Raw genomic sequence first — 144,179 nt, forward strand, 5'->3', positions numbered from 1 at the left:
AAAGGAACTGTTTCAGAGAAGCCTGGAAAGATTTGTATGAACTGATGCAGAATTATGTGATCAAGACTAGGAGAATAATTTATACATAAAAATAACATAAACAACTTTGAAAAACTAAAGAACTTTATTCAAAGCAATGACCAATCACAATTCTAGAAACTAAATGATGAACCATGTTGCCCACTTGACAAAAAGATGATGGACTTAAAAGTGTAGAATGAGACATACATTTTGGAACATGTCCAATGTAGACATTTGTTTTGCTTCTCCCCCATTAGATTGTAAGATTCTTGAGGGCAGGGTCAGTCTTTTGTCTCTTTTTGTATCCCTAGTACCCTTTGGGCACTTTATTCTTTCAAAAGTATTTTATTTCCAATTAAGAAGCATTTATTTTCTGTCTCCCACCTCCCCCCATACTTATTAGGGACACCCCCAATAATGAAAATCTTGAATAAATATGGATATTCAATCAATCAAATTGTGTAAGAAACTAATAGCCCTTACTCAATTATTTCCTACTCCTGAAATATAGGGTTTGCTGAATTTTTGCCCAATGAACACCTTCCATGTTCTATTGACAGCTATACTGTTAGCCTGTCAGTCTCTTTTTCACTGCATGAGAAACCTTTTTCTATATGTCTTCATTTGTTGCCCCTTCCTAGTCTTCTACATCTTATATCAGTCCCTCTCAAAAATAGGTAAGTAATTTGGGAATAGTTGGAAGCGTAAATCTTATTTTATAAAGGGTTAATGTTTTATTCCAATAGCATTATTAGGCCAGAGTTATGTGAAGAAGGTGTTAATGTCCCCTTAGCTTGCACTGGATGTGAAAGTGGAGTAATCTTATTATTAGAGTATAAGATCAAGCTGAGAAGCTCATTCTTTAGGAAGTAATACAATTTCAATAAACTCAACTCAAATAAAATGGTTGGCATTCAGCCTATGAGATTAATCTTAATGGTATTTTTGCCCAAGTAAGCATACAACTTGTGAGATTTATCTTAATTTGTTTTTATTATTCCATTCTAAACACTGATGCCTTTTTTAAGATTACAGTTATTTCCCAATATATTCTCCTTCCCCAATACACACAGACAGACACACACACACATCAAAACCTCCCCTCCAACAACTAAAAATTATTAACTAAAACTAAAAACAAAGCAATCACCTCTGAAAACATCTAATACATTACTCACCCATAGTTCCTTACTCGTCTGCCAAGAGGAGAGATTTTTGTTTCATCCTCTATTCCTCCTGAATGAATACCATTCATTGCAATTTATCTGAGTTAACTGACCTTTAATATTATTTTCAATTCCATCATTGTAATCATTGTGCTTATTGTTCAGCCTGTGAGATTTAAATATCATTTGAGTTCACATAGTACTTGAAATTGAAATCTAGGTTGAAATTTAGCCACAGTTCTGATTGACAATCATATGCCTTATTCTGCAGCACAGAGCAATACCTAAAAGGGAGGCCCCTGACTTGTGGACTACAGACAATTGGTGGGGCAATGGCACCGTAGAAACAAGTCCCATGAATCCCAATGTACATCAAACATATTCATTCAGTCATGTGTTTTTCAGTTAAGGGCTATTATAGCCCAACTGTTATCACATGATAATATTATAGGGCTATTATAGCCCAACTATTATCACATGAGGGCATTTAATATTTTTTCAATTTAAGGAAGTCCTAATACTTTAAAAGATTGAGAAGCACTGCCTAAAAGAACTGCCCACTGCGTACAAGCAGGAAAGAAGTTGGTTGTTTTACAAGTGAATGGAAAAGATTGATTCTTTGTAGTTTACTGTCTCCAGAGGTAGACTTAGAAAATTCTTCCTTTCAGGTCTGCGCCCCTCAATAGGTACGATCTCAAAAGTAGGTCCAAGTGTAATTTATGTCCTATTTTATACAACTGATATATACTGATCATGTCTCCGATAAATTAAAATCCGAACTGGCCTTGTTAATAAGGAAATGATAGAAACTTCAAAAGAAGATTATAAATCATACAGGAACATTTTGAAAAATGAGATCAATCAAAAGCATAAAAAGTAGAGATGTGCTTCACCTCTTTCACAAAACCCTCCCTCCACCTCATACACACATACACTCTACCAATTTCTAGTCCCCAGTGATCTCTCCCTTCTCTAAACTTACTGTGCTGCAGGAGCGTTAACTGGATGATTGAGTAACTTGGTTGCTAGGGTAACATTTTCCTTATTGGAAGGAAAACATCACACACTTGGACGCAGATTTCACAAAAACCGAGGAAAAGATGCAGAATGAATCTTACTTTTTCCTTTCTGTTTCTGATCTGGAAGACAAAATACTCAGACTAAAGAATGTAGAGGGGAAAGCAACAAACCAACTCAGTTTCAAGATATGGTCTAGCAATTAATGAGAGATGAGCACTGGCAGAAAGAAGCCAAGCCAGCAACATGTTGATCTCTAAGAAGGTAAAAGAAAAAAAAACCACCAAGTTTTTTAATGGTCAAGTCATAAATGATGTGCCAAAAGAACATGGACAGATGAAAAGCCCATTGATTTTCAAAACCTGCAATATCATTAAGTTAGAAAAAGTAAAAATTTTTCTATAGGTACAAAGGAAAGCAAGAGTTAGACAGTCTGTGCCAATAGTTGAATAAAGTAGATGAAAGTATTGAACTTATAATTAGCAGTTTATTGCTGTTAATCTTGATCTCTTTTGAATGAGTGAATAAATAAATGAATGAAAAAGCAGTAAGTGCTTACTAAGTTTCAAGCACTGCACTAAGTACTAGGGAAACATACATGTGTGTGTATATATATATATATACACACACACACACATATATATACACATATATATATACACACACACATATATATACACATATATATATACACACACACATATATATACACATATATATATACACACACACATATATATACACGTATATATATATATACGCACACATATATATACACGTATATATATATATACGCACACATATATATACACGTATATATATACACACACAAATATATACACCCACACATGTGTGTATGAATGTACACACACATGCACACATATGTAATATGTGTGCACAAATACATATATGCACATGCCCCCGTATATACATGTGTGTGTACATTCACACACGCAAACATAAGGAAGATCTTATCCTCAAGAAGCTTACATTCTAATAAAGACAGACAACACATAAGTCAGTGGTCTCCATGGAAATGACCATCTAGCAGTCATAGGGAGAGTGAATTGTGCCATAAGACAGTCAACTGACACATGGTTCTCCAAGAACAATGGTATTATTGATTTGATGACTGAGCCCAGAGCAAGAGAGGCAGAGGAAAGAATAGAATGACACACAAGTGTGGCAGCAGGGTAGATGGCAAGATTGTAGCCTGAGTGGATGGTGGAATGATATATAAAGGGTGGACTAGTCTGGTGGCCTGGGGTTAGTTAAGCAACAAATTAAGACAGTTCATACAATACATAATGTATCTTGATAAATTTGCAAGACAAAAAGAATTAGTGATGACAGATTGCTATTGTAATTAGTGAAGAGTCATATCATTATAGAAAATCATATTTGGATATGAAACAGGTAGGAAGAACTCTGACCAGTGCCTAGTTCCATCCCGTCAGTCAACAAGGATTTATTAAGCACTTTTTATGTTCCAGGCACCATGATAATTACTGGTGATAAATAGAAGAGCAATCAAGATCTTGGGCATGTGACCCAAGTATTCACCCCACGTTGTTCTTCTTTTTGAGCTCTTATCCTATTTGAACTTAAAAATTATTTGCCTTAGAATAACCTTTAGGGGGATGTATAGATATAATTCTAGCCTAGTACTCCTGGTACTCTCTGAGAGCAGACCAGCCACCCTCATGGTCCCAATCTCCTACTCTCCTCCAGGAAAGACTCAAAAAGTCCCTTGGAGAAAGGTGGCAAGAATGGGCAGAAGAGACTCTAACGTAATCTATTTCTACCTTCCTTTAAGTCACATCTAGACAAACTCATGTCCACACACCTAACCTACATGGGCACACACAGGACACTATCTATATAAGAGTGTTATTTATTCAGTCTCTTTTAGGCCTCCCTCCCCCACCTATTTGCCATGGCCTTTCCTTTGCCTTTCCCCATATTGCTCATTAATCTGCCTGCACTTGTCATAATTTAATACACCCAGTTTAATTAAATTAGAAGGTTCATTGTAAAAAACAGAAACATGGCTCCAAGGGAAACAAAGACCACACACTCCATTCAATGCTAGATTTAACCTCCCCACCCCACCCCAGGGCAGGAAAAGCCCCATTTGAGTTGGAGTTGATTTCCTCCAGCTAAAACCTTCCTAATCAACATCTGGGTCATGGGAACATAGTAATCTAAATCTGGTTATCAGGTTCACAGCTTCTGGACACAGTAGGGACAGACAGCCTAGCTCACAATATGTGTGTGATCTTGACCTCTGAAAGGCCCCTTTCACTCTCACTGAGGTCTCTTTAGTCTCACTAGGACCTATTTAGGACAGTTGTTGCTGCCTCTTGGGTAATCATCTACCCTTGAAGCCCCATCTTTTTTAGGGAAGGTCTATGTTTCAAGGTTCCTAAGGCCAGGATCTCAGATTCCAGTAGTAGGATATGCCTACTTTGCCTTTGTAACCATATTTTCATCTTCTAACGTTCATGCCAGTGTTGTTTTCACCATCATCCACTGGGCTCACAGGTATCCCCTGCCACATTTCCCCCAAGATGAAGAAGGTGCTCAATAAGGCAGTCAGGGCATCCATATACTGATGAAGGGGTTAAAATCACACCAACCACTATTATGGATAAATAATATGCCTCCTCTCCATTAACCAAGGCTGAGATGGGCCCATCTGTTTGTCCTACACATAACATTGGTAGGGCTAGACATAGTCTCTAGGTGAATATAAAAATGAGGAATTGCTAGGAGGCTATTCTCCCTTTCTAAATGTATTAAGTGACAATAAACATCACAGACATTTACAACGTGATTTACTAGAATAGGTTGTGTGGTGAAAAGATGCCCAAAAGGTTGTTGCTGTTTTTTCTGAAGACCTCGCCATTTGTAAGTTGCCATACATTATTGCTAGATGCTGCTTTAGTTCTTTTCACCTCAGCTGAGCAACATGAGTGACTGTGGGCCTTGGACAAGGGAGAGCAGTCCTGGTGAGGTTCTCCCTTTGGCCATGACCTTTGTCTTCTTTCCTTCAGCTCAGGAGTATTTCTGGCTTTTGTTTTAGTTACAGAGTTGCTTAGTTTTGAAATATTGATTGCTGCTGGTTGCACCAGTTCCTTCAGACCTGCCCCGGTTGCTATGCACCCACGGACTTTTCATTTCCTTATTGTGTTTACAGCTAAAGAAATACATTTTCTGTTGAGCCCCTGCAATGGAATGGGAGTCCAAAGAAGATCAGCATCAAACAAACAAACAAAAACATATATGTGGTCTAGAGCCAGCAAGGCAACGGGCTTAGTGGGATTTCCTTTCACTCTACCCAGAATGGTCCCTTATGCCTTGCCTCCCAGTCTGCTCCCTGAAAAACAGAACCTGATTTTTCAATGTATGATGCCAAATATAATTTTCTTCTCTATGGGTATTATTTCTTTAAACTCTAGGCATGAGCAAGTCCATCAGATGTGAAGTAAGAATTGAGAATTTTGTTTTTTAAAATGTTGGTAGGAAATGTGTAAGGGCAGCTTATTGGTGAAGTGGATAGAGCGCTGGGCCTGCAATCAGGAATCTGACTTAAAGCACTTACTAGCTATGTGACCCTGGACAAGCCACTTAACCCTATTTGCTTCTGTTTCCACATCTGTGGAGGAGGAAATGGCAAGCCATTGCAGTATCTTTGCCAAGAATACTCCAAGTGGGATCACAAAGAGTGGGACAGGACTGAATAACAAGAAGGAAATATGTTGATATGCATTTATTTGTTTCCGTTTTTCTATTATTGCTATTTCCAGAAAGTGTGAATCCCTTCTCTTCCATTTTTGCTTCAATCATAGGACTTCTTAATAAAATAAGCATTTGTTTTGTTTTATTAACTACATGTGTCTTGCCTTTGCTTTTCATTGTGACAAAGAAAACACCGATTTAGCCAGAGTTGCTAGGACTTGGGATGTTCTGTTATTTGGATTTTTTGGTTAGTCGATCAATAAACATATCTGCTGTGCATTTAGTACTATACTGGGCCCTGTGGGAGATACAGAACCATAAGACACAATCCTTTATCTCAAGAGCTTATAATCAAATCCATCCATCCATATAACTCACACTTTTTTTCTTCAAATCTGACTTGGAGAAAATCTGAATTTATAGCTATTACAGATATTCATGCACATCATCAAAAGATCAAGAAGAAAAGGATAATAGAAGTAATAAATAAGAGAAGAGTGATGCTAACTCTGTATAAAACAGCCTTATTTTTCCTGAACTTAACAAACACCAACTAAAATGAGCACTTCTATACACATAGTAGAATGGGGAAAAAAAATGGTTTGTACATAAAACTGTAAAAGTCTATTATGCATAGCTCACTTTTCTTTTAAGTGTTTAATGAATTCAACAGGTAACTTTTTTTTTTTTAGGCAATTGGGGTTAAGTGACTTGCCCAGCATCACATAGCTAGTGAGTGTCAAGTGTTTGGTTTGAGGTCACATTTGAACTCAGATCCTCCTGACTTCAGGGCCGGTGCTCTATCCACTGCAACACCTAGCTGCCCCAACAGGTAGCTTTCAAAGTTGCCCTATTTGTCTGTGATACCTTCTTTTCTTTCTGTTCTCTTCAAAAAATCTTTACTTTACTTAAAAGAAATATAAAAGAAATTAACAATAAAAATGTATATATTTTCATATAGTAGATGTGTGTGTGTGTGTATGTGCACATTTGGGAGATTAGATTCCTAGAACGCACAAATATTTTAGGAAAAACTGCGGAGGCTGTTTGTGAAGATATTTGGGAAAGAGAAAGGCAACAGGAGAAGAGACGCTTAGTTCAAAAGTGGCAGATACATGCTCTATTTTGAGGAACGTGTGGGGCAAGTTGTTTCCTCCCCCAGTATTTTCTCTTGGGAACACTATAAGAACCATTGATTTTGAAAACCCAGTTGTGGGAGTTATCTTCAATACTGTGTATTGAATTCAGTTTGGGCAAGATGGCCCACCTCTCAGATATGCTTTCCTTCCCTGTGGCCCAGAGTAGAGCAGAAGGCACTGATGATATTCGAGCAAGAGATCACTTTTTGCTCCTTTAGTCAGAAAATTATTGGCTCAGATGGTGACCCTCTCTGTGATGATTGGCTCCCTTCCCCAGTGAGTGCTCTGTTCGCTGGCCCGTTTATGTTTTAGTTGGTCCCCCTTTATACATAGAATTATTTAGCATATTAGCCTGGTCATGTGATCATTTGGGCAGCACTGCAGGCGGGATGGGAAGGTAGAGCGGGTCATAAATAAATGCAATAAGGCTCACCCAGTGCAGAATAGTGAGCAGACCCAGGGTACTCTAGGGTGAAAAGTCAGCAGCCACCATGAGCTGAGCCCGCCAAAAGTTCAAACAGAAGAAAAAGATACCTAAAAGCTAAGCAGAGTTTTATAGTTGAACCCAAAATCACCATTAAACAGAACACAAGATGGACGATTCTAGCCTTGTGAGTTAAGTGGTTTAGAGATATGGATCCTAAGTCAGTGCTTGCTACAACTACTCTGGTTCTCTTGGTACACCACTCCCCAGATAATAAGCCAGTAAACCAGAAGACATCTACCATAGGGAGGACAATAGAGAGTTGAAGTGAAATGGAAAAAATGCATAATAACAAATAGCATCATATCCTCATGTTTTAAATATCAACCTACTAAGAAAAGGTAACATTAGTTATGTTTGTGGGTTTTCTGTTAAAAAGGGCTTATGAGTCTTAAGTATGTTAAGAATTCCTTTTGTGTGTAGGAAATAAATAGCTTTCCCATATCTAATTCATATAATACATTGTTTACTTTTCTGCTACTTCCTTTGGCAATATCTTAGAAATGAGCCAAACTTAAAATTTAGGTAATTTTTCCTAGAATGCCAGAATGAGGGTTTAATGAGCTAAAGAGTGAGATAAGTAGACTAATCTTTTTTACCAGACTGCCAAAGGGAACCATGACACACACACAAAAATATTAAGAACCTCTGCCCTAGCCTAACAAGAAAAATCAAACAAACTCAGAAAAGCTCAAAAAAAAAGTATGGGGCTCTCCAAAAAAGACTTTGCAGCTAGATTGGATTACTCCAGGCTTCTAAGTCATCAGGAAAACTTGATCCTATAGACCTGCAGTCCATTAGGATCTCAGACAAGCTGCCTGGACTCATACCACAATAAGGCAAGGTGTCTAAACATGTTAAAATGCAAAATTAAAAGTAATTAACACAGACGAGCTTTCACAGTATGCTCTAGGAGAATTGCTAGGCAACAGTATTCTAAGGATATATCATCCAAGCTTATACCATCTTCTGTACTCATAATGGACACAGTAAAGCAATGGACATAAGTACATAAGCATTCAACCATACACATTATCTCAAAGAAAAGTTGTCTAAAAGAAACCAGTTTGACTTGTCAAAGTCAGACTTCTGAAGCAAACACACCAGAAACTGTCTAGTGAGCGTCTAAAAGAAGAGAAGAAAAAATACTAATTTTTCTCCAGTGCATCCCTGAAATACTTGAGCATTTAAGAAGGAAAGTCCCAACTACAAAAACTCTACAATAAGTCCCTGAAAATTTGTAGGTTACTCAAATGTATACGGGGTGAGCCCTGAAACTTAGGCCCCTTCCAGAGTAACTTCTGTCAACTTGGCACTTGCAAGGTAAAAGTTGGGCTCAGGTAAGACAACTACTGTCACAGGTTTAAGGGTGGTCCATAGGTCTACAATCCTAATATTTACTATAACTCATGAGCCCCACCAGTGTACTTAACTTTAAATAGTCAACTAGTAGATACAATTAGCTCAAAGTAAGGTTTTTACCAAGATGGCATAGTAAGAACACAGTTATAAAATATTTTTCCCCACAAACCTGGGGTGCAATCTACCACAGATATACATAGTATTAGTGGAAAATTGGGCTTAGAGTACACTGGTAGTGAGATATATTCAGGGAGCATGTGTCCAAGGAAACTCATGTTTCCCATGGTGCAGGACCCTAATGTTCTTCCTCTTTCTATGTGATCGTCATTCTGCCTCTTCCTGACCACAGTGTTTCTCTGATCTCTGTGGTTCACTCAGATGGTTTCCCTAGGCTTCCTACTCTCCTTAGCTGGGCTCAAGTCTGCAAAGGTTAGTTTTCTCCTGAAACCACAATTGGCTGATTTCTGCAGTACCAGAAGTAAGGTTCCTTGAAGCTGCTTCCTATAACTGTACCTGTGTCTCCTTAGAGAATGTATCTTATTTTTGTAAAGGCTGTCAGGCACATGGTCTAAACTTGACTAGCCAATAGCTCTCTGTTCTTTAATTCCATCAAACAGAACTTCACACTTCATAAAGGAGTGCTAGGGTTTTGCGGGAAATCTTCACGTTTCTAACACATTAACATAACACCTCCTTACTTCGTACCAATTCCCTTCAGTGACTACATAAAATGGTCTAATAAGAAACCAATATCTCCCAACCCCATCACATATATTTAGGCAGGAGAAAACAGCAGCACATTAAAGTTTGGACCAAAATCTAATTGTTTAGTAAAGAGAGCTCAATTGTTTAGACCTATACTTCTGTACATGAACCCAGCTAAGTGTGGTTGTTAGACATTAATATGTCAACATATAAAGTCTGGGGGAGCCATGAAAACTAATTGGCTAAAGTGTTGGGGTAAGAGAAAGGGATCCCACAATATTCAAGGAGTCAAAGAGTTCTGAATTTCTGACATGTATGACTTCATTGGGTCCAGAATTTTGCTAATGAGTTATTAATATCTATATGCAAACTGAGAAAAGCAAGTGGTAAACTAGCTGGAAACTGGACTGTACTCAAAAGAGAAACTATCATATTTATATAGATATATAGATCATATATATCATTATAGTGTCAGAAGATAAAACTTGGTGAATTTATGACCTTGTTAATACAAATGTCTTGTCATATTTTTATAGGCATCTATCAGCTATTTCTCTTAGCTTCCCTTTAAACTGAGAGGCATTCATTCCCCAGTTGATAAATGGTCAATAGGCAGTTTTTACAGGAAGAGATCCAAGCTATTAATAGCCACTTTAAAAACTGCTAAAAATCACAAACAATTAGAGAAATGCAAATTGCAATAACTCTAAAGTTTTATCTCACACCAATCAGATAGGCAAAATTAACAAAAAAGGAAAATGACACATTTTGAAAGGCCAGTAGGAAAACAGATATATTGACATACTATTAGTGGAACTGTGAACTGGTTAAGGCATTTTTTAAAACAATTTGGCACTATGTCCAAAAAACCCATTAAACTCTGCCTATCTTTTGACCCAGCAAACATGACTACAAGGTCTAGACACAAAAGAAATGAAAGAAAGAGGAAAAGGACCTATATATACAAAAATATTTATATCAGCTCTAATTGTGTTGACAAAGAATTAGAAACTGAGGGAATGCCTATTAGTTGAGGAATAGTTTACAAGTTATGGTATATGAATGTGATATAATACTATTGCACTGTAAGAAATACTGAAAGAAATGGCTTCAGAGAAACCTGAGAAGACTTACATGAACTGATACAAAGTAGAGTTAGCAGAACCAGGAGAACGCTTTATATAATTACAATAATGTAAAATAAACAACTCTGAAAGACTTAGGAAATTTGATCAACACAATGGCCAGCTATAATTCTGGAGGAGCTATAATGAAATATACTACCTACCTCCTGATATAGAGCTAATGGACTCAATGGTCAGAGTGAGACGTATTTTTTTGACATGTCCAATGTGGGAATTTATTTTGCTTGACAATACATATTTGTAACATAGGTTTTGTTTTTTTTGCTTTCTCAATGGGGGCATGGAAGGGGAGGTGGGAAGGACAAGAGACAGATCACTGTGCAAATATAATAAACTTAATTTTTAAAAAATGTTTTAAAAATAAAGAAGCATTGTAAAAATTTCTTAGTCTTTCAGGAGGCAGGAAGATAGTGAATCACCCAGTTTGAGCTAAGTCCTGAAAGGCTAAATTCACAGGATCATGTTCATAAGACTTAGAGTTGGAAGGGACCTTAGGGATCATCTAATCCCCACTCACTCTCCCATTTTACCAATTTTAAAAATGAGGCCCAGAGAGGTTAAGTGATTTGCCTGAAGTCCCAGACTGGAGATTTGAACATATATTTTAAACTCCAAATCCATCACCCTTTCCACTGCACCACACTAAACTCTGTAGCTTTGATTTCACAGGAATTGAAGATGCTATCACCCTCCTTTACCAACTCAAAGAGGAGACAATGATGAGTCCAATTTGAATGGTAAATATAATATGTTAACAGAAATGGTATTAGATAAGCCTGAAGAACCAGAGGTTCAAGATTTTAGAAGGTCTTGAATGCCAAGCATAAAAATTTAAGTTTTACTGGGTGAATAGGGATCCACTGAAAGGTCATAAATAGAGGAATGAGATCACCATGGATGGGAAAGATTAATCTAGCCATGGAATTAATGATGGGTTCAGGAAGAGGAGTGAAGGCTTTGTTTGGAGGACTCCAACAGCTTAGCTGTGTGGTTGATGGCCGTAGTGATTGGCAAGAGTATATGGATGTAAGAGATACTGTGGAGATAGAGCCAGTAGGACTTGGTAACTGATTACATGTGAGAAATGAGGGAGAAGGAGGAGTCAGAAATAATACCAGAGGTTTGAACAGGATTGTGTAGCGTCACTGTTGCAAAGACTGGAGTCAGAAGGAAAGATAGGAAAGAAGAAAGATAGAAACATTGCTAATAAGAACTGGGAGGCCATGTGGTATTGTAGAAGGAAAACTGGGTCTAGAATCAGCTTTGATTCAACTTCTGGTTTTGTTACTACTTTGTGTGACCTTGAGTTCATACTCACTTAATGTTCTTGGCCTTAATTTCCTGATATATAAAATGAGAAGGCTTTACTAAATGATCTCTAAAGTCACTTTTTTTTCTAAAGTCTTTTAATACTGTCTCTGGTATTTGCTTGAATCTTTGTAGCTGTTGCTATAACTTGCTATCTCTATTGAAGGAAACCAGATAGCCCAGTGGATAGAGCTATTGGACTTAATGTGGAGGTAAACCTAATCCTGCCTCATCTATTTACTGGCTATGTGACCCTGGACAAATCACTTAGCTTCTCTCTGTCTCGGTTTCCTTATCTATAAAGAGGAGATGATAATAGTACCTATCTCACAGGACTGAGAATTACAGTGATAGAACATAGGTCAAGTGTTTTGTAAAACTGGAAGTTCTATAAGTGCTAGATATAATAATGATAATAGCTAACATTCATATAGCATTTTAAGGTTTTTAAAGTATTTTACCTATATTATCTCATTTGTTGTTGTTCAGTCCTTTTTCAGTTGTGTCCAACTCTTCATAACCCCATTTGGAGTTTTCTTTGCAAAGATACTGGAGTGCTTTGCCATTTCCTTCTCCAGCTCATTTTACAAATGAGGAAACTGAAACAAACAGGATTAAGTGACTTTCCTAGCATCACACAACTAGTAAGTGTCAGAGACCAGATTTGAACTCATGAAGATGAGTCTTTCTCACTCCAGGTCTGGTAATCTATCCACTGCATCATTGCCCCTTATACTAACCCTATTAGGATAGGCCCTTCTGCTCACCAAACCAATTCATTTACATAAACCATTGATCTCATTCCCCTCCCTCCATCTTTTCCAGATTGCCCCTGTCATCATCTTCCACCTTTCTTTCTTGAATATAACACCTAATAGGTGCTAATTATAATTATGCTAATTAATGTAATTATGTTAATGCTGATTATAAAAATAATAGGTAGGTACTATTATTTCATAGATAAGTAAATGAAGAGAAGTTAAATTTAAAGAGGAAATGAGAGAAGTTAAGTGATTTGTCCAGGATCAAAGAGCTGGTAAATGTCTGAGGCAGGATTCAAACCTAGGTCTTCCTGATGCCTAGTCAGTCTGTCAGTCAATAAGCATTTATCAAACACTATGTTCCAGGCATCGTGCAAAGCACTGAGGACTCGAAGAGAGGCAAAATATAGTCCCTGCTCTCAAAGAGTTCACTTGCAAACAAATCTGTACAAAGTAAGCTAATATACAAGATAAACAGGAAATAATCAACAGAGGAAAGGCACTAGAATTAAGAAGGATTGAGAAAGGTTTCTTATAGCATGTTGGTTTTAGTGGGCCCTGAAGGAAGGCAGGGAAGTCAGGAGTCAGAGATGAGGAGGGAAAGCATTACAAGCATGGGGGACAACCAGTGAAAATGCACAGAATTAGGAGACGGCATATCTTGTTCCTGGAACAGAAAGAAAGCCAATATCACCGGGCTGAAGAGTATGCAATAGGTGTAAGGTCTAAGAAGACTAGAAAAGTGAGGAAGGGCCAGATTATAAAGCTGTGCCAGCATTCAAGACCCGCCTCCCAAAGCCATCTGGTTGCCCAGCATTGAAACAATACTTGCTATAGCAAGCCCAGTGGGACCTAAGTTCCTTGAGGGCAGAGATGGTCAGGTTTGTATCTATGGCCAAGGCCTGGAATAATTGCTGGCATATAATAAGCTCTTACATGTTTGTGGAATGCAATTTCAGCTTTATGTAGCAGAATGAAATCTGCAATGCCCCTACCTACTGCTGAAAATAGAGAGGCCATAAGGAGAGTGAATAGAAGAAATCCTGTGGGTGTACACTGATCCCCAGTTCCAAATGACACAATATCAACCCGCAGAACCAAGTGAATCAAGACAGAAATTTTCCAGCATTCCAGTCTTTACTACAGTCTCTGGCCCTTCTGCTCACCAATGCAATTCATTTACATAAACCGCTGATCTCATTCCCCTCCCTCCATCTTTTCCAGATTGCCCCACCATCATCTTCCACCTTTCTTGAATATTCAGCATCTCCCTATCTACTGGTTCCTTCTATGGTGCCAACAACAGATAAAAGTTGCCCTCATCTTCAAAATACCCTCACTAGAACCTACTATCTCAGCTATCGTCCTGTTTCTTTCCTCTCTTTCTCAGCAAAACTCCTTGAAAAAGTTCTCTACACTCAGAGCTTCTATGTCGTCTCCCTTCACTCTCTTCTTACCTCCATGCAATATGGCTTTCAGCCTTATCACTCAACTGAAATTGCTTTCTCCAAAGTTACTAAGGATCTCCTAATTGCTGAATCTAGTGACTTTTTATCAGTCCTCATCCTTCTTGACCTTTCTGCAGCATTTGACCCTATTAACCACCTTCTGCTCCTGGATATTCATTCCCTTCTGGGTTTTCAGGGCACTGCCCTCTCTATTGTCTTCCTACCTGTCCAACCACTCCTTTTCTCTCTCTTTGGCTGCTTCATAATCCGCGTCACACCCACCGATTTCAGGTGTATCCCTAGGCTCTATCCTGAGCCATCTTCTTCTTCTTCTTCTTCTTTTTTTCTCAGCATGCTCTTTTTTAGTGACCTCATCAGCTCCCTTAGGTTCAGTTATCATCTCTATGCAGTTGACTCTGAGATCCACATATCCATATTTCTTCTCTCCTGAGTTCTAGTTTCAAATCACTTACTGCCTCTTAGTCATTTGAATTGGATGTCCCATTGGCACTCCAAACTTAACATTCCTCAAAAAGAACTCTATCTTTCCTCTTTCCCAGCCTAAAACCACCCTCTATATCTGCCTTTCTTTGTATCCCTAGAACTTTCCATAGTGCCTATAGCTATTTAACACTTAATGAATATTTCCTGACTATTAACTGTTGAATGACCTCTTCGAAACTTTTCTAGCATTGTTAAGGTACCACCAATCTTCTAGTCACCCAGATTCATTTCCTTATGTTCAGTTCCTCACTTTCATTCATTCCACATATCCAATCAGTTGCTGAACTTTGTCAATTCTATCTCCACAACATCTCAGTACTACTTCTCTTCACCCACTGCTACCACCCTGGTTTGGGCCCTTATCACTTCTTACCAGGACTATTGCAATACCCTCCTATTTGATCTCCCTGACTCAGGTCTTCCCCTTCAACAATCTGACCTCCACAAGTTGCCAAAGTGATTTTTTTCTAACATGAAGGTCTTATTATGTAGTCAGCAAACTCCAGTAGCACCTATTTCCTAGATGCAGAGGGGAGGAACCTGTGGCCTCGAGGTCACATGAGGCCTTCTAGGTAGGTGAGAGTCCACATTTTTGTTTTTGTTTTTCTGTTTTTTTAGGCAATTGGGATTAAGTGACTTGCCCAGGGTCACACAGCTAGTAAGTGTGTTTGGTCTGAGGCTGGATTTGAACTCAGGTCCTCCTCACTTCAGGGCCGGTGCTCTATCCACTGTGCCACTTAACTGCCCCCTCCCCTCCGAGTCCAAGTTTTACAGAACAAATCCTTTTATTAAGGGATTTGTTCTGTGAAGTTTGGATTCAGTCAAGGGGCCACACTTGATCTAGGGGGCCACACTTGATCTAGAGGGCCACATGTGGCTTCAAGGCCTCAGATTCCCCCACCCCTGAAGGATCAAATATCAATTCCTCTGTTTGACATTTAACTCTTCACAAGCTGGCCCCTTCCTACCTTTCTAGCTTTCTTACTCTTAATTCCCTTTCTTTCACTCTGTGATCAAGACATATTTGCTGTTGTGAACATATGAGGCTCCATCTCTCATCTCCATGCCTTTCACTAGCTGTCCTCCATTCATGGAAGGTACTCCCTCTTTACCTTTCCTTCTTGAAATCCATAATTTTCTTCAAGAATCAGTGCAGGGGGGCAGCTAAGTGATACAGTGGATAGAGCTCTGGCCCTGGAGTCAGGAGGACCTGAGTTCAAATCCAGCCTCAGACACTTAACACTTACTAGCTGTGTGACCCTGGGCAAGTCACTTAACCCCGATTGCCTAAGCAAAAATAAAAAACAAAAACAAAAACAAAAAACAAGAATCAGTGCAAGTAGGGGCAACTAGGTACTGAAGTGGATAGAGTACCAGCCCAGAGTCAAGAGGATCTGCGTTCAAATCCGGCCTCAGGCACTTGACATTTAACTAGCTGTGTGATTCTAGGCAAGTCACTTGACCCCATTGCCTAGCACAAAAAAAAAAGAAGAATCAATGCAAGTGACACTTTCTTCATGATCCTCTTAGATTATAAGGCACCTGCTCCCCAAATGACCTCATATTCCTTTTATGTATATGTTTCCCTATTAGAAAATACACTCCTTGAGAGTAGAGATTATCTTATTCTTTATATTTTTATCCCCAACAACTAACACAGTGCTTGACACACAGTAGGTTCATTGATTTATTTGTTGATGAGCACTAATGTCAACAAAAACATGACTCCAAAAGGGAGACACACAGCAATCTATACTCTTAAAATAGTAGCTGCAGCCACAAGCCAAAAGGCAACAGTTGTCTGTCATCAGAGCTGAGCATCAGGAGCAGGAAATGGAACCTAGAATAGAGACTTAGGGGCAAAAGTCAGGAAACTGTCTCTGAATGGAATGTCAAGGTCAAGAGCTGACATCTGGATTTTAGGCTGGGGAGAATCAATCATTCACTGAAACCTAAGCCAGGCTCCAGGAAGGCTCAACTCTTATAATTAATGTTAGCCAATCTAGAGTTAGAAGTCAAAGGTTAAACCATGAATTATTAGAGGAAAATAGTACAGAAGAACAAAAGGGTCTTCTAACCTTATACTGGAATGATCAATAAGCCAGGGGTGGTGAACCTGTGGCCCTCTAGGTCCTCAAGTGTAGCCCTTGGACTGAATCCAAACTTCACAGAACAAATCCCCTTAGTAAAAGGATTCAGTCAAAGGGCCACACCCGAGGACCTACAATGCCACATGTGGCCTCGAGGCCACAGGTTCCCCACCACTGCCATTAGCCTATTAACAAGGGAAGTCCAAGATGTAGATTACCTTGTTCTCATCAGTCAGTCAAGAAGTATTTATTTACAAGGTGACTGCACCAGGTGCAGAAGTAACAAGGTATAACAGAAAGGGCATTAGACCTGAGATCAAGTAACGTCCGGGTTCAAATCCTGCCCCTGGTCCTTTATTAACTGCGTGACCCTAGGTTAGTTTACCTCTCCAAGACTCCATTTCCCCATCAATAAAATAGAGTTAATAACACCTTCAGTACCTCTCTCACATAATTGTTCAATTCAATTCATCTCAACAGGAATGCATTCAAGCATCTCCTATGTGCCACATACTTGTACTAGGTGTTAGGAATATTACAGCAAAAATGAAATGGTCCCTGCCCTCAAGGAGCTTACATTCTTCTAGGAAGAAAGCATGTGCACATAAGTCAATACAACAAAATAAATACGCAATAATTTTAGAGGGAACACTTACAACTGGGGGAATCAGGAAAGACTTCTTAAGTAGGAAATAGCATGTGAGCTAGGACTTGAAGGGATCTAGAGTCCCAGAAAGAAGAGGTAAGGGAGTAGGGCATTCCGGAAATGGTGGATAGCCTGTGCAAAGACATGGTGGTAGGAAAAGGAGTGTCATGCAAGAGGAACAGCAAATAGAACAATTTGGCTAGAATTTACAGTAATGAGAAGGTATAATATGTAATGTTGTGAGCATTATTGAAAGAATATGTTGTAAAGTACTATTTAAAAGTCAACCATCATAAAAAAAAATAGAAGATATTGTCCATGCATCTACATTTGGCTAAAGCAAATTGATTTCCTCCAGCAATTCTTGTGAAGAAATGGTCTATCTTTGTGGACTTTTATTGTGACATTGGAGTGGGTTATTGTGTATAATAATGGTATGATGGGTACATGTCTTCTAGAGGCTCTGTGAGTGAGGGAGAGGCTGATTACGTACTTATTAAGGAGTATTACAGGTGTGTGAGAGGAATGCCAAGGGCAGAAAGGTATTAAGTTGGCTTCCCAGTTGGTTGGGAGTAAGGTTTTGATTACAAACCTAACAATGGACTCAGTCTGGAAAGCCAAAACCTGAGTGGAGCCAAGGCTAGTCCCAGCATCCTAGAACACAGATCCAGAATGAAGGACCTAGAAGGTAGCAATCCCAAAGTAATAACCTCTGGATGGCCTGGTTAGAATATGACCAATGATAATAAGGTATCCACACATGCCATTCTTGCTGTTCTTCACATATAATACTCCATCTCTCAACTCCTTTTCTTTTCACTGGTTGTCCTCCATACCTGAAATACTCTCCCTCCTTATCTTTGCCTTCTGGCTTTCCTGGCTTTCTTTAAGATTGAAGTCAAAGCCTACTTTCTTCAGGAAGATTTTCCTGCTTTCTCCTCCGATGCCCCACATGCCCATATTACTAGTAACTTCTCTTTGAGATCACCTCCAATTTACATTGTAAATATTTTGTATGTCCATGGTTATTTGCATATTGTCTCACCCCATTACAATGTGAGGATTCTGTTTTTGCCTTCCTCTATATCCCCAGCCCTGAGCACGGTGTTTGGCATATAGTAAATACTTAATAAATACTTGTTGATAATAATGTTGATAATAATGATGAGTCCATGTAAGAGCCCAGGGAAATCAGGTAGATTTAGGATTCTTGAGAGTCCTCCAATTAATTACTGGGCAGATAGCACAATGGTTCTTTTAAACCTGCTGAATAATTTGTGAATTTACTTTATCTTCCTGTAAAAAAATGCTGTTACTAAAAACCACTGGATGGCTTGAATTTACTCAAGAAGAGAGTCTCAGGAGGTCCAGCTTCCTTGTGGGAGGGGAAGGGAGCATTGGGGTGAGGTAACCAGATCACGAGAATAAGAGACAGCCTCATATAATAGAAAGAACATTGGACTTAGACTCAGTATGAATCCTGCCCATACCATTTACTGGCCATGTGACTTTGGGTAAATACATGAACTCTTCCCAGCCTCATTTTTCTCGTTTGCTAATTCAGAAAATAATAAGCATATTACTCACGTCATAGAGCTATTGTGAACAAAATGCTATTTAAACTTTAAAGTGCTATAAAGGAATGGTGATTTTTTGTTCTTTAAACTAGGGCTTGTGAAACAATATGGCTACAGTCTGCTGGATTTGGTGGCAAGATCTATGCGCTGTTAGAGTTATGTTTATTTATAATAACTTGTCCACAAATAATACAAAGGACGTTTGCACACCTTTACTCATAGACAGTGATCACCAGTTGTAACATTAGCTCCAAATATGAAGGAAGCCTCAGAACGCATACTTAGGTCACTTGCTGGACTTCTGCCCCTATCATGGAGTCACTGTAGGACCGTTAGTAGTCTGTGGATGAGTTTCAGGAGGTCCATGATCTTGGATGTAAAAAAAATACATCTTTATTTCAATATAATCCTTTCCTTTGTTTTCTTACATATTTTATTTTATTTTATTTCATTTGTTTAATAACATTCTGAGAAGCAATCTTCACCAGCCCTCCAAATGAGTCCATGACACAAAACCAGTTAAGAATCTCTTATAAGAACTTCCATCACCTACCCACTTTCTTAAATAGAGAAGCCCCAAGATCCTCTGAAGTGAGGTTTACAGTAATGGCTGAAAGCCATTTTTCCCACTGAGGCAGAGTTAAAATATCAAGTAGCCTACAATTTCTCAGGGGTTCCCCGTAATCATGGACCAATACCAGTCCCCAAACCTTGACCTGAATACCAAGAGCAGGTTCCTTGCTCCCTCCCCACCAGATAAGAACCAGATAAGAACCCTGTTTAACAACACCACCAACAAAAACCACCTACCAGACTTTACCTGTTTAGTTATCCTATTTCACCTGGGAGAGTGAAGCTAGTGACTTTGCACAGTCCTGCCTCACTTAAATCCAATTCATTTGCAAGTGATGCTATCACTTTCCTGATGTCGTTGGTCCTCTTTGAGAATGAAGAACAAACAACAATAACAACAAACAATTTTACCTGGGATCCCAGCAGACCTGACCTGTTTCCATCATCCCTAATTTCTTCTTTTTGTATTTCCCCTCAAAAAAACCCAAAAAAACAAAACTAGCTTGCTTTACTTTCTCTCTGTTGCCTCCCACCTTGTGCTGTGTTCTGTCTTATGGTCCTCTGCCCTTCCTTCTTTTTTACTACACCTTAGGATCCCCAACCTCATTTAAACTACATTAAGATGCCCCTGCCTTTGGAGCTTAATAAATTCTTTACTGCCTTAACTTCTCTTTACAAAATCAAACAATCCCTACTCCTTTAGCATTCCCTTAAAAGGTCATTTTCCAGTCCACTAATCATTCTTTTTCTCTCCCTTAATAACTCTACAATTTCTCTAAAACTTGTTGACACAGATCCCCAAATCCGATATAGAAGAATCTGCCCAAAGTTAGGGAGATCATTTGTGGAATCTCTTATGCTATTCTTTCTTGAAATTGGTAATAAGAAGACATTTTTAATGTTCTTTCCTTTTTGGTTATTTATTTCAATTAATCAACAGTTTTCAATGGATTACTCAAAGTGTGTGTAGCACTGAAATTAAAACACATAAAGATTTACAACATACAGTAAAAATAAAACACAGGTTCTCCCCTCAGGAACTTTAAAATAGAGAGAGGAACAAGGTATGCAAATATACATTCAATATTAGTCTTCATAGATAAGCACAATAGGGTTACAGTGACATTGTAGAGTTGAAATAAATTCTGCTAGTCTAACTTAATAATTTTACAAATGAGGAAACTTAAGCCCAGAGAAGTTAAATGACTTTTCCAATAATGACAAAAAAATTGAGAAAGAAACATTTGCCAGGAATTGAGCTGGGGAATTAGAGAATGGTTGGTGTTCATCAGAGAAATATTTCTGGATTGGGTGAGCCTATAAGCTTCCATTAAAAGGGAGAGGTGTGGCTTGGCAAAAACAGGGAGGATTTTTCTTTTTTAGAGAATTAGGATGACTCAAAAACTCACAAATCATAGAGAGGATTGAGTACATGAGGCAGCAAGTAGGAAAACTTGACTTAATTCAATTCAAAAACCATTCATTAAATATTTAATGGACACAGGATACTATGCTAGATCCTAGGGATGAAAAGCAACATAATCCTTGTCCTTAAATTGTTTACACTCTAATTGGGGAAAAGATAAGTACACAAATAACCAGACTTTTAGTTTAGAGCAGGGGTGGGGAACCCTCCGCCTCGAGGCCATATATGGCCCTCTAGGTCCTCAAATTCGGCCCTTTGACTGAACCCAAACTTCACAGAAGGGGATTAGTTCTGTGAAGTTTGGATTCAGACAAAAGGCCACACTTGAGGACGTAGAGGGCCATATATGGCCTTGAGACCGCAGGTTCCCCACCCCTGATTTAGAGTATCATAAAAGAGTAGAGTTCGTATTTCTCTATTTTGTTTAATAAGCAGGGTAATTACCAAGCTCCTAATGCTAGTGGCAGGGGCATGATGGAACTTGAAAGTCTAGCACAGTGGCTACTTGGTTGAGGCTACATAGCCTGGCAATCTGTACCAATCCCTGTCCTTTGCCTGCCTTCAAAGTTTGCCTTAGCTTCATTGCTCTGGGGTTGCCTATTTTCTTAAGCTCCCCAGTGCTTCATTCCAAACCCACCTCAGATTCCCAAAGAACAAATACACCTCTAACTTTAGTCTAAAGCCCCACCCACATCTTACCAAGGGGGAAATAAAGGAAGTATTTTAACTGGGATGCAATCCTAGAACAGTGAGTTGTAACGCTAATCAATGTGATAACCAATCATGATTCCAAAATGCCAACAATGAAGCATGCTACTCACCTTCTGAATAGAGAAGTGATGGATACAAGATGAGGAAAGAAACTTACATTTTTGGATATGGCCAATGGAGGCATTTGTTTTGTTTAATTATGTATATTTGTTATGAAGGTTTTCTTTTTCTTTCTCCACTCCCCCTCTTCTGTTCCACCCCTTACCTTCAGTGGGGTTAGTAGAAGGGAGAGAAAATAAATGCCTATTAATTGGAAAATTTTAAGAAAGTAAGTTATTTGAGCTAAGCATGTTTTCTGTCCCACTGATTATGTATACAGATTGTGTCAGAGTCAAAAAGTGAACCCAGGTCCCTTTTGACTCCAAATATAGTGATCTTTCCATTCCCACATGTGAGGGATCATGTAAAGGTGGAATAGGAAAGCCTTCATGGATGAAATCTTACTTGAGCTTGATCTTGAAAGGGAAAAAGTGACTTCAATAGACAGATGGTAGGAAAGTCTGTTCTAGGCATTGGTAAAGACATGTGTGAATGGATGGGGCTGGATGACAGCAGGGCAAGATCAAAGGGTGATAGCAAGTGATTCAGTTGGATGGAACGTAAAGGTAGATGAGAAGTGGGAGAAATTAGAGTCAGGAAGAGCAGTTTAAGGGAGATAGTATTCCAAGGGAAGGATTATAAGGATCTGAACTAGGATGGTAGCAATGGCAGTGGAGAAGAGGTAGAATTAATGGGACTTGGCAACTAACTGGAACTATCAGAAGTCTTTCCTAATGCCCCTTAATACTAGTGTCTCACTGCTTTCTATCCAAGATTATCTCCAATTCATCCGGTTTATATCTTGTTTGTATGTAGTTGTTTGCATGTTCTCTCTCCCATTGGACTGTGAACTCCTTGAGGGCAGGAACTATTGTTTTTAATCTTTCAATGTATCCTGGGGCTTAGCTCAATGCCTGGCACTTAGCAGGTGCTTAATAAATGCTTGTTGACTTGTTGGTTTGGAATGGGACAAAGTGAGTAAGCTTTAGTACACAATGGCAGAGGAGAACTGGCAGATGGGTGAGATCAGTTGAGTCATTGGGTTAGGTCTATTGATACAGATCACAATTCCTCTAGCACCTTAGTAGATAGCTTTCTTGAGTTGTTGTGATAAGGAAAAAATGATCTGGTGGTCAGCCTTGTGGTGATAATTCTCTCCAAATTTAGGTAATTAATAATGATAATATTTATATAGCTCTTCAATTTACTAAACCCTTCACAAATACCTCATTTGATCCTCATAACAACTACAGGAGGGAGGGAGGTCTTCAGACAAAAGACATATACCATAACTAAAGACTTTCTAGTTTAGTCGGACACTTTTAGTAGAACTCCTTAGACTTTCACTGAAAATCTATTTTTTATTTCGTACAAATTAGGATCACTGAATAATAGATCTAGTGTTACAAATAGCTCTAGTGTTAATAGATGCCTCAGAGGGCATCTGGTCCTAGCTTCTCATTTCATACTTGAGGAAGGTAAGGCCCAAGGAGGTTATATGATTTGCCCAATGGTTTGAACTCTTGTTCTCTGACTCCTAAGCCAGTGTTCTATTCATTATATCCAGGTTGTCTGTTTTCTGAGGGAAGGGAGGAAAAGGAACAAAGAATTAATTATTATTTGCTAATATTATTTATTACTATGTGCCAGGCACCGTGTTAAGCACTTTGCAAATATTATCTCATTTGATCCTTACAACAACTCCAGGAGGATAATGACCTTCATTTTACAGTTGAGGAAATTGAGGGAACCAGCAGTTAAGTCACTGGCCCAAGGTCATACAGCTTTTATCTGAGGCTGGATTTTAACTCAGGTCTTGTTGATTCCAGGCCCATTGCTGTATCCACTGAGCTACTAAGTTGTCTTTAAGACCACACTAGACAAAGCAGTGGATTGCAAGGACAGAAAGGCCGCTGTAGCAGACCTTGCAGAAAGCAAAGGAGGAGAAAGAAAACCTAATTTAAAAAAAAAATGAAAACAAACAAACAGCTGAAAGAATTCAAAAAGCACAGCTATATGGGACCACTTAATACAGAAGCAAATAGCCCTATAGACCTCAGAACTCCTGAAGGCATTACTATATTCCAGCACAAAATATTTCATATTCATAATGATGATCCTGGGCCACCAAGAAAAAATTAAATTATGTTCTAGACACTCTAAAAAGGCACAGGAATACCTTTGAGAAAATAATAATAGCTCACATTTATATTGCACTTTTTTTGGCAAAGCACTTTGCATATGTGCTATCTCATTTGATTCTCACAGCAACCCCATAAGTCAGTATAACATGTTTTATTACCTTCCTTTTCAGAAGAGGACACTGAAACTTAGAGAGGTAAAATGATATGCTCATGGTTAGGTAGTACAGTGGATAGAGTTTTGGGCCCAGAGTCAGGAAGACCTGAGTTCAAATCCAGCCTCAGATACTTAGTAGCTTTGTGACTCTGGGCAAGTCACTTAACCCTGTTTGCCTCTATTTCCTCATCTATAAAAGGAGCTGGAGAAGGAAATGGCAAACCACTCCAGTATCTTTGCCAAGAAAACCCCAAATAGGGTCAAGAAGAGTCAGACACGACTGAACAATAAACAACAATAAAAATATGTGTATGCATATACATATGTTTATATATGTATGTATGTTTATACATATGTTCATATATATACTTGTGTAAACATATGTATATTTTTGGCCAACATCCTTTTCCTCATGTCATTTGGACTTTTAGCAGCTATGATTTATAACTTGCAAGGATGTCACAAGCCCGTGATGGATGATGGATGTGTGTGTAAATTACATGTGGCTTTTGGGATCACAGCCAGTTGATGCAGAGTTTTCCATTGCAGAATAAAGAGTGAAAGCCTTGAGCTAAAACTCAAGCCTGACCTAGGGAAACTTATTTTTATTGCCTCTATTACCTCTCACCTGCCTTCCTGAGAACTAAGACTGCTATTAACAGAGCTAAATTTTTAATAACCCACAAGGGCAGAATGAGGCTTTCCTGCATGACTCATATTCCCTCTCCCCCGAACTTAGATTTGTGAGCCTCCACAAAGCAAAGGAAAATGGAGTCTCCTGCCCAGGCCAGCTGTGTAGCTCTAACAGGCGGTGGGAGGAAGGGAAGGAGATTGGGCTGGCTTTCATCGTCTGGGTGGAGTTTTGCTTGCTAGCGGTCTTGGAGAGGCTGCTATTAAAACAGAGGTGGTAGCTGGAAAGCAGCTGATGTGAAGAAGGGAGGAGGGGGTCAGGAAGAGGTAGAAATGAGACCTGAGTGACCATGGCTGCCAAACTCTGTGACCAGAGGTGCAGTCCTACTTGAAAGTGTGCTAGAAAAGGGGCTAGAAATGTCAGGTGGGGAGACCTCTGGGGCCCTGAAACTCCCTCTGGGCTTGGCTTTTAGCACCTTAGATCCTGCTACTGTGTCCCTCAACCACCTCACCCACTCTGGGTGCCCTCTAAGTGAACCCTGAGGATTTCCCCTTCCCTTAGCTCCTTCCTACCCAAAACCAGGCATTAAGGAACCATTAACCTAGAGGCCACTGGCGGCTGAGCCAGGGTTGTACAGTGTGGTGCTGGCTTCTCTGGAAGGACTAACTCATGTGAGAATGGCCAAGGGAGAGTTTCTAAGAGCAGATTAATTACTTCCTGAGAGGTTAGACGGGCAATAGCAGGCACAACCATTGCATAGCTCGGGCAATGAAAAAAAGCAAGAGGCAGCAGTGGAGTATGAGAAGAGAATGCAGGAGAGAAAAGTTGGAAGGAGTATCTGCAAGAAAGGTTAGGTCTGAATAAAGGCCTTTGCATAAAGGGTATCATTTATGCAAGTATGAGAAGGAAACAGGGAACAAAGTGAGACAAGGGTCAATACTATAGTCCTGGCAAAGATCTCAGATAGGCCCTGGGACCCCTAGGAGACAGTAATGCAGTAACAAGAATTAATTTATAGACTGGGCTTAAAACAACAACCCAAGGGGGAAAAGTCCTAAAGAGGGTGCAGCATACGCAGGCTTCAATACAAAATCTTACATTCTCTTTTCTTTCTGCTTTCCTTTCTTTCTTTGTTCGTTCTTTCTTTCCTTCTTTCTTTCCTTCCCTGTTTTCCTTCCTCCCTCCCTTCCTCCCTTTTCTCTTTCCTTCTTCCCTTCCTTACCTCCTTCCTTCCTTCATTCTTTCCTCCTTCCTTCCTTTCTTCTTTCCTTCCTCCCTTTCTCCCTTCCTTCTATTGATTACCCGCCCTGTGCAAAACAAACCTTCATGAGGCCTAGGCACCAGACCATGGACAAACATGACCTTGAAGGACAACTGAGTTTAAAAGGAGCTTATTAAGAGATTAGTGAACTCAGATTATCCCAACAATATTAGTTGATGAAACTGTGGAAAGAGAACAAATACACCTGAAATGGAACAGATGTGTTAGTGTTTCTATGGTCACCTTTTTAAAAATTAAATGTTTTATTAAAAACTTCATATTGAGCATCAGTGTAGTACAGTGGAAAGATGACAGGATTTTAGCGTCAGAGGACCAACATAACCTCAGGGAAGACACATGAGCTTTCTAAGCATATTTCCTCATCTCTAAAATGAAGGGATTGGACTCTAGATGATCTCTAAGCTCCCTCTGGCCTCTAAATCTATGATTCAATGTAATAATTGATTTACATTTTAATTAATTTCAAAGCATAAAATAAAATAACTTTTCAGTAATTCCCTTTAGTTCTTTGGAGATCCATCTTCATCAGCAACCAGTTCACTGTGGTTGACTGTGCCACCACAGTACCTGTTGAATTGAGTGAGAAGCAGAAATGGCACTTGGAAAGATGAATTTGGAAAGAATGCCTGGACCTAACCAAATACATATAGAAATCTATAATGTCGGTCACATCATTTTAAATTACATAGATTGATCTTGAAGTTATTTTTAAGAGGGGAAGAGTCAGAAGAATGCAGAGTCCAGATAATATTAACAAAATATGTGCCTTTTTAAAAAAAAATCTGTATAAGACCTTTAAGAAAATGGTCTCTAAACATAGTAAGTGTATTCTTTATGAGAAAGGAACTCATAAGCGCTCACAAGCTACTATACTGGGCCACACAGTTGGGCTGAGAGGCATAGAGAAATTGCTATGTGTATTGTTTTGATTTCAAAAAAATGTATTTGACTCAGTCAAGCAAAATTCAGCATTAAAGGACCTCTTTAAGCTGACTCCCATCTTCCTAAGGGCAATACAACATTCCATAACAGATGTAGCCATGGAGCTATCTTCAATCAGCTAACTACTACTATTAAGCTGGAAATATATGTCTCCTGAAGGTGTTCACCAGTATCATGGAGATTATCCTTTCGTGGAATTCCTTTTGTGTTTGGGCTCAACTAGGCTGCCACTGGGGTCCCTTCCAATCCTAAAATTGTGTGATTGCATACATAGCAAAAATTAAATGTGGCTTGTTTCCTTAAAAGGTCTTCACAATTTAGAGACAAGGGTAACAAAAATATAATCTAATAACTTCTCAATGCCCCAGACAGATCTCTAAAATTATAAGTTACAGATAAGTAGCTGATCAGCAACGATGGAGGTGGTTTACCCAGTGGTAGGTCCCTACGTGGACGAGAGGTTAGAACTCCCACATCTTCCAAAAACATTCTCTCTTTTCTGGTCAAAAATTTTATTCCAAACAAGATAAAAGGGGAAAATGTCTGTATTCTGGTCTGCTACCAACCTAAAAATATTTATTGATCTTGGTATCTCTCATGCCTATTTACTAAAGAAAAATGATACACCCCAAATTACCTAGCAATTGTCAGAATGTTGCTATCTCTTTTCTCACTTTCATCATCAATATGTCCTTTTATTTGGACCAAAAGATTCCTCTTAACTGCATATATGTTTAAGAGAAAGACTTGAGAGAAAGATGATTTGTAAGTGTTGAGAAGGTTCACATTTAGGATTTCTTGTTCTTTCATGTTTTAGACAAATATATTTAACCCAGAGGAAGAAGGAGCAGGCAGTTGCTACAGTCCTAGCTCTTAGCTTACATCTTTCTACAGGATTGGTGATGCATCAGAGTCCAACAAAAATAAACATTTATGTCTTTTCTTTCAGTCAAGCCAGTTTCCTTACTGTCCTAAGGTTATGTCATGTTCATACCTACCTCAATGTCTTTGCTTTTATCCCCTTGTCTGCAAAGTTCCCTCCTTTCTACCTCTCCACAACTTTTCTATTCTTCAAGGCCCAGCTTAAGGCCTAAATTTTCTATGAACTCAATGGTCTCCCTCTTCTCTTGACACCAGAAATATTTAAATATATACTCTTTTGTATTGTTAACTAGTTGTTTCATTAATACCTTTTCTTCCCAACTGGATTGCATGTTCCCTGAAGACAAAAATGGTGTCTTATATTTGTTTTCTACAACTAGAAGTCTCTGGAACAGCATCACTAAAGACTTCTTGTTTGACAGATCAAATACATATCTGTTTTGTATGTATTTTGTTTATATTTCTATCTGTTCATTTTATCTCCTCTGTTAGGATGTAAGCTTCTTGAGGATAGGGACAGTTTCACTTCTGTCTATGTAACTTCCTAGAATAGTACCTGACACATAGGAGAAGTTGTTTAATAAATATTTATTGACTAACTGATGCACCCGCGTGTGTGCGCGCACACACACACACACACACACACACACACACACACACATACACACATAAATAAATAAATAAATAAATATAAATAAAAATAAACATGGCTTGGCTTTGCACATGCCCATATCACCTAAAATGGAGTGAGTATCCATGTGAGAGGTGCTGAGGACCAAGAAGATGACATCTAGACAATGGCACATACAATGTGGACGGGAATAGCCTCCATGCTAGGTGATTTGTGCATGTGTGAAGCAAAACTCTACTCAGTAATCAACAGAATGAAGAGAAGGCATAGGACAGCGATTAAGCTGACAAGTTAGAGAGTAGTTACTGTTAATCAAAGTTTACTAGTAGGCCTCTATTTAAGGCACCTATAATCCTGAGAATCAGCAGGAAACATTTACTTACAACCAGTGCACACAGACTTGAACACACAGTGAATACTCCTGCATTTAGAGACATTTACTCTGGGGACATTGTGGAATGCATTAACAGTGTCCTCTGACCCACTCTGCTACTAGGCACCTTTCTTGGACTTTACATTTCCTCTTCACTGATCTGATAAAAATCCTTCTCATTCTACTTCCATCTTGGTTAAGCTAAGTGACATAGGTTTTTGTGCATTGTGTAGATTCTCCTGGATTTGAGGTTCTTTGGGAATGGGTAGATAAGAGCTTCCAACCATCCAGAAAATATTCTTTATAGCTGCTTTCGTGGAACACTATTTTTCTCTCTTTCCAACACCAGCATTTAAATAAGCATAAGAACTTGGGGCTCTTTCTTGTCTTCTAAGGAGAAGGATGGCCCACTACAGTGAGAAGAAGGGAAAGATCAACCAGAATCTTTCAATTCCCAGCTCTCCTGCTGATTTACTCTGTAATATTGAGCAATTCACTTGCCCACTTTGGGTCTTTTCCATCTATAAAATAGGCCACATAATACATTTCACTTATGGGCATAATAACATCCCTGATACAAGGCAAAGTGAATTTTTTTGTTTGTAAAACTATTTGGCTTGAAAAGTGCTCTAGAAGATAAAGCATTTTTGTAAGATGGATCATTCTGAGGGCTCTTTGTCCTCATTCTGGTATACTACCATTAGGCCTATATCCTTAGAATTGCCTTTACCTTTCTGGTATTGGAAATATCCTCTTTATTTTTTAAGTTATGTCTCTCTCATGGTCTTGAATATAGATTCCTAATCAGAAGAAACAGGTAGCATAGCTACTCCAAGAAGTCTCTGCAGTGTTTGACAGCCCCATTAAAGGCAAGGATCAGGTTGATTGGTATAAGCATTTCTGGGAATACTCCTTGGAGAGCTCTGCACAAAAAGTTTACTTGGACATCCAGAATTTAAATTTACTCACACCGATAGACTATTTTGGACTTCAATTTTCTCATCTGTAATATGGGAAGGTTGGACTAGATAATCCCTAAGGTCCTTTGTGATGTAACAACACACTGGTTCTATGAAATACTATACTTCTTATTGAACAGATAACAGTATAACTCGAAAGCACAAAAGAGAGTATTGGGTTTCATTTCACAGGTGAGGAAACTAAAGTTGAGAGAAGGGATTTAGGCAAATGGAAAAATCTGTTCTCTCTCTGTAAGTTGCTCATCATGCATCTCATTCTTTGGGGCCAGGATGTAAGTTTTCTCTTTTTGGACTGCACATTTGATCTCATTTGTGTAGAGGACTGCTGGTGATGAATATCTTCTACCAATGCAGATTGGAGCTTCTCTGTAATTTAGAATGTTAGAGTGATACTCAAGGGGAACTGAGATATTAGGTGACTAGTTTAGGGTCATCAAACCAGTATATGTGAAAGGTTGGACTTGAACCCAGGTCTTCCTGACTTAGAGGCTAGCTCTCTATCCTATATCATGCTGTTTGGAGTATTAGGGTTAGGTAGGATTACATTTAGAATCAGGGATTAGGTTTATGACAGTTGGCTCCACTTTAACCCATCAGATTGGCAAAGATAATAAAAAAAGGAAAATGATATTTGTTCCAAGGAGGTTCAGGAGACAGGCATACTAATGCACTGTTGGTGGAACTACGAATTGGCCCAACCATTTTGGAAAACAATTTGGAACTATACTAAAAAAGTCACTGAACTGTGCATGCCCTTTGGTCTAGCACTACAACTATTAGGCATATACTTGGAGGAGATAAAATAAAGAGGGAAAGGTCCTCTATGTACAAAATTATTTATAGCAGTATTTTTGCTACAATATAGAACTAGAAAAAAGTGGGAGCCCATTAATTGGGTAATGGCTGAACAAATTTTGGTATAAGAATATAAAAGAATATTGTTACTTTCTAAGAAATGATGAAAGGGATGATTTCAGAGAAACCTCAAAAGATTTATATGAATTGATACAGAATGAAGTGAACAGAAACAGGAGAATAATGTACAGAATTGGGGGAGTAAGGAAGAGAATAAGCATTTATATGGTGTTATCATGTGCCAGGCACTGTGTTAAGTGCTTTTAGAATATCTTGTTTAATAAGAGTAACAATGACCTATCTCTAAAATATCTCTAAAGAAGAAAAATATTGGGGCAGCTAGGTGTCGCAGTGGATAGAGCACCAGCCCTGGATTCAGGAGGACCTGAGTTCAAATCTGGCCTCAGACACATAACACTTACTAGCTGTGTGACCCTGGGCAAGTCACTTAACCCCATTGCCTAGCCAAAAAAAAAAAAAAGCAAAAATAAAGAAAGAAAGAAGAAAAATATCTCTAAATAACTTAAGAACTGATCAACCCAACAATCAGTGGCCACCCCAGAAGAATAATGATGGAACACTTTTTGGCAGAAAAGGAATGTGCTAGAGGCAAAGTATGACATATTTTTAGACACAACCAAATATGTATATGTTTTGCTTGTCTATACTTATTTGTCATAAGAGAGATCTTTATGGGGGGACAACTGTAGGGGAATGAGAAAATAATGATAGTGGTAAAAAGAAAAAGAAAAAGGGAACATCAATGACACATTGTAAAAATACACAGAAGAGTGCAGAGGGAAGTTCGGAAAATGCCGCGTAGGCAGGTAGGGCGATGTGGATACTATTGTCCAGTTGTTTTCAGTTGTGTCTGACTCTTCCTGACTCTATTTGGGGTTTTCTCGGCAAAGCTACTAGTGGTTTGCCATTTCCTTCTGCAGCTCACTTTACAGATGAGGAAACTGAGACAAACAGGATTAAATGAATTGCCCAGGGTCACAAAGGAAGTGTCTGAGGCCACATTTGAACTCAGGAAAAGGAGTTTCCCTGACTCCAGTTCTAGAGCTCGATCTACTGTGCCACCTAGCTGCCCCAATGTGGGTACTACTGCATTAAATCTAATATGTACTTATGAACTTGCAGCCATATGGATGGAGTGATGGGCTTGGAAGACCAGTGTTCAAATTTGTGCTCAGATATTTGTGTGACTCTGGGTAAGTCACTTAACCACTGTCTGCTTCAGTTTCCTCATCTGCAAAATAGAGGTAATAATAGTACCTACCTCCCAGGGTAGATGAGATAATATCTTTAAAATGCTTTGCAAACCTTCAAGTATAAAAATACTAGTTATTGTTATTATACTTTATTACTGAGAGACTGGACAATGAGAACCTAGTCCTTATAAGCATGTACAGTGAGGATTGCCATATAGAATCCAAATGGACTTTGGAATATGTGTAAACATTCAATAATAATTTCCTTTCTCCTTTCTGTGTGGTGAAGAAAAGGATTGTTGATTGGCTATACATTCACAAAACACCAATCTACCAAAATAAACTCTATGTCTCTTTTCCTGCCTTCAGGAAACAGTTACTAAATGGCTACATATTCTTTGAAGTCTATGGGGGAGGGAAGAATTGCATCAGCCTCCACTGAAGATTCTCAAAAGGAGTGGGCTCTGATTGGCCAGTCCCCTTCTTATCCTTAAAAGAAAAAAACCTATACATAATGGAGATTTGTGGTTTCTCATCCCAATAAATAAGTAAACAAACAAATGGATGAATGAAAATAGATAATAAATTGATGGATAAATGAATTAGAAAATGAATAAAAGAATAAATATATAAACAAATAAATAAATAGAAGTTAGCCATTCTGTGTTTAGGAATAAGATGTGACCATGCAACAGAAATTTCTCCCTTGACCCTGCTTTTGGTAGTTTGGAAAAGCCTCTCATGCTTATTTATGTATCTATTTTTTATGCATAATTGAAGCTCCTTGAATTTAGATGACTATCTCCATTTCAAGCTAGGCATAGAACATAGCCCTCTATGAAAGTCCCATCCTGTTTTATTATCATGGTGTGGAGGAAACCTTATGTTCTCTTAAGTTATCCAAGTGGCCTGCAAGTTCTGGCACATCCTAACAACTGAGAAAGGCTTCTAGTTTGGGTTTTGATGACTGACTGTGTGAGGTATGAAAACTAACCTATCTCATAATACTTGTATTACCTACCTAATAGAATTGTTGGGAACAAGGCACTTTGTTTAACCTTAAAGCACTATATAAACATGAGGTAGTATTATATTGTTAATAATATAATATAGTATGAAATAGTGACATGTAATTATTAATTATATAATTACACATAATTATATACTTTCATAATTCAAGGATCTGTAATCTTGTTGATGTAGGTGCTTCTCTCCATTAACATACATTACAACCTCACACTTCCTCCGTCCCTTATAATTTAGTAGATAGTCTTTGATCATTTCTCTAGCTAAAAATAATTCAACGCCCTGTTAAGACTCTCTGAGCTTAGCTGGGCTAGTCCTTGGAAAGTAGGTAAGGCAGTTTATAAAGGGGTTTATACTTTCAGTCTTTCCATCTTGGTAGAACCCACCTGCACTGCATTCATATAGCTCTTTCAAGATGAATAAACAAATAAATAAACAAGATCAGCTCCACCTGAGTTGAAGTACTGGAGGTAATTATATATAATTGGGGTAATCAGAGGAACCCCCCTTCCCTCCCATCTGCTCTGGCTAGAGAACTCCCCATGGAGCATTTCTGGTGATCACCCCTTTCCAGTGGGCCCCTGATAACAACAATAGGTAGCATTTATATGGCCCTTTGAGGTTTGCAAAGTGTTGTCTCATTTTATCTTCACTTCACTTCAAAGTAGGTGTTATTATTACTCCCATTTTACCATTGAGGAAACCGAGGTGGACTGAATTTAAATGATTTGCCCAGAGTCACACAGCTAGAAAATGTATGAGGTCACATTTGAACTCAGGTCTTACTGATTTGATTTGAACTTTCTATTCATCCTGATAAAGGACACGCCGATCAGAGGCTTTTAGTTGGTCCTAATGTGTCTCCTCCCCTCCTCCACAAGGTGGGAGGAGTACTACATCAAAGAAGGTAGCCTACTGAGCTAGGAAGAACAGCCCAATCAGTGGACTTTTAAAAATGATTTAACTCTCTTTAAAATTTTCTCTCCCCATCTGCCAGTTGTGCTGGGACTCTATGAACCTCCCCCCTGGATTTCAAGTGGGAGAGTGTGGGTGGGGTTTTCTTCTTCTTCTTCCCACTTCTCCTCACTATGCCGGCAACATAGCTATGATGACTGTTTACACATGGCATTGAGCACATTTGTTAGGTAGGGGAGCCTGAAACTGGGTATCAAAGCCCTGGCTGCCCCTCCTGCTTTGTGTTACTTTTCCTGGAGCACAGATCACTAAACAAAAATCCTGAGATGTGTTGTTCTAGCCTCGGCACTTCCCTCACAGACTTGAGAAGTCTGGGTTCATTGAAAAATCTGTGTGACTACAAGCACGAGGTGCTACAATGCTTCTCAGAAGATGACCACCTTCAGGGCAATGAGTCCAAGCATGCACTGAATTGGTAGAAGATAAGGACCTTGAGGGAGTTATTCAAAAAGTACAAAACTAAGGTGAAGGTGAAATGGTTGTTCAGCAACTCCACAAAATATTTCACATTTTGATGTTTTTAAGTATCAACTTCTCAGGAAAGTGTAGAAGTTTGGGGTTAGGTTCAATTAGTCAACTTACATTTTTTAATCACTTACTATGTGACAGAGCAGCTAGGTGGCCCAATGGATAGAGTGCCAGATCTGGAGTCAGGAAGACTCATCTTCCTGAGTCCAAATCTGGCTTCAGACACTTAGTGGCTGTGTGACCCTGGATAAGTCACTTAACCCTGTCTGCCTCAGTTTCCTCATCTGTAAAATGAACTGGAGAAGGAAATGGCAAATCACTCCAGTATCTTTGCCAAGAAAATCCCAAATGGGGTCAGGAAGAGTCAGACACAACTGAAATGACTGAATAACAAAATGTGACAGGGACTAGGCTAAATATTGAGGATACAAAGAATGACAAAAGCATGATCCCTGCCCTCAAGGCACTCACATTCTAGTCAATGAGACAACATGAAAATAACAATATAAAATACACATGTCATATTTTCAGGAAACCACACTTCCTTATTTTCCAAGGAATATGACATACGTATGTCATCTTTGTCAATAAAATGCTTTAAGCATTTCTTTTGTGTGGTTTCAATAAACAGCTGTCCTATACCTTTCTAAAAGAGATGCTGTTAAATCCTTTTGGATTTGGATATGGGGGGCAGTGAATGGGCAGGAAGGTGCTATAAAGAGCCAAATACAATGAGTAAAAAAGGTCAGCCTTCCTCAGAGCTGAATCTAGAGCCATTAGTAAGGAAGGAGTCCTGAACCACCTCTGAGACAATATGCCTTGGAGTTCATCCTCTTTCTACTAGGTCCTTAAATTGTTAAAAACTCCCAGGATAAATTTAACTTTTTGACAAGGATAGAAATCAAAACCCCATTTTCTGAAAAGAAGTCTTTCCCAGTTCTCCTAAATCTTAGTGTCTTCCTTCTGTTGATTATCTCTAACATATCTTGTATATATCTTGTTTATATGTTGTTGCGTCCATTAGACTATAAGCCCCTTAAGATCAGGGTCTGCTTTTTGCTTTTCTTTGTATTTCTAGTGCTTAGTACAGTGCCTAGCACATAATAGGCACTTAATGTCTGCTGACTTGACAACTCGAAATTGCCATTGTTATGAGCCTTTGTCACCCCACTGAAAATTGTGTGCTGGCATTGATAATGTCCCCTTCACAAGATTTAAATTTTACTTAGCCTTAGTGCATATTGCTCCTTCTGGTTAGATGGCTTCTGGAGTATTGTGTTTAGTTATGGGTATCAGTAGCAATAAGTCAGTTAACGAGCATTTTTATGCCAGGCATGATGTACCACATTTTAGAAAGGACATTGATCAGCTGGAGAATGTGCAAAGGAGGGCAACTAGAACATCAAAGAGCCTTGAGGTCTCCTCAAATGAGGATCCAACAAAGGGACCGGAAGTGTTTTCCTGGAAATGAGGAGGGTATGAGAGCTATCTTCAAGTACTTGAAAGGCTGTCACTGGGAAAACAGGCCTATTCTGCTTGGCCTCATGGGACAGAACTAGAAACAGTGGTGAGAAGCTGCAAAAAGATGAATTTAGGTTTGATCTAAGGGAAATCTTAACAATTAAAGCTATTCCAAAAGGGAATGGGCTGCTTTGGGAAGTAGTAGATTCCTCCTTCAAAACAATTCTTCAGGCAAAAGCTGGGCAACTTAGTCTTTTGAAGGAGGCATCCCTGTTCAAGTACATCTTGGATTATTAAATGGCCCTTGATGTCCTTTCCAACTCAGATTCTGTAACACCACATTCATTGATTGATAATTCACTAAGAGTTCATATATACCTAAGTCTGATTTTTAGAAGGAGACTCCTAACCATTGAGGCTGGAAAGTTGGAGACATTAAGGAATTTCCCACCTTTTCAAAATGTTAACTTTGTCAAAGTCCTTAGCACCCTTCTATGCCACCCCCCCCAACTGTTCTTCCTTATTCTTCCACTCACTGTGGATTCCTTTTATTCTCACTTAGAATCTTAAAGCTGTAAGGGACAGAGAGATTATCTAGTCATTCCTTTCAGGAGTTAGACAAGAATCATAAAGATAGAGCATGGCCCTATGGTGCAATGGAAAGAGACCTGGATTTGGAGTTAGAAGAACTGTGAACAAATCTCAGTTCTCCTTACACTTAGATAAGTCACTTAACCACTTGTTAACCACTCCAAACTCCCACTTTAGGGCCCCCGGCTTTGGATTGGCGAGTTATTCACTATGTCTAGTTGAACCCAGATGATCTGCACTACTCCTCAGCCATCTTCATGCATTATCGTGCCAAGACAATCAGGTTGTGCCTTTCTGTCTGCCGTCCTCCCACTCCCAAGTCCCATTCCTTTTTAACTCTGGCTCTAAAAACAGTAATCAAATTAACACTGCCCAAAACACACCTCTCCTTTATGTGCAGTCTGCACCAGTTAGAATGTCAAGTTTAAGATGGCAGAGACTTTGCTTATATTTGTATTCCCAGCGTTCAGCACAGTGCTCGGCACATAACAAACTCTTAATAAATATTTTGTTTTGTTTCTGTTTTTTTTTTGTTCCGTTTATTTGTAAATTCAGCAGGTTGGTTTCTAAATTATCTCTCAGGCTCCCTTCCAGGTCTTGATTCTGGGAGACTCCTTCAAGGTCACAGACCTCGTCAATAGCAGAGTGAAGGCTAGACCCAAGGTTTCCATCATAGATCTATCGAACATCTTGCAAGTAGAAGGATCTTAATAATTGTTGCCGAATTGCCTACAGGGGATGGGGGCTGTAGAGACTTGTTGCCTGCCCCATAGATGTTCACATTCTAAAATCTCCGTCTCCATACTTGCTCTCTACTCCTCCCCATCATGGCCACAGCCTCTCCAGGCTGTTGAAACCCAGGGAAGCTGGCATCCGCATAGTGAAACTCCTAGCTCCGTACGGGGCTACAAGTTGAACCGGGCATGCTCTGTAGCCAGGGCAGGCGTTGGGTAGCAAGTAGACGGCCCCAGCCTTCGCCTAGACTAGAGAGTACAACAGCTCGGAGCTCTCCGCGGAGGTGGGCGTTCCCCGTCCTGGAATTTAGAACGCGGCGGTAGCCAATGGGAGCGAGTGGCTTGCTGGCTTCTAGCGTTATTGGAGGTGTTGTGAGTGTGAGGGTGTGCTAGTGACTGGGGGGAGCTGCGGTCGGGCGGTCGGTGTGGGTCACCCGAGAGTCCCCGTTGCTGGTTGCCGCCGCCTGTGAGTGCCCTGCGCTTGTGCAGCCGCAGCAGCAGCCGCCGCCGCCGCCGCCGCAGCAGCAGCAGCACCTCCAGCTCCATTGCTTTACTTTTTTTTGCAGCCCAGACAGGGGACATCATGCCGAAGAGAAAGGTAAGCCTTGCAGCTCCGGGATTATTTCCAAAGGCTCTTTTTAGGGCTTGGCGATGAGCTCCGAAGTCCCGGCGGTGAAAGAAATGGCTATGTGCACATTGCGCTGTCGCCAGCGCGCGTGACTACAACAGTCCGGGATTGTGGGGTCCACATTGTGCTTCTGCCTGTTGCAGATCTCCATCCTCCTGCTCCCTCCCCCCTCTTTCCCCGCTGTCTCTTCCCCTCCCTTCTTCTTCTCGGCGGGATCGACACTTTCTCTGCACCATGGGAGAAGACGGCTCCTGGGTTCTTTTCCCACCCCGACAACCCTAAACCTATGGGGAGATCTCTTACCATCTTTTCCCCCCTTTTCAACTCTCCTCCTTTGCAAACTACCAGCTCGTAGTTGGTATGGCTGGGGCGGGGGAGAGGGAGAAGGCGAGGGGAGAAACAAATGCAAACAAAAAAAGCGAGACCCAAATGTGGGGGGGCAGGAGGGAGGGAAGGATTAAGTCCCTCCAGATGTGCGGTCTCTTGCTGGCTTCTCTGCGCCCCCAGCCGCCAGCTCTGGGTGCGCGGTTGGCTCCAGGTTCGAACAGGGGGAAAGCCATGTTTAAAAATCAGCTGCGCCCTCCTCCTTCTCCTCCTTCTCCTCCTCCTCCTCCTCCTCCTTCTTCTTCTCCTCCTCCTCCTTGCCTCTTGTGTGACAGACCCGTATGTACCCACTCTGGTGCGAGTCAGGCTGGGCCCGAGCCCTCCGGGAGAGGGAGACGCTCCCCCAGGGCTCGCTGCACAAGCAGCAGAGTTAACATGGAAGGCTGGACGGTGCCGTTCCTGCAGCTCAGCATCTGGGGCTGGAGCCCGAGACTTGGAGTAGGGAAGGGCCGGTGCCTGCAAGCTTTCTTTCCCGCCCTCAATTTCGCGCTCTCCCTCTCTAGTTGAAATTGAAGCTTTTTTTCTTCCCTCTCTTCTCCCTCCCCCCCCCGCCTCCCCCCTGGTTCATCAGTTCTTTCTTCCCACCCTGGCTGAGGTACTTTACTGTCTGCCTCCCTTTGCACCCTCCCTTCCTCCCTTCCTCCCTCCCTCTCTCCCTTCCAGGCACCACCATACTTTACTTTTCTCTGTTAAGCATTTCCCCCTGTGGGGCCCAGGCTGCTGCTGCAGTCCCATGTGAGGGCAGGGATGCTGCCTTGGAAAACGTGTGTGCGAGTGTGAGAGAGAAAGACAGCTGGATGAGGACAGCTCAGGTGCCGCGATGCTTGTCAGAATATGGGCCAATTTGAATATAGAACTAGAAACAACGTTAAAAATTAGAGCCTGCTTTTTTTTTTAATTAAATAATTTTTGTGTACGCATATATATGTATCTATGTTATGTATATACACGAAATTATCCTATACTTTCTTTGTATAAGCATTATGTATACATATTATATGTAAATACACACATTGAAATCTCAAGTCCCATCCCTGACACATTTTTTTTTGTGTGACTCTGGACAAGTTACTTAACCTCTGCTTGTTCTGGGCAGCTCTCTTAAGAATATAAGTTGTAGGGAAGGTGCTGATCTAAACTGGTAGAGGGAGTTTTCCTCATCTAGCAGTTTCCAAATGGAATGAAATCACAAATTCAGGCCTGTATTTATCTATCCTATTATGTTTATAATTTTTAGGGCTATGAACTGAGAAGCATGGGAATTCATTATCAAATTAAGGTCAAATTTTGAGCAGGAAGGGACCTTTTGACTAGAAGTGTCAAACCAGCCCATGTAACTTACAGTTGGGCTCCCACGTGGGGCTAGTATCAGATTAAAATGTAATTGAGAAATATGTAAAAAAATGAAAAAAACTATTATAAAACACAGATAATGTTAATACTTGGTTTTCTAAGTCAAGTATGCCCCTTGCAGGGATCCTTATGTACAGTTTAGTGGCTCGGTTTCTATTAGAGTTTGACACCACCTATCTAGACTAACCCCTTTGTTTAGTAGATGAGGAAACCCGAGGCCCAGAGAGGTTAAACAGCTTGTTCAGTGTTACACAAGCAGTGAGTAGCAAAGCTGAGATTTGAACCCAGGTCCTCTGATTACAAGGACAGTATTTATTCCATTTCACCAGAGCCTTCCCAAATATATAATATAACTTTTAAATAATACAAAAATTTTGCTCTTATCAAAAAGCTCCAGTCATTCTCTCTTGCCTCTAGATCTAGGATAAAAGACAGACTCCTCTGTTTTGCATTTAGAGTTCTTCACAATTTTGCTGCAGTCTTCCTTTCCAGGCCTATCACACAGTAAGACCTTCTTAGGTGTTCCTTGCTCCAAGCAACTGGTGTGTTTCTCAACCATGATATTCTATCTCAGTCAAGCCACTGGCCAGCAAGGGCTTATTGGGAGCTTACTGTGTTCCAGAGACTGTGTCCAGGAATATACATTCTAGTGTGGGAAACAACATGTTAACATAGAGATAAAAGATAGAGAGTAGATACATACTGTTGTAGATTTCCGAGGGGAAGGCACAAGTAATCCAGGAGGATGGGTAAAGGCCTCCTTTGCAAGGTGGGATTTGAGGTGAGTCTTGAAGGAATTTAGCCAAGGAACCTAAATGGTGGAGGTGAGAGGATGTTGCATTTCAGGTCTGGAGGACAGAGGCTTTGTTAGGATTAGAGATAAGTTTTGTATGTGAGAAACTTTGCTGGTTTGCAGAATGTGTGTAAGGCAGTAAAGTAACTGGAAAGGTAGGAAGGAGCTTTGAATGCCAGACCAAGGAATTTTATATTTGTTCCTGGAGTCACTGGAGCTCATTAAGCCATCCCTGTTTCTAAGCTTTGCCCCCATGCCTGGCATGCACTCCCACCTCTCCTCCACCAACTAGAATCCCTAACTTGCTTTAGAGCTCAGCTCGAAGCACTGTCTTCTACACTATTTCCTGATTACTCTAGTGAAGCAAGAACTTTCAGCGTCACTCACTACTGAGGTGTTTGCCTTAAGACTTAGAAAATCTCCCGTACTACTTTTCATTGCCATGGGCTTCTTTAATTCAACAAATTATGTGCCCACTGCATGCTGGGCAGTTTGCTGAACTCTGAAGCAGCAAAGACAGAAAACAAATATAGGCCCTGCCCCTCAAGGAAGTTAACATTCTAAGGGAGGACTATGTATGTAGAGAATACAACATGTACACAAGAATAACAAGGGAAATTGAAGAGTGCAAAAGTCCTAACTGTTGGGTTCATCTGGGCAGGCTTCACAGAAAAGTTAGTACCTGAGAGTCTTAAAGGAAGGAAAGGAATACTAAGAGGCAGAGGTAAAGAAGGGTAGTGCTTTTAAAAAAAAAAATAAGTTTCTTATTAGAGTATATGGCTGTTTTTACATGAGCTCTTCACCCTGTGAAGATCTGGTACAGCAGCAGGAACCTTAGATTTAGAGTCAGAAGACCCGAGTTCAGATTCTGCTTTTGCTTGTTTTGTCATTGATTCTTCATGCCCTGTTTGGAGTTTTCTTGGCAAGGGTAGTGTTTTCCAAGCTAAAGAATGAGTTCTTTGAATGGACAGAGGAAGGAGGTTGGAATAGAGTTCAAGGAATGACAGTAGAAAAGATTGAGTGGGACATAGCATTTCTGATGAGGGAATAGTATGAAATAAGGCTAGAAAGGTAGATGGGAACCAGATTGTGGAAGGCCTAAAATACCAAGTTTTGGAGTTTGTTTTCTAGCCTATAGGCACTAGTGAACCAACTTCTGAGTGAGTTAGTTATGTGCTAATTTAGGAATATTTATTTTGGCATCTGTGTGGAAGACAGATTATAAGAGATTATAAACAGGGAGAACAGGTGAGATGCTCAGCAAAAGGAATAGAGGCTTGGGTTCAATGATGTAAATATGTACTAGTGATGGGACCCTGGGTGTTACCACTTGGCCTCCGTCTCATCTTCCTCAACTGCAGAAGGGGGGTGGGGTGGATTGGATGGGCTCTAAAGTCCCTTTTGATTTTAAATCTATTATCTTAAAGTGATGAGGACTTGAAATAGGGTGGTGCTGTAGGAGTGAAGAAAGTGGGATAAATGTGTTGTGTAGGTAGAATCAACAAAACTTGACAGCTAGTTGGAAATGCAGTGTGTGTGAGAGAGAGAATAGTCAAGAATGATTCGAAGGTTACCAACCTGGAGGATGAGAAGGTGACGATACCCTCCACAGAAGAGCACAGGCTTAAGGGGTATAAATTATGAGTTCCATTTTGATCATATTAAATCTGAGTTGGCTATAACACATCCAGGAAGAAATGTCCAGCAGTGGTAATACATGACTAGAGTTTGGGAGCAAGATTAGGTTTGGTTACTTAGATCTGTGAGTTCATTTGTTCAGAGGTGACTTAAACCCATGGGAGCTAAAGACACTTCCAAAAGAGCTTGTTTAGGAATAAGAGAGTAGAGGGCACAGGACAGAGCTCTGGGGGAGACCTGTACTAAGGGGCAGCACAAGATGCATGATGATTTGCAGAAGGAGAAGTCAGATGGGTAAGAGGAGAAGCAGGAAGAGAGTGGTGTCATACAAAAAGCAAGATAAAAAAGCATCCAGTAGAAGGAGGTGGGGATGATTAGGAGTTTCGGAAGTTGCCAAGAGAGGTCAGGGAGGATGAAGACTGAGAAAGGGGTGTGCAATTTAGCAGTTAAGGGATTGTTGGTAGCTTCGGAGTGAACATTTTCAGTTGAATTTGAGAACTGTAAGTGAGATTGCAAGGGATTGAGGAGTATGGATGATGAAGAAGAGAAGGCGAGAGTAAGTGGTGCTTTCTAAGAGTTTGGCCATAAAAGAGAAGAGGGATGTAGCAGAGGTGGAATCAAAGAAAGGGTCTTTCTGGGTTTGTTTTTTTATGGATGGAATAGACCTGAGCATGTTTAAGGCAGGAGCCATTCCTTTGATCGGGAGAGCTCAGAGATGAGAAAGCAACTCGCAGATGAGGTGAAATCAAGGTAGAAAGGCTGGCAGTGACAAGGAGGAGGGGCTCCTTTTCTTCCCAGGCATTAAAGTAGGAATGAATGGGTGGTGGTAGGATAGCGGAATTGTGACATACAGAGTGGGGAATAAAACAGGGAGCTCATGGAAAATGGCCTCCATTTTCTCAGTAAAATAGAAGGCAAGAACAGCTCTTGAGAGGGAGTAGAGGAAGCATTAGGGGTTTGAAGAGATAAGGGAAAGTTTGGGAGGAATAGAATCAATGAAGAATAAGTTTTGCCACAAATCAGTCACCATTTGTAATTAGATCATAGGATCATAAAGAGCTGGAAGGAACCTCAGAAGTCACACATCTAGTCCAACTCTCATTTCTTCCAGATGATGAAACTGAAGCCCAGGGAGATTAAAGAGAGTTACCCAAAGTCTCACAGGTAATAAGTGTCAAAGGTGGGATTTGAACCCAGGTTCTTAGATTTAGTCTTTGTGGTAGACCGAATTAACATGATGGTAGATATGGCAATTTTTTTGATAGTAGGTTGGGGAAGGAGAGGTTGTGGGTTCTTAAGATTTAGAACTAACAAGAGACCACAGAGATTATCTTGTTGTAGGATCATAGAGGGGTTGTCTGATCCAAGCTCCCACCCCACTTTTATTTTTAAATCAACAAACTTTTCTTAAGCACCAAAAGCTTGTGCTAGGTATTTGGGTGAGGTGTGGAGTCTTCTTAAGATGCATTAAACATGCGGTCTCCAGCTCTCTTATTTTATAGATAAAGATAAAATGTAATATTCTATGTGACAGAGTAGTATGGGACAAAACTCAGATTTGAACTCAGGCTTTCTGACTCCATATTCAGCTTTATTTTTATAGATAATGAAACTGGGCCTCCTCAGAGTGACTTAGCCAAATTAAACCAAGTAGTAAGTAGCTAAACCAGGATTCTCATACTTGCACTCTTGGGCTCTTGGCATTGCAATGTAAAGGCTTTCCTTGATCCTTTCAAAAAAGCAAGAAGTGGCACTAGGAAACCAAATTCTACAAGTATTTATCAAATTTGGTTCGTTTGCCCAATCCTTGTACGGACATCTTGGAGAGAAAAGAAATAGAGAGGTTCCCAGTCTCATTCAAGATTTAAAGGTAATAGTTAACAGTATGGGACAGTGCGTGGTTATGTTCAAATGTGTGCCCATATTTTAAATACTTACAATAGAATAGGAAAATGAGGTGGGAGTTAAGCCAGGCCATGGAGGTTGGTTAAGATCTGGGCAAGCCAAGAGAAACAAGAGCACTTTCTTTGGTGTGGCACTTGAAAACATTTCTTCTTGGAAAAGGTGGTGGATCAGAGTCAGTGGTACAAGTGATTTTGAATCTTGGCTCTGCTCTTTACTGCAGTTATGGGTTATGGGGAAAATCAGCAAACCTCTCTATGCCTCAGTTGCTTCACATTCTTAAATGAAAAGCAGTGAGCTAGTTGACCTTTTTTAGAAAATGACTTTTATTTGTTTTTGATAGATTTTTATTGGTATCTTTTGTTTTGACACTGCCTAGATTTTCTCCTGTATCTTTTCTTCCTCCCCTCCTAGAGAGCCATCTCTGATAACAAAAAATAATTTTTTTGATATTTTTTGATATTTTGAAGCTGACAGATATCCACCAACATGAATATTGTTGCAAAGAACAGAGAGGACTGTTCATGAAACTATGGATCTCTGTTATGTATATCTTGTTTTTTAAAAGAATATTAATTCAGTGTTAGTTTAAAAGTTGTCCTGCTTGTCTGTGACTCCCTCTGAACTTCCTTCTGTTATTCTATGTACATTTTAAAAATACTTCAATGGCTCTTTTTCTTCTTTTGTCAGCACTGCCTCTGTTCCCCAAAATGGCCCAAATTCCTGTCCCTCAATCTTTAAAAAAAAAATCTTCCCTTGTAACAAATGTGCAGTCAAGCAAAAAAATAAAATAAAATAAAGTTCACATGTTGACCATGTCTAAACACGTGTGCCTCATATTACATGTCCAGTTGAATTCTTTGAGGAAATGGGTTCCATGTGTGAGCATTGGTCTTCTCTAATCATAATTAGCCATTGCACTGATCAGAATTCCTTTCTTTCAAAGTTACCTTTCTTTAAAATTTTTATAATCATTGCATAAATTTTTCTCCTGACTTCATTCTTAATCAATTTGCATGTTTTCCCAGCATTCTCTGAATTTGTCCATTTCATCATTTCTTACAGCCAAATAATATTTCATTATATTCATATAATGCCGTAATTTGTTCAGCCTTTTCCCCAGTTGATGGATACCTCCTTAGTTTTCAGTGAGATTTGCTACAAGTACTGCTGTAAATATTCTTGCATGTGTCAATCTTTATTTTTGGTTTGATCTCTTTGGGATATATGCCTACTGTTGGTATTGTTAGGTCAAAGGATATGCATGGTTCAGTGATTTTGTAGGGTATAGTTCCAAATTACTTTTTTTAAAATGGTTGTACCTGGGGCAGCTATGTGGCATAGTGGATAGAGCACCAGCCCTGGATTCAGGAGGACCTGAGTTCAAATGCGGCCTCAGACACATAACACTTACTAGCTGAGTGACCCTGGACAAGTCACTTAACCCCACTGCCTAGCAAAAACAAACAAATGGGCAAAAAAAATGGTCACACCAATTCACAGACCCCATAGTAGTTCATTAGTGTACTTAAACTCCTGACCTACTCCCCTCCTCATCTCCAGCAAATGTCATTTCCCTTTCATGTCATTTTTGCCAATCTGATGGGTGTAAGGTACAACCAGTTTTTTAAAATTTGCATTTCTCTAACTATTTTTGATTTGGAGCATTCCTATGGTTGTTGATAACTTGCACGTCCTCCCTTGAGAACTGCTTGTTCATATTCTTTTAACCATTTATCTACTGGGGAATAGCCTTATTCTTATATATTTGAATTAGTCCCTTATACCTCTTAGATATCAGACCTTTATGAGAGAAACTTGCTGCAAAGATTTTTTTCCTTTTAACTCTTTCTCTTCCAATTTTAACTGCATTCATTTTGTTTGTGCAGAAACTTTTCAATTTTATGTAATCAAAATTGTCCATTTTATTTCCTGTGATCCTCTCTGTGCTTTTATTTGCTCAAGAACTCTTCCCCATCCCACAGTTGTTAAAGAGATCTCCTTCCCTGCTGCTGTTTTTTATGATATAAACTTTTATAATCTAGGTCATATCCATGTGGAGGATATTGTGGTATTCAGCATGAAATTTTGACCTCATCCTAATTTCTGCCAGTCTGCTTTCCTGTTTTCCCAATTGTTGTTGTTGTTATTGAGTCGTTTTAGTTGTGTCTTATTCTTCATGACCCCATCTAGAGTTTTCTTGGCAAAGATACTGGATTAGTTTGCCATTTCCTTCTCTAGCTCATTTTACAGATGAGAAAACTGAGGCAAACAGGGTTAAGTGACTTGTCCAGTATCATACAGCTAGTGTCTGAGAAGATAAGTTTTCCTGCCTCCGGGTGCCACACTGTATCCAGTGTTCCACATAGGCGCCACCTTTTCCCCCAATAGCTTTTGTCAAATAGTGAGTTCTTATCTCAGGATCTATGGTCTTAAGTTTGTTGAACGTTATGCTGTTATATTTGATAATTTTTGCAATTTGTATAACTAATACATTCCACTGATGCATCCTCCCTATTTTTAATCAGTATCAAATCATTTTGATGATTAATCCTTTATAGTATAGTTTTATTTCAGATACTACTAAGCTCCCTTCTTTCACACTTTTTTTTCATTAATTCTCAATATTTTTGACCTGTGCCTCCAGATGAATTTTTTTTTTAGCCTTCTAAAATAATCGTTTGGCAGTTTGATTGTCACGGCGCTGAATAAATGAATTAACTTGGATAGTATTATCATTTTTGTTATATAGAAATGGCCTAACCTTGAGTGATTAATATCTCTTTGATTATTCATGTTGGCATTTATTTCTGTGAAGAGTGTTGTATATTCAGAGTTTCTGTTTGTTTCTTGTTAAGTGGACTCCTAAATATGTGATATATATACTCTGGTTATTTTGAGTAGAACTCTCTTTATATCCCTTCCTGTTGAGTTTTTTGGTAATATATAGAAAAGCCAGTCATTTAGGTTTATTTTCTATTCTGCTACTTTGCTGAAGTTATTTATTTCAGTTGTTTTAGCTTAAAATCCAGGATTTGCTAAGTAGCCTGTCGTGTCATCTTCAGTAAGAGATAATTTCATTTCTGTTTTGCCTATGCTTCTTCTTTTAATTTCTTTATTATTGTCATATTGTTGTAACTGGTATTTCTGGCACTACATCAAATAATAGTGTTGATAATGGACATAATTGTTTTACCCCTGATCTTGCTGGAAATTCCTGTTAAGTTTCTCCACAGCATATAATGATGGCTCTTAGTTATAGACAAATTATACTTACTATAATAAGGGAAAGTGTTTATTTTTATGCTCTCTATTTTTAATAGAAATGGATAGTATTTTTAAAAAGTTTTTTCTGCATCTATTAATATATGATAATGTAATTTTTAGATTTTGTTATTAATGAATATTATATTTATAGTTGTCTTAATATTTAGCCAATCCTATATTCCTGGTATAGATCCAATCTCATCATAATATGTACTCTTTTTAATATGTTATTACCGTAGCCTCTTTGCTAATATTTTATTGCTTTTTGCAACAATATCCATCAGAAATATTGGTTTTTAATTTTCTTCCTCTGCTTTGTCTCACCCTTGTTTAGTTATTAAGATCATATTTTATCATAGAAGGATTTTGGTATGAGCATTCCCTAATTTTCCTATTTTTGCAAACAATTTAAGTAACATTGAATTAATTGTTGAATGTTTGATAGAATTCATTTATCAATCCATCTCATACTTGTTCTATTGTTTGTTCCGTTCCCTTTTCTGAGAACAAGCTACTTAAAATTCTCTATTTCTTCTGTTAATTTGAGTATTTATAGTTTTATGAACATCCATTCACTTTATTTAGGCTATAAATTTGATTTGTATGTAATTAGACAAACTATTTTCTAATAATTTCCTCTATTGCATTTATATTTGTTATTCTAATTTTTTTAATCTGGCAGTTTGATTTTCTTTTCTCTTTTTAATAGGCTAGCTCATAGTTTTTGTGTTTAAAAAATGGCTCCTAGTTTTATTCATCAGTTCATTTTTTTCCCTTTGCTTTCAATTTTATTAATCTCTTCTTTTATTTTCAGAATTTCTATTTTGGTATGTAGTAAAAGTTTCTTAATTTGTTGCTTTTCTAGTTTTTTGTAGTTGTATGCCAAATTCTTGACCTGTTCATTCTCTCTTTTGTTGATGAAAGGTTTTAGAGACGTAAATTTTGTCCTTAGAACTGCTTTGGCTACATCCCAGAAGTTTTAGTATGTTCTCTCCTTGTTTTCTCATTTTCTTTGATGAAATTATTGTTTCTACAGTTTGTTCTTTGATAATTTTTTTGGATTAAATTATTTAGTTTCCATTTGAGTTTGAATTCTTTCTTCCAAAAATCTTGGGCCAGCACAGGATATGTTTAATAATTTTTCTTTTCAGTATTTAATGAGGTTTTTATGTCCATACACAGTGTCAGTTGTTATAAAAGTGTCACCCACTATATACATAAACACAGGCACTCATAAATAGATAGATATATAGTTATATACACATACACATATATACATACATGTGTATACATATTCATGTATACACAGATAGTCACATACATATGTGTGTATAGGCATATATGTAGGCATGTAAGTATTCCAGAGATGGATCATAAATACTTCTTCTGAAATTTTACTCAAGTCCTGAACTTCTTTCTTATTTATTTTTAATTAGATTTAGATAAATTCAAAAGAGGCACATAGAAGTCCCCAATTATTACAGTTTTAATGTAATTAATATTATAAAATGTCATTAAATGTAATAAAAATTAAATTAATATAATTCAAATTGATACAGTAACATAATTTGATTAAATTATTAAATTTATCTTCCTTTGTATATATAAATACATGTGGGACATTTATATTAAAGTATTTAAATTATTTCATTGTCTATAGTACCTTAAAACATGATGCAATTTCTTTGTTTATCTCTTTTAACCATGCCTTTTAAAACTTTTTTTGGTCTCAAATAGTGATTGTTGCCTGTGAATTCTTGGATAGGGTGGTTAAGGACCTACAGGTCCAACTTTGATATTTTGATTTCTACTTCCCGCTCGTGTACCACCTCCTCTCACCTACTTTCCCCCAGGAAGTCCTTTCTCGGTTCAGAGCACTGAAGTGTTAGTTCATCTGAAGCATCTGCTCCAGGCCATTATTTTAATTATGTGTAAATTTGTTTTCAAGTGGGTTTCTTTCAACAGCATATTATTGCATTCTACTTTCTTACCCATTCTGCTATCCTTTTCCATTTTATGAGTGAGTTCATCCCATTCATGTTTTTGGTTATGGTTAGCAATCTCTTTGTTATATCATTTTGTAATTGTACCTTTCTTTGTTCTCTTCCTCCATCCTTTTTTCAAAGAAGTGATGACAGAAGAGTTTGCTAAGTGCTAGTGATCTGCAATTATCTGTAATAAGTAATCTGCTTTTACTCCACAGCTCCTCTTTTCTCTTTTCTTTCCTTTTCTCATCTGTTTTGCTTGTGACTATTTCTTCCTCAATACTGTTTTTCCTCTTAAAGCTTTTCTCCAGGCTCCTTGTCAACATTAGTTTTCCTGTTGAATTCAGTATATTTCTACATAAAACTCTGTGTGTGTGTATTCAACCCTCCCTTGTCTAGTTGAGATGAGTTGATTCATATAAGAGTGAGATTCATGTAATGTCTATAATTTCATTACCTTTCTTACTGCTTTCTTCCCTAGTGTATTTCTTGCTTCTCTTCCCTTTTTCCCTTTTTTAAGAGCACCAAAACAGAACAAAACCACCCTCCAGGCCTCTGTGACTTTTGAAGGGGCACTGATTTTTTTCTCCTCTGTTAGAACAGAAATGCATAATCACCTACTTACTAATTTTCATTTACCTTTCTAGCTTTCTTGATTCTGGTGTTCTTATTTCAGAGTTTCTCCTCAGATCCAGTCTTTTCATCAAGAGTTCTTAAAAGACATCTGTTCCATTAAAATTGAATTTTTTCCCTTGTTGTATTATACTCAGCCTTGCAGGTTGAGTTACTCTTTGTTGTATACCGTTAGCTTTGCCTTTTGGAATGTTGTATTCCAAGATTTTCTGTCCTTTATAGCACCTGCCAAGTCTTGTGTAACACTGAATGTGATTCTTTGGCTACTTGCAGTGTTTTCTTTCCTTTGACCTGGAAGTTATGGATTTTGGCTTATGTTCCCAGGAATTTTCATTTTAGGTCTTCTTTCAGGAAGTAATTAGTAGATTCTTTCAATTTTCACTTTTCCTTCTGGTTTAAAAATAGATCTGTGCAATTTTCATTTTCAATTTCTATAAAAATGGTTTCCAAGTTTAGTAAGGGTTTTAGTCGTGGTTTTCAGGAATTTTTTTCAGGATTTTTATTTTGTTAATATTTTTGTGTCGTATAGTCATTGTTTTCTTTTTGATCTGCTGTAATTTTCAGGGAATCTGTAAACTTAGATAAGATTTTCTACCTTCTATTCTAAGTTATTTATTTTTCTTCCAATCCTTTCCCCCAGAGCTCTTATTTCACTTACATTTTTATAATTTATCTCTTGTTTCATATCTTTTACAAACTTCTGCAGTCCCTGTGGAGAAACATTTTTTTTCTCTCTGAGGCTCTACTTACATTACTTGTGAAATAACCCTCTTCTGTTCTGAGTTTGTCTCTTAGTTGTCTGCAAGTTCATACTACTTTTTTAATAGTTTTCAGTATCTTCTGTTCACTTACATCTCTAGTCTCAGTTCCTACTCTAGGACTTTGTGCCAGGACCAGGATTTGCCCCATCCTAGATTCTTGGATAGGGTGCTAAGGATCCACAGGTCCCAACCTTGATGTTCTGATTTCTACATCCCCAGGTGTACCACCCCTCCTCACCTACTTTCCCCCAGGAAGTCCTTTCTTGGTTCAGAGCACTGCAGTTTCTATGGTCCTTTGAAGCTTTTCCAGTCAAATTCTTGTAAACTTCAATCACCCCTGGTGCATTGTGGTCTGAATGCTCCCAGCCCATTGCCTGGTCAGAACATTGAGGGTCTCCAGCCTCCCCAGAGCTTCTTTATCAGAGCACTCTGGTCTTCCTGCCCACCTCCCTCTTTTCTCTTGCACAGTTGTTTCAAGTACCTCTGGAACCTATGCATCCATGGTCCTTCCTGGCAGACTTCAGAGAGGACCCTTATTCCATTGTGTGTAGTTTTCCTTTCTCTTTGTTGTTGTCTGTTTTGTGAAGCCTAGCCTGTAAAAAAAAAAAAGCACTTAATGTAATGTCTTTTATATTTATTTCTTTTATTCTGTCTGATGCTCTTTTTAGACCTTTGATTAGGTTATCTTTAAGGTCACTTCCAGGTCTAAATCCTATGATCTCACCATGCCTGGCCCTCCATTATGCAAGCTGTTGCTGTTAAGTTGTTCTTCAGTTGTGTCAAACTTCCATGACCCCATTTGGGGTTTTCTTGGCAAAGATATCGGACTGCTTTGCCTTTTCATTTTCTAGCTCATTTTACAGAGGAGGAACTGAGGCAAATTTGTTTGGGGTCACACAGATAGTAAGTATCAGAGGCCAGATTTGAACTCAGGAAGAAGAGTCTTTCTGACCCCAGACCAAATTCCATTATCTAAGCTTGAGGTCCTCATTCCGTTCATATTAGCGCAGAACAATCTCACCTTTTTTTTTTTTTGCTTTTCTATGTTCTTTGGAGATTTTTTCCACCATCATACTTTGACACGTAGAGGCACTATGACTCTGGCATAATTACATAATCTCTGATTGCTCCAGGCAATTCTAGAATCTTAAGATCGTACATTTAGAGCTGGAAAGGTCTTTGGAGACCATTCAGTTGAACAAACCTCACCTCCTCCAACTTAATTCTAATCAAGGCTACATAGGTAGTGTCTAATATAGTGTTTGAATCCAGGTCTTCCTGATGGAAGGAAAGTTATGTGGTTAGTCCAGTGGCAAGGTGGGGAACCTGTGGCCTCAAGGCCACATGTGGCCCTCTAGCTCCTCAAGTGTGGCCCTTTGACTGAATCTAAATTTCACAGAACAAATTCCCTTAATAAAAGGATTTGTTCTGTAAAACTTGGACTCAGTCAGAAGGCCACACACAAGGACCGAAAAGGCCACAGGTTCCCCACCCCTAGTCTAGTGGTTGAAGAGAAGTTGCTGACCTGCTACAGTAGGTGGAATTCTCTGAACAGATGAAATTACAGGTCCAGCTCCTATCCTGTGCCCTCTTGATCTCCAGTTTTATAAGCCCCTCAAGACTTTGCTGAGCCCAACAGGAATTGTTACAATCCTTCCATAAATGACAGGAAATTTTCCATGTGATGACACAACAATTTATGCCCCTATAAATCAGAATTCTGGGAAATGTTTCAGTTTATTGTTATTTTTCCATTTACCAAACGTCACCAAAGGTGCCGCTGCCTCATTGTTTTGTCTGTCACCTTGTGCTTTGTTGACAATCTAATGTTTTGTGGTTTCAGTTTTCATGTGAATTTGTGTCTCTCTCCCCATGAATATGCTATTCTTAGTCATATTAATCGAAAGGATTATTGTTCTTGATGGAACATTTATGAAACCCGCACTTCAGTAGACAATGAGTGGTGACTAGCTTTTCATTCCCTCTGAATACCTTTCATTCTGTGTATGTGAGGTTTAAGTGAAGATCAGCCCCAGTATTTATTTCCCAATACAGATACGGATGTTAGGGAATGTGCAAGTAGTCCTATGCTCTGGTGGTGACTGGACTAGAAAGGGTCTGGGGAAATGTGTGTGTTCAGATGGCAACGGCTAAACAATGAAGTGTTGAGTTCTAGACTCTTCTAGGCAGACATTTGTGAATGCCTGTTGTATTTCCTTCATTGTGTAGTCATGGGAGCATGTACAAAACCGTAACTGCTAGCATGGTCTAGGGACCACAAGGCTGGTGGGGTGAGCGAGCAACAGAAAGCTCTCTTGTGCTTCTTGCTCCCCAGCCTAGCCCCACCCCCCTTCATTTATAGAACAATTAGACTTTTCTAATGTAGCAGATCAACAGTGTTTGGATTGAAGTCATATTCCTTTTAACATTCAATGAAAAATACTAGTCATGAAGTTTTCATGTTTGTTGATATGTAATTGACAGTCAGAAAGATTTTAAATTTAAAAAAATGAGAAAACACTAGTAACTTTCAACCTAAAACAAACTCTTTTAAATCAGTTCAACAAACATCTGTTAAATGCCTACTGCATACAAGGTCTTGTGCTAAATGGTGGGAATAAAAAGACACAGCCCCTGACTGCAAGGAGAAGCAAAAGGCTACAATGCATAAACTTTGGAATTGGAATTTAGCCTACGTGCTTGAACTGAAATAATTTGGACCCTTGGAGTCTTTGTAATGAATATTGCCCAGGCTTAGTTACTAAGCATCAGTCATTTATGAAGTACCTATAAGGTGTCCTACTCTATTTAAAGCACTGGAGATACATAAATGAAAAAAAAAATTACACAGGTTCTTCCTATCAGGAGCTTACAGTCTAAAGGGAGGGCCTGAATGTGTCCACAGTGACATGTATCGTGCATGTGCACACGCACTCCCATAGGCACAATAACAAGGCAGATTGTGGTTAAATCAGTTGTCCATTGCCTGCTGGATAATGTCTCATACTCTTTGTCTGTATTTCAAGTTCTCCATAATCTAGTCCTAACCTATTTATCTGGCCTCATCACTCTTTGCCCATAGAAGCCCTTATAAAGTTTATCTACTCCAGTGAGTCTATTTTATTTTTCTCCTAGATATGCCTTTTCATGTTCACAAGATTGTTGATAGAAAGCCAGAAGGGACCTCAGAGGTCATTGAGTCCAACCCTATTGTTTAAAGAATGGGAAAGAGGGGGGGAGGGGAAGAAAAACATTTATTAAGTACCTGCTGTGAGCTGGTCACTGTGCTAAATGCTTTACAAAATATCTCATTTGATCCTCACAGCAATGCTGAGCGGTAGATTCTATTATGACACCATTTTGCAGTTGAGAAAGCTGAAGCAGGCAGCAGTTAAGTTTTTTGCCCAGGGTCACTGAGCTACTAAATGGCTGACATCACATTTGAACTCAGCTCTTAGGGATTCCATTGCCCTGCATTCTCTCTATTCACTATGCGGCATGGTAAAGTTAAATGCCTTGCCCATGGTCACACAGTGTCTATAGTGGGATTTGAACCCAGCTCTTCCAGTGCCCACATGTGGCCTTTTAGGTCCTTGGGTGTGGCCTTTTGGCTGAGTCCAAGTTTTACAGAACAAATTCTTTTATTAAGAGGATTTGTTCTGTGAAGTTTGGATTCAGAGGGTTGCACTTGAGGACCTAGAGGGCCACATGTGGCCTCAAGACCGCAGGTTCCCCACCCCTGCACTACATCATATTGCTTCTCATCATTGCCCACCGTTCCACATTTCATTGATGGGCTTTTTCCTTCCCTGCAATTTCTGAATCCTACCAATGCATATATCAAGGCTTGGTCAAAGCTTTACTGTTTCCATAAAGCTTTCCTTGAGAAACCCAGCTTCTCCCTATTTTGTGGGAGGGAGACCATCTATCTTCTACCAGTGGCTTCTAGTATATGCTGCTTTATATTTATTGTTGGTTGTTTGTGTGTACTTATATATCTTGTCTCCCCAAGAAGGTTTTAAGCTCCTGAAGGGGAGGAACCATGACTGTATCCCATACAGCACCTAACAGTGTAAAATTGAACTCTCTAAATACATAATTTTTAAGAAAACTTGTCTAGATTTAAACCTAAAACAACGAATTCTTTTAAATAAGTTCAACAAACATCTATTATGTGCCTACTGCATACAAGGTCTTGTGCTAAGTGGTGGGAATAAAAAGCCGCAGCCCTGCCTGTGAAGAAAAGCAAAAGGCTATAATGCATAAATTTTGAAATTGGAATTTGATCTATACAATTGAACTGAGGAGAGGAGAAAACCAGGGGGATCCAAAAATAATTTCATATGTTATATGCAAGATGACCCAAGAATTTTAGTACAGTATTAGGCTATTAAAGCTGTACTAAAACTTTTGGGAGTCCATCTATATTAGCAGTTGTTTATTACTTGTCACTTGTATCTCTCTGCTATCAACATAAAATATGTATATGCTTTTGCCTGTGGTTTTATCAGTGTAGGGAATTCCCAGGTGGATATTCTCCCCACTAATGCAGATCACCACGCATCTGTAAATTATAGTCTCATAGCATTATGTAGGACACTAAGTAACTAGCTCATGTTCTGATAGTATGCGTCTGATGAAGTTGGTGATTCCCATCTCATCCAGGTGGTGTGAACCCTCATATTGATCTTTCTGCCTGACAGTCCTAATGGAGTCTGGGCAGCATGGGGGTTGGGAATATGCAAAGTGAAGGCAAGGGAGTGGTGGGAGTAAGTCTTCCACTGCCCTTGGAGTGGGGAGCAGGGAAGGGAATATGGGAGTAAAGAGGTTGCAGCAGGGTGTGGGGGAGTAGGTAGTAAGTCTTCCACTGCCCTTGGAGTAGGGAGCAGGGAAGGGATTATGGGAGGTGAAGGGAAGGGGAAAGAACAGTATGAGCAAGTTGTGATACGGAAAGAGATAAAGGGTGTTCATACCGCCTTGTATTCAGTGAATGAAAAGGATAAGAAACAAGAATTTACATTTTTTTAAAAGGGCAAAAAAATCCCACTGATCATAACACAAATAAGAGCTCATCTTCAGCTTCTATGATAAAATGAATAGGAGCCAGGCTTGTCAAATATTAGCTGATTGGCAACCTTAGGAAGAATTGACGGTGAAAATAATTTAGTTTGTTTGCCTAAAATTTTGCCTTTACAAAAATACAGATATTTTAATACTGGCTTCAGTTACTTAAAATAGCAAGATATCTAAACACATGTCTCTTCACTGAAGTCATGCTTTAATTCTAATTCCAGGTTCATGCTGTACTTTATAGGTGAGGCCACCTCATGGTCAAGTCCTTTGGGTGCCTTAGTAACTACACGGAATTGGATAGGAGCTAAGACAAACATTTTCTATATTGATTTTGTTGTAGAGTGAGATTCCAGTGCATTTAAATTAAGATTTTTTTTAAAAATAGGACTATTCAGATTAGGATCTTCTTCTGAATTTGTTGAGCCAAATCTGTATAATCAATCAACTTTAATGTGGTTTGTCAAGGATGATATTTGTATCTGTACTCAATTCAGCATGTATATCTAGATGTGTTTTAATTTCTGGCTTTTCCTACAAATATACAGTGTCCAGGGACATTTTAAGCCACCTCATTAGCCTCTACTATTTGGGTTTTCACCTTAAAGAATAAACATAATAGCTGGGGAAATACACACACACACACACACACACACACACACACACACATATACATATATATATACATATATATATACACACACATATATATGTATATATGTATTTATTTAATAAGAGATCAAAAGCAGACCTAAATGCTTCTACAGATTATCAGATTGATAGGAGAGTGGGTGGGTGGTGGTGGCGGTGGGAATGAGAATAGTATTTATTTATTGCTCTTGGAATAAATAAATAATTTATTTATTTAAATTTTTTTTAAATAAAAATTATTTATTTACTGCATCATTCAGACAGATGTCACAATGCATGGAATGCTGGACCTGGAGTCAGGGGGAGCTGAGTTCAAATCAGGCCTCAGACACTTACTAGCTGTATGACCCTGGGCAAGTCACTTAACTTTGTCTCAATTTCTTCATCTGTAAAATGGGGATAATAGCATCTACCTCCTAGGTTTATTGTGACAATTAAATGATATAATATTTGTAAAGGACATTGCAAACTTTGAAATGCTTTATAAAACATTTTTGGCCATGGAAACCTGTGTAACAAAGAAAAATTTTAAATTGCCCTCTGTCTTGTGTTGACCTCTACAGCTTGTACGATGGTGGTGGCAAACTGACAGGAAAAAGGGGCAGAGTGTCCTAAGAGTCTCTTTAATTTGATTGTTGATACTTACTGTAAGATCTTTGTCTAGTGACCTAGTCCTTTGTCTAGGATGTACTTCTGGAGGAGTTCAATCATACTAATCTATACATTCTTGCTATTAAAAAAATCAGAAATAAAAAGAGAGTTGAAATTCAATAAGATGATCGTGGTTACCCATTGGAGTAGGCGAAGAATGGAGTTGGCTTTTTTGTATATCCAAAGGCAACAAGAAACGTTTCAAAGAAAACGGATTATCTCATATTATGGTACTGATCATAGATATTTGCAAAATGATCATCAGGCGGATAATTGCAACTTATACACCAACAACAGTTGCTGAGGATGAAGAGGTAGAGAAATTCAATGAAGAATTTGATAAGACCCACCAACTTGAATCAATACATTCTGCAACTCACTGGCAGCAATAAAAAGCTAGTAAAAGATGAATAGCGTAGGAAAGGAAAAAGAAATGAGAAGCCAAAGACAGCAAAGAAGCCTCATTCCTTTATATGATGAACACTTTCTTAGAGAACAGAATTATTAGGTTTTAGATGTGGTTAATAACATTGTAAAAAATAAAATTGCTTATATCTTGATAGGAAAAGATTTGTTACTGATAAGGGAGTCATCTCTGAATCAGTTGTCTCTGCACAATCAGAGCTCTGACTCATCATAGCAAAGATCAGAATTAGTAAACAGCAAGAAGAAAGAATGATGAGAGAAAAGATATAGTGTACAGTTGAAACAACTCAGTCCTCAACTACTTAAACAAGTAATCAACTATGGGAAATGTACATCAGAAATGATAGTGACATGATCACAATAATTTTATACAAAAGCTTAACTGGGCTAAATCCACTGCTATAATAAAGAAACCAAAATAATCCCAAAAGGACCTTAGTCAACAAACATTTGACTTATTTGCCAAATAAACAAAGATGTTTGCAAATGGAACACTAGGTTAGGATATAAAGGTATGGGTAAACTCTTATAAACAGTGATAGACAACTATGAACTGTACTCTCACAAAGCTGAGAAGCAATGGAGGATAAGTTTGTCAAGACATCCAACTAAGCAAGGTCATTAAAAGGTAAAAATGGAAGGAGGACAACAAAAAGAATAAAAATAGAAACGTTGGGGGGGTTGTTTTGTTTTGTTTTATCGTCAAGGACAGTGGAACCACTACACTTAGCCTCAATGTCACAGTCAAAGATGTGCTTATAAGGGAAGCACAAAAATGGGACAAAAAAGAAGACAGGAATTATAAATGTATTGGGACATGTGTGTATATAGAGAGAAAATTTGTGCTGGAGGAGAGTGCTGAAGGATTGACATACATTATCTGAAGGAAGTTAAGATACAAAGCATGGAAAAAGTTTGGATCCTTATTAATACCTCCCCAAAAAGAATCCTAGAAAACAACAAAAACTACTACTTTACCACGGTTGGGGAACCTACGGCCTTAAAGCCACACGTGGCCTTCTAGATTCTTAAGTGCAGCCTTTTGACTAAATCCAAATTGTACAGAACATTGTTCTATAATTGTTCAGTCAAGAGGCCGCATTTAAGGATCTAGAAGGCCACATGTGGTCTCAAGGCCACAGGTATCCTGCCAGTGACTCCTGTTCTCTCACCTGTACAAAATCTTTATTTCAGTCTTCTCTGTATGAATGAAGGACATACTTGATGAGGGTGTCCATAAGAAACAAGGAAGTTTTCTCAGGCTAAAAGATGACATGTATAAAGCATTTTGTAAACCTTACAGTACTGTTTAAATACTAGATGTCATCAAGCAGTATTAGTGGGCCACAGCTTTACCATTTTGAAGGTTTGATTATGTACAGTCCTTTTCTGAGAGAGAGATGAGGCTGGAATGAAGTTGGAGAGTTCAGGAGAAAGAAGGTTTGGAATAGCTTCTGTATTATCTATTATGTGGCATGCATTGTGCTAAGCATTTTATATATATTATCTCATTCAATCCTGCTGCACCCATGGAAGTAGGTGCTATTGTGATCCCCATTTTATAGATGAAGAAATTGAGGTAGAGGTTAAGTGATGAGGCTAGATTTTAACTCAAGTCCTCCTGACTCCAGGCCCAGTGCATTGTACCACCTAGCTGCCTCAGCAGCCGGGCATGTGAGTGTGAGTTCCTCAAATGACTGGAAAGGATTACTGTGCAGTGCTAAAGACCCAGAGATTAGACTACAAATTTAACAATTTCTAGCAGAACTGGAGGAGGAGAAAAGGTAATTGGTAGGCTCAACAAGGTGGGAACAGTGGAAAGCTCTACAAAGTTCCAGAATAACTTTTACCTAAATGTTTTTGTAATGTCTATTACAGCTTTACCAACCCCATACAAAGAAAGTTCTGGAGAATTGGCTTCACTCTTAGGAAAGTATATTAAATTTGTTACGTATTTAAAAAGGAAAGGCAAGCCGTGAGTAATAGAGATTCCTAGTTCCATATATACAATTTTCTATTTCTGTTCTACTTTGTACATAGAAATGCTCATTCTATTTGATATTTGTTAAGTCCAGAATTTAAAATTAAATTTAAATTTAAAAATTATTGATTAATTAAATTTAAAATTAAAGTTTTTTAAAGTCCAGAAAAGCATTTTTAAGTCCAGAATTTAAATTTTAAAATTTTCTATTAAATTAATTTTTTTTTTTAATTTTTGAAAAGGAGGGAGGGGAATAAGATGAGAGAAGAAAAATACAGTAAAGTTACTAGAATTAGAAATTAAGTTTAGTAAAATTTTCTTCAGAAATCATTTGCCAGTGTCAGACATAAAATATGTATATAATTATAAAATGTTAGAGCTGACATGGACCTTAGAGGTCTAACGCTTACATTTTGTAGATAAGAAAACTGAGAGCTAGAGAGGTTAAGTGACTTTTCCTAGGCAGGTCTGCTGAAGGAAAACCACAAATAGACCTTGGATAAGGATAGGAAGTGTTTTCAAGCTTATATATTAAGATCATTTATTAAGACTATTAATTTATTATTAATATAGTAATTTAAAACTTAACTATTCTTTATTAATACATTCATTAAGAATTATTGGTAATTAATATATTAATTAAAATTGTTAAGAAGCAATATGTTCTGGGGAAGAACACTGGAGTGGGAGTGAGAAAGACCTAGATTCTGTGCATTACTCTACCACTTACTGTACATATTGACTAAATTACCTTTTCTCTGTGGGCCTCAGTTTTCTCATCTGTTAGGGGGAGAGCAAAGCCCTGCCTACCACACATGGTTGTTGTGAGAGTACAGTGAGATAATGTCAGTGAAAGTGCTTTGAAACTGCTGAGTGTTAGGTAAATATAAGCAATATCCATTGTGTTCAGAATTTTCACATAGCTGATGTTTGTCTTTTAATGACTACAAGCAGCAACTCCTCATGGAAGTTCTAAAGCTGGCTTGGTCTCTGTGTCTTCGTAAGTGTTAATGGGAGGTGGGGCTAGAAGTCACTTTCTTGACATCTATACTTCAGATACTTTAGTAACAAGGGCAGTTTTGGATGCCAGGAGACTCAAAACTGCAATGGATCTGTATTCTCACAGATTTAGATATCCCCTCCAAGTCCGCAGCTTTCAGAGTGTCCATACTGCCATTCTGTGTGATGCTTGTCCATAGTCTTCCATAATGCCACTCAGATTCCCTCCAGTATTCTGGAGGCCTTCCTTATTTTCTCAAGATGTTCTTTGCATCTCCAGTTCTTAGCATAGTGCCTAACATGTAATAAGCACTTAATAAATGCTTCCTTGATTGATTAATCTCAGGGAAACCAATGGTCAATGTGGCCAGCCAGATTATCTTTTTTTAAAAAAAACTAGAACATTTATTTGAAGATATCTATACCACTCAGGAAATGCTCAGTTCCATTTTTCATATACCTTTTGGCTCAAGGGCCTTCTCACAGAGACTCTGGGTTACCATGGACCAGATTCAGTCCTAGAGGGTTAACCACAGAGAGTTGGTCAGTTTCTCTTTTATGGGCTCTTTGCTGCTGCCCCATAGTTTTATGCAAAAGAAATATCCTAAATAAAACTTAGGAATAGTTTGTGTTTACATTTTCAGAAAAAGGGATAACAGCATCTCCCATTCTTACACTGACACTCAATGTACAATATGAATATTAGACTTTATATTCCCCACCATAGAAAATGTATAAGACAGATACAGAAGCATAAAGCACTTGAAATAGCCCATTAAACTCTCCCAAGTAAATAAAGAAACTTTGGGGCTGCTGATCAAATGTTTCCTATTTACTCTGGACCTGGGCCATCCAAGCAATTCAAGTAGGTTTTGCTCTATAAATAAAACACTATACAGGAACCATGGGGACTTGTCTTCTTGCTCCAAGGAATGCACTGTATCAGGAAATAGTCTCTCTCTCTCTCTCCCTCTCGGGTTAGGTATCTGAACTCAGTTCTCAAATATGGGGCTACCCAGAGATTATTCCCGCAGCTCATGTTTCCCAGGAAATTCTCCTCCTCCAGCTTGAAGGCTAGATTCCAGGATCCTTTTGCATCAGAAATTCAAAATATTCTTCCTCTCCCCCTGCCTCCAGACATATAGCAATTTGAAGTTCTATAACAGTGTCCTTGAATTTTCCTCTAAAGCATTGTGTTTTCTGCAAATTATTATTTGTTCTCTTGGGGGAAGGGATGGAGAAATACCTGTCCTCACTGTCCCACCTCATTCCTCACCCCCACCTCTCCAAACTACACTTGCTGTACTACAGAGGAAGAATGAGAGAAACTTGGGCATGTTCAAAGGCAGTAGGGAAAGAATCAGTAGATAAAAAAGTATTTGAAGATTCAAGAAGATGGGAGAATGTTTGAGGTTGCAGTCTACTAGAAAGGAAGGGATCAATTCTGAAGAAGCATTGGCCTTGGGAAGGAGAAAGGCTATCTCATTATCAGAGACCTGGGCAAAGGAATTAGAGAGAGGCAGATGATGGCACACTGTCTTCCTCTCATCCTCAATGCTTGATTCTGTTATAGGGGGAGACTTCCACATTAGTGTTGATACACCCTCAAGTTCCCTAACTGCCCAATTCCTCAGCCTCCTTAAATGCCATGATCTACTCCTACCATCCAACTGGATCTAGACCCTCAGTTCAGTGAGGCAGTTCTTTTATTCCTCCGTAATTGATTCCTTGTCTTGTTCCCTGCTGAAACTATTACAAACGTTCTTTCCCCAAGCCTCCCAGAATTCCTCCTCTCCTTTATTGTTTTTTAAACTGAGGACTCAACCTTTTACTTGATTAAGAAAATTGAGACCATTCATTATGAGTGCCCTCTTCTCCCATTCTGTACATCTCAAAACCCCTTGACATCATCCCCCATTCTTTCCTCCTTTCCTTTCTCTGTTATTAAGGTGACCCTTCTCCTCCTTTCCATTCCCTTACATGTGTCCTTCATCTCACCCCGTCCTGTCTTCTTGGGCAAGTTGCAACCTCAGTCTCTCTCTATCTCTCTCTGTCAATGTCTCTCTCTCTCTGTCTCTGTCTCTGTCTCTCTCTCTCTCTCTCTCTCTCTCTCTCTCTCTCTCTCTCTCTCTCTCTCTCTCTCTTTTCTACTGGCTCTTTTCTCTGCTGCCTTTAGATATGCCTAATTTTCCACTATTCTTAAAAAAAACCAAAACCTCACCATCTTTGACTAGACCCTACCATCCCCTGATGCTTTCATCCTTTATTTCTCCTTTTTCCCTTTGTCAGCCAAATTCTCTGACCGTATTAACTTGACCAGAACTACTTTCTCCTAACTTACCAATAATATTTTTAAATTTTATGTTTAATTTATGAACTAAAACAAGCATTTCCATAACATAATAGAATGATAAAATATAATTGCACATGGAATTACAAATCAGTTATGTCCAACTTGTTATTACTTTTAAATATGTAATAAATTTACCATGTAAATTTCTTTTTTTTCTTCCGTCCCCCCACCCTAGAGATGGCTTTCATTAGACAAAAATATGCATGTACATGTAAATAAAATCATTCTATACATACTTCTATTTATCACTTCTTTCTCTGGACATATCATCTTCCTTCATGTATCGTTTGTAGTTAGTTTGGGTATTTATGATGGTCAAGATGACTTAGTCATTCAAAGTTGTTCTTAAAACAGTGATCTTTTAAATGCCAGATCTGATGGGCTTTTCTTTCTAAGACTTCGTTCTTCTCCACCTATCTGCTGCATTTGACACTTTTGACTGCCCTCTCCCTTTGGATGTTCTCTTGTCTCTGGATTTTGCTGACACTACTCTTTTTGGTTCTCTTCTTTCCCCTCTGGTCTCTCCTTCTCAGTATCCTTCACTGGATTATCATCCATATCACACCCCCAAATGAGTATTTCCCTAGGCTCTCTTCTGCCTCTATAGACTCTCTCTCAGCAACCTCATTAGCGTCCAAGCAACCCCCATCATCTTGGTGCAGGTGACTCACAGATCTACATGTCTAGTCCCAGTCTCTCTTCTGAGCTCCAGGCCTATATTCACCAGGTTCCTATAGAACATTTCTAGCTAGATGTCTAGGAGACATTTCAAACTCAACACGTCCCAAACTGCACTCCCCCCTCCTCAGTTCCTCCTTTTCTAAACTTCCTTATTTCTGTTCATGACCTTGGAGTTACCCTTTTCTCCTCACTTTTTATCACCCACTGTGTACAATTTGTTGCCAAAATCTTACTATTTCTGCCTTCATAACTCCTCTCATATCCAATCCTTTCTCTCTACTCATACAACTACATTTTTGTTCAGTCTCTCCTTACCTCTCACCTAGATTATTGCCGCAACCTGCTAATTGGTGTCCCTGACTTCAGATTTCTCCCTACTTTCATCCTTCCTCCACCTAGCTGCCAAAGCAATTTTCTTTAAGCACAAATCTCATCATGTTGCTCCCTTAATCAGTCAGTCTCAGTGGTTCCCTATTGCCTCCAGGATCAAACACTAACCTCTGTTTAGATTTAAAATCCTTCATATCCTGGCTCCAGCCTATCTTTCCAGCTTCATCAGATATTATTTGCCCTCCTGCACTCTGTAATCTGGACAAACTGGACTTCTCTCTCTGTTCCTCATACACAGACACTCAGTCATCTCCTATCTCTACTTTTGTACTGGTTTATTTCATGCCTGGAATGCCCTCCCTCATTATCTTCATCTCATAAAATCCCTCTCCTCTTTCTAGATGCAGCCCACACTTCTGCACAAAGTCTTTTCTGACCAATCTCCTTTCCCATTGCTAATGCCTTTATTCCCAAACTACTCTGTGTTTAACTTTGTTCTATTTATTTGTATTTATTCTCTTTATATTAATTCTATAAATATTTTTATATGCTTGTCATCTCCCCCATTACATCAGAAGCTTCTTTCAGTTGCAGGTAGGGATTATTTCATTCTTTGTCTTTGTATTTCCAGGACCTAACATAGTGCCTGGCACATAGTAGGCACTTAATACATTCTTATTGATTGATTGAAGTTATAGGGAGAAAAGGGAATCCTGAAGATCCTCAGTAAGCCAGTGAAAATTTCTACATCCATGAGAAGTACCTTTCAGATGAGGCTTGACAAAGTTCTATACTCTGTAATCTTGTCAAGTTGATTGGGCAGCTAACAAAATTGTTCTGGGTACTCTTATCATCCCTCACTCCACTTACACTCAAATCAGTGAGGCCTGGCATTCAGATCCTGCTTCTGCCACTTAAAACTTGTGTAGCTTTGGGAAAATCACTTTTCACCTCGTGGCCTCAGTTTTCTTATCTGTAAAGTGAGAGCGTTGTACTAAGTGGCCTCTGATGTTCTGCTTTAGCTCTGAAATCCTGTGAAATAAGTCATGGAGATCAGTTTCCCTGAACTACCAGTAGGTATTTAGCATCAATGGCAAGTATGAGCTAGACCTGTGTTTGGCAACCTTTCCAAAAAGGAGATTAAGTTATGCCTTAGGCTTTCCAGGTGCCTGTTAAAGTTTTTTTGGAATGATTGCTAATTTAGGTGTCTCAGCACTTTGAGTTAATGCCCTGAACCTACCTGGTGAATCTGCATTTATTCACTTACCTGGCTATAGAAAGAGAGAGTTAAGGAAAGAATCAAAGGGTTTTCTTCTTAGTCCATTATTAAAATGCAAATCTTCCTTCTAAGTTTTTCTCCTGCATCAACCCTTTACATCCTTCTCTACTACTTCACCTAGAATCAGGACTCAGGGGAGACAAGGTAGGCACTTTAAAAAATATTATTTAATATTTGCATGTATTTTTAATGACAGAGAATCTCACTGTCTATACATAGCACATTGTTGGTACAGTTTTCAGAGCCCATCTAAAGTATGCAAAAGCCTGGTCTCAATTCTGATCACCTTTTTCCTTCTCCTTTTTATTAAAAAGGAAAAAAAAATCCTTCAGTTCTCATCCTCTTATTGCAACTGTGAATGAAATAACATTTAATCGAGTGACTCATTAAATAAACATTTATCAGGCACCTAAAATGGTTAGTGCTCTGAATTAGGTGCTGGAGAAAATACAAGTAATAACAATAGCTTACACTTATATGGGCTCGAAGCATTTTACCTCCATTTCATTTGAGCCTCACAATAACCCTGTGAGCTCCATGGCATTATTGTTGAGGCATTCAGTCATGTCTGACTATTCATGACTCTTCATGGACCATTCTGTACATGGGGTTTTCTTGGCAAAGAGAGTGGAATGGTTTGCCATTTTCTTCTCCGTTGTATTAAGGCAAATGGAAGTTAGGGGAGTTGCCCACATGGTCACACAAGCTAGTAAGTATTGGAGACCAAATTTCAACTCAGGTCTTTCCGACTCCAGGCCCAGCACTCTATTCACTGAACTACCTAAGCTGCGTCCTCTATGCCATTACTACCCTCATTTTACAGATGAGAAAACTGAAGTTTGAAGGGATTTAGGCACTAGTTCAGGGTCACACAGCTAGGATATATCTGAGGCAGAATTGGAATCCTGATCTTTTTGACAATAACTCTAGCTCTGTAGCCACTGAAATCAATTATTCATTAGCTGAAAGTATCTACCTTGTGCCAGGTACTTTCTTAGACACTATAGATATAAATACAAAAGTGGAATAGTCCCTGCCCTCAAGGATTGTACATTATATGCGGGGATACAACTTGTTCACAGATAAGAATTATGCACAATAAATACAAAGTCATTGGGTGGGATCGAGGGGAGCAGATTTGGAGGTTATTAACATTTACCTCTTGTAGGCAGTGACACTTGAGCTGAAACCTGAAGGGATCTGGGCATTCCGATAGGTAAAATGAGGGAAGATCATTCTAAGAATGGAGGACAGTTTATACAGCTAGGTATGTAGCAAGCAGATAGAGTAATGGGCCTGGAGTCAGGAAGACCTGAGTTAAAATCCTACTTTAGGCACTTACTAGCTGTGTGACTTTGGGCAGTTTGCCTCATTTTCCTTATCTTAAAATGAGGGCAATAATAGCACCTACCTCCCAGGATTGTTAGGATCAGATGAGATAATAATTGTAACACACTTAGCACAGTTCCTGCCACATAGTAAGTGCTATATAAATGTTTATTATTATTTTTATTACGCAAAGGCATAGAGACAGGAGGTGGAATGTAGCATAAGGAGAGCAACAAGTAGGCTATTTTGATTGAAACAGCTCCTTTTTTCCATTCAGTTTAATTTTATTTTCAGTTTCAAATTGTCTCCTTCCCCTACTCATTGAGAAGGCAAGAAATACAAGATCCATTATAGATATGAAGTCATGCAAAACAAATTTCTGCATGCTATCATATCATCTTCAAAGAGTGATAGTTTTATCCTAGAGAATCAATTAAAAAACTGCTTGAAATTACTAACTTTAGCAAAGTTGCAGGATACAAAATAAACCCACATAAATCATCAGCATTTCTATATATTATCAACAAAGTCCAGCAGAGTAAGAGATGGAAAGAGAAATTCCATTTCAAATAACTGTAGGCAGTGTAAAATACTTGGGACTCTACCTGCCAGGACAAACCCAGGAACTATATGAACACAACTATAAAACACTTTTCATACAAATAAAATCAGATCTAAACAATTGGAAAAATATTAATTGCTCATGGATAGGCTAAGCCAGTATAATAAAAATGACAGTTCTATCTGAATTAATCTATTTATTCAGTGCCATACCAGTTAGACTGTCAAAATTATTTTCTAGAGCTAGAAAAAATAAAATTCATCTGGAAGAACAAAAGCTCAAAGTTTATCAAGGGAATCAATGAAAAAAAATGTTAAAGAAGGTGATCTAGCCATACCAGATCTCAAACTGTATTATAAAGTGGTAGTTATCAAAATAATCTGGTACTGGCTAAGAAATAAGAGTGGTAGGTCAGTAGAATAGATTAGGTACAAATTATATTATATATATTTGGGAACAAAAACACATTATTTGACAAAAACTGCTGGGAAAACTGGAAAACAGTATGGCAGAGAGTACAATATCTCACACTTTATACCAAGATAAGGTCAAAATGGGTATGTGATTTACATAAAGGGTGATACGATAAGCAAATTAAGAGAGCATGGAATAGTTCATCTGTCAGACTTATGGATAAGGGAAACATTTAGGACCAAAGAAGAGATGGAGAACATTACAAAATGTAAAAATAGATAGTTTTGATTATATAAAATGTAAACGTTTTTGGACAAGCAAAACCAATGCAACCAAAATTATAAGGAAAGCAGAAAACTGAAAAATTTTTGCAACAAGTATCTCTGATAAAGGCCTCATTTCTCAAATATATGTGGAACTGAGTCAAATTTATGAAAATACAACTCATTCACCAGTTGATAAATGGTCAAAGGATGTGAACAGGTAGTTTTCAGATAAAGAAATCAAAGCTATCTCTAGTCATATGAAAAAAATGCTCTAAATCAGTATTGATCAGAGAAATGCAAATTAAAACAACTCTGAGGTATCACCTCACACCTATCAGAGTAGCTAATATGACAAAAAAAGGAACATATTGGATGTTGGAGGGGATATGGGAAAAATGGGACACTAATGTACTGTTGGTGGAGTTGTGAACTGATCCAACCATTCTGGAGAACAAATTAGAACTATGCCCAGAGGGCTATAAAACTGCATACCCCTTTAATCCAGTAATACCACTGCTAGGTCTATATCCCAAAGACATCCGAAAAAGAGAAAAGGGCCTATTTGTAAAAAAAAAATATGTGTGTGTGTATGTGTGTGTGTGTGTGTGTGTGTATATATATATATATATATATATATATATATATATATATATATATATATATATATATATATATTTATATTTATTTATTTATTTATAGCAGCTCTTTTTGTGGTGGCTGAGAATTGGAAATCAAAGGGATGCCCGTCAGTTGAGGGATGGCTAAACAACCTGTGGTATGCGATTGTAATGGAATATTATTGTGCTATAAGAAATGACAGGCAGAATTATTTCAGAAAAACCTGGAAAGATTTACCTGAACTGATGCATAGTAAACAGAACCAGCAGAACATTGTGCATAGTAACAGCAATATTGTTCAGTGAAGAAGTGTAAATGATTTAGCTATTCTCAGTAATATAATGATCCAAGACAATCCCAAAGGACTAATGATAAAACATACTGTCCGCCTCCAGAGAAAGAATTGATGTCGACTGAATACAGACCGAAGCACACTATTTTCCACTTTCTTTCATTTTTTTCTTTTATTTAAGTCAAAATTATTAAATTGGAAATATTTTACATAATTGCATATGTTTAACCTATATATGATTGCTTACCATCTAAGGAAGAAGGAGGGGAGGGAACGATAGAGTTTGGAACTGAAAACTAAATAAAAATGTTAAAAAAAATTTTTTTAAAAGAAACATTCAGATCTACAGAAAGTACAAACAAGATCTTTATCAATCACTGCCTCAAAGCCAAGGGCTCTGGAGAAAGGAGCTACCAATGATATCAGCTAAAAGATGAATATATAAGTACATGAATATAAACTCTAACTGAAAGCTAAAACCTTTGCAAAATTCCAACTGGGGGAGATGACATTTGCAAGCTGACAAAGAGCTACCTTCGTATTACCAGACAGCAGGTTGATATCTGATGCCAAAAGGAGAAAAGAAGGAAGAAAACAAAAACAAAAAAACTAAAATCTTAACTTCTGCTTTTTTTGGAGGCTATTTGTTCCATTTGGCTTGGGTAGGGGAGCTACAGTGAGACAGAAATGTTTCAAGGCTATGTATCATTTAGTTCTCCGTTTCCACGCTGACCTTGGCTACTTCTCTGCTTCTTTGTTTTTAGAGTACAATTTGTTATTCCAATCAGGAAGTTCTCTCAGTACTGAGGAGCTAAAAGGCAGCAGGAGACTTTTTTCATGACTCAATGTCCAGTGTTATTTCTACCTTGCAAATAATATATGTGTGTGTGTGTATAAGTATATATATCAGTGATGTGCTGGTAAATGTTTAACACTCAGCTCACTGGGAAATAAAATGTACACAGAACAAAAAAAAAGGTGATAGTTTTGTTTCTTAACTTCCTGTGCTTATTCCTTCAATTTCTTTTTCTTTTCTTATTGCTATAGCTAGTATGTCTAGTATAATTATTGAAAACAGTTGTAATAACAGACATTGTTGCTTCACTTTCATCTTATTGGAAAGGCTTCTGGTTTATCCCTGTTACAGATAATGCTTGCTCTTGACTTTATATGTATACAACTGAACATTTTAAGAAAATGGAACAGCTACTTTCTAAGGTAACAAATGAGTTTCCTAATTGCCAAACCTAAAGGCTTTTTGTTTTTTTCAGACCTGATAATGTTTTTACTGTATTGACTACTGACCACCTCCTTCCTCTTGCCTTCCTGGTTCATTCAACCAATAACCATTTAAGTAACTAATGGTTTTCCTCCTAATGTGATGATACCTCCTTCTTGGCCTCCTTTGTTGGTCCTTCTTCCTCCTCTTGCTTACTAAGAGTGGGGGTTCCTCAAGGCTTTCTTTTCTCAGCGTTCTTGGAGGAGGGAGAAGTGGGCTCGGTGTTTTAAGAATCCAAAGCATTTTGAGTGCCAAGTTGTTGTTGAAACAGTAAGTTGCAAACAGCTTTCTTAACTGGCAGACCCATGTCCTAAAAATCATTCTACTATTCTGGATTCAAATTCACAAAAACTTTTGGATTCTTAAAACACTGAGTCTACTTCTGAGGAGTATACAGCTTAAAGGATGATCCTTAACATTTCTTATTCCCCCAGTGCCTGGAATCTTGAATTTCTCTGGCCTAGAAGTCAGCAGATAATATAGACTATCTTTCAGGCCAGATTATGACTAGAGAAGCACCCAAGCAATTCTATAGAAATTGCTGTACGTAAGATCCTTTCTTATATGTTATTTGCAAGTCCCTGGTGTTGAAGAGAAAGGAAGGAAGGGAAGAATAAGAAAATAAGCACTGTGCTAAACATTTTTTTACAAATATTATCTCATTTGATTCTCACAGTATACTTGGGAAGTAGATGCTGTTATTTTCCTTATTTTAAAAATGAGGAAACAGAAGTAAACAAGTTAGGTGATGTGCCTAGGGTCACATAGCCAGTAAATGTTGAGGTTGGATTTGTACTTGGGTCTCCCTGACTCTAGGCCCAGCGCTCTATACACTTTACCACTAACTGCTTCAAGAAGGGTAAGAAAGGGAAAAACTATCTTGTGGTTGATTTTTTTAGTTTTTCTTTCTTGTAGTCCTGTTCAGGACTGTTGCCCACACTTCAAGGAAATAGAGATCACCAAGGTAATGTTTTCAGGCCACCAGAGTCATCCCATTACCATTCCTTAGCCTCCTCTAGGTCCACCTGTGAGCATTAACTCTAGGGAAAGAAAGTTGTTGTTTTTGTTTAACATAAGGACGTATGCCAACATTTAATCAGTTACTCAAGGTATCCAATCTGTTCTGTCTTCCTACCTCCTAAAAAGACAGATAAGTTGCCATGTGGTAGAATATAACTCTTCATTTATAGATTATTTTAAGGTTTGCAAAGCACTTTTCTCATAACAATCCCGTAAGGTATAGACAAGTCAAGGAGCATTTATTAAGTACTTACTGTATGACAGACACTGTGCTAAGCTCTGAGGATACAAAGAGAGCCCCTCTTTCCCCCAAAACTCCCCCACAAAAATCATATAGAATACAAATACTTAATAGGGCTGAACTAGGTGACTTTTAAGGTCCCTTCTAGCTAAGTCTCTAATCCTTTGACTTACTATCCCATTTTACCCATGAGTTTGCTGAGGCTCAGAAAAGTTAAATTACTAACTTGAGTTACCTGATTGATAAATATTAGAATTAGGACTTGAACTTTTCTATTGCCTCAGGATAAAGTCAGCCTCCTCTGTTTGGCATTTAACTAGAGTCGGACTCTAGCCTAGGGCTCCAGACTTACTAGTACTATTCCAGTTTATGCATTCTACACTCTGAAGTTTGGATTCAGTCAAAGGGCTGCACTTGAGGACCTTGACATGCAGCCTCTAAGCCACAGGTTCCCCACCCCTGCTGTAGGCAAACTGGCCTGTTTGCTGTTCTCTGAACTTGGCACTCCGTGTGTCTTGTCTTTGCTTTTGCATAGCCTATCTTCTGTACCTGGAATTCACTCCCTCTTAATACTTGCCTTTTAAAGAAGCTCTGATTCCCTTCAGTACTTAGCTCTTGTGCCATTTTGTACAGTAAGCCTTCTCTTAATTGTTAGTCCTGGCCCCCTTTTCTTAAAATCATCAAGTTTGTCTGTTTGTTGATGTGCTGTACATCCCCCTAGCCTCCCAGTAGAATGTGCTCCTTGAGGCTAGATACTATTTTTCATTTAGTCTTTGAAACCCTGGTGCCTATAGATTTTTAATCATGGACTCAGGCTTTCCTGACTCAAAATCCAGTACTTTATAAACTGTATCACACAGGTTCTTAGCATTTTATTAAGGACCCCAGGCATGCTTCACTTTGGCTTCAATTCTCTCCAGACCCCACATCTTTCACCTTGCCTGTCATATTGCGGTCTTGGGAAACCTCCTGCTCCAGACCACTATTTTAGGAAGACTCCACCCATACTTCACCTTGCTCCCAAAATACTGAACTAAAATAAGAGTGGAGTAGTTCTTCCTTTTCTTCTCTTCTTTATCATCATCACCATCATCCCATACATTCCAAACAGCTGTTCTAGCCCTTATTTGTTCCTCTTCTTTCCCCCGTTTAACCTTTTAAAAAATCCTGTTTTGTTCTTAGGTTTCAAAAGCCTCATCTCATTCTGAGATTTAGTGCTCCTGACACTTTTCTTACAGGACCATTCCACACTTTTGTATTCATCTATTCCATGTTCCCTGCATGGCTTTTAACAGTGGAACATCAGGCAGTGAACTAGCTGTGTTTACACACCAATCTCTTCAGAGAACTCTTCTTCTGCCTCATGAAAATTGAAATTCTGGAGACACAAAACCGAACATTCTTGAAGACTGCTCATTCTCTTTGGGCATCATTACTATGTAGTATATTACCCATGGGATCCTACCTCTCCCATTATCCCAAGTCTTTAAAATTTGCTCTTCAGAAAACTAAGGTGTCGTTAACGATTCTCTGAATTTCTTTTCCCGCTATAACTTCTAAACATAATAAACATTTATATAGTGCTTTAAAGTTTGCAAAGCACTTTATATCTATTATCTCATGCAGTTTGTGCCCCTCTGCAGTTTAATAGATGTCATCATGAGTTTCTGTGATGAAAAAATTCATCACCCAATGTTGGCCCCTCCTGATCTTAGCTAAGCTCAGGACAACTTAGTGATGAGCCTTTTCTGAACTCTAGTGCAGGCCCACACTTAGAGGCCTTTTCAACTTGGTAGGACCTGCTAGACCTTTCCCTGGCTAGCATGACCTTCAAGAACATAGGGTCATGTCCATCTAGTAATGAGGCACTTCCAAGAGGGACTTCAGTGGAGGGAGGAGTAAGACTCCCTCTTCCATGCCATCAAATCAAATTATAGCTGTGGTTATAACGAGACTTTAACAGGTTGCCAAAGGAAAAGGGTCTGCAGACTTTACTTGGTATGAGCTGGATCAAGAGTTGACACTTGGAGGGATGGTAATGCTAATCATTGAGCTGTTCCATAAAACCCAGGGATTCAAGCCATCAACTGTGTTATCTTGTATCCTTTATGTTAGAGGGAGGTTGTTTTTAGTATATTTTACTTTGTTTTACTTTTCACAGCACAATGTATTTTTCTACCTGCAAAGGATCAGACTCTTCTTTGAAAAGTAAATAAAATGTTAGGGCCCCCAGGGACCGATGTTAAACTGAGGTCCTCATCGTAGCCAGGGCTTTCTAGAAAAGTTGCAGTAGATGCCTGCTTGTTTGCTGTTAGGTTAATATGTTGTAACTGAGGTAGCTACTTCTCTTAACCTTCATTTTAGACTTCATAAAAGAAATACAGTAAACTCTGTCACATTCCACACTGTCCGTTGTGGAAAGGAATAGGAGAGGCAACATGGTTTAATGGAAAGAACAAAGTACTTGGAGGCAGGAGAAACCTGACTTCATAGCCTAATTCTGACAGTGGTAATTTGCAGTTCACTGAACTTCTCCAAGCCTCTTTTCCTCATCTGTAAAACTGGGATGTTTGTAGAGCCTGTTTCATAAGATTATTGTGAGGAAAGTATTTCACACATCCTTAAAGGACTATGTAAATCTGTTGCTTATTTTTTGCGACATGAGTAATATAGGAATTTGTTTTGCTTGACTATGCATATTTATTACAAAGATTTCATTTTTCTTTTCTTTTTCAGTTGGAGACAATGGTTTGAGAAAAAATAAGTGCTTGGTAATCGAAAAAATAAAATTTAATTATTTTTGCATGGAATTAGAGCCTTTCTTAAGGCCCATCTAGTCCAGACCCCTCGTTTTATGGATGAGGAAACTGAGACCCAACTAGGTTAAGTGCCTTGTTCAGGGTCACAAGTAAGCATGACCTTTGGTAGAACTGGGATTTAAACCCAGGTCCTCTGACTCTAAATTCAGTGTACTTTTCCATTATACTGTGCCATCCTGAGTTAGAGTACAATAAAATATATTCAGTGCTCAGATTATTCTGACCATGATTCATAACGTACTTAAAGATGGTACAGTGCCTCAGGGCCATCATTCTGAAAATCAGTTACTATTGCACTTTGGATGTATATTGATAAAGAAGTATAATTGATAGGTACTTAGTTTTGTAGTTGCAACTCTCTGTAGCAGGAGTTTAGAATTTACTAATTAACATTCATTTTAAATGCTTCTTTCTTAAGGAATGTTGCTGTCACCCATTTTTTTTCTGCCAGTAATTTGTGTTCAATTCATAGTAAACATTGTCATGCTAACCTATCACTAATCCATCATCCAGAAGGAGATTGCGAATAACGTCACCAGCATCAGTCTTATGAAAAAATTAAAAAAAAAAAACAACAGTCATCTGGTGCTTCTTTAAATGCACGTCAATTACTGGATACCATGGTTTGAAATCTGGGTGGATTGATGGATAGGAATAGATGCTCAGTCACTCTGGAGTAACACAGTGGTACAGTGATGGCTGTGAACTGTCAAATCAATCAACAGTCAATATATACATATGTATATATATATATATATAACATATATATATTTATTAAGTGCTTATTATATATGACTGGTACTGTGCTAGGAACTGGAGATACAAAGATTAAAATGAACAGTTCACGCCCTCAAGGAGATTACATGAAACAACACGTACACATAGAAATATCTTCAGAGAAAATACTAAATAGGTACAAGTAGTTTAGAGAAAAAGGGCATGTAACAGCTGGGGAGGAGTGGATTTCAGGAAAGGCTTCTTATAGATGGTTATGGTGAATGGCTTACCCTAAGGATAGAACCAATGAACTTGACTAGAAGAATGCCTTTGTTAGCATAGCAGGGAAGGGAGTGCAAGAGGTGGAAAGGGAACAGCAGCCCTGAGGTCTAAATCAGCCTCTCTTCCTCACTGAGGCTGGCTGTAGCCAGCACCTGACAATAGCTGGAAGAAGCCAGGCTTTTAGTGTTGGTGAAATGAATTGGATCATCTGCTAGTTTGCAGAGAAGTTTGAAGGGAGAATGAGAAGTGGGAGCCATGTAGAACTTAGGGGAGTGATGTAGCAACATGAATACAATAATTTGGGACTCCTGGGTCTTTTCTTCTTGTCTCTGTCTGTCAAGTGTGTAACTGGGCACCCAGTCTTTTGGGAAGGACATCCCAGAACATAAGTGATATCCATGTCCCTTGGAGTGTCTGAGGGAATCTGCAAACATGTTGCTTCAGAATCTGGATACTGATCTCAGTATAGGGCAACCAGTCAGTCAACAAGCATTTATTAGGCATTTGTTGTGTGCCAGAAAATAGGCTAGCTGCTGGGATTACAGAGACAAAAATGAAACAGCCCCTTTTCTTAAGGAGCTCGTGTTTTATTGAGAGAGACAGTATTTACATAACTATGGGGCTAGGACCAGACCTGTAGTTTCATTAATAAAGGGAATTTCTGAATGAGGAGACTCTTACAAATGTAAGTCAACACTTTTTTTTTTTTTTAACAGCTTGAAGTCTTAGAGAGTTGGCGAGAGCACTGGGAGGGTGACTTCTCCAGGGTCACACAGTCATTACATGTCAGAGACAGAATTTGAACCTAGATTTTGTTGGCTCTGAGGCCATCTCCCTATTTGCTCTGCCGCAGCTGCCTCTCATGCAGAAATAGGTACAAAATAAATACAAGGCTGTATTGGGGGTGGGGAAGGAGACACCAGCAAGTGGAGAAATCAGAGAAGGCCTCATGTAGAGTGTAGCTTGAGCCACATTTCCTTGGAAGGAAATGAGGGATTCTAGAGGCCAAGGTGAGGGGATAGTGTGGGAAGAGTGTTCCAAGCAGGGAAATAGTCTGTGCAGAACCACAGAAATAATGAAGTATCATGTGTGAGGAACATTAATAAGGTCAGTTTGATTGGACTCTTGAGTGTAGAAAGGGATGTAATATATTATAAGGCAGGAAAGGTAGGTTGGAGGCAGGTTGTAAACATTAAATTAACCAGCAGTTTGTATTTCCTCCTTTATTTTCTCTCTGGGTGACCTAATCAGTTCCCATGAGTTTAGCTCTCATCTTTATGTAGGTAACTCAGATCTCATATCAAGCTCCAGACTATCTCCCTTTACCAGTTTCCTGTTAGACATTTCAGAATGGAAACATCTCAAACTTGACATGTCCCAAACATGTCATTATCTTCCCCTCTCCCCACCCTGCTTCAAATTGTCCCTTCTCCCAGACTTAAATGACTTTTGTCAAAATCATCACCATGTGAGAAGGGTCTGGAAGAGGGAGAATCTCTTCAACATCTGCAGGCATACTGAGCACCCCAGGGCCTTGAGCTGCATTTTGAAGCAAGAGAGGAATTCTGAGGTGAAGGTGAGGAGGGAATGCTCTCTAGGCATGTGGGATGCCTAATGTAAAGGCACAGAGATGGTGAGAACAAAGCCCTAATGCATGATAAATACAGCCAGGAAGCCCAAGAGGACACTTCTTACTGTATGACTTCAGTTGGAAACACCTTGAATAATGGCAATGGCCCTCAGGTGTCCCTTTACCCAGGATAGTTGTCTCTACAGGTGTTCCCCAGCATAGGCCCCTGTATCCAAGCATTTTGCCACCCTGTCGCATTAAACTTCCCAATGCCACCCTCCTTGTGTGAAAACATTTGGAGTCACTCCTATGAGGTGATCCCTGATGGCTGGGGCAATACAGATGTATCAGGATGTGGTTGGCCCTAAGCCAAGAAAACTCCATTGAAGCTGTATCTAAATACTATGCTTGGGGGTCTGTCCAGGAGGTCTTCAGTTAGTCCCCCCTTCCTTCTCGACAGTTGATGCTGCCGTTGCTTTTGCAGCTATGAAGTTGGCCCTCTTCCATAACTAAATCCAACCTTCACACAAAACCATGGCCTGGGCTCATGCTTAGGCCCTGAGACCCCTGGGTACCAGCTTCCTGCCTGAAACAGTTTGGCTGTCCTAAGATCCTGGCTTCCTGATCTGGATCCTCCCCCTCAAATGACCCACATCAGCCTGGACTAGTTTCTTGGAAACCCACAGGGACTTCACAGACCCTGCTTTAAAATTATGCCTCTCTTTCTTCTTACTCTTAAGTAACCCCAACTTTCTTCTACCTCCTAGTCTCTTACACAGAGCACATTTCCTTCTTTCCCCTCTAACTCTTATCTGTAGGGCAGGGGTGGAGAACCTTCAGCCTCAAGGCCACATGTAACCTTCTAGGTCCTTGGGTGTGGCCTTTGACTTAGGCCAAATTTTACAGAACAAATCCTTTTATTAAGGGGATTTGTTCTGTGAAGTTTGGATTCAGTCAAAGGGCAGCACTTGAAGACTTAGAGGGCTACATGTGACCTTGATTCTGGTCTAGATAGATCCTTCCCCCCCCAAAGAAATGTTACTCTTGTATCCCACCCCAGCCTATTCTAACTGAAATTCTACCACTGAGGAATCTCTTATTTAAGTGAGACATTGATGATCCCTTGGTAACGAGGAGTTACCCTGGGAGGTAAAGTTCATTAATCCACTATTAGCTACAGGGATTGGCTGACAGCCACAGGAAGCAAGCCTTTTCTATAACTGTTAGCAAGGAATGACAGGATAAAGAAGTAATGGTGGTGATAAAAGGGAGAAGCTTGAACTTTTGAAGCCCGAATCCTCCTTCCTGGTGAACAATGGCCCAGATGCACCAGAAACTAGGCCAAAGTTAGGGCCCAGTCTCTGTTTCCCAACTTCTTCCTCTCTGGGTCCCTGGCATCTCCCCATTTATACTACCTTTTAAAGGCACAATATAGTACACTGTCTCTTGGCAGGTTGAAAAAAAAAAATTGCTCAGAGACACAGCCCACCTTCCAGGCTCTGAGGTTCATAGCCTTGGTATCTTCTTTGACTCCTCACTCTGCCTCACCCCTTTTACTTAACTAGTCCCCAATTGTTTATTTCTGCTTCCATAAAATCTCTTCCATACAACCCCTGCTCTCTATTTACATAACTGCCACCTTAGTTCAAGTCCTAATCACTTCTCACCTACTTTATTTTATTTAAATAATATTTTTTTTCAAAAAAAATTTTTTAAGGCAGTTGGGGTTAAGTGACTTGCCCAGGGTCACACAGCTAGTAAGTGTTAAGTGTTTGGTCTGAGGTCGAATTTGAACTCAGGTCCTCCTGACTTCAGGGCCGGTGTTCTATCCACTTCGCCACCTAGCTGCTCCAATATCTTATTTCTTAATAATTACATGTAAAAACAATTTTAACATTCGTTTTTTAAATTTTAAATTCCGAATTCTCTCCCTCACTTCCTTCCCTTCCCCTTCCCTGAAAGAGCAAGCAATTTGATACAGTTTATACATGTGCAATCACACAAAACATATTTCCATATAAGTCATGTTGTTTCCCCTACTTTATTACAAGAGTTTCCTAACTGGCCTCCTTGCCTCAAGTCTCTCCCAGTTCCATCCATTTTCATGTAGCTCCCAAAATGATTTGGCCACGTCACTCCCTACTCAGTCAACTCCAGTGACTTCCTGGAATTCCCAGTTGCTTCTAGGATCAACTATTAACTGTTTAAATTTTAGAAACCTTTCACAAACCAGCCACAGCCTATCCTTCCATTGGGTATCATTCTCTTCACACTCTGCATTCTGGCCAAAGTGGTCTTCCCTCTGTTCTCCACGCACAACAGTTCATCTCCTTTGCATTGGCCATCCCACATGCCTGGAGTGTGATTCCCTCCTCACCTTCACTTCAGGAATTCCTCTCTTCTTTCAAAATACAGCTCAAGCCTCACCTTCTTCTCTATGAAACTTTTTTCTGATCACTTCAACTGCTAATGTCCTTGCTCTCAAACTATCTTGTATGTATTTTATATTTATTTGTATTTGTTCTCTTTATGTCACTTCTATTTATACTTAATGTCCTTTTTATCTCCCACTAGATAGTGCAAGTGTCTGAAGAGTGGGGATTGTTTCTTTCATTGCATTTGTATCCCTAATACCTAGCACATAGTAGGACCTTAAAAATGCTGGTCAGTTTTATTTCATCCTAGCCATTGGAGTTTATTGAGTAAAGGATGATGACTTTGTGTTCCACATTCAGCTTAGAGTTGCATATCTGACTTTGCTAACTGAGTTCACTCCCTTGCTCTTTTAGAGCTGTGATCTGTGAAACTATACTGAGGCATCATGCACAGTGCCTCATTCAGCTGAGCTAACCAATTACAGCACCTGACCTTTGAAACAGAAATTCTTCTACTGTGGGAGCTTGTGATTTGCAAGAGGCTGCACAGATATACATAAAACTATGAGATATGGGTAGCTGTATAAACAGGAAGTGAATGACCACAAATACATGTTTGTATTATATATACAGCCATCGGGAAAAGTACATAGTAAAGTTGGATTTTTAGATTCATAAAGACTTTGGGAAATATTGGGCAGGGGAAAGATGTGAGATATCACTACTAGCTAGAAAAGCCTTTGTGGAAGAAGGTTTTGAAGGAGAAAAGATGAGCCTGGTTGACTTGGGGAAAGGGAAGGCATTCCTGGAGTGTAGTAGAATGAGAGAAGCCCTTCTGATTTGTTGGTGAAATCACCAGATATTGAGCACAGGCATGAAGGAGATGAGTGGACAGGTATCAGAATGATAGATGAAAAGGGAGATTAATGCATGGTTACTTTAAAGCAAAGGAGTAGGATTATGGATCTGACACAAAGACAAATAGAAAGTCTTCATTGTCATCATCAATTCTTCTCCATTAAACATCTGTAATATTCAAGGTGTTATGGTTGGCACTAGTGTATGTGCCATGTTTATTCTTGTGTAATAAGGATTTTGAGAATTGACTAGAAGTCTTGAATTTGTAGTTCAACTCTAAGGAATGTTAGCCTCTCTGAAACAGAAATCCCAGACAAGCCTGATACTGTAGCTGTAACTCTGTACTGTATACTTTAGCTCTGGGCTCATACACACTCAATGGCTGAAGCACCAGAGCACTACTATTCTTTCAGAGTTCTAGGGAAACCCTAGGGCTGGGTTTCCAGTGTTGCTATTGTTCAGTCGTTTTCAGTCATGTCTGATTCTTTGTGACCCCATCCATTTTCTTGGCAAAGATACTGGAGTAGTTTGCCATTTCTTTTTCCAGCTCCTTTTACAAATGAGGGAACTGAGGCAAACAAAGTTAAGTGATTTGCCCAGGGTCACACAAAAATATGTGTCTGAGGCCGGATTCAGACTCATGGAGATAAGTGTTACTGACTCCAGGCCCAGGACTCTATCTACTGTGCCACTTAGCTGCCCTTTTTCTAGTACTACCACTTAGAAGCCCCTATCAGTGAACTTCTTATTAAAAATCAGGCAGTAAACGTAATTAACTTTTAAAAGAGACATTTATTTAAATAGTATAGTAAGAACAGTTAGTACAGACATTCCCCCCAAAAAGCCTGGACACATTCTTCATGGGAAAAGTGGGCATAAGCTTAAAATGCAATATTAGTTCTGCACATATGTGGCAAGGGGACAACTTAGAAATCCTGGCTATTAACTGACAGTCTTTCTTAAGTCCATAATTGGTATTCTTCTCTGGTGCAACGGGCCATGCCCTTAAAGCTGTTTCCTTCTCTAATGTGTTGCTGCACTGAGATGCATATGTTGTTGCCCACTGATCCAGTCTCTTTGATCCCAGTTGAATATATTCTGTGCTAATGGTAATAGTCTCTCTAATGCCATGGTCAGTGGTGGGAGTAGTAGGGAGAAAATCTCTCCTCTTCTCAAGAGTGATTCCCTCTAGGGGCTTGGCTTTAACTCAGTTCCTGAACTTACAGCTTTCCATAGGCTAAAAGGAATATCTGTTGGAATTCCTTTAGCTGTTCAAGGCCCTCAGAGCCATGGTTAGCTTGTGTGGTTAGCCAATTAGCTGTTCCCTTCTTAACCCAATCAAAGGAATCATAGGACATAAATTATTATGATTGCACATCTAAAATTTCATTTGATTGAATTGATTGATTCAATCTATTGATTGATTCAATTGAGGCAATTATGTTAATTGATGAAAGGGGTGTAAGAGAATCACAAACCCCTCCCTTACTCTTGGTATTCTCCCCTTCATGTATTTTTAACCTTCCCTGTCTCCCTTTTCTTCTGACTTAAAACCATAAATGCTTATGCTATTAGAGGTTTTTCTAAGTGGAATATAACTAGTTCTTGCCACGGATGGAGCAGCTAAAGTCACAAATGATTGTTGTCATTGTTTGGGGGTAAAAATAAGGGGGAACATAATTGGCACGCCCTTGTCCATTCCTTTCAATTTTTCTCTCTTCTCTCTCTGAATTTTTTTTGTATATGTATGTATGTGTGTTATATAGACACATATATGTACATATATGTCTCTTTATATGTGTGTATATGTACATGTGTGTGTGTGTGTATGTATGGGAAGAGACAGAGAGAGAGAGATGCTTTATTGGGGTGTAGGGCAATAAACTTCTAGCTCCAGAGATAGATAAGATGGGTAAGCTAAGAATCGTAACTGCCTAGGCCTTCTTTCTCTGGACCATAGTTTAATATTTCAGCTTGAAAAAGGAAATCCTAAGTGTAAGCAATTTCAGTCACTTGGTAAATATATCCTTCTGTCTGTCACTCTTTAAGTCTCTCTCTCAAAACACCGATGAATTGATGAAGGAAAGAAGAAATAGTGGAATGTCTAGAGTCTTTATTATCTTTATTGTATAAATGGAAGTGTGAGGATCTTAGAAATGAACAAAGTTGCTTAGGCTTGATATGGGCTGTCTATTTTGTTCAGTCCTTTTTCAGTATGTCCTATTCTTTGTGACCCTGTTTAGAGTTTTCTTATCAGAGATACTGGAGTAGTGTGCCATTTCCTTCTCCAGCTCCTTTTAGAGATGGGGAAACTGAGGCAAGTAAGGTTAAGTGACTTGCCCAGTGTCATATAACTAATAAGTGAGTGTCTAATGCCAGATTTGAACTCAGGGAGATGGGTCTTCTTGATTCCAAGCCCAGTACTCTTTCCACTGCACCATCTAGTTACCCTTGTTATAGGCTAGATTCAGTTACTCACATAATTCCTTCTTCTCCTATTTAGGTTACGTATGTGTGTCTATATATCTGCGTCCAGACCTGTGATTTTATTGGTATGGGGAACTCTTGGGGAGGAAAATTCCTCCACCAACGAGGTTTGGCAATTGTTGTCTAATTTATAATCTTAGAAAATTGCCAGGGACACTGAAAGCTTAAGTGTCTTGTTCAGCCAGTATGGGTAAAAGGTAGGACTTGAACACAGATCTTGCTGTCCCTGAGACCCTATATAGACAGCTAAGGTCTGCTTTCTATCTATCTACTCTTAGCAGTCAGGGTAAAAATATGAAAAGGAAAAGTGAGTTAGGTGATATAAGTAAATTGAGAACATATGTATCCTTACTAACTCATTTTTTCTAGCATGATTATTGATTTAATCTTACCCAGGATATTCTAGTAGCTTGTGTTGTATCTATAGAAATTTATGTTTCTCTATTTAAAGAAAATTAACTTACATTAAATAATTTTCTTTTCAGTCTCCAGAAGGTGCTGAGGGCAAAGATGCAGCTAAAGTAACTAAACAAGAGGTGAGTATATCTTTCGTGTACCATGTTTAATTATTTGACTTGGAGATCCAAAGATTTCAAAGATGGCCCTAGGACAATTACATTAATGTTAACATAATGGTTTATGGTACATAAAGTAGAGATAAAAGGGCACAAGTGTCTTGGTAAATGTTTAACAACCATCTCTTCAAAAAAGTGTACACACAACACACTTTTAAGTATAATCTGCATTAGTAACATTTTCTCCATCACTTTCTTGAGTCTAGATAATCAATAAAACAATAAATCATGCCCTGATTTTTGTTATGTTTACCAATTTCTGAGTTGTAAATGGTCACACTGAACATGTATAAATCAGCTCTCAGGTGCCAGCATGAGCTGGCTCCAGCATGCTCACTGTGAGAGGGGCCCTTTGTTGGAGATTTATTTTTATGATTTAATCTCTAGACACTAACAGTTCAGTGGAGACATCAATAATAACAATAATAATAATTGTTAGCATGCATGTGGTGCCTACAGTGTAGCAGGCACTGTGCTAAGCGTTTTGCATAATCTCATTTGATCCTCACAACATCCCTGGAAGGGAAGTACTGTTACTATCCCCATTTTACAGTTGAGGAAAATGAGGCCAACAGAGGTTAAGTGACTTCCTCAAGATCACACAGCTAGTAAGAGTCAGAGGTCAGATTTAAACTCAGGTCTTACCAGCTTCAGCCCCAACAAACTATATCCACTGTGCCACCCAGCTGCCTATATCACAAGTGTTTATGATGAGTTTTCTACTTGCGTTTGGTATTTCTGCTTATCCCTCCCTATGACTGTTGAGAGAAAGAGGATATTAGGATTTTATTTGGTGCAAGAAGAAAAAATAATAGGAAAATTCATCAGGGAGGGAAAAAAGGCCTCTCTTATTTGCTGCAAGAAAGTGGGGGAAATGTGCAATTACTTTTTAAAGCCTTTTATATTTGCCCAAGGGCATGCACATCTCAACTGAAAAACCTTGTAAAGACATAAAATAATGGAAATACTAAATTTTTAAATGGGAAGAGATTCAATGTCTAAGCCAGCTGAACAGGAAGCATTCTCAAAAAGCTCACCATTTAGGTAAACGTCTCTGGGTTGGGAGAAAAACATATAGGTAATGCAAATCAGTTTTGAATCGAATAATGCTTGAACTTGAACTTTGTTGTGGGGGGCATTTTAAAATTTCCTTTAAAATCAGATAAGACAAAAAGCAGTGAATCAGATTATAATCATGGAAAATATTATCACATATTGCTAGATACTATAGAGTTTTACCCGATGTGGAAAGAACAAAGTTCCTGCCCTTGAGTGTAAAACTTAAATAAAGTCAAGACAAACAGCACCAGAGCTAAAGACATGCACATGTCTTACATAGTCTTAACAGACTCACATAAAAACTTGTACTCATAAATATATATTTTTAATTATTCGTATTAAAGAAAAAGAAAGGAGTTAGTGACGGCTAGCTCTTTATGAGAGAAAACATGCATGTGAGTTTCGTCAATATAACTGCCTGACCAGTTAAAATCCTACAAATCGTTCAAAGAAATTGTAGTTCCTCTAAATCGCTAATAATTAGAAAATGAAAATTTAAATAACTCCAAGGTTCTGATACCCATCAGATTGATTAAGATGACAAAAAGGAAAATGACGAACACTGGAGGGGCTGTGGGAAAACAGGTACATCAATGTACAGCGTGGTGGAGTTGTGAACTGGTCTAGCCGTTCTAGAAAGCAATTTGGAACTACGCCTAAAAAGCTATTAAATTGTGTCCTACCCTTTAACTCAGCAATACCATTAGTAGGTTTATACCCCAAAGAGATCAAAGAAAGAGGAGAAAGACCCATATGTACAAAAATATTTCTAGCAGCAAATTGAAAACTCAGTGGGGTGTGGGGGTGGGGAGATAATCATCAATTGGTGAATGGCTGAGCCAGTGAATATGATCATATACTATTGTCCTGTAAGAAATGATGAAGGGTACTTCCCACTTCTTGATAAAGAGATGGACTCAGAGTACAGATTACATGTATTTTTTCGATGCGGACAATGTAGGGAATTTGTTTTGTTTGATCATACCTTTTTATAACAGAATTTTGGGGGTTTTGTTTAGTCTTTGCTTCTCAGTGGGAGAATAGGGAAGGTAGGATGGAGAGAACATAGATCTCCATTTGAAGATAAAATTTTATTTTGAAAATAGAAATGATGAAGAGGATAGTTTCATAAAAACCTGGAAAGACAAGTATAAACTGTGATGAAATGCCCAGAACCAGGAGAACTATATAACAACAATATTGTAAAAAAAAAATCAGCTTTGAAAGATTTAGAAACTCTGACCATCACAATTGCAGAGGACTTAAGGTGAAATATGCTACCACCTCCTGATGGAGAGGTGTGATGGGAGGCAGAATGTGGGTTGAGATGTAATTTTTTATATATACACACACATACACACACACACACACACACACACACATAAACATATATATGCATATATGTATATACACACATATGTATGCACACACACACACATATGTAGCCAATGCAGGAATTTGTTTTGCTTGACTGCATTTTTGTAACAGGGGCTTTGTTTTTCTTGCTTTCTTAATGTGTGTGTGTGAGGGAAGAGAAGGTGTTTCTTTTTTTGAAAAGCAAATTTTTTTAAAAAGTTTAAAGAAATTCAGAGTATCAAAGATTCAGAAAAGGAAAGGAATTCAAAGCTCATCTAGTCCAGCCTCTTCGTTCTTCTAAATGAGAAAACTGAGTCCCAGAGAGGCTAAGTGACTTGGATCACATTTGATTGTTGGAAGGAATCTCAGTGACCATCTAGTCTACTCTGTAACCCCCAAATGAATCTCTAATAATAATAGCAACAATAATAATAATAATAAATAGAGCTGTGCAGTAATTTTATTCACCTATTCAGTAGCTCACAAAACATTTAATTTTTAAAAATGCCAGAATAACCACTTGTCCTTGGGCTCTAAGAACAATGAGGTAACTATAGTAATCATAATAATTATAAGCCATAGAATACTAACAAAACACAGGCCCCATCAGCGTAAGGCTATTATGGAAAAAAGTAACACTCCCTTATCAAAAAGAAGGAAAATAATTAGTACATATCCATAGCATATGACAAAAGGCAGCTAGGTGGTACAGTAGCTAGAGTTCTGGGCCTGAAGCGAGGAAGACTCATCTTTGTGAGTTCAAATCTGCCCTCATATACTTACTAGATGTGTGACCCTGGGCAAGTTATCTAACCCTGTTTGCCTCAATTCTTCATCTGTAAAATTAGCTGGAGAAGGAAATGGCAAACCACTCCAATATCTCTGCCAAGAAAACCCCAAATGGGGTTATGAAGAGTTGGACGTGACTGAATACTGAACAACAACAGCATATGACAAAAAAGGTCAGAAACATACATATATTTACAGAAATACATAACAAGCAGATAACACTTCTCTGAACAGTGGTAGTAAAGTCTGACAGTATGCACTTACTTATTAGATTTGTCAAATTGAACTGAAAATCATTTGCCTCCAGATGGAGCTCATGAAATTGCTAAGATCCAAGAGTGGAATCACAAGGCCTTCCATGAGTGATATCTACATGAACTCTACTAATAATATATTGACAAAGAAGCATTGAACAAACAGTGGAGACTTGCAGATTTGTTGTATAGAGACACAAGGGTTTATGATGGCAATTTGGGATCAGGTCATTGCTACAAGAAATTATAGAAGCATTATCCTGTTATCCCCTAAGGAATCCTAGACTTAACTGATCAGTGTATGTTATTCAAGGAAAAAGTAGAAATTATGCAACACATCATTGCAGGCTGATGGCTAGAATAATACTAAAGAGTAGACCTTTTATAGACTGACAGATGATAAATTCCATATTCTCATATAGACTTCAACATATCCTTGAGAACTCAACTAATAAACCACTGGAGGCAGAATATTATTTTTTTAAAATTGTATATATTTTTCATTTTAAAATACAATTTTATTACTATGTTTTGTTTTTACATTGCCTTCATTTTTCATTGTATTCCTTTCCCCCCACCAGAGGCTTTATGATAAAGATTTTAAGAAGTTCAGCAAAACTAACCAGTCCATACAAGAAGTCTGACATTATATGATGTGTTCCATAAGCCCCCTTCCCTGTAAAGAAGTCTGGGAGGTGCCTTCTAATGTGTCTTTGGAACAAAGCTTGGTCATAATTATTTCACATTTGTCATTCTATTTTGATTGCTTTGTTGTTTTTTGACATCATTGTAGATAAATAGATAGCACATTTATTAAGAACTTACTGAGCGCTGTGCTAAACTCTGAGGATACAGATAGAAGCAAGAAATGACAGCCCCTACAGTCAAGGAGCTTACATTCAACTGAGGGAAGATGACACATAAAAGGAGCTGAAAAATAGGGGAAACCTTTCAGAAATAGTGGTTAGGGCAGGCGTCAGTCAGCCTCAGGGTGGAGGTATTACTAGGATAGCAAAGCAGCTAGTGAGAAAAAGAAACATTGTCATCATTTATGTGTGTTATTAGCTTGGTTTTGTTCACTTTGCATCAATTCATATGTCTTTACATGCTTCTTTGATGTATTACGTTCATCATTTCTTATAGCACAGTAATGTACTCCATGACATTCATGAACTACAGCTTGATTAGCCATTGCCTGGTCAATGGGCATCTGTTTTGTGCCTTGTTCTTTACTACTACAAAAAAAGGCTGCTATTAATATTTTGGTGCATATAAGGACTTTCTTTTTATCCTTGACTTCTTTATGGTATATGTCTTATAGTGGGAACTAAATTCCCAGTTGCTTTCCAGAATCAGCTAGAGCATTATTACCACATAGACCCAGCTGTTGCCCACAATCATCCAGATAAAATATTGACCCATGAATTTTTAAGAATGTTTTAAATATATTTCACCATACCAAAAACTCATAATCTCTGAACTATGCAAAAAAGAAGGGGATAAAGATGAGGACTATGATATCATTGGTATAGGAAACTCCCAGAAGAGAAGTTTCTTCTTTCAATGCATGTCTTCTGCTACTTATATTCTTAGAGAATCGTAAAGAGCACTGAGGTGATAATTGATTTCCCCAGAGGTATGCAGAAAATAAATATGAGAGCTGGGACTTGAATCCAGGTCTTTGTGGCCCTGAAATTAGTGTTCTATCTACTAAGCCACTCTGCCTGTCATGAGAAAGAAAATCTTTCAAAGTATAGAGACCTAGCAGAAGATATCAGAATAGGCTGAAATAATGTACTTATCATCTTCAACATTCTATATACTATCTATCAGAGTTGTACTAAGGATGCTTTTAGTGAGCTCCAAGAGTTTTCTTTCTAATACTTTTATTCAGTTACAAAAAGTAATTATTTTTCCCAATTGTACAACAGTCTGCAGAACATTAGCTATAAAAGAAAAATAGCAGCATAGTGACTTATCCCTGGACTACTTCTATACTACACTGAGAAAAAATAGTATATATAGTATAGTATAGAAATGAAGTATAGTAGTATAGAAATAAAGAATGAAATGATAATGAATAAGCATAATAACAATAAATAAAAATAATAATAACATAATAAAAATAACAAATAAAAATGACAACAGATAGCATTTGTACAGCTTTAAGCTATGGAAGGTACTTTATACACATGATCACATTTGAGTCTTACAACAACTGTATGAGGTTGGTGCTATTATTCCTGTTTTACAGATAAGGAAACTGAGGCACAGAAAGGTTAAGTGACTTGCCTGGGGCCATACAACAAGTTAGTGAGACTGGATTCGAAGCCAGTTCTTCTGACTTCAGGCCCAGCATTCTATTCACAGCTCTGTAACATTTTGATAAGTGGTCATCCAGTTTTTGCATGAAGACCCGTAGTTAGGGAGAACACACTTCCTTCAGAGGTGGCCCATTTCACTTTTGGACAGTTCTCATTGTTAGCAAGTTTTTCCCAACATCAAACCTAAATTTACGTCATTTCAACATCCTCTCATTGCCCCTAGTTCTGCCCTATGAAATCAAACAGAAAAAGGGCAGTCCTTCTTTTATGTGACAGCCTTTCAAATCTGTTTTGCCAAGGGTCAAATTCAGTGACAAGGCTATGAGGAGTTCTAGACTAGTTCGAACCAGCATTATGTCTCTTATCATGGCCCTAAGAAGCATTTTTGGGAAAAGCAGGACAGTTCCTCTTCCATTCTATTGTCTTCAAAGTTTGTTAGGGTTTTTAAATAATCACATCCCCAAATTTAGTAAAAGAATGGTTAATCCTTTAATTTTCTTGAAAAAAAAAAGCTCAAAAAATTAAGTCACCAGGCAGATCTCCAAAAGCAACATAAGATGACAGCATGAGCATTCCAAAAGGGGCAGCTGAGACTGAGGCTGTGTCTGCTTATTATGAACAAGACTGTTTTGAAAAATAGAAAATTCACTCAGAAAGCCATTTTTTGTCTACACAATGCCAAACAACTGGTTTCACTGTTGTTGGGGGGTTTTTTGTTGTTGTTGCTCTGTTCGTGTGTGGTGTATTTTAATTCCTTGAATTGGTCAATTGTTACGGCATTGAATACAGTCTTTGGCTGTAAATGGGGAGATCTTCCACCATGAATTCCTTGAGATTTGAATAGTGGCATTGCTAGGATAAGTATATTCCCAGTGACCTTCATAGTAAATATTCTTAAACAGAGATGATGTCTATTTGGCCCCAGATGCAGCTCCAAGAATTAAAAGCTATTGGGGTGCCATACTGTCATGACTTCTCTTCATCTACTACAATTAGTCAGCTAGCTAACACCTCTTAAATGCTTACTATATGCCAGGCACTGTGCCAAGCACTAGGGATACTAAGAAAAGCCAAAAAAACCCCTAAAAAAGCAAAACAAAAAAGTCCATGCTCTGAAGGAGCTCACAGTTTAATGGAGACAGAAGGTATTGTTAAAACTATCTAATTTTTGCTGACCTTGTGAAAGATTCATCACAGCCAAATCTTCTTACTATTCCATGTACCCAAAGATGACTGTCACCTCAGCAGTGCAACCTGGCCCACAGACCCCTCTGGAGAGGGACGAGGAAAATACACAGATGTGTAAGGAGAGGCACATAGGAATATCCAAGTCCCAAAGCTACACTGTTCTATTGTGATGAGGACCCTCATCTCCCCTCTCTCCAATTACCGTCAGGTTTTGAACACACAGTATAATTAAGACTAGTTTTGTTTGTTTGGGGTTTTTTTACATTTAAATTTTATCCAGTGAACAAAAATGTATTATCTCTCCTTCCTTCCTTTCCCCCACTCTATTAAAAAGAAAAGTGAAAATCAGTTAGGCAAAATAGATTCAGCCATTGCTCATATAGAAAAAAAAAAACCTGTCTCGTTCTGCACTGAGTTCATTCCCTCTCTTTCAGGAGGTGGGTAGCATGCTTCATCGTGACCCCTCTGAAATTGTGGTTGATCATTGCATTGAACAGAATTCTTAAAGTCCTGAAAAGTCGGAGGCTTGTTTTGAAACTCTAGCAATGGAAACCTTACTTCTTCCTGTGTTTTTGTACTAGCTGAAAAAACTTCAACTTGGGAAGAGAGAATGGTGCCCACTCCTTGGGCCTCTGTCTCAGCTCCCACCTTCAAAAGCTCATCTACAATGAGAATGGCATACAATTCAAATTTTACTTAGAAGCAAATAGAAAATCAGCCCATACCCAGAACCTAAAATTAGAGGTGATCTAGTTCATCTCCCAATCTATGGATAAGTTCCCTACAATCCATATAAATCAAACCCAGTTACAACGAATACTTTAAAAATGGAAATATCTATGAAATTTTAAAGTGTCCACATTCCATTGAACATTTGGTGTATTTTAACTGACACCTAATACTGTGAAAGACTATGAACACCCTAGGATGTTTATCACAATGAGATTTGACCTTTGTCTTCCTTTTGTGGCTAACACTAAAAATATGAGTCCATATAATAAACACCCTCTGAGTCCAATAGACTTCATCCTAACATAATCAAGTAATTAACCACTAGTTATTGAGAATGGTTTCTGTATCTAGCAAGTTGCTGTGTGTTTATAAAAGTCATAATTAATAGTGGCTTCATACTAACAGTCTAGAAGAACCAAAATTTAAGAATACCTCGAAGGCTCAATTAAATTTTCATCAGTTTATACATTTCATCTTTCTAGCTTCTTTAACCTATCCTCAGGGCATTCTTCATCTAAGAAATTGTTGGTGACAGACAAAAACCATAATTGGTGACATCCCCAAACCCCACCTTTTCAGAATACTAGAATTATTTGATTAATAGTGGGTAGAAATTCTACCTAAGTTAATTTACCTGTTCAGTTCCATACCAGTCAAACTACCAAAAGTTAATTTATCGAGCTAGAAAAAATAGTAACAAAATTTATCTGGAAGGACAAAAGGTCAAGAATATCAAAGGAATTAGTGAAAAAGTGTTAAGGAAGGTAGCCTAGCAGTTCCAGATTTTAAACTGTATTACAAAGTGGTAATCATTAAACATCTGGTACTGGCTAATAAATAGAGTGGTAGAATAGATTGTGTACACAATATACAGTAGTAAATGACCATAATAATCTAGTGTTTGATAAACCTAAAGATACAGCTTTTGGGGTAAGAACTCAACATTTGACAAAAATTTGCTGCGAACGTTGGAAAGCAATTTGGCAGAAACTAAGTATAAACCAGCATCTCCCCCATATACCAAGATACGGTCAAAATGTATGAATGATTTAGACATAAAGGTTCATATCATAAGTAAATAAGTGTAGCATGGAAAAATGTGCCAGTGAAATCAATGGATAAGAGAAGAGTTTATAACCAAACAATAGATAGTGAGAATTACAGAAAGTGAAATAGATAATTTTGATTACATTAAGTTAAAAGGTCTTGCACAAACAAAACTAATGCAGCCAGAATTAGAAGGAAAACAAGAAACTGGGGAAAAGAATGTTTGCAACAAGTTTCTCTAATAGAGGCCTCATTTCTCAAATATGTAGGGAACTGAGCCAAATAAAAGCCATTCTTCAGCTGATAAATGATCAAAGGATATAAACAGGCACTTTTCTGAAGAAGAAATCAAAACTAGTAATAGGCACATGAAAAAATGCTTTAAATCACTACTGCTTAAATGCAAATTAAACAACTCTAAGATACCACCTTACACCCATCAGATTGGCTAACATGACAAAAGGAAAATGATAAATGATGGAGAGGATGTGGAAAAATTGGAACACTAATGCCTACTGTTGGTAGAGTCATGAACTAGTCCAGCCATTCTGGAGAGTAGTTTGGAAGTGTGCCCCAAAGTCTATAAAATTGTGCATACCCTTTGACCCAGTAATGCTACTACTAGTATCCCAAAGAGATTAAAGAAAAAGGAAAAAGACCTATTTTTTTGGGGGGGGGAGTGTTATTTTAATTTTTTTTTTTTTAGTTTTCAACATTCACTTTTATAAGATTTTGAGTTCCAATTTTTTTCTCCCTCCCCCTCCCAGACAGCATGCAGTCTGATATAGGCTATAAATGTACAATCATATTAAACCTATTTCTGCATTAGTCGTGTTGTGAAAGAAGAATCAGAACAAAAGGGGAAAACCACAAGAAAGAAAAAAAAGAATGAATGGTGTGCTTTGATCTACATTCAGAGTCCATAGTTCTTTCTCTGGAAGTGGATAGCATATTCCATCCTGAGTCTTTTGGAATTAGTTGTCTTAGATCATTGTATTGCTGAGAAGAGCTAAGTCTATCAGAGTTGGTCATCACACAGTGTTGCTGTTACTGTGTACGATGTTTTCCTGATTCTGCACACTTCACTCAGCATCAGTTCATGCAAGTCTTTTCAGAAAAGGACCTATTTGTACAAAAAAATATTTATAGCAGATCTTTTTAAAGAATTGGAAATTGAGGGGATGCATATCAGTTGGAGAATGGCAGAACAAGTTGTGGTATATGATTTGCTGGAATATTGTTGTGCTATAAGAAATGATGACCAGGATGATTTTAGAAAAAACTGGACATATATGAATTCACGCAAAGTGAAGTGAGCAGAACCTGGAGAACATTGTGTGCACGTATAGCAATATTGTATAGATGATTAACTATGAAAGATTCAGCTACTTTGATCAATTCAGTAATCCAAGGCAATTCCCAAAGAATTCATGATGAAAAATTTTATCCACTTCTAGAGAGAACTAATAAACTCTGAGTACAGATTGAAGTATAATTTTTAACTTTATTTTTCTTGCTTTTTTTGCAACATGGCTAGTTTGGAAATATGTTCTGTGTTATTTCACACATGTAATCAATATCATATTGCCTTCTGAATAAGTGGGAGATGGATTGGGAAGGGCAAGAGAATTCTGAACTCAATTTTTAAAAAAAATTAATCTTAAAAATAAACATAAATTTATTTTTTAAAAAATATAATGTCAAGAAAAGGAAAAAATCATACCTGGTTATTGTATTTCATATCTTTTAGATAATCCAGTTATTTATAGGGTCGTAGATTTAGATCTGAAAGGGACTTTACAAATTATCAAATCCAACACCTATATTTTACAGGTAAGGTAACTAAGTCCCAAAGAAGTGAGATGACTTGCTCTAGGTCACACACACAAGAAGTGGAGAGTCGGTATTTGAACCCAGGTCCTCTGATTCCAAATCCTGATTCCACCAAACCATGCAGCCTCCTAAAGTTGACTTAGCTTTCAGAGACTAGAGCTTTTCAGGGGACAGATTTTCAAGAAGGTATCCATCAATGTATATGTACACATATACCTGCACACGTATGCCGGCCGGCTATAAACCAAAGGCTTGTCACAGTCTCCAGTGTTTGCATATTAAAGGAAGTTCCCATATGATGATGATGAGAAGAAAGGTGATAAGATATTCTTTTCTGAAGAAGAAAAGTAGATCTCAGAAAGGTGATAAATTTTGAAAAGGGCAATTAACATTTTTTTAGTAGTAGAAAGGTTAGCTTTTTAGATAACAGATTGGTATAGATATAATCAAGCTAAAAATGCTTTCTCATTTTCATGTCCCAGGTCTTTTTTGTATTTTGAAACTCTTCTCATATCCTTGAATTGTCTGAAGCTAGTAAGCTCATTGGATCAGTAGAAGAAGTCAGGCTCTGTAGAAAAATGCTTCTGTGTGAACATTTTTTCTTTAGGGCCCATGCAGGACTCTCTTACATTATCTTTCTATACAGCTTGTTCATTGTGTTACTTAGAGAGGTGACAAGGACAGTAGGTTTCACAGTTTATTAATGTGTTTTCACTTAATGGATCTTCAATCTAGGTAAGATCAGATAGGTAACATAAAAACAATGAATATGAGGAATTCAATTAAATCCAACATATTTATTATTAAATACCTTCTATTGCAGACAATGTACTACAAAGACAAAAATGAAACCATATTTTATCCTTGTGGAATTCTTCTGAGAGGAACAACACGTATACAGATTAATAAATACAAATGATTGGTGTGTGGGGAGAAGCACTAGCTTTTAAGAGTATCAGGAATTCAGGGGCAGCTAGGTGGCACAGCGGATAGAGCACCGGCCCTAGATTCAGGACGACCCGAGTTCAAATCCAACCTCTGACACATAACACTTACTAGCTGTGTGACCCTGGGCAAGTCACTTTAACCCCATTGCCTAGCGAAAAAACAAAAAACAAAAAATAAAAAAGAGTGTCAGGAATTCAAAGAAACATGGGAATACTTGTATGCATGGGTACAGAGTGAAGAAAGCAGAACCAGGAGAATAATATACACAATGCTTCCAATAATGTAAATGATAACGCCACTAAAATCAGTTGAAAGGTGGTGGAGAAATGATAAGGAAACATACCTTCCTTCTCAGTTGCAGTGTGAGAACTATGGATGCGAAATGTGGTATACATATCAAATACATTGGCTGTTTAAATTAAAAATAAAATAAATAAAATTTTAACTGTTTTTGGTTGGAATTGTTGGTACAAGGAAGAGTTTATTGGGGGAGGGGGTGGCTTATAAGGGGAAAAGGATTTGGTTTTAAAATGAAAGACATCAATGAAACTATTTTTAAAGGACTAGATGGCTGACAAGAAAGGGTTAAGAATGGTGGTGGAAATGTTGAGCTTTTTTCTAGCTCTAAGTGCTACAAAATCCGCATTTGTAACTAAAATTATAAAAGCTTGCTGTTATTAGGATTGTTTAATTGCATTTCTATTTTGCATAAAGATGGTAACTTTTCATCTCCTATGGGGCCTATAAGCCCTTAGTCATATCTCTATAACTTAGATATTGAACTCATCCAATATAGTCTACATGAAGCTATTATTGATGATCACGTACAAATTCAGCTTATTGTTACATTACTGCTATTAACTCAGACTATTATTATTGTCAAAGAGCTTCATAAATTCATCAGCCAGAATCTTTCCTGGTTCTCTGCTTGCTGATTAAGTGAACTCGTGTTGTTCAGTTTAACGTGAACATTCATTTCAGTTCTGTAAATATTCAGTGCTTTCTGCTTCTTAGTCATCATCACCCTTTCCCTGCTAGATTGTAAGCTCCTTGAGGGATAGAGAACATGTTTTTGGGGAAAAAATCATATCACCAGCATTTACCACATTATCATGTACAAGTAGGTGTTCAGTGCATCTTTCTCAATTTTAAAAGACAATAAATGGTCCATTACAGATGTGCGCATTACTCCTGAATCAGCCTTTTGATTATAGTCAGATCCTCAATTTGTTAAAACAAAGATAAAAATAAATTAGAAGAATAGATATGAGAAAAAGCGTATAGCTGGTAATTAAAATAGTTTTAAACAAGCTTTTGATGCTAGAATATGGGAAAGAATGCAAGGAAAGAACATCAACACCAATTATAATAATTTCATACCTGAGTTTAACTGATGTAATTCAGTTTGCCATAAGGAGACCAAAAGAGCTTAAAAACTGCCTTAGCAAACACTTAACTAATTTGGCAAGCAGAGAAGTAGGAAAAGAAGGAAACAAAGCATTTATTAAGTACCAACTAGGTGCCAGGCACTGAGCTAAGCACGTTATAAATATTGTCCCATTTGATCCTCACAACAAGGGTAGTACCAATGGGGAAAGTAAACTCCTTTGTCAAATCTCACAGAGAAGGGTGGTAGAAGAATATGATTAATGTTACTTCATAGAACAATGAGAAACCATGGGGGGAAAACCAATTTTAAAAAAGTTTACTTTAGCGTGAGACCCAACTAAACAAAGGCACCCCAAGGTCATTTAAAGACAAAATAGGAAGGAGAACAACAAACAAACAAAAGGTAGAAAAGATCTGCCAAGATTTTTATAATGAACTTTTCACACCGTCAAGGACAGTGGAGCTGCCAAACATGAATTCTAACATCACTGCCCCTGATGTACTTATGAGGTAGAAATGGAACTGTAGGGAAAAAAATTGGGAAAGGCAAGTGGACTAAATTAAGGGTACACAGAAAAGGACTAGGCTGGAGTTAACAAAATGATGAACCATGGAGAGATTGATTTTCTATGTATTTATTATGTTCCCTATGTCCCCTCTTCCCAAAGGTGATCAAGAGAGTACCTTAAGATAATAGATTTAGAACTACAAGGGAATGTAGGAACCAGCCATCAGTCCAACTCCCTCATTTTTATAGATGAGGAAACTATTATCCGAAGAGGTCATATGCCTTTTCCACAGTCATACATATAGGAAATGGCAGGACTAGGATTTAAACCAACAGGCTTGTGGCTCAAAATCCACTTTACCTATTACCTAACCATATGCTTATTTTCTCATTCTGCATAAACATTTCAGAGAATAATCTATACCTGCATGAAAGGCATCCTTGATGAGAGTATTAGAAAAGGAAGAGGAAGCCTTCCTCAACTAATATTCCACTGTAGACCCCATAGGGATTATAATTCTAGACCTGAAAGACCTCTCAGAGGCCATCTAGGCCAACCCCCTTGTTTTAGAGATGAAGAAACTGAAACCCAGGGAGATTAAATTACTAGACCGTGGTCATTCATGTAGTAAGCATCAAAGGTGTCTTTACTATGGCATAATTGACTAAAAAACAAGATCCTACTGGGCCTATTCTTTGTTGACTATAAAAAACAAAAATGTGAGTTAATAGAGTAAAATGTTTTCTAAAGGACTCTCCCCCTACTAGGTGTTTCCTATGAATACATTAAAATTACACAAGATTTCTTGAAAGATATGAGAGATTACCTTGTCTGATAACTCTCTGATTACTGATATTAGGCATATGATAAAACTGAGTGACATCACCATTATGTAAAAGATCTGACCTAGAATCCAAGTCAAAGAGAGAATCTCTATAGATGATGAGACCCTACAGATGTTTATTTTTTTGGGGGGAGTGAATAAAATTTCAAAGCCTCCTGCATGAGATCCATAACTTCTTAGCAAGAGTTTTGGCCTGCTGTCTACCTAGGAAGAAAAAGCAAATGGATCAAGGATGCATATTGTTCAGACTATGCTATGACCTTTGCCAGCCTATACAGCTTGCCCATCAATGGGTTTGCATTTTTAAAACGATATATAAATGGGTATATGTGTATACATAATAGTCATTGCAAGTAGATAAGACAGTGAGTTGGAATTGAACATAGGAGCAGACTGGATTGCTTTTGAGAAATTCCAAAGCTCTTTTAGTGACTCCAAACTTCTCCTTGAAACAAAGGTGTATTTTATTCAAATCAGTAGTCTTCCACTGTAATTTTTGGCTGAGACATAAGGCACTGAAGTCTGGAGAATTTAAAATGGGTATCATTGAGAACATGACATAAATAGCTTCTCACCTGAGTTCCAGACCCGTAGCATCAACTGCCTATTTGATGTTTCAAACTAAATGCTCTGTAGACATAGCAAACTCAATGTCTCCAAAGCAGAATTCATCATTTCTTTCCCCAAACTTATCCTTCTTTGGAAATACCTATTAGTATTGGGAGCGTTACTGTCCTTCCAGTTACCCAGGCTTGCAAACTTAGTGCCATCATTGACTACTCACTCTTACTTCTCCTATGCATCCATTGCCAAAACTTGCTTCCATCTCCATAACATCTCTTGTATAAATCCGCTTCTCTTTCATTTCACAGACACCACTGTCATTCAGGCCTTCCTCCCATGTCACCTATGCTATGCCTTCTATCTAGTCTCTGGACGTCAAGTTTCTCCCCATTCAAACTGGATGTCCCATAGGCATCTCAAACTCAGCATGTCCAAAACAGAACTCATCTTTTTCCCAAACTCTTCTTCTCACCTTTTCTATTACTCCCTGGGGTATCACCATCCCCTCAGTCACCAGGTCTGTGACCTTGGTGTCAAAAAATCCCTTTGGGGCAGATAGGTGGCTCAGTGGATAGAGCACTGGCCCTGGATTCAGGAGAACCTGAATTCAAATCCAGCCTCAGACACATAACGCTCACTAGCTGTGTGACCATGGGCAAGTCACTTAACTCCATTGCCTAACCAAAACAATTTTTTAAAATTTTAAAAAAATCACTTCCCCATACTCCAGATGGCTAATCATTTGCCTGATCTTGTCCTTTCAGTCTTCACAACATCTCTTTTTTGTCCCGTTCTCTCTATTCACAGTCTCTTCCCTAGTTGAGGCCCTAGTCTCCTCTCTTTGGGTTATTGTGATAACCTTCTCGTTTGTCTCTCCATTTAAAGTATCTCCCTTCTCCAATCCATCCTCCACACAGCTGCCAAAGTGTTTTTCCTAAAGCAGAATTCTGTCTTTGGCCCTTTCCCCAAGTATTCAATAAAATACACTAACTCCGTTTTATTTATCAAATAAAAATTCCTTTTGACACTTGAAGCTCTTCACAACCTAGCTCCATCCTACCTTTCCAGTGTTCTTTTACGTCACCCCTCTCCATGCATTCTCCGTTCTAGCCATACTGGCTTATTTGCTGTTCCTCACATACAACACTAAATCTTCCCTCTCTGGACCACTGACTGTCCCCCATGCATAGAAGACATTTCTCTCCTCATGTCCATCTCCTGGAATCTCTAGTTTTCCTGAGACTTACCTCAAACACCACCTTCTAAGCAAATCCTTAAGTGTTCTCTCCAAATGAATGCCCACCCTTCGCAAACTAGCTTCCTTTCAGATTCTGCTCAAATTCCATCACCTTCAGCAAGAGGACTTTCCCAGTCCTCCCTGTTCCCTTCCCCCAGCTACTAGTGCCTTCTCTAAGGTTGCCTTATAGAATCTGTTCTATATGTGTCTTCTATATTCCTATACATGTACATGTTGTCATTGTATCCTCCACCACCTCCTTGTCATTCTCCAAAAGCTGAGACAATTTACTTTTCATCCTCTTCCTTCTCCTTCTTTTCCTCCAAAAGCTGAGATAATTTACTTTTGTCCTGCGCAATTTTCATTTTCCATTTCTTGAAATATAGCTCCGAAAAGCATGCTTTTTGAAAAGCGTATTGTGTTTAAATAGAGCTACTTGACTAGGCCTTTAAACACAAATCATTCTGGCATTCATTGAATGGCCAGTAATAGGCCCAGCCCAAACCTCTGTAGCACATTGTTTAAGTATCCGTGGCTTAGAATGAATGTAAGTAACAATTGTTTTCTATTCTGGCCAAAGACTCTGAGGGTCCTCCCCATTCAGGTTGACACCTTTGGGATGTAAATTGGACCACCTTTTGTCTCAAGTCTTACCTAACCCTTAGTCATCAAATAGAGACAAACTGAGACCTGGGAAAGACCTTAATTTAAAAAGGCCAAGGTCACCCATTACATCCTGGGCATAGCCAGGAGTCTTGACCTTTGTCTTGACACTAGACTGCAATGATTTTGGAGAGGATGAGAACTTTGAGCAGCAGTGCTTCATTCACATCCAACTCACAAGTCAAGACATTACATTCCTGATGTCATTGGTCTTTTTTGAGAATGGTGAACAACAATAAGGACAGAGACCTTTCTTTTTTGCTTTGTATTCTCAGTGTTTAGTAAGTGGGTACGGTGCACATAGTAGGCACTTAATAAATGCTCGTTGATTGATTGAATAGGCTGTAACTCATTAGTGGAATCCCACTACCGGTAAAGCATTCTTTCCTCCTCTTAGCAAGTATAGAACCTGTGGCATTTAAAATTCTTTGTAACCTGGCCCTTCCCTACCTTTCCCATCTTCTTACCCCTTACTCCACTCCACACACTCTGCAAATCATCTGTATTAACCTACTTGCAGTTTCTTGGGCACTATACTCAATCTTCCATCTCTGTGCCTTTGCTCTGGCTGTCCCCCATAGCTGGAATGCTCTGCCCCCTCACCTCCACCTTCAGAATGCTGCTTACATTACACTTTATGCAGGAAGCTTTCCTAGTCTTCCCAGCCCCTCCCCAGTTGCTGATGTCTTCCCCTTTCAGGTTATTTTCATATCCTCTTCATATATTTTGTAAATACCTAGATATTCATGTTATCTCCCCCATTAGAATGTGTTTAATTTTACTCCTGTTTTTTTTTAGAATGCACATATACAGTCTCTCTCCTAGTTGCTATGTCTTCTTTCCTACCTAAAACTGTGGATGGCATCCTCCTTTGCAGTATTTTAATGGTGGCCAAGAATTGTCTCATTTTCCTTTCTTTGTATCCCCAGCATTTAGCCCAGTGCCTGGCACATAGTAAGCACTTAATAAATATTTATTGACTGGTTGTTGATTGACTATGGGTATGGAATGTTGCATGTGTTAAGACATGGCCAGTGTCTTTCTTTTTTCTTAGTTGTATTAAGCACCTACTGTGTACCAGGATCTGTACTAAGGGCTGGGAATACAAAGAACGGTAAAAGACAGTCTCTACTTTGTCATCTAAAATGCTAGTCTAAGCTTTATCTTCTCCATTGGCTTTATATTTACCCCAGCAGTTTTGACTATTAGAGAGCTCTTCCTTAGGCAGTCATGTGGTACAGTGGATGGAGTGCTGAACCTCATGTCAGGGGGACCCGGAGTCAGGGATACCTGAGTTCAGATTTGTTCCTGGATACTTAGTATACTTAGTAGCTGTGTGACCCTGGGCAAGATACTTTACTTCTGACTGTGTCAGTTTCCTCAACTGTAAAATGGGGACAGTAAGAGCCCATTACCTCCCAGAATATTGATGAAGATCAAATGAGATAATATTTGTAAAGTGCCGACATATAGATAGGGACTTAATAAATTAAGTGCCTTAATAAATAAACATTAATAAATGCTTGTTTCCTTTCCCCTTGTGATTTCTGTTCTTCCCTTTGTCAAATGTTGGACTATTATGTTCTGTAGTTTCTGATTCTTTTATGTAGTCTTAATTTTTTTTTTAAATTTTGTTTAAAGCCAGTATCAAATCGTTTTGATAATTGCTGCTTTATAATATAGTTTGAAATTGTATAATGCTAGGCCTCCTCATTATTTTTCTCAGGATTCTTGACCTTTAGTTCCTCCAAATGAATTTTAGCATTATTTTATCTAATTCTATACAGTACCCTCTTGACAGTTTGATTGATGTAGCACTAAATCCTTAGGTTAATTTACATAGTATCACCATTTTTATTGTATACTTATGGCCCAGCCATGAATAATGACTATCTCTCCAATGATTTATCTTCTTTTATTTTACAAGGGGTGTTTTGTAATTCTGTTTGTAGAATTACATGACTGACTGGTAAATAGCATGTCTGTTGTTTACATGTGCTTTTGAAGGTGCTTAGTGGCGTATGAGAACTATTTTCTTAAGTGGCTTAAATATTCTCCCTGCCAGCCTGTTTACTGTAGTTATTTGTACTATCCATAAAGAAAGGACTTGCTATATGAAGATAAACCTCCCTGTCTAAATGAGCACAAAATCAAAATCAGTAGAGTATGAATTTTAGGCAGGACTTGTGATTTCATGGATATTGCATGGGGTCCTGGGGAGCACAGTCAGTCTACCAAAGCAGATAAGTCACTGTCCTGTAACGAACATATAGCTATAGAGGGTTGCTTAAGGCATTGGAACCTTAAGTTCTTTGCTCAGTTTCACACAGCCAGTATCACGGATGAGACTTTGACCCAGGTCTTCCTGTCTATGAGGCCTACTCTCTGTCTACTTTGCTGTAACAAAAAATGAAACAGTCTTAAGAACCTTCTGATTTACAGGAAGAATACAGTCTGCATGCAGAAAGTAAATGTAATTTCAAGATGGAGAGAGTTCTGACAGTTGGAAGAATCAATCAATCTCAGCAGATATTAATGAAGCACCTACTATGTGCGAGGCACCGTGCTAGGTACTAGGGTTATAAAAGGAGTGAAACTTCTATACTTTCATGTTTGTATGTAGGTGTATACAAAACAAATGCTTAGCAATTTGAGGTGATCAGCAAAGGTATATTTATGTAGAAGGCGGTGCTCGAACTGTGCATTGAAGGAAACTAGGGATTCTAAGAGATAGGGATGAAGAGGTGATAAATTCCTGGTGCAAAGCTGCAGAGGCGTAATAGTTTTTCAAGTATAAGGAACAGTAAGAAGACCAGTTTGGCTGGAACAAAGAACGTTTTTTGAGGGGAGTGATGTGTAATAAAGCCTGAAAGGGAGTTTGGGGCCAGATTGTGAAGGGCTTTAGATACCAAACAGGAGTTTATAATTGATATTAGAGGTAAATAAAGAGCCATTGGAAATTATTGAGTAGAGAAGTAATGTGGTTAGGTGTGGGCATTAGGAAAATCACTGGCAGATGTGTCTAGAATGAATCGGAATAGAGAGCCAATGAGGTCACCTGGAGAGACAACCAAGAGAACCATGACAAAAACCCTGAGAGGACAGAGTAGCTGGGAGGAGAGGTAGTCTAGAATGTCAGATGCTACAAAAGCATTAAGGAGGCTGAAGACTGAGAAAAATCCATCAGACTTGGCCACTAGGAAATCGTTGGTGACTTTGGAAAGGGTAGTTTCTGTTATGGCAAAGTGAGAAGCTCTATTGCAAAAGGTGGAGAATTGAATGAAAGGAAAGGAGGTAGAGGCAACTGGCTACCAGTATAGATATTTTTTTCTAGATGTTTCACTATGAAGGGATTTTAAAGGACAAAAAAAGGATGTAGTGAGGGGTTTTTGAGAATGGGGGAGACTTGTGGGAAAGGAGTCTGTAGATAGGGAGAGATTGAGGATTTGAGAGAGCAAAAATGAGGGATAATGTCAAGAGATTATGAGATGTGGAGAAGAAAGAGCTCACATCAAATGGTCTGTTTTCTCAGTGAAGTGCAAGAGGTCTTGTGCTCTGAGAATGGGGTGAGGGGGTCTTCTGGGTAGTTTGAAGAGAGAAGAGGAAACTTTATGAAGGAGGTAACTATAGAGCTGAACCTTAAAAGGAAGCTAAATATTTTAGCTATTATAAGAGGCTAAAATGAGAAAGGAATACATTCTAGAAATGGGGGCCAGCTGATGCGAAGGCATGGAGTAGGATGCACTTCATCTTTGTATCAGCCCCTATCCCTGGACCTCACCTCATCTTCCTTTGTCAGCCATTCTCTTTGGAGTTGTATTACCATGGTTCCCCTTCTGTGGGTGCTCATCTTCTCCCCCGTTCTCGCTAGCAGTACAGGCTCTTTCAAGGTTGAACTGTATCATCTCCTTGCAACTATACCAAAACATACTGTTGTCTGTACTTCTACCACCCTTCCCCACCCACCCACCCACCCAACAGAATTTGCCTCAGGCAAGAATTCTCACACTATGTATGGCTCTGCATGAAAGAAAGTAATATGAAATTTCTGGAAATTTGAGTGGCAGCCAGATTGTGGACAGCTTTAAATGAGAGGCTAAAGGAGCTTGTATTTTTTCCTGTGGCCAATAGAGAGCCACTGAAGATGTTTGTATTGGTAAGTAATATGTCAGTTCAACCTGCAACTGGTTAACTTCTTAAAGACAAACTACAATTTTTTAAAAAGAAAATTGCTTGGCATCCTCATCAATTCTCTTCTCTAATAGCATGGTAACAAAAAGGGGAATTGCAGTCTCATCTGGTTCTCTACAAATATTTGCATTTGTTTCTAAACGAAACAAGTTTGTTCATGTATTAACTAAAGTTATTTCCTTTTGAAGAAATAGAATGACAGTGGAGAGTTGGTTTTTTAATCTTATTTGTATTAATATTTTTTTGTTTTTATATCATCTTCATTTCTAAATATATCTCCTCCCATGCAGTGAGCTTATCCCTTGCAACAAAGATATTTAAAAGAAAAGGAAAAAAAGTCATTTAACCAAACAAATCAATACATCAGTCCTATGTGGCAGTATATGCAATATTCCACACCCATTGTCCCCCACCTCTGCAAAGAGGGGAGGAAAATGAAAGCTAGTTTTTGTAAAAGTACCTCATCTGTCTTACACTGTTCTCCCAGCAATATCAACCATAGTTTATGGCAAAACCTTAAATTTCTCTTTTTTTGTTTTTCTTACCCTAATTTGAGAGAACCAAACCTGTTTCTTCCAGTAATATACTATATGCCATTTTTCATACTTGCTTTTTAATTATTTCTGATATATGGAAAACTTGAAGCTTTTAAAATTCTAAAAAAAGACTCTTTACATCAGTAGCTGTACTTGGTTTGGACTCGGTGGAAAAGAGTGGAGTTGCCCCCAGACCCCTCCTCCTACTCGGCTGCTTCCCCTTCTAGCTTCCTTTTGTGTATTGTCTTCTTCCCCAATTAGACTATGAGCTTCTTGAGCCTTTCTTTTCCTTATTTGTATCACCAGTGCTTAATACAATGCCTAGCACATAGTAGGTACTTAATAAATGTATTTTTTTACATTATGTGTTAGATAGGTCCTGGAGTCAGGGGACCTCGTTTACCAGCTGTGTGACCTTGGCCAACTCTCTTACCTGCTTTGAGCTTCAGTTTTCTTGCCAACAAAATGGGGATCATAGTACTTGCCCTATCTATCTCACAGAGTTGATGTTATAGAAATATTATAGATCACTACACAAAGGTAGGTTTTTTATTATTATTATGACTAATCACCAAAAAAGAAAAGATATCTGAAAGTGACAATTAGTGGAATTTTTGTTTGGTTTGGTTTGGTTTGATATAATACAACTCAAATATTTCTCTTTTCTTTCTAGCCCACAAGACGGTCTGCAAGATTGTCAGCTGTAAGTATTTTATAAAGCCCCTTGGGGTAGTCCCTGTGGGCACATGGTCCCCCATTCCAGAGCAAGTCAGTGACGTTGCTGTTGAAAGGAATGGTAAGGTGATGTTTCCCTTGCTCCCTTTTCTCTGTTTTAAAATAACTGGTGTCACAACTATTCAGTCACGTTTCACTGGTGCCGCCAATCAGTAACCATTTATTAATTACCTACTATGTGTCTGGCACTGTGCTAAGTGCTGAGAATACAAAAAGAGGCAAAAGACAATCCCTGCCCTCAAGGAGCTTACAATTTAATCAAGTAATCTGAAGTAGCTTCACTGTATCAAATGTGCACCGATGAAATGTGACAGCATGGAATTATACAAGATAATTAAATCATCAAGGCAAAATAAATGTCTTGGCTTCCAAGTCCTATTTAATGATGTGATATCATTAGCAGGAAGTCTGGTTCTCTATCTCTCCCTGATTAAGACATGGAAAGATTCGGTGTTGGGAGGAATTACAGGAGTGGTCTGGCATGCCTCACCCAGCTTGAAAGGCCAGTTGGCCATGAGGCTTAGTAACGAGTAGGGTTCCCACTACCCCACCTAGATACACATCCCAGTGTGCACCAGATTGGGAAGAAGGACTGGCCTTAACTGGGAAAACACTGCTGGTCTCACTGTGGCCAGCAGTCTAAACCTGCTGGCTCCTTCTCTCTTACCTTCCCTGTGGTTTCAGTATCTTCCTACTACTAGACCCTAGAATTGACCTCAGGCAGAGAGGTTGGAGGGGCCAAATCTAAAATGGGTATTGGGCAGGGTAGATAGAGTAGTGAGAAGGGCCTGGGTTCTAGGACTGCTATGCCTAACTAGCTGTGTGACCTTGGACAGGTCATTTGAACTCTATGGACTTCAGAGCTCCTCTGAGCAGCCCATCAGTTTTCTTCATCTGTAAAGGAGGTCAGGGGTTCTTAGCCTGAGGGCCTGTGAACTTTTAAAAAAAATATATTTTGATAACTGTATTTCAAAATAGTTGGTTTCCTATGTAATCTTTAAGTATTTTATTTTATGCATTTAATAGCATTCTGAGAAAGGGTCTGTGTACCTCACAGGCCTAGTAAAGGGGTCTCTAACACAGAAAGGTTAAGAACCCCTGGACCAGGTGATTTCTAAGGTTCCTTACAGCTCTTTTATACTATACTGAGTATAGTCTAGGATAGGGTTAGAAACCTGTAGCCTTGAGTCCACATGTGGCCTTCTGGGTCCTTGGGTACAGCCTTTTGACTGAGGCCAAGTTTTACAGAACAGATCTTTTTATTAAGAGTATTTGTTCTTTGAAGTTTGGACTCAGTCAAAATGCCTCTCCCATGGTCTGAGAGGACTCTTGAAATAATGTAGAGCAGGGGCAGGCAGGAGGAACTGTGAACAGCAAGGGTTAAATGGAAGACTCCCCAGTACTGGGGCCTATACTGATTTTGACACTCTGGAGCTTTCATGCTGAGGGGCACATACCTGTTTCTGTTCTAGCCCCAGGGGGGCCTGCAATAGTAGGTGGGCACCAAATCAAAAAATGGTATTAGGACCAAATTGAAAATGCAGTTAGGGTGTGAATTAGAGAATCCTCCCTACGTCTCAGATTAGCCAGACACTCTGAAAAGGAGTGAGATGCAACAGGGCATAATGCATAGAAGAGTGGCCTTAGAAGTTAGAAAGTGTCCAGTTTGAGTCCTGCCTCTGACACATACTAGTTGTGTAATTTTTACCTCTTAAGTTGCTTGTGTGAAGTGGAGGGAGAAGTTTCCACACCAGGAGTTCATCCAATAGGAAAAAAAAGTCACAGACCTGCACCACCACCCCCCCAAAAAAGAGGGAGGAAAATGAGTTTTAGCCGAACCATTAGAGAGAGCAAAAGGAGGCTGAAGTATGGAATAAGGAAGTGGCAGTAGAGCAGGTTTTCTATAACAGTAGTTTTGCTGCATTGCATTATTCCTGACCTCGTGGTGGGTGAGGGAGGAGGCCCAGTGCATCGCCTTTTTCTCACACCTTAGCGAAGTCTCAAAAAGTGAAGTTTATACTATCTTCACATTTTAACAGTAGATAACACAGCAAGCTATTCTATTCAGTGACTCCAGAGCTAGTTTTATCTGTAGATTTTTATGTCTTATTTTAAATAAATAAATAATAAGGTTTTCAGGTGAGTAGCAATGAGCAGCACATGTACACACTCACACATGCATAAGTGCAGAGCCACATGCCCCATTTCCCTGAGATACAACAATCTATGCCAGGCTTGCACAGAACTTCATCTCTGGAATCACCAGGTTCACATATGGAGACAGAGGTCACCTTTGTGCATTCCCATTGAATTGACCCTTGAAAGCTGAGTCCAGGTGTGATGTCATTTACAGAAAATAATAGAAAAGCAGATGAGTTGATTGTGTCTGGAGTCCATAGTCTAAAGCATAAAACTTCTGGACTTGGGAGCCCCTTCCTTCTTACTTACTGTTCTGCCTTTGGGAACAGGCACATGGGATCTGAGATTTAGAACTGGGAAGGGACTGAAGAGGCCTTGAGCTCAGATCTTCCTGGCTCCCTGTTCCGCAGTTGAGCTTGGGGTCTTTGATAAAAACATTCCTGGCTCTTCAAGGCCCATTCTTTAGCTGGTGGAACACTTCAGAAATCTGAACTCTTCTAAACTTGAATTGTCCATGGTTTCACTTTATACTCTGGACAGTGAAGCCAGGTGGGAACCTGAAATCCATGTTGCCTGGAAATGTTGGAAGAGGGGCTTAAATATTTTTATATATAACATGATGTGATATTATATGACAATATTATGTATGTGTATATATTGTCTACTTTTATAATACAAATGAAGAAGCTGATGGACCCAGAGGGGCTCTGAAATCCATAGATAACCTGCTTGAGATTCCACAGCTAATTAAGCAGAGCAGTATTAGAGTCCAGGACCCTTTCAACTACCCTGTTCAATCCCTATTTGGGGATATCTAACTTTCTAACTCTGCCTGACACCAGTTCTGGGTATAGTGGCAGGATCGATTTTCATACCATATTCTTTCATAGCCAACCTTTTGTGCTTTCATTACTGCAGAGAATTAGGGGTTGAAAATCTCATCATCCTTCCCTAATGACCTCAGTATGCCTGTTTTGTCTGTAAGCTAAAAAGGTATCTGGGGAAGCTGGGCCCCTCCCTGCCTGCTGATGGCAGTGCCTCCCTGGAAGAAGGCCGGGCAGCAGAACTAGCAGGTGTTTATTTATGGAGGCCTCTAAAGGACCAAAAGAGAAAGGAAAGCAAAGCCAGCTTATGTTATTTCTTCCCTTCAGTGAGTTTTTTCTGGACTATCTTAATTTTGGGGTAGGAAATTAATTAACAAGAGATGATGTTCCTATATGGTATCATGTTAGTACAACTGGTGTGGTACAATGCAGGTTGGCTCCTATTCTGTGCCTCATAGCCTTAAGTTGTCTGGGATGCTGACAAGGTAAGTGACTTGTTTAGGGTCACATAGCCAGTATGTGTCAGAGGCAAGACCAGGTGTCCTGGACTCCAAGGCTAGCTGCTGTTAACAATGATGATGATGATAATAATAATAGTAATATTTATATAACATTTTAAGGTTTGCTGAGTGCTTTACGTATTGTCTGTTTTGATTCTCACAGCAACCCTAGGAGGTAGATCCTCCTATTATTCCTACTTTACAGATGAGGAAGCTGAGGCAGACAGAGGTTAAGTGATTTGCCCAGGGTAGCACAGCCAGTAAGTGTCTAAGACAGGATTTGAACTCAGGTCTTCCTGATTCCAAGCCCAGTGCTCCATCATGATACCCCCTAGCTGCCTCTCATGCTAGTACAATAATATCCTTAGTGTAAAGAGCTGTACCATCATCAGATGGGGCTTCCTGTCTGCCTGTGGTAGAGATAGGGGTTGGATAGATATGAAAGTTTTCTACCAACTTGAACTGATTTCAGGAGACCTAAATTAGAATGAGTGTAGATCCACTTCTTGTATGACACTATTTAGAAATAATTTTGAAATATTTCATAAGCAGTCTTCTTTCTTCCTAGTTAGGTTTTGCTTAAGATTTCATTATGATTTAGGGGTCATGGATAAGTCTAACCTGACCACTCAGACTGTAAGCCTTTAATTGGGCATTTCACATCATTTTAAGTATCTGTGACATCACACTCACTGGTGTGCCATGATAAATATATATATATATATATATATATATATATATATATACAGAGAAACCCTGAGATGGCAAGATTAGACATGTACCCAAAGAACTATTCTGAATGGTGCTAAGATTGTTAACTTTTACATCTCGATTGAAATGCATCTAATTGGAGTAGAGTCCAAAGTAACAGTGGTTCCCAGGGTCCATTGGGAATGCCCCCTGCTCAGCATAGGATAAAACAATTTAAAGATGAATCAGATTTCTGCTGAGCCTGGTTTGGGCCACTCTGGTTAGAGGAGACCTGTTCCATGAGAAACAGGTGTTTGGAGTACTCAGACTAAGAGCTATCATGTTACAGACTGTGGGGGGTCAAAGAATGTGTCATCTACTTTTCTGCATTGTTTTGTGCATTACGGTGGCCAAGGGATTCTGTGTTTGATTTTTTTTTGAGTATTTGCATAATTAAAAATGTCTTTGCAGAAACCTGCGCCACCAAAACCTGAACCAAAACCACGAAAAACCACTAAGGTAAGAGGTGCTTTTTTTTTTCCCTCTTGGGTGGTGGTAGTGGAGTATTTTTAAATAAATGCGTAAATAATAATCCTTTCTGTAACTCCATTTCCTGGGAAAGGTCAGGCTGAATGGTTGCTAAATGAACTAGCAAGAACACTGCCATTGCTGATTAGAGACATCCTCAAAAAAATTAATACATGTAGTTTGTGGTCTACAAAGAGGGCATTTTTCTCTTAAGTAAAGTGGAAACAGGAGGGCTCACTATGCTCTTGGGCATGCAGCTTTGCCAAGGCAGGTGCTCTGAGAGCCATTCTGGCAGAGGACCTAGTTTAAATATGCTTCATTTCAAACCTAGAGGAGCTGAATGGCCTCTGAGGATTCTGTTGGCAACAAGCTGGGTGACCCAAGGGTCACATTGCCTTGCCTGTAACTGAGAGGAAATAGGCCCATCCAGGTGTGTGAGCCCCAAAAGGCCTTTTTGCTCTATGCCAGTCCTAGCCTTCATTGTTGGCTCAAAGTTTGACATTCTGCTGTGTGGTTGTTTGATTTTTCCAAAGCATGATATGATGGGTAAAGCACTCGTGTTTAGAGTCAAAACACTTCCCATCTGAATCCTCACTCTGCTGTTTATTGCCTTGTGACCTTGGACGAATCCCTGAGCCTGAGTTCTCTGAAAAATGAGGGGGTTGGTACTAGATGGTCTCTGAGGTTCCTTCCTGCTCTGAATCCTTGTGATCTTGTGAGTTGTCTCTGTCCCAGAGTTCCAGGCAAATTTTTGAAGCAGCAAAAATTCATTCCTGATGCTTGATCTTAAAAATAGCATCTTTTCACCTGAGTTCCTAAATTCAGTCCCTTGCTGCCTGCCTCACATTTCACCCTGTGCACTGTTTAATTGAAATTAATGGCTCTACCAACTGTGGTGACCCTTCTCTCTAACTGCTCCCCAAGCCACCTTTCCAGATTTTGTTTTCTCTCAAATCCCCAGGCCTACAGCGAGGCAGTTGGTACAGTTCTATGCCTTGACCCCTCTGTCAGACATTCGATGTTTCTTCTTGCTAAGTAGCATTCACTCCTAGCATCAGTGGGATACACTCTCCACCAAGGAGGACAAGTAAATGAGTGAAATCATTGTCCTTTCAGAAAAAAAGGAAAAGTATTTCTGATAAGCCAAGCTGCAGTGGATTTTCTAAGCAGTGATTTATTGGGATAGAGGCATTGTGGGATTGTGGATAGAATGCTGCTGGCCCTGGAGTTAGGAAGACCTATATCCAAGTCTTATCTCTGACACTAATTGTGTGACCTTGGGTAGATCATTTGGGCCTCAGGCAACTCCCTAGCAGGTATCAACTAAATTATATTTAGCAGTCATTTCCTAAGCACCTACTAGTGTTGGGCGTTGTGCTAGTTACTGTGAATACAAAAGCAAAAACCATTTCCTACCCTCAAAGAATTTACATGTTCTTGGAGGTAGGGAAAGGGAAAAAAAGTAATTTTTTTTAAACTTATGGGTTTAAAAAAAAAAGGGTAGAGGGTAGCTAGGTGGCACAGTGGATAGAGTTCTGGCCTTGGAGTCAGGATGACCTGAGTTCAAATCCAGCCTCAGACACATAACACTCATTAACTGTGTGACTCTGGGCAAGTCACTTAACCCTCACCAAAAGAAAAAGGAAAAAGGAAAAAAAAACAAAAAAGGTAGAAAAATAAGTAAATACAAAGTAATTTCCAAGGTGAGGAAGCACTAACAAGTAGGGAGAGCAGGAAAGATTTCTGGAAGGGGTCTGAGCTTCGAAGAGAAATCAGGATCCTAAGAGGCTAAGGTGAAGGAAATGGAGATATGAGGAACAAACCAAGTCAGATATGGATTAATGTGTGCCAGGGAAGAGAGTTCCCATGCTGAGAGTGAAAATCACAGCTCCTTTTAGTGCATTTTACCAATGGAACCCAGGGTTACAGGGCTGTTTGTTTTAATCTAGGGAAAGGCTTTCATTGGATATTAATAAGAATCGGTCATGACATCCACCTCATGAAAGCCTTCACAGCTATGGCTCCTCAAGGGTTTTTGAGGATCCTAATTGGTATTAGTGAATGTCCTATCACTTCTAATGACTCCGTATATTCCTGTGTTCTGATCCTCTCTGTTAGAAGGAGCCTGGAACAAAGGCTAACAAAGGCGCCAAAGGGAAGAAGGATGAGAAGCAGGAATCTGGAAAGGAAGGTACTACACCGTCTGAAAATGGTGAAACTAAAGCCGAAGAGGTACTTTCTGTCAATGCCTCCCGCTGATTGACTCAGTGCATTTTCAAATTGATTCGGGAATCCGAGCCATTGATAGCATGTTCATAATGTTTCTCTTTATTGCCCATGATGTTATTGCAGATTCGCATCTATCGCTCAACTGTTAGTGTTTCAACATCCCGAGGTGCCCCACCCAGCACACTGTCAGTAAAGGGGCAGATTGAAACAGTGAAAGTTAAGGGTACGGTAGAGAATGTCTGCCTGTGTGCAGTGGCTAGAATCAGATAGTAGTGTGCTGCTTTTCATTATGAACAGTGGAAGCTTGCAGGTAAGGAAGGCTTCTGTGGCTTTCTGAAAAGCAGAGACTGATAAACAAAGAGAAGTGTGTTTGCGGGTATGTATGCCTGTCTTGTCTGTGGAGCACCTACAATGGATATAGGCTTTGCAGTGGAGCTGCTTAAGGAGGGATGCTTTAAAAAAAAAAAAAGCCAACGTTGTGTCAGTGGGGTGGCTATCTGTCTGGGGTCTGAGACTGGTTAGTAACGGCCTTCTTCTCTTTTTGTTTTTTTTTTCCTTTCCTTTTCACAGGCACGGAAAACTGAATCTGTAGGTGACAAGGGAGAATGAATTATCACGAAAATTGGGGGTGGATTTTATGTACCTCTCGGGACATCTTTTAAAAGATATTTTTATCAAGTATTTTGTAAATGCTAATTTTCTAGGACTATGATAGGCAGCATATTAAAAAATGTATATCGATGAATATTTTCCCTTCTCATAACAATGCTTTTTGGAAGCCCCCCATCACTTCCCCTGACCCCCAAAGTAATATGAACATCAGCTGAATATTGGAAGCCGTGTGTAAAATTGGATCTGCATTCCACGCACTTGCTTTGAAAATTAGTCCTGTGCAGACGGTGGTGTTTTTACTGTGCATATTTGAATTTTTCATGCAGTTTTTCTAGAGCAATAATCAGTGGTGCTTTTGTACTTAGGTTTTATGTGATTTTAATGAAACATGGATACTTGTGGCCACCTGCTGACTATTTTTGGTTCTTTTAATGGTTTAAAATAAAAGGTTTTCTTGCCTGCAAAATTTCGGCTTTTCAGTGTGCTGTCTCTAAATTTAGAGAGTGTCTCGTTTCTATTTTAACTCTTGCAGAAGATATTAGATGTTCTAGGAATTTCTGTGATCTCTGTGCTGACATTGCCTCTAATAAGTAAAATAGTTTCATTTATTAATTTGTTAGGTTTCTAAAAATGTCATCTTTTGTGCTGAAAATCACTTCCAGGTGTAAATACAAAAGAATAATAATTAAAACACATGCACTAAGATACAAATCAGTAAAACACTTCTAAAAGAAATTATTTATGTTGTGACCTGGAGCATATTAGGGGATCTATTAGGCCAGATAAGCAAGGGATCATCCATGAAGGCCCCCCTGGAAAATCTACCACAGTCAGCACTATGGCCACAGAATCTGGAGACTGTGAACATAACCCACACCATGAAGCTTCGTTGCTGAGATTCTGTATAAATAAAGAAAAGAGAGATTTTTCTGTTTTTATGGTAGCATGAACCTAAGCCAAGCATGTACTGGTTACCTTCCTACGTAAATTAATAATAGAGGACAAAATAATTTTAGTTTTTTGTCAAATTATATCAAACCAAGCTAAGAAAAAAAATCCCATTCATTCTCATTTTCAGATATCTTTTTTTGTGAGTAGTCACAGTAATTATTCATAACATTAGCAACACATATGAGATACATGCTACACGTATTATGATCACTATTTTTTTTGGCAATTGGGGTTAAGCAACCAGGGGCAGCTAGATGAGGAAACTGAGCCTAGTAGCAGTTAAGTGATTTGCCCAAGGTCACATAATCAGTAACCCACATCCCCTAACTCCAGATCAATGAGAAGAGATGGTGTCTCTTAAAGGAGTGTTTATTTGATTTATCTCAAAGGATAAAAGGCCCCTTCAAAAGTTAGGGGGTTTGTTGGTTTACTTGTTTGTTTGTTTTAGCTGGGGTAGGTGGTGGCTCAGAATCTGAATATTTTCCTCTGGCCCAAACCCACCATTGGTTTCTAGCTATCAGATAATGAAATATTTAAAGGACCCAGTTTCATCCACAGCACAATCCATTGCTCCTCCAAGACCTCATAGACACTCTTGGTAAGTTGCTGTGGCCAGAAATATTTATTGCCTGGTGTCTGAATGTATGAGGATGAACTGACCCAAACTTCTCTTACCGGGTCTTAGTTAAAGCCTTGCCGATATGGAAGGACCCATCATTGTGCTTTGCTAATAAAGCCTTGAAGAACTCAGAGTTACCTTCATGTCACAACGAGATCTACAGTAAGAATTTGAAGTACTTTGAATACACACACGTACACACACACACACACACACACACACACACACACACACACACACATCTCCCCCCCCAACACCTCCTTACCCTTCCCTATGCCTGTCTCTCAGATACTAAATGGATGTCATCAATTCAGTGATTCCCTTCACCAGCTGTATATTCCAACCTATGCATAGCTGCCCATCCTGTGCAGCTTTTGTGCAGGTCCTCCCGTAGGAAGTCCACACACCATGCTGAAGGCCCTTCCTTACTTTATTCTTATATCATGCATGTACCAGTAAAGTACCCTGGTTGCTCACTGGCATCCCATCAGGCATATATGTTAAAGACTCCTCTCATCCCAAAGAAAAGTTTTTGAAATAGATTGTGTTAATTATGATCTTTGATAATATTGTTTTACTTATTAGCTTGCCAAGCTTGAAACATTCAAAAGGGCTGTGTGTAATATCACAAATATTTTTATCTACACTCACAGACTCACAAGAACAGAGAGCTTTAAGACTGGTAAAACACTAATATTATCTCATTTGATCCTCACAACTTTGTAAAGTAGATTCTATCGTTTGCATTTTACATATGAGAAAATTGAGGCTTAGAGAGGTAACACAGCTAAGTGTTGCCTGAGATTGGATTAGAACCCAGGTCTTCCCTACTATTTTACAGTGCTCATTCCTCACAAGGAACTTGCTTTAAAAAATGCACAGATTTCTCTTTTTTAAAAAACAACTAGGTGATATAATGCATAAAGTACTGGACCTGGAGATAGGAAAACCTGAGTTCAAATGTGGCCTCAGACTCTTACTAAGTGTATAATTCTGGACAAGTCATTTAACTTCTATTTGCCTCAGTTTCCTCCACTGTAAAATAGAGATAATAATAGCACCTACCTCCCAGGTTGTTTTGAGGCTCAGTGAGATAAATTTTGAAAAGCACTTTGCAAGCTTTAAAACTTAAAACTATATAAATACTAGCTATTTTGATATATTCACATGAGGATTGCCTAAGAAAGGGATACCACACAGTATTTTCTACCCAAAATAGCCCTTCATCTCTAAGTGGGGTTCTCACAAGCTGGAAAGGTACTAGATACAAAGCTATATTCAGGGATGGCTATTCCCAGTAAGAAGAAAACAGAATTCCCACTGTAGGGGGCCAGCTAAAGCATGGAAAGAAGGTAAGTGGAAAGCTTTTTTTGTTGTGTCTCAATCCATTTATCTGCTGGTAACCAAGCAGCCATCCTGCATTTCAAAATTAAAAAGTCCCAGAGCTGGGAAACTGTCTCCTTTCTCCCCAGTCACTAGGAGGCGCTGTGTTAGTGTTCATTACTACAGAATTAGGCCAGGGTGCTACAATGTTGTGTTATCCTTAAGGTCCCTGAAGCCTTCACAAACCTGAGATATTTTCTAATGATTTAATAATAACAATAATAATAACTGACTCTGTAGCCACTTACGGTTTGCAAAGCTTTATAGACATTATTTATAGACATTAGATCCTCACAACAACCCTGTGATTTTATTTAGTACATTTATGTCACCATTTTAAGGAGGAAAAGAAAGATCAAGAGACTTTTCTAAGGTCCCACACATAGCCGATAATTATTGAAAGCAGGATTTAAATAACATAAGTAACTCTCTACTTATCGTTTTTGAACATCAAGGAGCATATGGCTCTTAATGAAAATATATGGACCTGTTCTTATTTTCCTTTTCTTGTTCATTCAGTGATTTTGAAGAGACATGATAGAAATTGATTATCTTCTCATTTAAGATCTAAACAAATGTTTCTCTAATTATATTCCACAGAACTCAAACCTAAGAAAAAACTACAAAGAAAAAAGGAATAACAATGATGAACACACAGCAGACCCATCCACTTTATTTGTATTAGACAATTGTGTACATTCAGCTGGGATAAAAATCCGTCACAGACTAATTGTCATCAATATCAGTCATGTGTGATACAAGTTGACTTCTTATTGGTCTAGAATCCATCATTAAAGGTGATGCCCCTATATATGTTTTCATGTATATAAACATTTACATATGTTCTATATGAACATTACCTATAATGATGGGTTTAAGGTCAACAAGAAGTTAACATACACACATGTAGAGATATGATATACACTATATTAACACATGGAAGGAAGGAAGAAAGAAAGACCAATTTTAAAAGAAAATTTTCTAGTTGACCTATAGCTCCTTATATAATGGTTTAAAGCAGGCTGGGTGTTCTATCAAATCTGATCAGGAATCTCTTAATAAAGAGATTCACCCTTGAAAATCTCCCACTTGCAGCATTCTGGATTGTTGCTTTGTATCAGAAGAGTGTACTACAAATAATCTTTCTTTTTTTATTTGAATTTATTACTATAAAAATTAACCACTGTCTCAGTTTCTTCATCTGTAAAATGAGGATGATAATAATAATAGCAGCATCTATCCCAGGGTTTTCCCAGAGGCGACTTGGCATTAGAGGATATAAGGCTGGGCATGGAGTTGGGAAGACTTATGCTTATCGAAATGGCTGGAATATAGTAGTCACTTAAATGCTTGTTGATTGACTTCAGATCTCTCTTCAGGAGGTCATTTAACTTCCATGTGTCTTAGGCTCTTTCCTAGAATCTCAGTCCTGAATAACAGAAAGATTGATATCTGCACTGATAGTGGGAGCTCTGTATTCTGATGAAATCACAGATCTTTCTTGTAAATATTTTTATATTAACTTCCCCTATAGTAATTAGGTAAAACTAAGGAATTTGAAAACTCAAGCAAATATGTCAATAAACAAGATTGTAATGTTTAAACCAAAAAAAACCACATTAGTGTGAAATAGTAGAGAGTGTCAAGTTCCTGGAGGCCAGGAACACATCTACTTTTCTTTGTTTTCCCCAGCACTTATCACAGTGCATGGCCAAATAGGCACCTAATAAATAAATTAATTTGTGGTCAGAGGAATTAAGTTTGAATTCTGGTCCTACAACAGTCCTCCTTATTTGTTTGCTAATTCGACCTCTGGATGACTTTCTCACCTTTAAATGGAGGATTTGATCTCCAAAGTCCTTTCCAGTTATAAATCTATGAACCAATTGAGTGTCAAACCCTAAAAAAAGAAGAAATATAATTGCAGCCCTGGTTATCTCCAATTTGGGTTTATTTGTAAGTATCCTGAACTCTGATGCATACTGTTTAGTTATAGCGTTTATTAAGTGCCTCCTGTGTGTAGAATACTGTGCTACAAATGAAAGCAATTGTAGGTAATAATATTTGTCCTCAGAGACACCTTGCAAAGATAGCTATAATGTAGGTTAAGTATATTAGGGAGGTCCAGAACAAAGTAAGGAGGAAGGTCATTATCAACAAGGAAATTGCCGTGGAGAGGTAGCACATATGTTGAGTTTGAAAGGATTGATAGAAAGATTCTAAGCACAGAAAAACATAAGCAAAGGCATGGTGGCAGGGAATGCAGGGCCTATTTGGGGGATGGGGACTTGTTCACTGTTAGAGAATACAATTCATGAAAGAAGTAATATGAGATGAGGCTAACCGTGGAGAATGTTGCCAGATTGTGGAAGACCTTGAATGGTAAGCAGAAACTTAACTGTACTGAGACAATAGGGAGCAGAGGAGATTTTTGAATAAAAGAATGACATCTAGTCAGTCAGTAAGCATTTATTAAGCTCTGTATGCTAGACAAACAGCCACTGTCCTCAAAAGAGCTCATATTCTATTGGAGGAGACAGCTTGCAAACAACTGCATACATAAAGTGTAGATGGGGAGTAATTTCAGAAGGAAGGCACTGGCAGTGGGGTGAAGAGTAGGAGGAGGGGACTAGGAAAGGTCTCTTGCAGAAGGTGGGATTTGAGCTGTCTTGAAAGAAGCCCAGAGGTGGAAGTGAAGAGCGAGAGCATCCCAGGAAGGGAAAGCCAGCCAGTTCAAATGAATGAAGAGTGGAAATGGAGTGTTGTTGCATTTGGGGAATGACAAGAAGACCAGCACCTCTGGACAGTAATGTATGTGGGGGAGAGCAAGAAGACTGGAAAGGTAGGAAGGGACCAAATTATAAAAGATGAGTTTCTATTTGATCCTCCAGAGAATAGATAAGCATTGGCATTTATTGAGTAGAGATAGCGACCTGGTCAGACTTGCACTTTTAGAAAGATTGCTTTGGCAGCTGAGAGGAGGATAAACTTTTTTTTTTAAGGCATTTGGGGTTAAGTGACTTGCTCGGGGTCACACAGCTAGTAAGTGTCCAGTGTTTGGTATGAGGCCACATTTGAACTCAGGTCCTCCTGACTTTAGGGTTGGATTGCTCTATCCATTGCACCACCTAGCTTCCCCAATAAACTAGATTAAGGCAGAGAAACCAACCAGAAGGCTATTGCAGTAGCCCAGGTGTAAGGTGATGAGGGCGTTATGATGACAGCCTGGGCGTATACTACAGGTATTGTGAAGGTGGAAAATATGAGACAGCAAGAGATTGGATATGGTGGGTAAGAGAGTGAGGAGTAATGGATGATACCGTGGTTATAAAACTGGGTCACTTAAAAGGTGATGGTGCTGTTGTACATGAGAACAAACTGCAAATTCTGAAATAGTTTTAGAAAGAAATTTGTTCGATCATTTTTTAGAGGAGAGTGATCCAGGAAAGGGGGTATGGCTCCCTCTCCTCCAAGCTCAGGAAAGTTTATATAGGATTTAGACAAGAGTGCCCTGAACACAAACCACATTATACAGCTAAACAATTTTGTTTAGAGGGTAACTTGAAAGCAAGGTAGCTTGAGATGGATATCAATAAATGTAAACATTCAGTAAAATTGGGGTAAAAGCAAAAAATAAAAACAAGACCTGGGTGAGGAAACCTAAAACAAGAATGTTTTGGGTGGATCCAGGACTGGAGGGGAACCCAAAATTCCTTGTCACCTCTGGCAGTCCTGGAGAGTTACTGAGATCAGGGTAACATAAAGTTAGATTCAAACAATATTGATAAAAGAAATAATAATCCACAGTGCCTTCAACATGATAAGGAATCTGGAGAGAAGAGAAAGATAATGAGTTCTGCTTTGGACATGTTGAGTTTAGGATGTCTCCAAGACATCCAGTTTGAAGCATCTAGTAGATGGTAATGTAAAAGGGGAGATTAGGGCTGGAGAAACAGTTCTGAGAATCATCTGCTTAGAGATGATCATTGAACCTCTGGGAGTTAATAGAATAAGAAGGAGAAGAGAATACAGCTCAGGAGAGAACACTGGGGAACATCCACAGTAGGCATGGCCTGGATGAAGATCCAGCCAAGAATACTGAGGAGTGGTCAGGCTGGTAAGAGAACCAGAAGAGAGCAATATCTCAAAAACCTAGCAAGGAAAGCATATAGGGAAGCATTTATAGTGACAGGTTGCAGTGAAGTCAAAAAGATCAAGAGATAACTGGTAACTTTGGAGAGAGCAGTCTTGGTAGAATAATGAGTTCAGAAGCCAGATTGGAGATTGTTCAGAAGAGAGTGAGAGGAAAGGAAGTGGAGACACAGATAGCTTTTTCAAGTTCAGCCCTGAAGAAAAAAAAAACACAGGGCATCCACATCTATGAATAAGGAATTAGTAAGGTGAGTAAAGAGTTGAATATAATTGTACCAGATTTTTGTGATTGAACTCCACTGAAAGAATCAAGGTCCAAGTTTACCAGTGTATGGAGGCTGAGCCCAGAATCTAATTAGACTTTGAATCCATACTAACTAACCCTTAGAGTCTTAGACTAACAAGGTGAGTACTGCTTTCCAACTGCAAACTGGGTGGAACTGCCGGTAGAAATTGAAGAGGTAGAGTTATTTTGCCATTCTGAGTCTCAGTTTTCCCATCTGTAAAATGAGAATGTTGGATTAATTGGCTGCTAAATTCCCATTCAGCTCTAATCTATGATTATATGTTATAGGGTGGGGGAGGGTATGGGGCAATATTGACAGGACTTGGTAACTGCTTACATATGAGAGCTGAGGGAGAAATGAGCCAAAGATAACAAAAATTTTGAAAATCAGAACATAGATGAATGGAAGTTTTTCTGGTTGAAATAGGAGCAGTTTTAGGCAGAAAGATAAATTTAAGACTTGTTAAATTTGAGGTACTGGTGGGACATCCATGTGGAGATGTCTTCCAGGTAGTGGGAGATGTTAGTTCTGCAGCCCAGACAAGATCAAGGCTAGAAATAAAAATATGGGAGCATCTGCATATATATTTGATTGGACCTGGTATTGCTGGGGAAAAATAGGGAGAGAAAAAGGCCAAGGTCTGATCCTTGGGAGACACCTACTAAAGTGTTTAGGAACAGGATAAGGAGTTAGTGAAAGAAAGGAGGAGTAATAGTACTAAGATAGTGTGATAATCTCTAAAGCCAAGAGAGGAAAAAGTATTCAAAAGAAGAGGACTGGTCAACACTGGGAAATGCAACAAAGAGGTCAAGTTGGATAAAAAAAAAATCATTGGACTTGGACATTAGGTGACCTTCAAGAAACCAGTTTTAGGATATGGGGGAAAGGAGCTAACTGACAAGGAACTGAGAAGGTATAGACAGTTTTTTCAGTAAGTTGATGAAGACAGGTGAGATAGTAGCTGGATGGGGCAGAACAGTCAAGTTTGTGGCACGGTACATTGCTGACCTAGTGTATACACTCTTCTGTGACAAAGGCCAAGTGCAGGCCCCCCGGGGTTATGGACTCCACTTCCAACAAAAGGTGCTGTAAGGTAATGCCAAGTTGTCTATGGCTTTCAGAGCTAGCTATCCATAGTCCTATTCCCCTCCCTTTTTATAAGTAGCAGTGCTTATCAACATAATTTACATAATTAACATAATTTAAGGGGTTAGGGTATATTTATCCAATCGGACTGTGGCTTAGCACCCATCCAGTGGAAAACTCAACCTTCGCTCCTTTTCATTCGTTCACACAAAAATGGCAGCACTTTTACTCATATGAAAATTAAAAAAGAGAAAGAGAGAGGAACCACTGGATCACAGATTTAGATCTGGACATGAACTCGGAGGCTATCCCCCGCTTTCACATCTGAGGAAACAGGCCCAGGAAAGTAAGTATTAAGAAGTAAGTATTAGGGAATAAAACCAAATTCTTGAACAACCATAATAACCCTCTCCTTCACACCCACAACTCCTTCTAAGCCCAAGTAGCCTCCCAAAATCCTTTGTACAAGCCAAAAAGCTAGAAATTAAAAGAGATACAATTTGGGCACTCAGATTTAAACATCCTTTAGGGTACCCCTAAGGAGGGCACCAGCCTTCAACTGGTATCTGTAGCTTTTGCTGATTCCATTTCTAAACAAACTTATTCCCCTCCCAACTCTTGCAGCTATAAACTCTTTGCTATTAAACTTTAATCCTGTTCCTGTCCTTACGGCACAGCTTTGCTATCTGAGTCTCACAGCCTTGGTGTGCCAATAGTCATTTTGTATCCTTCTTTCTCCCTCTTCTTGAAAAGTTCATGTTGTACCAGGACCTTACTTTCCCAAGCTGTATCCAGCTCCCTCCACCAAAGCGCTTTCCATGTCTCTCTGCCCGATGGCTTATTAGTAAGCTCAGTTTCGAGGCTCGTTCCATAGGGCTCTTTTTTTCTCCCCAACTACTGCAGCTGTTCTTGCTGGGTGGGGCAGATCCAGGAGGAGGCAGAAGATGAAGAGGAGTTTCATCACAATTGAGCAGAACTGAGCATGTACGTAGGCAAGTTTATGTAGGCGTGTGTGTAGAAGTTTAAAGATAGGTGAGAGGAAGATCATTGTGGGAGCAAGAGCCTTTCCAAAAGTAGGAGATAATGGAATCAAGGTGCAAATGCAGGCATCAACCTTTGTTAGAGTAAGGCTATCTTCTCAGGGGCCAAAAAAAGATGGAAGAAAGAGTAAGTGACTATTATTCTGAGGATGAGAAAAGAGCAGATGAGGGAGTTCACATTTGATCAGCTGGATTTTCAGTAAAGTAGGAGGCAAAGCAGTCTGCTGTAAGTGCTGGGTAGGGAGACAGTTTGAGAAAAGAGAAAATTTGGGATGCTTTTACTGTGGGCTGTTAAATAGGGAATCATCAAGAGTAGTTACCAACTTTAAAAAAAATAGTTACATGATTTCAGTAAAAAAAATATGTTGGCACTTTAAAACAAAATAGCACATTTGTAAAGAATACTTGTATTTTCAAAGAAAAAAATAGCAATTGCAGTTTCCTCACATAATGGAAAGGGGAACACAAAAATTACAAAGCAAGGTAGACGGTTATTCCCAGTCACAAAACTAAGCTGGTAGGGGGGAAAAAAACTTCCTAAATGAACAGTTTGTAATGTTGTTAAATTTGGAATGAAATTGATCTAAAAATGCAGGTTTTGCTTTTTTTAAAAAATTCATTTGTATTTTTTGGTACCATTAGTGGTAGACCTTAAAAAAATTAAGAAATCTTTTCTTGCAAGAGGTCCATCAATATTTTGTTTATTGTTAAGAGTTCCACAACTTCGAAAAGTGTGAGAACCAGTAATCTATGTAATTTCTTGCATTTTGGGCTCAATGACTAGATGATGATAACACTCCCAGGAACCCATAAGCCTGTGGAGAGCAGCTCTCTCTGAGTTTATGCATCTGTCTCACCCCCATTTTCTCATTTTACAGAAAAAGCATAGTGGGATATCTGTACCCTGGAACCACCATTCTCTAAGAAGTAGGATTAACCTCTCCCTGATTAATTAGTCACTCAATAAACATTTATTAAGCACCTACTATGTCACAGACATTATGTTGAGTGCAGTCACAAATATTTATTGTGAAGAGTTCAGTGGTTCTGCTAATAGACTATATAGTTGTCCCCAGGCTGCAGTTAGGAAACATGTGTTCCTTAATGCACAGGAAAGAACTAAGGTCAACAGTTGTTGTTATTGGCTCGTACAACTGAATACGTGGCTTACCCAAAAAATCCATGAACCAGAATACTGACTAATACTCATAATTAACAGAAACGTCAATCATTATGCTAATGTAGATTTTAGCACGAGACATTTGCATAGCATTGTTAATGTTTTAAGAAAATTGCTCTCAAACGTAATAATAAGCAAGTATATTTAGTACTTTAAGGTTTGCAAAGCACTTTACAAATATTATCTCATTTTATCCTCACAACAACCTTGGAAAGTATTATTTCTATTTTACAGATAAGAAACTGAGATAGACAAGTGGGTCAACCCAGGTTACACAGCTAGCAAGTGTTTGAGGCTAAACTTGAACTTAGGTTTTCCTGATTCCAAGCCTGTCACCTTCATCCACTGTGGCTCTCTGCTATGGATTGTCTTCAGGCTGTCTCCTTCTCTCTCACTTGGTAGCACAGGGTAGCACCATCCCCACCAAATGCTGCCCTGAGCTACCTGTATTACCGTCTGTCCACTGTCTTTAATTTTTGTCACAAGCATGAATAATAAAGAGTTGACATTTAGTGTCCTAGGACACTGAAGGGTAATTGTTAGGGATGGTGATGAAGGCTCTAGCAGGACCTAGGTTAGTTGTCAAATGTCTGGTCACTACAAGTATTTAGGGGCCTGAGTATGTTGCATAAATAGCAAATAAGTGCTCATATTAAACAGAAATTCTCTCTTCATAAAGCAATATGCAAATATAAAGAGAAGCTACATGGTATGGTGAAAAGCCTGCTGGATTTGCAGTCAAGGGATGCAAGTTCAAATCCTGGCTATGTTATTTATAACACAATTCTTGTGTGAATTTGTACAAGTTCAATAATCTTTTTGTATGTCAATTTCTTCACCTATAAAATGAAGGGGTTCAATTAAAGGGTCAATCCCAACGGAAGGAATGGATTATATGAGGCAATCTGGCATGCTTCTCACTCTTAGTACCTGTATAAACATGAACGAGTTTCTTAATGTCTCTTTAACAGTATCATCTGTAAAATGGGGATGATAATCTTTCTAGTACCTATTTCTCAGGGTTGCAGTGAGGTTCAAATGAGAAAACATGTGACACACTTTTCAAACCTTAAAATCTTATATAAATGTCAAATATGCCAAACTTTATTCCAAAGTAGTCTCTGGAAAACAAAAACAAAAAATAAATGACAAGAAAACAATCTATCAGGGACTTAGCTTAAATAGGAAACAACTTCCATAGTAAACCCTTGAGATGAAGATAGATTCAGTTCAGTCTATATTTTCTACATCTGCAGTACTGTCTGTTCTTAATTAATTTAAGAATAATAAACTCAAAGCCTTTTATAGAGCTTAAATCATCAAAGGAAGATTCAATCAGACTCAGTGCTTGGATATCTATGGCTGGAAAGTGAATTGATAATATTAATTTTTATTATATAATTATATGGTTGATTAATTATTAACAAATGTTAATTAACAATATCACGCTAAGATTTTTACTAAGGGTTTATATGGAAAAGTTTTCTGGTTAATCTTTAGTTAAACAGAAAATTAAAGAAATTATATATTCTCTGGTCATTGTGGCTATGAGAGATTTTAGTATCATTTTCCAGTGGAAGAGAAGTCGTATGGTGGTGTAGGGACCAGCATTGGAGGCAGGAGGACCTGGGTTCAAATGCTCTTTCTGACACATGCTAGCTGAGTGACCATCCCTTAGTGTGCCAGACAATTCTGTAAGACTATATGGTACAAGAGAACTGAAGTAACTTGCTCAAGTTTATGTAGGTAGTAAGTGGAAGAGCAAGAATGTAAACCCAGGCCTGCTGGCTCCAGATTTTATATTCTCCAATCCAAACCCAAATGCAAAATGCTAATCGAAACCCTCAATTAATTAAAAAAGCATTAGGAAAGAAGGTCATGATTTGAATAACTTGCAAAGATAATAGGATAAAAGACTTACTTCTATTCAATGTGAATTCCTAAGTACTCTTCTGATAGATTCTAAACTTTCCCTTAAAGAAATATGTTTTTATTATATACAGGCTCAGACTATAACCGCCCAGTCTTAAAAATAAAATCCAACAATGTGTTGTCTACAAGAAACTTACTCAAACTATAAAGAAACATAATGAGTTCAATTTGGGGTTTGTTAAATTTGGGATGTCATTCAGACATCCACTTTGAAATGTCCAGTAGGCAATTGATGATGCAGGAGTGAAACTTGAAAGAGAAATTGGTGCTGGTGAAAAGGGGGAGGAGGGACACAAGGGGAGAAGAGGAAGAGGAGAAGGGAGGGAGGGAGAAAGAAGATGGGAGAAGGAGGAGAGAGATTGGGGGGGAGAGAGAGAGAGAGAGAGAGAGAGAGAGAAGAGAGGTGATAGTTAAACCCATGGGTACTGATGAGATTATCGAGAGACTCTAGAGAATAAAAGAGGGCCTAGAAAATAACCTTTGGGAATATCCACAGTTAGGGGCATTATTCAAGGTAATAACCTGTGGAAATACTCACAGATAAGATACTGAAGAAGAGTAGTAAAACAGGAGGTGTGTAGGGGTTATTGTGTATAGTGCTATGCAAATTTTAAAGTACTACATAAATGCTTGTTGGTGGGGGTGTTATTGTCATGAAAACCTAGAGAGGAAAGAGTATCCAGGAGAGAGAGTAGTCTGCAGTGTCAAACGTAGCAAATAGGGCAGGATGGATTAAGACTGGTAAAAAAAAAAATAAATTTAATATTTGAGAGATGATTGATAACCTTAGAGAAAATAGTTTCGATTGAATGATTAAGTCAAAAGCCAGATTGCAAAGTGTTTAGAAGTGACTGAGAGAAGTGGAGACAAGTGTAGAACACTGCCCACATCATGAGAGAGAGATGATGATGATGATAATGATGATGATGATGATGATGATGATGATGATGATGATGATGATGAACTAATTTGAAGAATAAGAAATGCATTTTTGGCCCTGACCAGTGTGAGAATTTGTTTTGCTTGACTATGCTTATATGATAAAGGAGTTTTGTATTGTTCCTTTCCTTCCTTCTTTCTTTCCTTTCTTCTTTCTTCCTTTATTTCCCCTAATGGATGGGAGGAAATGGGAGAGAGAAAAATGAATGCTTGGTAAGTAGAAAAAAAAAACTTTTAAGACTGCCTTGCTGCAGTGAAGGCCCATTTGAGGTTGATAACATGAACTGTAACGTACCCAGCCATTGTAGTTATGAGACTTTGTCAGCATCTCCTGAGTAGGAGTGGAGGAGGTGGACAGTAATAGTAATTCAAAGCTGAGGTTTGGCAAGAGATGAATGATAATAGGACAAGGAGGTAAGAGATTCACGAGCAGAGGACAATGTATAGCTGAAATGGCTAGGTATTGTATTTTTATGCCAATAAAATGGATACTTTAGATGAAATGGATGAATATTTATAAAACTATAAAATACCCAGTTGAACAGAATAAGAAATATATTAAGTACCCCAATAGCAGGGAATAAGACTTAAATGAACATTCAATAAAACAAAATTCCATCTTTCTATATGAATATTCTCCCTATTAAATGGCTATGAAACTTGGAACACTAAAGAATACTAAGAATTGAAACTGAGTATCACCCAGAGGCATCTGAAGATGCATATGGTGAAAATGAGCATGCTGCAATAGATTACAAATAAGAAATTCTAGAGAAGTCAGTAAATATCTTTTTTAAAATGTATGATCTGGAATACTACTGTGCTGCAAGAAATGATGAGTTAGTAGATTTTAGAAAAATATGAGAAGACTTCTGTGAGATAATGAAAAGTGAAATGAGCAGAACCAAGAGAACATTATATATAGTAACCAATATTGAACAATCAAAATATTCTGAGTATTATAAATACTCGTATCAGCTACAAAGGATCCATGAAAACAGATGTTATCTACCTCCAGAGAAAGAACTGATAGATAGAAGTATACATAGTATGGCTTTACATATATTTATAAATCTGTATCAAATGGTGGCCTTCTTTAGTACAGGGTGAGGAGAAAAGGAGGGAGACAGTCTGGAATATAAAATACAAAAAAAAATAAATTTTTTAAAAGTATGATAAAAAAAATCCCAAAACTACATACTGGTCATATTATGAGAATAAGGAATACATAATGAATGGATAGCCCATTCTCCACTGGTATCCCTGAAATCACAATGTTAGGAGACTCCAAGGAAGGTCTCCAGCATATTGAGGAAACTGTATGAGATAAACTTTTGGGACGGGCAGGCATGAATGGGTAGTCATCTAAGTCTTTGGTGGAAATACTCACATTGAGATCACTGATAGAAGTATGGAATCCATTAAGTGACATTATAATCCTAAAGAAAATGCAATCTGCTTTTGGAGATAACTAGATAATATCCCCATCTCGACTACAATCATTTTCTAATTACTCTGTATCATTGTAAAAGAACTGGTCTTACATGATACGACTTCCTAATGCCTCAAAACATGATGTGAGGAATGGAAAAGTCAACATATGATAATAGAAAACAAGGTTTCTGAGTAAAATAAAATTTTAGATTATGAATAATATTACTATTGACCATCATTAAGACCACTTTCCTTATCCTCATAGTTGAGTGGCTTCCATGAGGTAACTTTGGAGGGAGGTGGAAGGAGAAGAATAATTATTCCGATAGCCAGGCAGTGCACCGAGCGCTTTACAAATAATATCTTATTCTCACAACAACTCTGCAAGATAGGTGCAACTATTATCCCGACTTTACAGTTGAGGAAACTGAGGTAGAGTGAGGTTAAGTGATTTGCCCAGAGTCACACTGCTAGTAAATCTGAGGCCACATTTGAATTTGGGTCTTCTGACTCTAAGCCCAAGGCTCTATCCATTGTGCCACCTAGCAGCCCAGATTAAAATAGAGGGAAAGAAATATGTTTTGGTCAGCTCATAAACTGAGCATGTTATCCCTTGGTTTATATTCATTGTATAATTCCTTGATTCCTTCTTACTTTGAAGTTTGCCTCAAGGGAATAAGTTGAATTGGGACTCTTTGTGACTGAAGTCTTTGGCCAGAAAGGTTGGCATCTCAGGCTATTTCTCCTGCCAAACCTTTGAGAGTCTGTCCCCAGTCCAAAAGCTGACAGAACCTTCTTTGCATGCTGTTCTGAAAGAAATGAATGAGACTACACTTCAACAGATTTTTGCCTTTGTAGACCCTTAACTGGCCTAATTAGTATTGTGGATTCCCAACGTGAAAGCCAAAATAGGCAGCATTGCAAAAGAGAACTGCAGGTGGAGACCAATGTGGCACCATAGATCAAGAAGTGAGAATGTTTATTTAGCTAGTACAGTAAACTCCAGGAAAAGGACATTTTGAAAGTGAAAGTAAAATAGATTGCAGAAAAACTGCTGGGCAGTGCAAGGATATGCTTAACTCCATAACAAAGTCAATTTTTGAAACTTTGGGCAGTCAAACATTTTATTTGCACTGAGAAAAAATAATACAAGTCTAAGAGAGGCATAGTGTTATATTCATTTATGTTTTGGAATTTCAAATAGAATAGAATGTTAGAAGGGGACCAGGTCAACTTTTTTACCCTTTCTTCATTGCAGACAGAACAAGAGAAAATGCTCTTTTTTTCAGTGGCAGAAAGGAAATGGGCTGTGTAAATAAGCCTCAAGACACTAGGATAAAGATTTGAAAGGCTTTGAAAATAGGACAGGGTAGCCCTTTGACCAGAATGTTTCAGTCAAAGTTTGAGGAGGTAGTTTGGAAAGTTGTTATAACTGTTTAAATATGCGATTCCTGTAACAGTGGCCCTAATAATTAGGGAAAAGAAATGTATTGAATCCTGGCTTTCCTACTTCCTACCTGCATACCTGAGGCGAATTGTTTAGTAGCTCTGGTCCTCAATTTCCTCATCTGTAAAACGAAGGGATTAGGCTTGGTGATCTCTAAAGGTCCTTCCAACTCTAGATCTATAATCTTATTATCTTCTGGGGTGCCTCGTTTATGCAATGCCACACAAAAATTGGGGGATGAATTGTAGGGAGAAGGATGGCCTTGTGGGATGAACAATAACAGTGAGAGTGTTGTTCAGTCATTTTTCAGTCATGTCTGACTCTTTGTGACCCCATTTGGGGTTTTCTTGGCAAAGATACTGGAGTGGTTTGCCATTTCCTTCTCCAATTCATTTTACAGATGAGAAAACTGAGGCAAACAGGGTTAAGTGACTTGCCCAGGGTCACACAGCTAGTAATTGTCTGAGGCCAGATTTGAGTCAGGAAGATGAATCTTTCTTGACTCCAGGCCCAACACTCTATCCACTGTGCCACCTACCTACCCCAAGAGCAGGAGTAGAAATCTACGAAGACACCTGGAAGAATTTTTCATTTGCTTCCGTGGACCGTCTCCTGAGGCCTGATCACCTGCTTCAAAACCTTAGGAAATGTGTATAGTGACTTAGTTAATTACAAAACTGTGTTAAGTATAGTTCAGCTATAGACACATTTTTTGCTAGATCAGATGGTGATCTAAATCTGACAGGTGTGTCCTGATAGCAGATTGTGCTCATCTTCAGAAGGAAAGGAGCTTTCAGGAAAGGAAAAAAAGTGAATTATTAGCTGCAATTTTTAGTATTATATACATTATAATATTATTACATATTATAATATATTATAGCAGCTACTTTTTGAGTACACAGATCTCTTAGGAAATAGTGCAGAAACACACTGCTTTCAGATGCATGTGCTAGCTAAAAGGCATTTTTTTTGTAAGTGAACAAGCATCCTTATAGAAAGACATTAGTGTCTGTTTTCTAAGCTTCAATGCTACAATTAATTTAGGCTAGAACAGAGTCCTTTCAAATAAAAAAATTAAATTTCCAATTCATATTTTTGTTATTATTTTAGCCTTATTTTTGCATCTGGAATATTGTTTAAGGTCTTCTCTGAGGTTAACCAGGTGCAATGTTGCTTATGAATGGCCTAGTAACTGCTGAAACAAACAAGTACCTGGCCACACCACCCTAGTTTTAGGTTGCTGGAAAAGTAACCTAAAGCATTCTGGCCGCACATTTCATCATTGTTTAGAGTGTTCTGCATAAACAAATTTGTCCAGATGTTGACATGATTAAATCTCTTAGCCATTAGTCTTTTCTGTGGCTGTTCCCTTTCTGGGCCACCCCCTCCTTCTCCTTTCCTAGATCTCTTCTTTGGAATTCAGAAAAACTCAATGAATAGTATCTAATGTACATTAACTCTTTCATGAATGACAGTGCAGGAATAATGCTACTTATATTTTCCTGGCATCTGCAGAGCAATGGGGAGAAAAAATGTAGGAGAATGATTTGGAAGAAGGGATAAGATATGAGAGGGTGTTATACTAGCAAGTGTAGTTAAAGGGAAAAGAAAAAGGAGATTTAGGATAAAACAAGGAGGTAGCCCACCTCTCTGAAAGGTTACTATCCGTTATTGGGATTTACTTGGATTTGTGTGTGTGTGTGTGTGTGTGTGTGTGTGTGTGTGTGTGTGTGTGTGTGATTGAGCTTCCAACAAAACCTGAGGCATTTTGTGTACTGTTGCATTTATGACATGACTTTTTTTAAAAGATTTTTTCCCTTCAATTACACGTAAAAACAATTTTAACATTTTTTAAATAATTTTTTGAGTTCCAAATTCCTTCTCTTCCTCCCTCTCTGCTCTTTGAGAAAGCAAGCACCTTGATATAGATTATACATGTGCAGTCAAGCAAAAAATATTTCACTATTAGCCATGTTGCAAAAAACAGAGCACAGACACCCCCCCCAAAAAAACAAGAAAAATAAAGAAAGTTTTAAAAGTATGTTTTGATCTTCAGACTCCATCAGTTCTTCCTCTGGAGGTGGACAGCATTTTCCATCATAAGTCTTTTGGAATTGTCTTATGTCATTGTATTGCTGAGAATAACTAAGTCATTCACAGTTGATCATCATACAATATTGCTGTTACTGCGTACAATGATGTCCTGGCTCTGCTCAATTATTATATGACTTCTAGTTGGAGGAGAGAATGTTAATGTGATGCGGTATACCTGCGTAAGGAGCAGAGTGAGCCCCAGAGCTTCTTCTTAGAAGAGAGATACGTGTAGTGCCAGAACTTCCAGGAAAAAGAGAGAAAGCTTTTGGAAACTGTAGACATGTAGAAGGAGTCAGCTCTTCGATATTTACCTGAATTTTATCTTGCTTTCCTAGAGATTTGAAGAGAGAATTTCCTCTTCATAGAGATGAGAGTCTCTTTCTGGGTTTAAGCTAGATCTTATCTGTCTTCCAGTAGAAGAGTTCATTCACTTTTGTGTACTTTCTTATATATTCTAATCTATGGGAAATCTCCAATTTCTATTTGCTGTTTTATTTAGATAAATGAGTTTACTCACTGTTCTCTATTTATTACAGTCTTTTGTGTAACCAGTAGTTGGTGGGAAGGAGCTAGGCTGGCAAATGTAAGTTAAGGGCTACCTACCCCCTTAAAAGTAACCAAGAAAGGTGGAAAGAGCCAAGATGGCAGAGTAGTAGGAAGAAGTACAGCCAAACTCTCCCTCACAACTCCCCCACAAAAAATCTAGAAAACTTACCAGACTAAGTCCTGACTGGGAAATGTAAGGAAAAGTTACAGTCAGTTTTTCTGCCCAGGTTGGCATTAGAAGATGATAAAGAGGTCTAAAGACACTTGGAATAGGGGCTTGCCAGGAACAACTGCATGGACCAATCCTCACAGGGAGAGGCTGTGCACCAGGGCAAGAAAAGTTCCCAAATCCAAAACAAAGGGGTCTAAACTTGTGTAAAGTACAGGAACAGGTGCCAATGGATATCTCTGTTGCTGACTGCTCAGTTCTAGGTCACAAATAGAGAACAGACTGAGAAGGGACCTGCATCCCTATTCAGTTTCTAGGGTAAGGAAGGCTTGGTTGTAGCCCCTAAGCTACCTACTGAGCAAGAAACATGTTCAGAAGCAAGCAGCAGCTATATGACTTTGACTTCAGGAGTGAAGCCAGATCACAGTTCTAGCTTCCATCCCAGTATGAAGCCAGTAGTGAAATAAGAAGAGTAGAAAACCCAAACCAAAGGAGAGCCTAAAGTTCTGTTGCACTGAACCAATAAAAGCTTTCTAGCTGACTGATAGTAGCTAAGCCCACCAGCATTCTACTGGAACTCCAACCAGGAACAAGCTCACAGGTATGTTGCTCAGATGCAAACCCAGATCAGGAATTTGCAGACCAGGAGGACAATTATAAGACTTTGCCCAGTATCAGATCACTTTGGGTATACTGGAAGCTTGTAGGACCCCAAGTGAAGCTATCTCTGCAATCCTGGAATTATACAGCACTCAATATCTCAAGAAAGAGAAGCAGGACCCAAGAAGACAAAAGCTCAGCCCAGAATTCCCTCCAGAAGTGTACAGCCTGGCTCTAATATAAAATCTGAAGTCAAGCAGGAGGCTGGATGAATAGGAAAACAAGAAATAAATCCCACCATAAAGTACTGTTATAGTGAGACAATCAGGACACAAAGTTGGAAGAAGAGAATGATTCCAAAATGTCTGCAAACAAAGCCTCAGAGAAAGACACAGTTTGTGTACAAGTTCAACTAGAATTCATGGAAGACATGAAGCAAATTTTTTTTTTTAAAAAGCAGAAAAAAACTTTTATAAATGAAATGAAAGGCTTATAGGAAAAATAGAGAAGAAATGAGAGCTATGGAAGAAAGAACTGAAAAAGGAATTAGCTGCTTGGTACAAGAAGTACCAAGTGCCAAAAAGTATCCTTACCTAAACAACAAATCACCTGAAAATTGCCATGGACCAAATAGTAGTTATTGATTGCATGAAACAATAAGAAATATTAAAATACAGAGTCAAAACACTAAAAAAAAAATAGAAGAAAATGTATGATATCATACAGAAAAAGCAACCAGAGAGCCTGGAAAACAATTAAGGAGAGTTCATTTAAGAATCACTAGACTACCTAAAAGCTGTAACAATCTACCCCCTCCCCCACAAAAAAAAAAAGAACTTAGGTATTATGTTTCAAGAAATCATCAAAGAAAACTGCCCGTATGTCTTAGGACCAGAGGACGAAGTGAAAATAGAAAAAAAAAATCTACCAGTCCCTTTCTCAAAGAAGCACCAAAATGGACACTTCCAGTATCATTATAGCCAAAATTCAGAGATTTCAGGTTAAATAAAAAATACTGCAAGAGGCTAGAAAGAAAGAATTCAAGTGCCAATGAGCCACACAGGATTTAGCAGCCATCATTATAAAGTAATAGAGTACAGGGAATACAATATTGCAGAAGACAAAAGATATAAGCTTACAACCAAGAATGACTTAACCAACAGTAATATAAGTATAATCCTAGAGTATAATCCTACAGGGGATAAATGCACCTTTAATGAAATAGAGAACTTCCAAGCATTCCTGATTAAAAAAGAAAAAACCAGAGCTAAATAAAAACTTTGAAATATAAACATAGGGGTCAAGAGGAATATAAAAAGATAAACATGAGTGAGTAATCACAGGAGACAACAAGGATAAACTGTTTACATTCTAATATGGGGAAATGATGCATGTGTCACCTTAGAACACTATCATTATTGGGATTATATAGGGCTTCCAATTAAACAGAGGATATAGGAGCAATTTTGTTATATTCTAATGAACTTAAAAGAAGAATTGAAAGGGAGGAAAAAAGAAATACATTCACAGGGGCAGATGAAGGCAGAGGAAGAGTGGAGAAAAATTATCTCCCATAACCAGAATAACCAGATTACACAAATAGAAAACTATACAAACAAGGAAGAAGACAACACTTGAACCTCACTCTCAGAAATTAGTCCTAAGCAAAACAAACTCTAATTAAGGAAATTGAATTCAGGCAGAGGTTTTTATTGTTTTTTTTTCCCCAAAAGAAAGGATACAAACTTATGCTTGGGTTCTGAGTTGTAAAAAAAGAGAGTCAGGCAAGCAGAGTGTACTAAACAGAGCACTGTTGCTGACTATACTTTCTTAACATCTTCTTTTTTATTAAGAGTGTGAGTGAAATAGAGAGAATGAAAAGATAAGAGAATATGATAGAAGAAAATACAAAATTAATGATCATAGCTGTAAATGTGAATGGTATGAATTCACTCATAAAACAGAAAAGGGTAGCAAAATTACATAGAAACAATATATTGTTAACAATATATTGTTAACAAGGAAGGCAGTAGAAACATAAAGATTTTTAAGATATATTTTTGTTTTGTTAAATATTTCCCAATTACATATAAAAATGTTTAACATTAATTTGTTTAAATGGTGAGTTCCAAATTTTCTTCCTTTTCCATCCTCCCCCACCCTTAGAGAAGGCAAACAATATGATATTGATTATACATCTGAAGTCATGCAAAGCATGTTTCTGTATTAGCCATGTTGCAAAAGAAATCATACACACTGCCTCCCATTGGTTGTGATTCTTCTTTACAACATGACTAATGTGAAAATATGTTTAATATGAATGTATATGTAGAGCCTATATCAGATTGCATGCTGTCTTAGGTTGGGGGAGGGGAGGGAGAGGAAGAAAATTTGGAACTCAAAATCTTATGAAAGTAAATGTTGAAAACTAAAAGTTAATTAATTAATATAAAAAAGAAATCACACACATGCACACACACACACAAATTAAAGTAAAAAAAATGTACTTCAATCTGCACTCAGAGTTGATCAGTTCTCTCTCTGGAAGTGGATAGCATTTTTGTCTTGGGTCCTTTGCAACTGTCTCAGATCATTGTCTTGATCAGAATAACTAAGTTGATCATAGTTAGAATATTGCTGTTATCGTGTATGGTGTTCTCCTGGTTCTGTTCACTTTACTTTGCACGAGTTCAAATAAGACTTCCCAGGTTGTTGTTTTTTTAACCATCCTGCTCATCATTTCTTATAACACAATAGTTTTCCATCACAATCATATAATACAACTTGTTTAGCTATTCTTTAAGTGATGAGTGTCCCCTCAATTTCCAATTCTGTGCCACCATGAAAAAAAAAAGCTGCTGAAAAGATTTCTGTACATATAGGTCTTTTCCCCTTTTTTTTGATCTTTGTGGGGACCTAGTAGTGGTGTTGCTGAATATGCACAGTTTTAAAGCCCTTTGGGCATAGATCCAAATTGTTCTCCCAAATGGTTTTACTAGTTCACAATTCCACTAGTAGCACATTAGTGTCCTTATTTTTCTACATTCCATCCAGCATTTGTCATTTTTCTTTTTTGTCATGTTAGCCAATCTTGTACAAGGTGATATGTCAGAGTTGTTTTAATTTGCATTTCTCTAATCAATAGTGATTTAGAGCAGGTGACCATCTATAGTTTTGAATGTTTTTCTGAAAACTTATTTATATCCTTTGACCATTTATCAACTGGAAAATGTCTTGTATTTTTATACAAGACTCAGGTCCCTACATACTTGAGAAATGAGGCCTTTATCAGAGAAACTTCCTGTAAAAATTTCCCCCCAGTTTCCTGTTTTCCTTCTAATTTTGGCTACATTAGTTTGTTTGTTTAAAACATTTTTAATTTCATGTAATCAAATTTATCCGTCTTACTTCCGTGATGCTCTGTGTCATTTATTTGGTCAAAAACTCTTCCCTTATCCAATAGATTTGACAAGTACGTTTTCCCATACTTACCTAACTTACTTATGATATGACCCTTTGTGTCTAAATCCTTTATGCATTTTGACCTTATCTTGGCATACAATGTGAGATGTTGATCTATGCCTAGTTTCTGCCAAACTGCTTTCCAGTTTTTGAAGCAACTTTTGTTAAATGTTGAGTTCTTACCCCAAAAGCTTGGAGTTTTGGGTTTATCAAACACTAGATTTTCTTATTGTTGTTCAGTTATGTTTAGTTATGTCTGACTCTTTGAAACCACATTTGTGATTTTCTTGGCAAAGATACTGGAGTGGTTTGCCATTTCCTTCTCTAGCTCATTTTATAGATGAGGAAACTGAGGCAAACAAGATTAAATGACTTTCCCAGGGTCACACAGCTAGTAAGTGTCTGAGACCAGATTTGAACTCAGATATTTCTGACTCCAGACTCAGTTCTGTATCCACTGTATCAACTGCATGCTCCATTACTACTATGTATTGTGTGCCTAATCTATTCCACTGATCTACAACTCTATTTCTTAGACAGTACCAGATTGTTTCCATGAATACAGCTTTGTAATATAGTTTGAAATATGGTCTTGCTAAATGACCTTACTTCACATTTTTTTTCCTTGATTTCCTTAATATTCTTGACCTTTTGTTCTTCCAGATGAATGTTGTTAATATTTTTCTAGCTCTATAAAATAATTCTTTGATAATTGTATTGGTATGGCACTAAATAAGTAAATTTATTTAGGTAAAATTGTCATTTTTTATTATATTGGCTCAGCCTATCCATGAGCAATTAATATTTCTTTAATTATTTAGATCTGTGTTTGTGTAAAAAGTGTCTTGTAATTGTGTTCATATAGTCCTTGGGTTTGTATTAGCAGATAGACTCTCAAGTATTTTGTATTGTCTGCAGTTATTTCAAATGGCATAAAGATTCACACAGAATTCAAAAATAAAGGGCTATGCCAAAAATCTACCATTCTTCAGTTGAAGACTTAAAAGCTCTGATCAGTGACCAAGGACAATGACAATGAAGCATCCTATCAACTTCCAGACAGAGATGATGGGCTCAGAGTATAGAATGTGACATACATTTTGACATGGCCTATGAGATAATTTATTTTGCACAACTATGCTTGTGTTACAGAGTTTTGTTTTTGTTTTGTTTTCCAATGATGAATGAAGATGGGAGGAAGAGAAAATTAATACTTGTTAACTGGAAAAAAGTAAAATGAAAGTTACATAAAAGTTAGAAAAAAATGACCAAGGAAGCAGCTTTCCTTCTGAACCTCTCAAGAGGTTCAGGCCAGAGATAGTTAAGGGACACATAGATATAATTCTAGTCCAATGACTCTCTCAGAAACTGGAGAAAAAAATACCCAGTCTTATGGGGCTCCTGAAGCCTGTTTGCCCCTCTTTCCAAGTTAATTTTCTGGCAATAGAGACACAGCCCTTTACTATCCTCCCCTCTGCAGAGGTGGGTCATATTCCAGAGATATCTATCCATGCCACTTTTGAGCTATATTTATACATTTAACCAACCTATATGGACTTACCTATCTTACATGAAGACACATATATTTGCAGTACAAAAAAAAGTGGCCATCTTTCTATGACTACCACCCAATATATCTTCCTCTGCCTGATAGGGTTTCAATAAACACTAAGCCATAATGATCTTCTGTCCATGTGTAATATTGCTTATTAATTTTTGAGAATCATTTTCTGCTTAAAGGAATAGAGGGCAACAATTTTTGCACAGAATCTTAGAGATTATCAGGTTCAATACCTTCATTTTACAGAAAGTAAAACAAAGTCCTTCAGAGGTCAATTATAGATTGCATAGCTAGTTAGCAATAGGGCTGGGACCAGACTGCAAGTCTCCTGATTTCTAACCCAATACCTATCCTATTACACCAGATAAACTCTGTTCAAGTATAGCATGGCCCATGTGTTACAAAGGCTGTTCCCCATATGTCGTGTAGAGGTGTCGTTTTGTGGCTTGAAGGGAGGCAGAATAGACATCTCTAGTATCCACCCACCCTTCTCCAAGACAGATTTTAATCTTGCCAGGAGGGGAAAAAAAGTTAGTGCCAGAGACAATTCTTCTCTCCTTAGAGAGAGGGGGTTTTGGCTTAGAATTATAACTGTCTGCTTCTTTAAATGTTATTGGCCTAAAGAATGTGAGTTTCAGGTTCAAGCTAACTTCTGATCATTGTTTCAATATTGGGAAGGGAAGGAGATGCCCAAGTTCTATATCCAAAACTTTATCCTTTTCACTCCAAATATCAGTTCCACAATGAACACATATAGCAATTATCCACAAAAATGGTTATCCAAATCAGTAGTAAAATAGAAATCAGAGAAAGTATACATATCAGAATATATGCCAGATAATAGAGAATGAGGGAGATCTCCCATTGAGAGTGACGTAATTCAGCTCAGCCAAGAGAGTGTCCTAGACCTTACCCAAGGGGAAGTTCCCAAAGTCTCTAGGGTAGTGAGCTGGGAATAGGGACATGACAGAGGCTCCTTTCATGTCAGTTTCTTCCCATAGTCTTTTCTTTCAGCAACCTGAAGTGAGGTTGGCCTCTTCCATCTTCCCTCCTGAAGATGGAAGCCAGAAGCACCCAAAGCAACTCATAGCTTAAAGAGAACTCAAAGAAAATTGAAGAGCTCTGCTCTTCCCAACTCAATCCTGTGCTTCCCAGTGGTGCTGGTCATTGTTCTACACCAATGAGGAGAATCCCATACCAATGGATGTTGGGACTGGGATTATACAAGTACATATGCAGGAATGCATCAGGTCTTTTTCTGCCATATAAAATTGTATTGATGTGATCCCCTTCATTGGTTTGCTTTGCATACCACAGCTTTGAAGATGAAGGGAAATAAGGAAAGAGATACATAGAGAAAAGTGAAGGAGAAATTAGGAATTTAAAAATGACCCATAAGGTGATATGGTGCTAGCAAAGGGTTCCAAACAAGGAAGAGACTCACAAGCAGAAAAGTCCATTAAAAAGTATGTTTTATTATAAATTAACTGCAAAGGACGTATGAAAGAAGATGCTATCTGCACCCAGAGAAAGAACCTGACAAATAGAAGTATGTATAGAATGATTTCACACACACACACACACACACACACACACACACACACACACACACTTGTGTCAAATGACAGCCATCTTTAGTGCAGGGAGGGGGAGGGAAAGAAAAAAGGGGGAAAAAAGTTACATGATAACTTTATTGTATATTTAAAAGTAATAGCAAATTGTACATAATAGATTTGTGGTTTCAAGTGCAATCATCTCTTTTTATTCTACTATGTAATGAAATTCTTGTTTTATTTTATAAATTAAAAATAAAATTAATTAATTTTAAAAAAGAAAAGCATGTTTTTTAAAATGCCAGTCAATAAGCATTTACTATTTGTCAGGTGTGGCTCTAGCATTGGGGATATAAACAAAGGCAAAAATGGTCTCTGCACTCAAGGAGATGATATTCTGATGAGGGAGATAGCAAGTAAATAACTACATACCAGATATGTATGTATGTATATATGTATGTATGAATAGATAGAAGTAATTTAAGAGGAGGTGCCTAGCAGTTGGGAGGAGTACGAAAGACCTGGAGTAGATGAGATTTGATCTGGTTCCGGAAGGAAGTCAAGGATTCTAAGTGGCAAAGATGAGGAAAGAGATCATTTCAGGTATAGGGAACCATATTTCCCACTTAGAGGATAGCCAGTGCAAATAAATGAAGACTGGAGATAGAATGTGATGGAAAAAATTCTACAACAACAACAACAGAAAATTTTAATTTGCATGGGTTGGAGTAATATGTAAGAAGACAGGAAAGGTAAAAAGGGGCCAGGGTACAGAGTTTAAAATGCCATTCAGCTTTTGAAAAACACCAGCATTAAGAATTTTAGAGGACATCATTAAGCAGCCTGTGATATGTGATATACCAGCTGGAAATCTTGAGAGAAATAGGTATTTATAACATTAATCAAACCCACAAACACACATGGGAGTAGAAGCCAGAGTCCAGACTTTATCAAGGAGAGTATAAAAGGGATTAGAAAGACCATTTTAATGCCTACAATCAGTCAGTCAATTAGCATTTATTAAGCCCCCTACTATTTGCCAAGCACTGTAATATGTGAGGGGGGGATACAAACAAAAAAGTGAAAGACAATCCCTGCCCTCAAGCACCTCACATTATGATGGGTGAGACAAGCAAATAAATGTGCAAACTATATGAGATAAATCAGAAATAATTAAAAGAAGAAAAGCATTAGAATTAAGAGGGGTTGTGAAAGCCTTTGGTTGGAACTTGAAGGAAGCCAGGGAAGCCAGGATGCAGAGATAAGTCAGGAGAGCATTGCAGGCATGGTGGGGAGACAGCCAGAGAAAATGCTTGGAGTGGAGAGATGGAGCGTCTTGGTCATGGAACAGCAAGGAGAACAGTGTCACTGGATCAAAGAGTATGTGGCAGAGGGTAAGGTGTGAAAAGACTGGAAAGTTAGGGGGAGGGAAGGGACTAGGTTATGAAAGACTTTGAACAGCAAACAGAAGATGTTGTATTTGATTCTGAAGGTAATAGGAACCCATTGGAGTTTAGTTTGTGTGTGTGTGTGCGTGTGTGTGTGTAAAATGAGGTGGGGGGGCACAGTCCCCCCCTATCTGTAGAGGAAGAAGGGTGACATGGTTGAATCTGCCTTTGTAGCCTGCCTTTTTACTATATTAAGCATATACCACAATAACACTTGAAACTTTGAGCACATCTATTAAAAAGAGTAAAATTATGGATACTTCTAAATTTCTTTAGTTTCACTTAAAAAGACTCATGAAAATTCTAATGTTCATAGAGAGGGAAATAATTTATAAAAGAAATTCAGTCACCAAAGGTGATGTGAGGGATTGTTTTATTTAAAAGGTGGTTTTGTTTTCAAGTATTGACTTTAAAATGTTTTTTAAAAAAGCTTTCTAACGCTCCAGAAAGAAATGAATTAACAAGGCACTTCTAATCTTACAACTACTGCAAATATCTTGATGAATGAAGCTTTACCCTGCAACGCACACTCAGTGGAAAATTGATTCAAAATGAAGAATGGCATAGGCAGAGGAAAAGGGGGCAACCACAATCCCACAAGTGAAAAAAAAAGCAAGACTTTGCCATTCTGAAATATGTTGAAGAACAAAACTATCTGTTGCTTTTAAAAAAAAATAATGTGATTGTTTTGCATTTCAATTTATGAATTAAAAAGAATATTTACATTTGTAAAAAATTAATAACTTTATAGAGAGCAATTTCAGTCTAACAATAAATGAGGAAGTCAGATTGCAGAGGATCTAGAAGAGAGTGAGAGAAGAATTCAAAGAGTTTAGCTAAGAACAGGAGGAGAGATAAAGGACAACAGCTAGCAAGGATGGTACAATCAAGTAAGAGTCCTTAAGCATGGAGGAGACAGCTGGTCATGTTAGCAGAGGCCGATAATCCCCAAGACTGGTGGTTCCCTTGAGTTTGAAAGTTCTTTTTTTTCTTTTTAGTCAAAACATATTGATGTAATGATGAACTTCATGCAGTCCTACATCAAGACACGGAAAATCCACCTCAGCAGCCTTCTCAGCGCACAGCTGACCTCAGAAATTGTATGATAATTCTCACCTCTAACCATCAGCTACTCTCATTTTGTAGTTTTTTTTGGAAAGCTCTCAGTTTTGAATCCAATTAACTGAGGTTCTCATTTATTATTTTTTAAATAGAATTTATTTATTTAATTTTAGTTTTCAACATCCACTTCTATAAGCTTTTGAGTTTTAAATTTTCCATACCTTCCTCCCCAAGATGGCATGCAATCTGATATAGGCTCTACATGTGTCTATTCATGTTAAACATATTTTCACATTAGTCATGTTGTAAAGAAGAATTAGAACCAATGGGAGGAACCATAAGGAAGAAGAAACAAAACAAAACAACAACAACAAAAAAAAGAGCAAATAGTACACTTCCATCCACATTCAGACTCCAAAGTTCTTTCTCTGGATGTGGATAGCATTTTCCATCATGAGTCTTTTGGAGTTGTCTTAGATCCTTGCATTACTGAGAAGTCTATCAAAGTTAGTCATCACACAATGTGGTAGTTACTGTGTCTATTGTTCTCCTGGTTCTGCTCACTTCACTCAGCACCAGTTCATTTAAGTCTTTCTAGGTTTTTCTGAAGTCCACCTGCTCATCATTTCTTATAGCACAATAGTATTCCATTATATTCATATACCACAACTTGTCCAGCCATTCCCCAATTGATGGGCATCCCTTCAATTTCCAATTCTTGGCCACCATGAAAAGAGATGCTATAAATATTTTTGTACTTGTAGGTCTTTTCCCCATTTTTATGATCTCTTGGGATACAGAGCTAGAAGTGGCATTGCTGGGTCAAAGGGTATGCACAGTTTAATAGCCATTTGGTCATAGTTCCAAATTGCTCTCCAGAATGGTTGAATCAGTTCACAACTCCACCAACAATGCATCAGTGTTTCATTTTTCACACATCTTTTCCAATATTTATCATTTTCCTGTTTTGTCATGTTAGGAAATCTGATAGGTATGATGTGGTACCTCAGGGTTGTTTTGATTTGTATTTCTCTAATCAATAATGATTTAGAGCATTTTTTCTTTATAACTATAGGTAGCTTTAATTTCTTCATCTGAAGACTGCCTGTTCATATCCTTTGACCATTTGTCAATTGGGGAATGACTTGTAGTCTTATAAATTTTACTCGGTTCTCTATATATTTCAGAAGTGAGGCCTTTATCAGAGACACTGACTATAAAAACTGTGTCACAGCTTTTTGCTTCCCTTCTAATCTTGGTTGCACTGGCTTTGTTTGTGCAAAAACTTTTTAATTTAATGTAATCAAAATTATCCATTTTGCATTTCATAATGTTCTCTGTCTCTCATTTGGTCATAAATTCTTCCCTTCTCCATAAATCTGACAGGTAAACTATTCCTTGCTCTCCTAGTTTGTTATAGTATCAGCCTTTATATCTAAATCATGTACCCATTTTAACATTAACTTGATATAGAGTTTGGAAGTTCTAAGCTGTAGTAGTGCTAAAATCCACTGGGTGTTTGTATTGTCTGGCACAAACATGATGAGCCCCTAGAAAGGGCAGAAAAGCACCAGGCTGACTAAAGAGGGGCAAATTGGCCCAGGTTGAATATGGAATGGACCAAAGCTTTTGGTGTTGCTGCTGTACTTCTTGCCTAAATGAGAGAAAGAACCAGTCTTCCCACCCCCTCCAAACCACACCTACAAAACAAAGAATGATTGAAGAGACATGGACTTGTTTATGGTGAGCAGGGAAGGAGCCAGTGGAGAAACAGATACTAAGGATAAGAAGTTGAGCATAATAGACAATCTTCTGGAGAAGATGGGAAGGAATAGGATCAAGATGAGTATAAAGGGGCTGGCCTTAGTATGTATGAGGTGAGGTCCTCCACAGATGGAGAATAGGGAGAGGGTGCCATGAGAGGCTTGAGGAGAAATGTGAAGGTTTAGGACATCCATTTAGAGAGTAGATCAAAATGGGGCAGCTAGGTGGCACAGTGGATAGAGCACCAGCCCTGAATTCAGGACAACCTGAGTTCAAATGCATCTTCAGATACATAACACTTACTAGCTGTGTGACCCTGGGCAAGTCACTTAACCCCATTGCCTAGACAAAAAAAAAGTAATAGAGTAGATCAAAGAGTAGAATGATTGACTTGCTGCAATGTGAGGATCCAGTTGAAATAAAATAACACAGGTGGGAAGATAGTGGGATGTTAGGGTGCAAAAGATCCTATATCGCTCACAAACACTCCTTAAGACTTAGAGATACACCATTCTAGTAAGAAGTAGAAAAAAATAACCTCTAGACTTCCCCACCCAATCCAGGAATCCACAGAGGGACCCATAGAGTCCTGCAGGGACCCTGGAATAGGCAACCCCTAAATCAAGGAAGAAGAGCAGAGGACAAATTCAGGCAGCCCTCAGAGCCTTTCAGTGAATCCAGCACTCTCTGCCTGAGTAGGCAGCAGGAAAGCCCAGCCCACTTATGTATATTCTCCTAGTCTGACATCTTTTCTGGTTCTCTTCTCTTCCCTTCTTCTCTGGTCTTTCCCCCTCTCTACTTATTCTCTTTCCCTTCCATCTTTGCTTCCTTCCTTCTTCCTTCCTTCTTTCCTGATTCCTCCCTCTCTTCTCTTTCTTCCTAATTCTGATCCCAAGTCGGATAAGTCAATGGCTTGACCATACATAGATAGTAGATAGGGATAATTCATGCCTTTCCCTGACTGTTCAAATATACTCTATTTTCTTTCTCTATTATGTTATTTGATGCTTCTCTT

The 144,179-nt window shown here is 38.5% G+C and overlaps 1 protein-coding gene across 6 annotated transcripts; it reads left to right on the forward strand.

The window, feature by feature from the left end:
• The first annotated feature begins 37,461 nt into the window (after nt 1–37,461).
• Nucleotides 37,462–112,921, forward strand: HMGN3 (high mobility group nucleosomal binding domain 3). 6 transcript variants are annotated; one of them, XM_020975514.2, is made up of 8 exons: nt 37,552–37,633; nt 37,833–37,864; nt 82,646–82,696; nt 104,872–104,901; nt 109,558–109,605; nt 111,733–111,846; nt 111,967–112,066; nt 112,414–112,921. In XM_020975514.2, the coding sequence occupies exons 1-8, from the start codon at nt 37,594–37,596 to the stop codon at nt 112,425–112,427; spliced, it is 429 nt and encodes a 142-aa protein (XP_020831173.1). In that variant the 5' UTR covers nt 37,552–37,593; the 3' UTR covers nt 112,428–112,921. The 6 variants fall into 6 exon arrangements, with proteins under 6 accessions (XP_020831174.2, XP_020831173.1, XP_020831176.1 ...); XM_020975515.2 differs by lacking the exons at nt 37,552–37,633; nt 112,414–112,921 and adding an exon at nt 37,462–37,550 and having other exon boundaries at nt 111,967–112,407; XM_020975517.2 differs by lacking the exon at nt 111,967–112,066.
• The last annotated feature ends 31,258 nt before the right edge of the window (nt 112,922–144,179 follow it).

The sequence above is a fragment of the Phascolarctos cinereus genome, unplaced genomic scaffold (genome assembly GCF_003287225.1).
Source record: "Phascolarctos cinereus isolate Bilbo 61053 unplaced genomic scaffold, phaCin_HiC Scaffold_5;HRSCAF=322, whole genome shotgun sequence".
NCBI lineage: Eukaryota > Metazoa > Chordata > Mammalia > Diprotodontia > Phascolarctidae > Phascolarctos > Phascolarctos cinereus.

What these genes read in the sequence shown, in the direction of transcription:
- HMGN3 (XM_078155276.1), top strand. Translation starts at nt 37,594, where the DNA reads ATGGGAGCGAGTGGCTTGCTGGCTTCTAGCGTTATTGGAG. An exon ending in GGCTTCTAGCGTTATTGGAG is followed by an intron (nt 37,634 to 37,832) that starts GTGTTGTGAGTG and finishes TTTTTTTTGCAG; the next exon opens with CCCAGACAGGGGACATCATG. An exon ending in ACATCATGCCGAAGAGAAAG is followed by an intron (nt 37,865 to 82,645) that starts GTAAGCCTTGCA and finishes TTTTCTTTTCAG; the next exon opens with TCTCCAGAAGGTGCTGAGGG.